General features: G+C 35.9%; 8 protein-coding genes, 1 long non-coding RNA gene and 1 pseudogene across 15 annotated transcripts; 4 read left to right on the plus strand and 6 right to left on the minus strand.

Annotated features, from left to right (window-relative positions):
• Window positions 1-3,222: 3,222 nt before the first annotated feature.
• On the minus strand, window positions 3,223-8,794 carry PHT4;3 (phosphate transporter 4;3). 2 transcript variants are annotated; one of them, XM_047317555.2, is made up of 9 exons: window positions 8,278-8,792; window positions 7,505-7,731; window positions 6,698-7,067; window positions 6,431-6,475; window positions 6,202-6,348; window positions 5,317-5,454; window positions 5,201-5,234; window positions 4,539-4,718; window positions 3,223-3,525 (listed from the first exon to the last, which is right to left on the minus strand). In XM_047317555.2, exons 1-9 carry the CDS (start codon window positions 8,662-8,664, stop codon window positions 3,515-3,517), a joined length of 1,539 nt encoding a protein of 512 aa, XP_047173511.1. In that variant the 5' UTR covers window positions 8,665-8,792; the 3' UTR covers window positions 3,223-3,514. The 2 variants fall into 2 exon arrangements, 1 of the variants encoding a protein (XP_047173511.1); XR_007029108.2 differs by lacking the exon at window positions 3,223-3,525 and adding an exon at window positions 4,854-4,965 and having other exon boundaries at window positions 4,582-4,718; window positions 8,278-8,794.
• Window positions 8,795-37,282: 28,488 nt separating this feature from the next.
• LOC124841677 (uncharacterized) lies at window positions 37,283-38,433 on the minus strand (annotated as a pseudogene).
• Window positions 38,434-41,335: 2,902 nt separating this feature from the next.
• On the minus strand, window positions 41,336-43,356 carry LOC124841675 (Thioesterase superfamily protein). The gene is made up of 3 exons (XM_047317989.2): window positions 43,105-43,356; window positions 42,828-42,968; window positions 41,336-41,640 (listed from the first exon to the last, which is right to left on the minus strand). The coding sequence occupies exons 1-3, from the start codon at window positions 43,297-43,299 to the stop codon at window positions 41,497-41,499; spliced, it is 480 nt and encodes a 159-aa protein (XP_047173945.1). The 5' UTR covers window positions 43,300-43,356; the 3' UTR covers window positions 41,336-41,496.
• A 22,588-nt stretch (window positions 43,357-65,944) lies between these two features.
• On the plus strand, window positions 65,945-67,576 carry LOC124841676 (protein OCTOPUS-like). The gene has a single exon (XM_047317990.2). The coding sequence runs from the start codon at window positions 66,022-66,024 to the stop codon at window positions 67,498-67,500; it is 1,479 nt and encodes a 492-aa protein (XP_047173946.1). The 5' UTR covers window positions 65,945-66,021; the 3' UTR covers window positions 67,501-67,576.
• A 2,919-nt stretch (window positions 67,577-70,495) lies between these two features.
• Window positions 70,496-71,494, minus strand: LOC124841679 (uncharacterized). The gene is made up of 2 exons (XM_047317992.2): window positions 71,336-71,494; window positions 70,496-71,138 (listed from the first exon to the last, which is right to left on the minus strand). Exons 1-2 carry the CDS (start codon window positions 71,373-71,375, stop codon window positions 70,699-70,701), a joined length of 480 nt encoding a protein of 159 aa, XP_047173948.1. The 5' UTR covers window positions 71,376-71,494; the 3' UTR covers window positions 70,496-70,698.
• A 4,799-nt stretch (window positions 71,495-76,293) lies between these two features.
• On the minus strand, window positions 76,294-82,529 carry LOC124841678 (protein NRT1/ PTR FAMILY 8.1-like). The gene is made up of 4 exons (XM_088091533.1): window positions 81,797-82,529; window positions 81,505-81,722; window positions 78,151-78,707; window positions 76,294-77,340 (listed from the first exon to the last, which is right to left on the minus strand). The coding sequence occupies exons 1-4, from the start codon at window positions 81,900-81,902 to the stop codon at window positions 76,503-76,505; spliced, it is 1,719 nt and encodes a 572-aa protein (XP_087947659.1). The 5' UTR covers window positions 81,903-82,529; the 3' UTR covers window positions 76,294-76,502.
• On the plus strand, window positions 78,452-81,347 carry LOC148204389 (uncharacterized). Its single transcript, XM_088091528.1, has 2 exons — window positions 78,452-78,590; window positions 78,658-81,347. The coding sequence occupies exon 2, from the start codon at window positions 79,090-79,092 to the stop codon at window positions 81,058-81,060; it is 1,971 nt and encodes a 656-aa protein (XP_087947654.1). The 5' UTR covers window positions 78,452-78,590; window positions 78,658-79,089; the 3' UTR covers window positions 81,061-81,347.
• Window positions 82,530-99,813: 17,284 nt separating the features above from the next.
• Window positions 99,814-100,386, plus strand: LOC148204390 (uncharacterized). Its single transcript, XM_088105603.1, has 3 exons — window positions 99,814-99,964; window positions 100,039-100,200; window positions 100,278-100,386. Exons 1-3 carry the CDS (start codon window positions 99,831-99,833, stop codon window positions 100,384-100,386), a joined length of 405 nt encoding a protein of 134 aa, XP_087961729.1. The 5' UTR covers window positions 99,814-99,830.
• A 15,565-nt stretch (window positions 100,387-115,951) lies between these two features.
• On the plus strand, window positions 115,952-118,867 carry LOC124839342 (laccase-4-like). Its single transcript, XM_047315136.2, has 6 exons — window positions 115,952-116,139; window positions 116,472-116,623; window positions 116,713-116,957; window positions 117,156-117,284; window positions 117,395-118,318; window positions 118,439-118,867. Exons 1-6 carry the CDS (start codon window positions 116,044-116,046, stop codon window positions 118,567-118,569), a joined length of 1,677 nt encoding a protein of 558 aa, XP_047171092.1. The 5' UTR covers window positions 115,952-116,043; the 3' UTR covers window positions 118,570-118,867.
• A 2,094-nt stretch (window positions 118,868-120,961) lies between these two features.
• On the minus strand, window positions 120,962-133,309 carry LOC124839341 (uncharacterized). Of its 6 annotated transcripts, none has more exons than XR_015779752.1 (4): window positions 132,886-133,309; window positions 132,600-132,802; window positions 129,497-129,572; window positions 120,962-122,981 (listed from the first exon to the last, which is right to left on the minus strand). It is a non-coding gene; the product is annotated as an uncharacterized LOC124839341 (long non-coding RNA). The 6 variants fall into 6 exon arrangements; XR_015779751.1 differs by having other exon boundaries at window positions 120,962-122,990; XR_015779750.1 differs by having other exon boundaries at window positions 120,962-123,000.
• Between the last annotated feature and the right edge of the window lie 10,870 nt (window positions 133,310-144,179).

The raw sequence follows: 144,179 nt of genomic DNA on the forward strand, positions 1-144,179 counted from the left end.
TGAGTGATAGCAACCTTCTCTCTATTCCTAAAGTGACATGTGCCCACTAACTTTGAGTATTTCTCTCCAATGTGAGCTTGACACGTGACCACTCTCACATAGCTTGGACAACCATTCTCCATGTCCACCAAGCTAGGTTAAAAACTTTGACCCCTTGGTGAACCTAGCACATGGACATCGACTTTGGGTCAACATTGGACCTTGACCTTTGTTGACCCTAGTGGTATAAAAACCCTACATTACTTGGCTCAAATGCAAGACTCAAATTAAATCCTACAATATGGTCCATAATACAAAACTCAAATAAATCTTAGACTACTTGACCCAAAATACAAGGCCCAAATTATTCTACTCTACCAAAAACTCTATGATGGTCCAAGAGAGAGAGTCTAGGCCCATCTTTCACATATGACTTTAACTCTTCTTGAACATGTTTGGTCATGGCTAGAAGGTATGCGATCAATGAGTATAGAAAAATATATTAGATGAGTCTGTCAATATATTGATTAGACGAGTCTAACAATTTTTTTTCATACATTAATTAGACGAGTAAGTCTTTATCTATATTATACAAGTTTTTTTATACATAAATTAGACAAGTCTATTAATACACATTAGACAAATTTGTTTATTCACTAATTAGATGTATCTTGCAATGCATATTAAACAAGTTTGTCCATTCACTAATTAGATGTATCTTGCAATATACATTAGACAAACTTGTTAATACAAATTATACAAGTTTATTCATTCACTAATTACATGAATCTTGCAATACACATAAGATGATTCTATTCAAACACTGATTAGGTAAGTCTAGTGAAAAACATTAGATGAGTCTATCAATACACATTAGACAAGTCTAACAATACACGTTGGATGAGTCTATCTATACACTAATGAAATGAATATAACAAAAAACATTAGATGAGTCACTTCATACATTGATTAGATGATTATAAGAATACATAATAAATGAGTTTGTCCATACACTAATTAAACGAGTCTTACAACACACATTAAACGAGTTTGTTCATACACTAATTATATGAGTATAATAATATATATTAGACAAAACTGTTCATATACACATTAAATGAGTCTATTAATACACATTAGATGAGTCTATTAATACACATTAGATGACTCTATCAATTATATGATTATATGAGTATTGGAACATTAAACAAGTTTGCGTATATACTGATTAGACAAATCTAGCAATAGATATTAAATGTGCATGTCCATATATTAATTAGATAAGTTTATCAATACACTGATTAGACGAGTATAAGAAAACACATTAGACCAATCTATTCATACATTGATTTGTATTGTTAGCGAGTTTACTTTACATATTTATACACATCCTTTATACTTTTAGAGAGCCTACTCTATATTTTTGTACATACTTTATCTTTTGTATTTTTACCATATCTACTATTTATATTTTTACACACACACACACACACACACACACACACACACACACACACACACACACACACACACACACACACACACACACACACACACACACACACACACACACACACACACACACACACACACACACACACACACACACACACACACACACACACACACACACACACATATATATATATATATATATATAGATTTACTAGACTTATAAATCATTTGTTACATTAAGTTCTATTCAAAACTTAATTATAAATTTAAAAATAATTATTAATTTTTTCATCAATTTCTAAATGCATTTTAATAAACACACAACCAAACACCTACTAGTGTGTAAACACGAGTTTAAAACTAAGTATTTATTGAGATGTATTTCATTGTGTTTCTTCTTCTTGTTCCTATTTGGTTCATTTATTGGATGGAAGAACAACACTGTCGTTGTTGTGTGTTGTCATCTATTCCCCCACGAGTGCCTCCTTCATCACCCTACACTGAAAATCCAGTTAAAGAAAAATACTCCGATAGCGAAACAATCTTCTCCACTTCATGGGAGATGCAAAACGACATAAAAAGTCGATTCCATTACTCAAACACTAATGAAAAATGGGTAGTACATTAAAGGTTCAAGCTTTCCCCTTTAAGAAGTGTGTACTTAACAGGTTTTTGGAAACAATCGTGGATACTTCTTCTTCCAAAAGCAACTTCGGAGTGGAAGAATAACACGTGACAAAAAAAAGAGTATGAGCCAAGCAAGGGGTCATTCTGACTCTCACTTTAAACCATGTGATTTGGGATAGATAGAGAAAACGTTGAACTTTCATGGTTAGGGTTTTTATTGAGAATTTACATTATGATAGTACATTGTTGTGAAATGTAAATTTATATTTTGAATTATATTCTAAAGTTATATTAAGGAACGTATAATTTGAATTGTAAATTTGCATTATAAAAAATCTAAAATGTAATTTCAAATTTGTGTATTTGAAATATAAATTTGCATTATAAATAATCTAAAATGTAATTTCAAATTTGTGTTACATGTTGTATAATCCAAAACTATAATTTTAGCAGAAGTATAATTGATGTTTTAAAAAGTAGGGGGTGCAGAAAAATGGAAACATGGGATGCAGGAAGAAATTCTCTTTGAGTTATTATTGGAAGAGTCCGTATAACGTGACACTCATTGTAACAAGAACCGTAGATGGGAAATAACATGCTTCTTATTTCTTAAAGAACGGTAGATGATTTTAGTCTTTTTCATCTTTGTGACTAAACTACCGCATAATATTAAATGTATGCAATAAAAACACTTAATTCATAATTAATTAAAAAAGCTTACTACATTAAAATGTTTGGCAAAAACGATTTTTCAATTACTTAAACGAAAGAAAACAAGACATGTACAAACGATTTTTTGTTGTGTAACTTCATTCATTTTATAGATTAAAACATATTTTCAAGTCATATCATTTTAATTATTAGTTCAATTTGCAAATTCTTATAAAAATTTAAAATAAACAATACGGTTAAGGTTTATTGTCCATTAAGAGAGAAGGGGAGAGTTTTATTTTATTATTTTAAAGTATTAAGAATAGGAACAGAAAAATAATAGAATGTTATAAACTACTAGTGTCTATAAATGTTTATGTACTAATAGTGTCTATAAATGTTTATGTACTAATAGTGTCTATAAATGTTTATGTACTAATAGTGTCTATAAATGTTTAGACGGGCAAACACAGCCTTAGGGAGTGCAAAGCACAAAAATGGACTCCATGATGAGCAAGATCAGAAAATAAACCTTTTTACTGTACTTTTTTTCTTCTCTTTTTCTAAATTCATTCTCGGAACACAAAAAACCTAAAAACTCCAAATGCTTTATGTCAATACAAATGGGAAAGCAAAAAGCAAACTATATATAGATCATTTTACACTATGTAGATGGTTAGTATCTGTTTTACACTTCACAACCGTGATGGTTAGAACACGTAACCATCTCTGTCATTCTTCGGCTATCTCCTTTGGCATACAAGAAATTGAACTGTACATGATACAGTAACTTCCACCACTCTCAGACAACAGCTATGAGAGTTTGAAATACATCTCATCAGCAATTTACAAATTAACAAGAGTTCAGCATTTACTATAACAAAATTAAAATTCTAAAATTTATTTTAACATACAAAAGAATACTTTGTAAAACGTAAATTATAGAGAGAGCATATTCACTCAGGGAGGATTTATTTATCGTAAGTGAGCAAAATAAATCTTAAACCATGCAAGTTATACAGATGAAACAAATTAAGTGTAGTATAAAATGTTGGAGATTCTACATTGACTAGAGATAAGCTGATTTTATAATATATAAATGGTACAAACATCATCTTACAAGCCAATTTTGGATGATTGAGTTAGGTTTATAATTCATTCTTAACATGGTATCATAATCAAGTTTAGAGATTATCCTATTGAAATCCATGGGTTAGAACTTATCTTAATGAAATTTGTTATTTGTTGAGTCTATTATTCTACCAGATCATCCATTAATGTCTAGTTCTACTCACAAGATGCATATGCCTTGCCGGAGTTGTGTTGGAAGTCTCACGTTGACTAGAGATAATACCAATTCACAATATATAAATGGATGCAAACCTCACTTTACAAACTATTTTGTGAAGTTGAATTAAGCTTAAAGTTAAATCCTAACATAAAAGGCCACATTTTCTAATGGTTTAATCTTGACTATTTATGTTAGATCCAATATTTTTTCCTCAAACAATATTATTTACTTTATATCCTCCTTATATTAGTTTTATACACCGAAGATGAGTTAGGCTTAAAGTCCAATTACTAACATAAAATATCACATTTCCTAATGGTTTAATCTTGACTATTTATGTTAGATCCAATATTTTTTCCTCACACAATACTATTTTTCTTTATATCCTCCCTATATTCGTTTTAGTTTTCGAGACTTACAAACAAGACTACACAGGGGATGTACCAGTGTCCACAAAAGCAACACTAATACGGCAGGAAAAAGTTCTAAACATATATGCAAGTTGAAAAGCAAATCTACGTATATTTATACTCACCAGGATCATCAAAATTTACTCTTTCTCCAGTAGAGAATAGGCAGTAGAAAAGAGCAGCAAGAAAATAAAGGAACGATGTAAGCAACAAAAATCCTGGGAAGGAACCGACTAGCTCAACAAAAAACCCAGCTCCAACTGTTCCTATAATAGCAGCCAATGTTCCAGCAGTATTCGATATTCCTACAATAAGAAATCAAGAGGTCTTCATTATAAGAAATCTAATTGTGAATCACACAGACAAATATTTTCCCAGCATTTGACAGATTGTGCACATATTTTACCCTATTTTTGCCATATATGTTAAAAGACCACTACCTAGCATTAAAATTCCTTTGAATGTTAAAAGTCAAAGTCCAATCTATCCAATTCCAGGTCTTGCATCCATCCAAGCAACATGAAACTTTCATGAAGTGCGTGCTTTATACATCTACAGCAGAGCTTGGCCAATTATAGCTCAATAGATTAAATAAATAGCACAAGAAAATTTCTTCAACTAATTCCTTTGCTAGTTAAATAGTACCTTTTACAACACATCATTAATAAGGATAACACAATACAGGCTCCAAACGATTTCAAATGTATTTCCTGATAAAAATGTGCTACTAATTTTATTGAATGTAACAAAACATATACAATACATTTACCACAAGATGAAAGCATACCATGCAAAACACCAGAGTACTGTGGTGCAATCTCCTGTGATGACAAAGGAAATGGACATTATATTAGGAGAGGGAACTACTAACAAAAAAAAATTGTTTGACATAAAGTAGAAAACCTGAAGGTTCACAAGAAAGCCAGAGTGACTGAAAGATTTCAGGCCAAAAGCTAAAGTAAGCCAAGCAGAGCCAACTGAGGGGCTTTTTGCTGTCGCTAAGCCAATGAGGCAGAGTCCAGGACCAACAAAACCAATGGTCTGCAGCGAATGTGCTCACAAACATTACATTGTAAACTAATACATAGTGAGAACAACCAAGTTCAAACTAGGATACGAGTTGAGAAAATTAAGATAACTACAATAAGAAGACAATCAAAGCTTTTACCCACTAAATGGGGTCAACTACATTAATCAAATGACACAATTGGGCACCATCCAAAACCAGAAATAGGAAAGAATAGAGAACTATGAGATTCAGATAAAAACTGAAACAACAAAGGATAATTCCCTCTTTCTCTCTCCACTCATCCATTGACACCTGTCCTATATCTTCTGCCTCCAAACAGCAAGGACAAACTAGTACTTAACTGATACTTCTCAATGATCTTACGCTTTAAAAGATACAAACACACACAAAAAAAATACATTGAAAGGATGAAAAACAATAAAGATATTGGAAGAAATTCAGATAGGGTCAGCCTAGAATGATTTATGCATAATGTCCAAATAATCACTCACTGTGGTTTTTCTGTTTCAATTCCTAAAGGGTCACTTGGGTTGGCGTATCTCATTCTCCCAAAAATCCGGGAGCAGTTTGCAATGAGTCGTGACATTAATACAATAGGGAAATATAGCTTTTAACTAAATTAGAAATAGAAATTTGTTACCGATAATTCACAATTCATTTGCAATCTATTAGAAGGCATAAATTTAAAGTCTGCCCTTGTAGAAATGCAATATGTTCTATGTCTCTTCTCTCTTTATAATGTATGCAATGCAACATACCTGCATAATCTTCCGAGTCAAAGTGACACTTATACCACTTTGTATCATCATATCCGACCACAAACCAGCAAGGTAATTCATGATAGCCATCACAGCCCATGGAACTGCACTAAACCATGCTGCATGTCTGAGATCCACACGATACACCTACAATGTAAAGCCATTTATACATGAGTGTTTATTTCTAAATATTTTTATCATTCACAAAACTAAATAAGACAGAACTTACCGAGCTGAAGTATATGGGCATCCATGAAAGAACAATAAAAAAACCCTGTGAATAGGAAAAAAAAAACAAAATGGGAAACAAATAAGAAGCCACATGATGTGGCTAGACTGGGAACTGAAGGTTAGATTGCCACATGGAAATTGCAACAAGATATGTGATCCGAATTGCAACATGATAAATGACAATTTGCCATCAAACATGACAATTAACAACTCCAATTTAGAGCACCAGTAACAACTAAACAAATGCCGGAGTATGAAACATTACCCAACTGTGCATGGCATTAGCAACGATCAGAGACCATGTTGGCAGCTTTGAAAGCAAGCGCCTGAAAGGAGGGACCACTTTAACTTTCTTGGACTTAGATGTCTCCACTGGAAAAGACGTCTGCCTTCTATTTAATATATACTCCAGCTCATATTTTGATATTTGAGGACTCCGGTCAGGAGTGCTAGACGTTGCTGACAACCACACCAACACCCAAAGAAAACCAGACAGTCCAAAAATCACAAAGGGACTAAATATACCACCTTGCGACATGAGAATGGGAGAAAGTGTGAGCCCTATTGCACATCCAAGCTGAAACCCAGCCATCGAGATTCCGACAGCCCTTGATCGTTCTGTTTTTGGAAACCATCTTAAACAAAGAACCAAAACCAATCATTATAAATATAAAGCCTTTTCCGATAAGCTCATGTTAGACATCAAATATCAAGCCTTTCTCAATCCAGCAACTTCATAGTTCACACAATCACGACAAAGAGACAAGCAAAGCCCCTTTAATGCCATGACAAAAGATAAAAACTCGTAAATCATAACATAACCATAGTATTATAACATTATAACTACCAGCTCAACGAAAGTTGTGCAGCAGAAGGCATAAAACGAGCGCTGTATTTGGTTTCAGTTTCACAGTGCCGTTTTCAAACTCATGTTTGGTGCTCTGAATTATGCAATTTACACTAGTCTTTGCTACAAACAAGTCTTTTGAGATAAAGAAAGCTTTCCAAACATTAATCGCTTTGCTTCAGACACAACATTGACCAAAATCAAGTTTGTAAAGAGTCACCTTACCTGGCAACCATGTTATTCATGGAAGGAAGAGCGACACCTTCAGCAGCGCCAAGCATAGCACGAACGACTAGGAGAGCCAAGAGAGAGGTCTGAGCAGCCCAAGGCGTAAGAAAAGTAGCAAGTGACCACAAGGCCACTCCCCAAGCCATTACCACTTTGCCACCGTAGTTATCCACCAACATCCCTCCAACTATAGGAGAAGCCAGATACCCCCACAAAAAAGACGACTACATCACCACAAACCAACCCCACAATAAAATCAGAATAAAGTGTTACTCTGCAAACAAATCACACAAACTCATAAATACATCTATCGATTTTAATTAAAAACCTACAAATTGATCCTATCTTTAGTCAATTTAGTTAATGTGATACTTTCAACACACCTATTTCCAAACATTAATAGAAAATCTAATTACGACTAATAGCATATAACATTGGAACAATATACTCTAAGACATGACTCGGATATCCGATATTTATGTTATGAACTGAAAGTTTAATTCAATCTTATAAAATTAATTTGCAAACTAAAGTTTGTTTCATTTATATGCCATAAATTGTTATAAAATTAATTTGTAAAGAAAAGTTTATTCTATTTATATACTATAAATTGGCCTAGTCGATGTGTGTAACTTTCAACAAGTGATGCCAAGGATTATTTACAGTCAGTTGAGAGTCAAAAGATTTGCATGCCCATAAAATTTATAACATCAAGAACCCAAAATAACAATATATCAGAGTCAATTCTTCAAACAGTTGGCGTGCAGAACCTGGACGATTCCGGCGAAGGCTCGGCTCCACCCGTTGGCAAGGGACAATGGCACGATGACTACGGACATGACGACGCGATCGGCGTTGCAGAGGGCAAGGGCGAGGGCCAGCATGGACACCACTTTGACTCTCTCCGAAGTGATGAACTCTGCGAAACTCGGCTGTGGCTGTTGGCTCTCCTCGGACCTCGAGTTGAAGTGAGCATCGTTGGAGGAAACACGAAGACGGGGAAGAGAACGGAGTGAGAGTGAAACTTCGGCGAAGTTGAATTCCTTCTTCTTGAAGTGAGGTTTGGGAAAGTGGAGCGCCGCCACTCCGGCGCAGCGGGTTTGGGGCAGCGAGAAGGGTTTGGCGGCGGAAGCAATGGCGGAGGACAGCGCAGCCATGGCCGCGGTCGGTGGAAGGTTTCAGTGAGTAACTGAATTGAGTTGGTTGGTGCGGTGGTTCACAATTACGCTAATGGCCTTCGTTTGATCATTTTTTTTAAGTGTCAGTTTAAAGAATATTGAATTACCACTCACTTCATTGAATAATAGTATATAAATAAGTATTGAAGTCGTTTACCTTGAAAGGGTACAACCGTCCACGTGTTAATCTTTACGCTAAGCATTTATCTATCCTAGTTCTTACAAATAATACTATTTTTTTTATCTCCATTTAATTAATATGTAAATTTAAATCTGTTTAGTTTCAATCATTTTGAACAAAAAAGGAAATATATATATATATATATATATATATATATATATATATATATATATATATATATAAATATATAAAGTTAGGAACTCAATTACCATTTTTTATTTGTTGTCTAAATCCAACTCAATTATCATTTTTTCATTACATCTTAGTTCCTTTTCTGACCAAACAAAGCGGATGTTGCGCGTTATATAAGGGAAAATGAGAGAGCGGAGCGTGTTATTATTGTTCCTTTTTCTAAGTTATTTCTTAATCACACTTAAACTTTTTTTTTCAATCTATTCTGTAAAGCTTTGACTCTTGTTTTTAAATTTTCTAACTTCTTGTTAGCTTAAATATTAGGGAGAAGTTTTTTTAATAGTTTTTTTAATCAATATTAATGTATAATCACATTAAATTAGTTGTAACATGTAACATCCCAAAATACAGTAATTACCATAAATCAGAATTAATTACCATTAACAGTAAACAATGCAGTCTTCATAAATAACAGAGTTCAAAAGCCGAACGACTTCAATACAAAAGCAACGCTCATAAAACGTATACAGTGGGAGTCTAAAACGAACGGCTTAAGTGCGCATATACAAGGGATTTGGACGAACGGTTTTACAAAATTAATAACCGAACGTCAATATAAGCTAACGTTTATAAACTAAACATCTATGAGCGTTCTAAGCAAAAAGAAAGACGGACGTCCTACTGCTCCGCTTTCACTTCCACTTCAACCAAGTTCTCTTCCTCAATAACGTCCTCCAGGGTAGCCTCGCCTTCTGCTCACATCCACACGGATGATCATTGCAAGACAGGACGAACGTACATAGACAGTATGACAACACAAGGAAAAACGAAAGGGTAAGCTTATAATATTTAATTCATACAATTAACACATACATACAACATGTAACTTAACATAGAACAACATAGAAATAAATATATATATATATATATATATGACAGACCGTCCGGACTGTATGAACCATGTAGTTACAAGCGTCCTTGCACCCGAGTGGTGTAGTAACTGATCTAATCTCACAGCTGCCACTCGAAGTTAGTCCGTTCTTACGTCGCCCACGTTAACTTATGGACTAAGGACCTCCTACCGTTCCCACACATGACTACCCTCCTCTACATGAAGATGAGCATCACGGAACATCAGGATGGACAGCGAGTCTTAACTTATCCACGGTCATACTTTACCAATTTAACATTTAACATATCTGAGACGTTCCTCCTTGGAACGCTCGTTCAAATTCCATAATCGTATAACCATTTAATATAGTGTTCAAACATCTTAACCTTTCATATTTATAACATTTTCATTCCATGTTCCACTCTCTTAAAAAGACGAACGTTTAACTTTCTGAAGGAATAGGACGAACGTTAAAACCAGATTTAGCAGAACCCTTTAACAATCAGAAAGACTCCAAAATAATAAAACAATTTCAGAATATTTTAAGTACCAAGAGGTAAGATTGACTCAACTTGGACGAAGATACATCAAGAGGAATACTTAATTACATTGGGAACTTTTTGTTTAAAATGGGACGACTGCCAGTCAATGACCGAAAAAGGAAATTTAATTAATATGTAAATTTAAATCTGTTTAGTTTCAATCATTTTGAACAAAAAAGGAAATATATATATATATATATATATATATATATATATATATATATATAAATATATAAAGTTAGGAACTCAATTACCATTTTTTATTTGTTGTCTAAATCCAACTCAATTATCATTTTTTCATTACATCTTAGTTCCTTTTCTGACCAAACAAAGCGGATGTTGCGCGTTATATAAGGGAAAATGAGAGAGCGGAGCGTGTTATTATTGTTCCTTTTTCTAAGTTATTTCTTAATCACACTTAAACTTTTTTTTTCAATCTATTCTGTAAAGCTTTGACTCTTGTTTTTAAATTTTCTAACTTCTTGTTAGCTTAAATATTAGGGAGAAGTTTTTTTAATAGTTTTTTTAATCAATATTAATGTATAATCACATTAAATTAGTTGTAACATGTAACATCCCAAAATACAGTAATTACCATAAATCAGAATTAATTACCATTAACAGTAAACAATGCAGTCTTCATAAATAACAGAGTTCAAAAGCCGAACGACTTCAATACAAAAGCAACGCTCATAAAACGTATACAGTGGGAGTCTAAAACGAACGGCTTAAGTGCGCATATACAAGGGATTTGGACGAACGGTTTTACAAAATTAATAACCGAACGTCAATATAAGCTAACGTTTATAAACTAAACATCTATGAGCGTTCTAAGCAAAAAGAAAGACGGACGTCCTACTGCTCCGCTTTCACTTCCACTTCAACCAAGTTCTCTTCCTCAATAACGTCCTCCAGGGTAGCCTCGCCTTCTGCTCACATCCACACGGATGATCATTGCAAGACAGGACGAACGTACATAGACAGTATGACAACACAAGGAAAAACGAAAGGGTAAGCTTATAATATTTAATTCATACAATTAACACATACATACAACATGTAACTTAACATAGAACAACATAGAAATAAATATATATATATATATATATATATATATATGACAGACCGTCCGGACTGTATGAACCATGTAGTTACAAGCGTCCTTGCACCCGAGTGGTGTAGTAACTGATCTAATCTCACAGCTGCCACTCGAAGTTAGTCCGTTCTTACGTCGCCCACGTTAACTTATGGACTAAGGACCTCCTACCGTTCCCACACATGACTACCCTCCTCTACATGAAGATGAGCATCACGGAACATCAGGATGGACAGCGAGTCTTAACTTATCCACGGTCATACTTTACCAATTTAACATTTAACATATCTGAGACGTTCCTCCTTGGAACGCTCGTTCAAATTCCATAATCGTATAACCATTTAATATAGTGTTCAAACATCTTAACCTTTCATATTTATAACATTTTCATTCCATGTTCCACTCTCTTAAAAAGACGAACGTTTAACTTTCTGAAGGAATAGGACGAACGTTAAAACCAGATTTAGCAGAACCCTTTAACAATCAGAAAGACTCCAAAATAATAAAACAATTTCAGAATATTTTAAGTACCAAGAGGTAAGATTGACTCAACTTGGACGAAGATACATCAAGAGGAATACTTAATTACATTGGGAACTTTTTGTTTAAAATGGGACGACTGCCAGTCAATGACCGAACGCGCCAATATACAATTACTAGCCATTTAGGACGAACGCTATTTACGTTCGTTAAGAAATCAATTATAAGGACGAGCGTTCAATCTAAGACCGAACGCTTCATTAATGCGAACGCTAGGTAGATGACCGAGCCCCAATCATGACGAACGCTTGGTATAAGACCGAGCGCTATTTAGGACGAACGCTTCGGTATAAGACCGAACGATATTTAGGACGAACGTTCAGTATAAGACCGAACGATATTTAGGACGAACGTTCAGTATAAGACCGAACGATATTTAGGACGAACGTTCAGTATAAGACCGAACGCTACTTAATGCAATATTATTAAATTTAAGGCGTACGACAACTCTATGTGGAGCCGAACGCTCAAACATAGTAATTCAAATAAAGACGCTCGTTCTCAAACCGAACCCTTCCCAAATGAAAGAATTCAACTCTAAGTCTTTTTCAGGGAAACCGAACGGTGTAAGACCATTCGATGACGATCGTAATTTATCATAGGGAATTTATCAGATCCAGATTTTCAACTAAGTTAACTCACTATTTCTCATGTGATTCTTACTTCGTAATTTTCATATCCAGGATTAATTCTCATACTATACAGATTTCATCAAATTAATAAATTCAACCATACTATAGTCATACATCTTTCATACGAATCCGATTCAACATGCATTTCAACCAACAGAAAATATATTCATACAGCACAACAGGGTTCGTTCATGCAGATCCAGAACAGCACATATACATATATTTCATACAAACAACCCATATCATGCCTTCATGCAATCATACAAGTATAAATTAAATATATAAGCTTCCCTTACCTGGATAGCAGTGTACGCCCTAATGCAAAAGTTGGGTTTGTCTCTTACAGCGTTCTACCCTCAGTTTCACTAGACACTTTCACTTGATCTAAATACCAAAATCAGAGATTACTCAGATACAGTCCATGCATGAACCGAGAGCATGGTTTCGTATGAAACCCTAAATGGACAACTACTAGAGAAGGGAACTTACCAGCTTAGATTCCAATTCTGTTCGGTCCAAAAGGAAGATCACAGCTGGACGAACGTTCCTACGGTTCTGAAATGGAATTCGGAGAAAAGCTTGGTGAGTTACAGTAGAGAGAAGTTTGGGAGGTTCTAGAGAGAAGTTGGAGAAAATGAAAGGCCAGAGTTTCGTGAGGAAGAAGGTGAATGCAGAGAGTGAGAAGAAGTGTTTTCAGAAAATCATTTCCTTCTTCTCAACGTCAAACGAACGTGCACTCTCATGCGGACACCTGTTTCCCCCTGCAGATTCAGAAGGTTCCAAAGTGACACTTGGCAGGCGTGCGTCAGAGTGTGTGAGTGCGTTTTTAATGAGACTGCGTGTGTGGCGCAGTGCATTAATGAGAGCAGTCAGGTGACTCATCAGTGCATTAATTTGATGTGACAGAGATTTTTAGTGCTAATTATCTAGGGCCTCACATTCCCCCTAACTACAAAAATTTTCGCCCTCGAAAATTAAAAACTCACCCGTAAATAAGTGGGGATACAAGTCCCTCATAGCATCTTCGACTTCCCACGTTGAATCACCAGTCTTCGCGTCCCACACCATTTTGACCAGACGAACGTCCTTTCCTTTGTATAGCTTGGTGCGGCTGTCTTCCACTCGTACTGGCTGTAACTCCAACGTTCGGTCTTGGCGTAATTGGACGTTCTCCAGCTCCAACACATGAGAAGGATTAGCTATGTACTTCCGGAGTTGGGAAACATGGAAGACTGGATGAAGATTTGATAGTTGAGGAGGCAAGGCAAGTTCATACGCTACTGGTCCGATCTTCTTCAAAATCTGGTACGGCCCTATGAACTTGGGTGATAGTTTCTTTGGACGAACGGCTCGGCCTACTCCAGTGATAGGGTTAAGTCTTAAAAAGACATGGTCTCCTGCAGCAAACTCCAATGGTCTTCTTCGCCTATCCGCATAGGATTTCTGCCTGCTCAGGGACGTCTTCAATCTCTCCTGGATCAACTTCACTTTCTCAGTCGTTTGCTGGATGAGCTCAGGTCCGGTCAGTACGTTCTCTCCTTCCTGGAACCAACAGAGTGGCGTTCGGCATTTCCTCCCATAGAGTGCTTCAAACGGCGCCATTCCAATGCTAGCCTGAAAGCTGTTGTTGTACGTGAATTCCACGAGCGGTAGAACTTCATCCCAGGCGCCCAAGTGATCTAGGACGCACGTCCTCAGTAAGTCTTCCAGCGTCTGGATGGTCCTTTCAGACTGGCCGTCCGTTTGCGGATGATATGCTGAACTCATCTGCAATCTGCTTCCTAATTCACCTTGTAGAGATTGCCAAAACCGAGATGTAAATCTCGTGTCTCGGTCTGATATTATGCTTGAAGGCACTCCATGCAGACGAACGATCTCCTTTATATACAACTTAGCCAGATTCGTCATTGACATCTTCAAGTTAACGGGCAGGAAATGGGCGTTCTTCGTTAATCTGTCCACGATCACCCAGATTGAATCATGATTGCTGACCGTGCGTGGTAGATGAGTCACAAAGTCCATGGAGATGCTGTCCCACTTCCATTCGGGAATTTCCAACTGCTGAAGTAAGCCTCCTGGTCTTTGGTGTTCGGCCTTTGCACGTTGACAAGTCAAGCATGATGCCACAAAACGAGCGACATCATTCTTCATTCCAGGCCACCAGAAGGATTTCCGGAGGTCTTGATACATCTTAGTCATGCTAGGGTGCATGCTAAGACGGCTATGATGACCTTCCTCCAGAATGATTCTCTTCAGCTCGCCATCATTAGGAACGCACGTCCTACCCATGTAACGCAATAGGCCGTCCGTTCCTGTATTGAAATGTTTGGCCTGATCCGTACCCAGCGCGCTTAGAATCTTCAACAATTCCTCGTCCTCGCGTTGCTTCATTCGGATTCGGTCAAAGACGTCACTGGAAATTCTAAGGTTACAACATCTAATAACGTTCGTTCCCAGATCGAACTGTAACCTTAGGTCTCGGAAACTCTCCACCAAACTTAGCTCTTTAATCATCATCACCGAGACATGAACTGTCTTCCTGCTTAGGGCGTCCGCCACTACATTGGCCTTTCCAGGGTGGTAAAGCAGTTCAAATTCATAATCTTTCAAAAATTCTAACCAACGCCTCTGCCTCATGTTCAATTCCTTCTGATCAAATAAATATTTGAGGCTCTTGTGGTCACTGAAGACTTGAAATGTAGATCCGTACAGATAATGCCTCCAAACCTTCAGTGCAAAGACGACCGCTGCCAATTCCAGGTCGTGCGTTGGGTAGTTGTTCTCATGGATTTTCAATTGACGAGACGCGTACGCTACTGCTCGCTTTTCTTGCATGAGCACACAGCCCAACCCTTGGTGAGAAGCGTCGCAGTATACTTCAAAGGGCTTGAACGTGTCCGAAATGATCAACACTGGAGCGCTCGTCAATTTTACCTTCAACTCTTGGAAACTGGCTTCACAACGATCAGTCCAAGCGAACAGCTGATCTTTACGAGTCAACTGAGTTAGCGGCGCTACTATCTTAGCAAAACCTTCAATGAAACGTCTGTAGTAGCCCGCCAGTCCAACAAAACTACGCACCTCAGTGACCGAACGCGGACTCCCCCATTCCAGTACCGCTTGTACTTTCGCTGGATCTACCGAGATACCTCCAGCCGACACCACATGCCCCAAGAACTGAATTTCCCTCATCCAGAATTCACACTTAGACAACTTGGCATATAATTCCTTCTCCTGCAACACTCCAAGTATAAGTCTAAGATGCTCTTCATGTTCGTCTTCGGTCTTGGAATAGATGAGAATATCATCTATGAAGACGACCACAAACTTATCCAAATAGGGCCTGAAGATGCGATTCATATACTCCATAAACACGGCTGGAGCGTTCGTCACTCCAAATGGCATCACCACGTATTCATAATGCCCATACCAAGACCTGAACGCTGTCTTATGAATGTCATCCTCCTTAACTCTGATTTGATGATATCCGGATCTCAAATCAATCTTTGAGAATACTGTCGCCCCATGCAGTTGGTCCAACAAATCATCTATCCTCGGCAATGGGTATTTATTCTTGATGGTCAGCTTGTTTAGCTGCCTGTAATCAATACACAACCGCGAGCTGCCATCCTTCTTCTTCACCAAAAGAACGGGCGCTCCCCACGGTGATACGCTCGGCCTGATAAATTGCTTATCCATGAGTTCTTCAATCTGCTTCTTAAGTTCAACCAACTCGGCAGGCGCCATACGGTATGGTTGAACTGAGATAGGTGCTGCCGTCGTCACCAAATCAATGGTGAATTCCACCTCACGAACAGGAGGCAGTCCCGGTATTTCTTCCGGAAAGACGTCCGGAAACTCATCCACAACCGATCGTCCATTACTGCCACCTTTGAACGATCGTCCTTGTACCACAGTTCCGAATTCCTGATCTTCATGGGTCATGATCAGGAAACAGCTAGCGCCCTCCATGATGTCTTCTTTAAGTTGGCCAAGCGTCACTGATAACTCTTCTTCATCTTCTTCTGGAAAGATCAACTTCTTCTTGCCACAGTCTATAAGAATGCGACTGGTAGCCAACCAATCCATTCCTAAAATTACTTCTAACTCCTTCAAAGGCAAGCAAATCAAATTCACCTTATAACTACGCCCCTCAACCACAATAGGACATCTAATGCATACGGTAGATGTCCTAAGCTCTCCAGCCGCTGGGGTTGATACCACCAAGTCGAACGGCATCTCTCTCAGCTATTCCCAGTTTATCAACACACGCCTTCGAGATGAAGGAGTGAGTCGCCCCCGAATCATACAGTACACGACAAGGCATTCCATACAGCAAACATTCACCAGTTACAAGATTACCTGAACTTGCTGCTTCCGCTCCAGTTATAGCATACACCCGTCCCACTGCTTGTTCTCGTCCACCTCTTGGCTGATTCCGTCCGGCGTTTGGTGGTCTCATTACCGCTCGTCCTCCAGAGTTGCACTCGTTCTCCACATGTCCATTCCTTCCGCACCGAGTACAATGTTTCCCGCCCACCATTTGAGGGCATGACGAACGATAATGTGGCCCTCCGCATCTAAAACAAGTGACGTTACCTTACTGCCCAGACGGTCCGGCAGGAACCAAGGCTTGAGACCCACTTGTGTTTGCTGACTGATTTGGACGAGCATAAGGAGATCCCCTCTGATTGACATTGCCCCTTGAGACGATCGGTCCCCTTACTGCTTGTTGTTTCTTGTGTCGTTCCGCCTCTGCCAAGTTCTTCTCCAACACCTTGGCCCTCTCCACCATAGCTGGGAACGTTCGGATACACAAACTGGAAATCAACACTTTCAGGTCACTCCGTAAACCATTCTCAAATTTCCTACACTGCCACTCTTCACTTGTGGCCATAGTATTGAATCTGACGAGATGCTTAAATTTATTAGTGTACTCTGAAACAGACATACCCCCCTGAACCAGCTGTAAAAACTCAACCTCCTTTGCAAAACGGACGCTGTCAGGGAAATACTCTTCATAAAATTTGTTCCTGAACACTTCCCAAGTGATTGGTTGTTCAGCGTCCGTCAGAATGGCTCTCGCGCTCGCCCACCAGTGGCTCGCTTCTCCAGTCAATAAATACTCTGTGTACGCCAACCTGTTTTCGTCTGGACATCTCTTGGCGTTAAAAATCCTTTCCATGTCCCTTAGCCACTGGTCTGCCTCGTCAGGGAGGCCCTTACCATTAAACTTAACCGGATGGTGTTGGAGAAAACTTTCCAAGCTCCACTCGGCAGTAGGCTGGGCAGCGTTAGAAGAGGACGCTCCCGGAGTGTGTCTGGTTGCTGCCAGAATCTCCATCAACTGTCTTTGAGTTGTTTCAGAGTTGGCACGAGAGGCCTCCAAACTCTGCATAGCGGCCTGATTTTGCTGCATCAGAGTAGCGTTCTGCTCCATTAACGTTGTGTTTTGTTGATGCAGCCTTTCAACCACGGTTTCCAACAACCTAGTGTTGCTGGACGTATCAGACTCGTTCGGATCCCAAAATACAGTAATTACCATAAATCAGAATTAATTACCATTAACAGTAAACAATGCAGTCTTCATAAATAACAGAGTTCAAAAGCCGAACGACTTCAATACAAAAGCAACGCTCATAAAACGTATACAGTGGGAGTCTAAAACGAACGGCTTAAGTGCGCATATACAAGGGATTTGGACGAACGGTTTTACAAAATTAATAACCGAACGTCAATATAAGCTAACGTTTATAAACTAAACATCTATGAGCGTTCTAAGCAAAAAGAAAGACGGACGTCCTACTGCTCCGCTTTCACTTCCACTTCAACCAAGTTCTCTTCCTCAATAACGTCCTCCAGGGTAGCCTCGCCTTCTGCTCACATCCACACGGATGATCATTGCAAGACAGGACGAACGTACATAGACAGTATGACAACACAAGGAAAAACGAAAGGGTAAGCTTATAATATTTAATTCATACAATTAACACATACATACAACATGTAACTTAACATAGAACAACATAGAAATAAATATATATATATATATATATATATATGACAGACCGTCCGGACTGTATGAACCATGTAGTTACAAGCGTCCTTGCACCCGAGTGGTGTAGTAACTGATCTAATCTCACAGCTGCCACTCGAAGTTAGTCCGTTCTTACGTCGCCCACGTTAACTTATGGACTAAGGACCTCCTACCGTTCCCACACATGACTACCCTCCTCTACATGAAGATGAGCATCACGGAACATCAGGATGGACAGCGAGTCTTAACTTATCCACGGTCATACTTTACCAATTTAACATTTAACATATCTGAGACGTTCCTCCTTGGAACGCTCGTTCAAATTCCATAATCGTATAACCATTTAATATAGTGTTCAAACATCTTAACCTTTCATATTTATAACATTTTCATTCCATGTTCCACTCTCTTAAAAAGACGAACGTTTAACTTTCTGAAGGAATAGGACGAACGTTAAAACCAGATTTAGCAGAACCCTTTAACAATCAGAAAGACTCCAAAATAATAAAACAATTTCAGAATATTTTAAGTACCAAGAGGTAAGATTGACTCAACTTGGACGAAGATACATCAAGAGGAATACTTAATTACATTGGGAACTTTTTGTTTAAAATGGGACGACTGCCAGTCAATGACCGAAAAAGGAAATTTAATTAATATGTAAATTTAAATCTGTTTAGTTTCAATCATTTTGAACAAAAAAGGAAATATATATATATATATATATATATATATATATATAAATATATAAAGTTAGGAACTCAATTACCATTTTTTATTTGTTGTCTAAATCCAACTCAATTATCATTTTTTCATTACATCTTAGTTCCTTTTCTGACCAAACAAAGCGGATGTTGCGCGTTATATAAGGGAAAATGAGAGAGCGGAGCGTGTTATTATTGTTCCTTTTTCTAAGTTATTTCTTAATCACACTTAAACTTTTTTTTTCAATCTATTCTGTAAAGCTTTGACTCTTGTTTTTAAATTTTCTAACTTCTTGTTAGCTTAAATATTAGGGAGAAGTTTTTTTAATAGTTTTTTTAATCAATATTAATGTATAATCACATTAAATTAGTTGTAACATGTAACATCCCAAAATACAGTAATTACCATAAATCAGAATTAATTACCATTAACAGTAAACAATGCAGTCTTCATAAATAACAGAGTTCAAAAGCCGAACGACTTCAATACAAAAGCAACGCTCATAAAACGTATACAGTGGGAGTCTAAAACGAACGGCTTAAGTGCGCATATACAAGGGATTTGGACGAACGGTTTTACAAAATTAATAACCGAACGTCAATATAAGCTAACGTTTATAAACTAAACATCTATGAGCGTTCTAAGCAAAAAGAAAGACGGACGTCCTACTGCTCCGCTTTCACTTCCACTTCAACCAAGTTCTCTTCCTCAATAACGTCCTCCAGGGTAGCCTCGCCTTCTGCTCACATCCACACGGATGATCATTGCAAGACAGGACGAACGTACATAGACAGTATGACAACACAAGGAAAAACGAAAGGGTAAGCTTATAATATTTAATTCATACAATTAACACATACATACAACATGTAACTTAACATAGAACAACATAGAAATAAATATATATATATATATATATATATATATATGACAGACCGTCCGGACTGTATGAACCATGTAGTTACAAGCGTCCTTGCACCCGAGTGGTGTAGTAACTGATCTAATCTCACAGCTGCCACTCGAAGTTAGTCCGTTCTTACGTCGCCCACGTTAACTTATGGACTAAGGACCTCCTACCGTTCCCACACATGACTACCCTCCTCTACATGAAGATGAGCATCACGGAACATCAGGATGGACAGCGAGTCTTAACTTATCCACGGTCATACTTTACCAATTTAACATTTAACATATCTGAGACGTTCCTCCTTGGAACGCTCGTTCAAATTCCATAATCGTATAACCATTTAATATAGTGTTCAAACATCTTAACCTTTCATATTTATAACATTTTCATTCCATGTTCCACTCTCTTAAAAAGACGAACGTTTAACTTTCTGAAGGAATAGGACGAACGTTAAAACCAGATTTAGCAGAACCCTTTAACAATCAGAAAGACTCCAAAATAATAAAACAATTTCAGAATATTTTAAGTACCAAGAGGTAAGATTGACTCAACTTGGACGAAGATACATCAAGAGGAATACTTAATTACATTGGGAACTTTTTGTTTAAAATGGGACGACTGCCAGTCAATGACCGAACGCGCCAATATACAATTACTAGCCATTTAGGACGAACGCTATTTACGTTCGTTAAGAAATCAATTATAAGGACGAGCGTTCAATCTAAGACCGAACGCTTCATTAATGCGAACGCTAGGTAGATGACCGAGCCCCAATCATGACGAACGCTTGGTATAAGACCGAGCGCTATTTAGGACGAACGCTTCGGTATAAGACCGAACGATATTTAGGACGAACGTTCAGTATAAGACCGAACGATATTTAGGACGAACGTTCAGTATAAGACCGAACGATATTTAGGACGAACGTTCAGTATAAGACCGAACGCTACTTAATGCAATATTATTAAATTTAAGGCGTACGACAACTCTATGTGGAGCCGAACGCTCAAACATAGTAATTCAAATAAAGACGCTCGTTCTCAAACCGAACCCTTCCCAAATGAAAGAATTCAACTCTAAGTCTTTTTCAGGGAAACCGAACGGTGTAAGACCATTCGATGACGATCGTAATTTATCATAGGGAATTTATCAGATCCAGATTTTCAACTAAGTTAACTCACTATTTCTCATGTGATTCTTACTTCGTAATTTTCATATCCAGGATTAATTCTCATACTATACAGATTTCATCAAATTAATAAATTCAACCATACTATAGTCATACATCTTTCATACGAATCCGATTCAACATGCATTTCAACCAACAGAAAATATATTCATACAGCACAACAGGGTTCGTTCATGCAGATCCAGAACAGCACATATACATATATTTCATACAAACAACCCATATCATGCCTTCATGCAATCATACAAGTATAAATTAAATATATAAGCTTCCCTTACCTGGATAGCAGTGTACGCCCTAATGCAAAAGTTGGGTTTGTCTCTTACAGCGTTCTACCCTCAGTTTCACTAGACACTTTCACTTGATCTAAATACCAAAATCAGAGATTACTCAGATACAGTCCATGCATGAACCGAGAGCATGGTTTCGTATGAAACCCTAAATGGACAACTACTAGAGAAGGGAACTTACCAGCTTAGATTCCAATTCTGTTCGGTCCAAAAGGAAGATCACAGCTGGACGAACGTTCCTACGGTTCTGAAATGGAATTCGGAGAAAAGCTTGGTGAGTTACAGTAGAGAGAAGTTTGGGAGGTTCTAGAGAGAAGTTGGAGAAAATGAAAGGCCAGAGTTTCGTGAGGAAGAAGGTGAATGCAGAGAGTGAGAAGAAGTGTTTTCAGAAAATCATTTCCTTCTTCTCAACGTCAAACGAACGTGCACTCTCATGCGGACACCTGTTTCCCCCTGCAGATTCAGAAGGTTCCAAAGTGACACTTGGCAGGCGTGCGTCAGAGTGTGTGAGTGCGTTTTTAATGAGACTGCGTGTGTGGCGCAGTGCATTAATGAGAGCAGTCAGGTGACTCATCAGTGCATTAATTTGATGTGACAGAGATTTTTAGTGCTAATTATCTAGGGCCTCACATTCCCCCTAACTACAAAAATTTTCGCCCTCGAAAATTAAAAACTCACCCGTAAATAAGTGGGGATACAAGTCCCTCATAGCATCTTCGACTTCCCACGTTGAATCACCAGTCTTCGCGTCCCACACCATTTTGACCAGACGAACGTCCTTTCCTTTGTATAGCTTGGTGCGGCTGTCTTCCACTCGTACTGGCTGTAACTCCAACGTTCGGTCTTGGCGTAATTGGACGTTCTCCAGCTCCAACACATGAGAAGGATTAGCTATGTACTTCCGGAGTTGGGAAACATGGAAGACTGGATGAAGATTTGATAGTTGAGGAGGCAAGGCAAGTTCATACGCTACTGGTCCGATCTTCTTCAAAATCTGGTACGGCCCTATGAACTTGGGTGATAGTTTCTTTGGACGAACGGCTCGGCCTACTCCAGTGATAGGGTTAAGTCTTAAAAAGACATGGTCTCCTGCAGCAAACTCCAATGGTCTTCTTCGCCTATCCGCATAGGATTTCTGCCTGCTCAGGGACGTCTTCAATCTCTCCTGGATCAACTTCACTTTCTCAGTCGTTTGCTGGATGAGCTCAGGTCCGGTCAGTACGTTCTCTCCTTCCTGGAACCAACAGAGTGGCGTTCGGCATTTCCTCCCATAGAGTGCTTCAAACGGCGCCATTCCAATGCTAGCCTGAAAGCTGTTGTTGTACGTGAATTCCACGAGCGGTAGAACTTCATCCCAGGCGCCCAAGTGATCTAGGACGCACGTCCTCAGTAAGTCTTCCAGCGTCTGGATGGTCCTTTCAGACTGGCCGTCCGTTTGCGGATGATATGCTGAACTCATCTGCAATCTGCTTCCTAATTCACCTTGTAGAGATTGCCAAAACCGAGATGTAAATCTCGTGTCTCGGTCTGATATTATGCTTGAAGGCACTCCATGCAGACGAACGATCTCCTTTATATACAACTTAGCCAGATTCGTCATTGACATCTTCAAGTTAACGGGCAGGAAATGGGCGTTCTTCGTTAATCTGTCCACGATCACCCAGATTGAATCATGATTGCTGACCGTGCGTGGTAGATGAGTCACAAAGTCCATGGAGATGCTGTCCCACTTCCATTCGGGAATTTCCAACTGCTGAAGTAAGCCTCCTGGTCTTTGGTGTTCGGCCTTTGCACGTTGACAAGTCAAGCATGATGCCACAAAACGAGCGACATCATTCTTCATTCCAGGCCACCAGAAGGATTTCCGGAGGTCTTGATACATCTTAGTCATGCTAGGGTGCATGCTAAGACGGCTATGATGACCTTCCTCCAGAATGATTCTCTTCAGCTCGCCATCATTAGGAACGCACGTCCTACCCATGTAACGCAATAGGCCGTCCGTTCCTGTATTGAAATGTTTGGCCTGATCCGTACCCAGCGCGCTTAGAATCTTCAACAATTCCTCGTCCTCGCGTTGCTTCATTCGGATTCGGTCAAAGACGTCACTGGAAATTCTAAGGTTACAACATCTAATAACGTTCGTTCCCAGATCGAACTGTAACCTTAGGTCTCGGAAACTCTCCACCAAACTTAGCTCTTTAATCATCATCACCGAGACATGAACTGTCTTCCTGCTTAGGGCGTCCGCCACTACATTGGCCTTTCCAGGGTGGTAAAGCAGTTCAAATTCATAATCTTTCAAAAATTCTAACCAACGCCTCTGCCTCATGTTCAATTCCTTCTGATCAAATAAATATTTGAGGCTCTTGTGGTCACTGAAGACTTGAAATGTAGATCCGTACAGATAATGCCTCCAAACCTTCAGTGCAAAGACGACCGCTGCCAATTCCAGGTCGTGCGTTGGGTAGTTGTTCTCATGGATTTTCAATTGACGAGACGCGTACGCTACTGCTCGCTTTTCTTGCATGAGCACACAGCCCAACCCTTGGTGAGAAGCGTCGCAGTATACTTCAAAGGGCTTGAACGTGTCCGAAATGATCAACACTGGAGCGCTCGTCAATTTTACCTTCAACTCTTGGAAACTGGCTTCACAACGATCAGTCCAAGCGAACAGCTGATCTTTACGAGTCAACTGAGTTAGCGGCGCTACTATCTTAGCAAAACCTTCAATGAAACGTCTGTAGTAGCCCGCCAGTCCAACAAAACTACGCACCTCAGTGACCGAACGCGGACTCCCCCATTCCAGTACCGCTTGTACTTTCGCTGGATCTACCGAGATACCTCCAGCCGACACCACATGCCCCAAGAACTGAATTTCCCTCATCCAGAATTCACACTTAGACAACTTGGCATATAATTCCTTCTCCTGCAACACTCCAAGTATAAGTCTAAGATGCTCTTCATGTTCGTCTTCGGTCTTGGAATAGATGAGAATATCATCTATGAAGACGACCACAAACTTATCCAAATAGGGCCTGAAGATGCGATTCATATACTCCATAAACACGGCTGGAGCGTTCGTCACTCCAAATGGCATCACCACGTATTCATAATGCCCATACCAAGACCTGAACGCTGTCTTATGAATGTCATCCTCCTTAACTCTGATTTGATGATATCCGGATCTCAAATCAATCTTTGAGAATACTGTCGCCCCATGCAGTTGGTCCAACAAATCATCTATCCTCGGCAATGGGTATTTATTCTTGATGGTCAGCTTGTTTAGCTGCCTGTAATCAATACACAACCGCGAGCTGCCATCCTTCTTCTTCACCAAAAGAACGGGCGCTCCCCACGGTGATACGCTCGGCCTGATAAATTGCTTATCCATGAGTTCTTCAATCTGCTTCTTAAGTTCAACCAACTCGGCAGGCGCCATACGGTATGGTTGAACTGAGATAGGTGCTGCCGTCGTCACCAAATCAATGGTGAATTCCACCTCACGAACAGGAGGCAGTCCCGGTATTTCTTCCGGAAAGACGTCCGGAAACTCATCCACAACCGATCGTCCATTACTGCCACCTTTGAACGATCGTCCTTGTACCACAGTTCCGAATTCCTGATCTTCATGGGTCATGATCAGGAAACAGCTAGCGCCCTCCATGATGTCTTCTTTAAGTTGGCCAAGCGTCACTGATAACTCTTCTTCATCTTCTTCTGGAAAGATCAACTTCTTCTTGCCACAGTCTATAAGAATGCGACTGGTAGCCAACCAATCCATTCCTAAAATTACTTCTAACTCCTTCAAAGGCAAGCAAATCAAATTCACCTTATAACTACGCCCCTCAACCACAATAGGACATCTAATGCATACGGTAGATGTCCTAAGCTCTCCAGCCGCTGGGGTTGATACCACCAAGTCGAACGGCATCTCTCTCTCAGCTATTCCCAGTTTATCAACACACGCCTTCGAGATGAAGGAGTGAGTCGCCCCCGAATCATACAGTACACGACAAGGCATTCCATACAGCAAACATTCACCAGTTACAAGATTACCTGAACTTGCTGCTTCCGCTCCAGTTATAGCATACACCCGTCCCACTGCTTGTTCTCGTCCACCTCTTGGCTGATTCCGTCCGGCGTTTGGTGGTCTCATTACCGCTCGTCCTCCAGAGTTGCACTCGTTCTCCACATGTCCATTCCTTCCGCACCGAGTACAATGTTTCCCGCCCACCATTTGAGGGCATGACGAACGATAATGTGGCCCTCCGCATCTAAAACAAGTGACGTTACCTTACTGCCCAGACGGTCCGGCAGGAACCAAGGCTTGAGACCCACTTGTGTTTGCTGACTGATTTGGACGAGCATAAGGAGATCCCCTCTGATTGACATTGCCCCTTGAGACGATCGGTCCCCTTACTGCTTGTTGTTTCTTGTGTCGTTCCGCCTCTGCCAAGTTCTTCTCCAACACCTTGGCCCTCTCCACCATAGCTGGGAACGTTCGGATACACAAACTGGAAATCAACACTTTCAGGTCACTCCGTAAACCATTCTCAAATTTCCTACACTGCCACTCTTCACTTGTGGCCATAGTATTGAATCTGACGAGATGCTTAAATTTATTAGTGTACTCTGAAACAGACATACCCCCCTGAACCAGCTGTAAAAACTCAACCTCCTTTGCAAAACGGACGCTGTCAGGGAAATACTCTTCATAAAATTTGTTCCTGAACACTTCCCAAGTGATTGGTTGTTCAGCGTCCGTCAGAATGGCTCTCGCGCTCGCCCACCAGTGGCTCGCTTCTCCAGTCAATAAATACTCTGTGTACGCCAACCTGTTTTCGTCTGGACATCTCTTGGCGTTAAAAATCCTTTCCATGTCCCTTAGCCACTGGTCTGCCTCGTCAGGGAGGCCCTTACCATTAAACTTAACCGGATGGTGTTGGAGAAAACTTTCCAAGCTCCACTCGGCAGTAGGCTGGGCAGCGTTAGAAGAGGACGCTCCCGGAGTGTGTCTGGTTGCTGCCAGAATCTCCATCAACTGTCTTTGAGTTGTTTCAGAGTTGGCACGAGAGGCCTCCAAACTCTGCATAGCGGCCTGATTTTGCTGCATCAGAGTAGCGTTCTGCTCCATTAACGTTGTGTTTTGTTGATGCAGCCTTTCAACCACGGTTTCCAACAACCTAGTGTTGCTGGACGTATCAGACTCGTTCGGATCCCAAAATACAGTAATTACCATAAATCAGAATTAATTACCATTAACAGTAAACAATGCAGTCTTCATAAATAACAGAGTTCAAAAGCCGAACGACTTCAATACAAAAGCAACGCTCATAAAACGTATACAGTGGGAGTCTAAAACGAACGGCTTAAGTGCGCATATACAAGGGATTTGGACGAACGGTTTTACAAAATTAATAACCGAACGTCAATATAAGCTAACGTTTATAAACTAAACATCTATGAGCGTTCTAAGCAAAAAGAAAGACGGACGTCCTACTGCTCCGCTTTCACTTCCACTTCAACCAAGTTCTCTTCCTCAATAACGTCCTCCAGGGTAGCCTCGCCTTCTGCTCACATCCACACGGATGATCATTGCAAGACAGGACGAACGTACATAGACAGTATGACAACACAAGGAAAAACGAAAGGGTAAGCTTATAATATTTAATTCATACAATTAACACATACATACAACATGTAACTTAACATAGAACAACATAGAAATATATATATATATATATATATATATATATATATATATATATATACAGACCGTCCGGACTGTATGAACCATGTAGTTACAAGCGTCCTTGCACCCGAGTGGTGTAGTAACTGATCTAATCTCACAGCTGCCACTCGAGGTTAGTCCGTTCTTACGTCGCCCACGTTAACTTATGGACTAAGGACCTCCTGCCGTTCCCACACATGACTACCCTCCTCTACATGAAGATGAGCATCACGGAACATCAGGATGGACAGCGAGTCTTAACTTATCCACGGTCATACTTTACCAATTTAACATTTAACATATCTGAGACGTTCCTCCTTGGAACGCTCGTTCAAATTCCATAATCGTATAACCATTTAATATAGTGTTCAAACATCTTAACCTTTCATATTTATAACATTTTCATTCCATGTTCCACTCTCTTAAAAAGACGAACGTTTAACTTTCTGAAGGAATAGGACGAACGTTAAAACCAGATTTAGCAGAACCCTTTAACAATCAGAAAGACTCCAAAATAATAAAACAATTTCAGAATATTTTAAGTACCAAGAGGTAAGATTGACTCAACTTGGACGAAGATACATCAAGAGGAATACTTAATTACATTGGGAACTTTTTGTTTAAAATGGGACGACTGCCAGTCAATGACCGAACGCGCCAATATACAATTACTAGCCATTTAGGACGAACGCTATTTACGTTCGTTAAGAAATCAATTATAAGGACGAGCGTTCAATCTAAGACCGAACGCTTCATTAATGCGAACGCTAGGTAGATGACCGAGCCCCAATCATGACGAACGCTTGGTATAAGACCGAGCGCTATTTAGGACGAACGCTTCGGTATAAGACCGAACGATATTTAGGACGAACGTTCAGTATAAGACCGAACGATATTTAGGACGAACGTTCAGTATAAGACCGAACGATATTTAGGACGAACGTTCAGTATAAGACCGAACGCTACTTAATGCAATATTATTAAATTTAAGGCGTACGACAACTCTATGTGGAGCCGAACGCTCAAACATAGTAATTCAAATAAAGACGCTCGTTCTCAAACCGAACCCTTCCCAAATGAAAGAATTCAACTCTAAGTCTTTTTCAGGGAAACCGAACGGTGTAAGACCATTCGATGACGATCGTAATTTATCATAGGGAATTTATCAGATCCAGATTTTCAACTAAGTTAACTCACTATTTCTCATGTGATTCTTACTTCGTAATTTTCATATCCAGGATTAATTCTCATACTATACAGATTTCATCAAATTAATAAATTCAACCATACTATAGTCATACATCTTTCATACGAATCCGATTCAACATGCATTTCAACCAACAGAAAATATATTCATACAGCACAACAGGGTTCGTTCATGCAGATCCAGAACAGCACATATACATATATTTCATACAAACAACCCATATCATGCCTTCATGCAATCATACAAGTATAAATTAAATATATAAGCTTCCCTTACCTGGATAGCAGTGTACGCCCTAATGCAAAAGTTGGGTTTGTCTCTTACAGCGTTCTACCCTCAGTTTCACTAGACACTTTCACTTGATCTAAATACCAAAATCAGAGATTACTCAGATACAGTCCATGCATGAACCGAGAGCATGGTTTCGTATGAAACCCTAAATGGACAACTACTAGAGAAGGGAACTTACCAGCTTAGATTCCAATTCTGTTCGGTCCAAAAGGAAGATCACAGCTGGACGAACGTTCCTACGGTTCTGAAATGGAATTCGGAGAAAAGCTTGGTGAGTTACAGTAGAGAGAAGTTTGGGAGGTTCTAGAGAGAAGTTGGAGAAAATGAAAGGCCAGAGTTTCGTGAGGAAGAAGGTGAATGCAGAGAGTGAGAAGAAGTGTTTTCAGAAAATCATTTCCTTCTTCTCAACGTCAAACGAACGTGCACTCTCATGCGGACACCTGTTTCCCCCTGCAGATTCAGAAGGTTCCAAAGTGACACTTGGCAGGCGTGCGTCAGAGTGTGTGAGTGCGTTTTTAATGAGACTGCGTGTGTGGCGCAGTGCATTAATGAGAGCAGTCAGGTGACTCATCAGTGCATTAATTTGATGTGACAGAGATTTTTAGTGCTAATTATTTAGGGCCTCACATAACAAAATAAATATCTATTCATATTTGAAAGGAATAAATGTATCTATAGTGAAAACAAGTTCTAATTGTTAAGTGAATCTAAATGATCATGAGTTTAAGTAAGGTTAGAATTTTTTTTTAAATGTAGATTGAACTAATCTAACTCATCTAAATGGGTTTGACTCTCAAACATTATATTATCTAACTCACCTAAATGAGTTTGACTCTCAAACACTATATCAATCAAATGCAGGGAAATTGCTCTGAAACTTGACTGTTACAATACATTGAAATATAAGATATATGTTTCTCCGAAACATATTTATATTTCATGTTAAGAAATTTTAAGGAATTTTATTTGAGAATATGATAAGCAAAATATAAAGTTTAATTGATTAGAAAATCCCACACCTTTAAATAGTCGGGACACTTATAATAATAAAAATAAAAACTCAAAATAAAATATCAACTATCTTAAAAATAAAATCAGCTTAATCTATCATAAAATAATAATGTACTTAGATAAACTGAAAATCTTAACTACGTATCCCTATTTTATCTTTATCAAAATCAAACTAAATATTACTAGACCCAAAAACTAAAAATAATATTTAAACAAAATTATTAATAAAATCCTAAAATTTAAGTTTATCCCAACAAATTTCCCCATAAACTTAAATCCTTTCCTCCTTCATTCGGCTTTCTGTGTGCATCATCCTACACTGGGTTTGCTTCTTTCAATCAGATTTGACTTCTTCTTTTTCCTTATGGCCCTCGTATCTTTTACATTAGTGGACCTCTTTAATGCTTTGACTGACTTTGTTATGCCCGACTTCTCAATAACCTTGACCAACTCGTTTATGATCTTAAGCGATTTCTCAACAATCTTGGCTGACATCTTCATCGGGTTCTTCTCAACATCTTCATCTTCCTCTTCGTCTGGTTCAAGAAAACTAAATGTTTTCTCTTCCTTTTCAAGAGTTGTCTTCTTCAGCTCCTCAAGCTCAACCCTCTATTTATTCATAATGTCATTAACTTCATCAAGAAGTCTCCCTATTCGCCGAATCTCTTCATCTTTTTGTTTCAGTTCTTTCTCCAGGTTCTCCTTCTCTACAATTGTTGCATCCTTTACCGAGATCACTTCATCCATTGTTGGGATTGGCCTCACCATGTCCACTACATTCGAGCTCTTTGCCAACAAGAGCGTTTCACACTCTTCTTTCGCATCTTTAGTAAGGAGATTTGTCTCCACCTTTGTCTCAGCCTTGCAATACTTTGCAATGTGGCCAACCTTGCCACATTTGTAGCACTTTCTTGATCTATACTCATTTGCATAGTGGCCATACTTGTCACACTTAAAACACTTAACTCCTGACTGATCTCCTAGGCCTTTTCTTTGTCCTCGGTCACGCCCATGCCAATTCTCTTCATTATCATTCTCAAAATTATCTCGACGACGTCCACCTCGTCCTCGGTTTCCTCGCCATCTGCCTCCAGGACCTCGGCTTTGAGTAATCTAAGTTTTATTCGAGTCAAACTATACCTGTAGTGCTTGATCGTCGGGTTCCCTCCTTTTCTTTTTCTTCCTCAATTTGTGGGCTTTTAATGACCCAACCAAATCCTCCATAGTGAGAGTTGACAAATCCTTTGTCTCTTCAATAGTTACCATGATACTTTCAAAATCATTTATCAAATTTCTTAAGATCTTTTCTGCAACCCGGTTAGGAGGAACCTCTTCTTCGTTCATTCCGAGTTGGTTGTCCATCTTCTACACTCGAGCTATAAACTCGACAACTCCCTCCTTTTCATCCATCTCCCTATGTTCAAACTCTCTTTTGAGGGCTTGTACTCGGACCTGCTTCACATAAGTATCTTCTTTTGTATGCCACCTTCAAAATTTTCCATGGTTCTTTTGCTGACTTTGCATTAGCTATTTTCTCGAATCCAGATTCAACCACTACATTATACAGAAAGTACAAAGTCGATTTGTCTTTCACTCGGTGTCTTTTTCAATGCAACAATCTGGTTCACTGTCTGATGCTCATCATCCGCGGGTTCATTGTACCCGTCCTCCACTATGTCCCATACATCTTGGGATCCAAGAAGAACCTTCATCTGCAAAGACCAATTGTCGTAATTGGTCTTTTCCGACAATTATGGCACACTCATCCCATTGACTACCTTTTTCATCTCTCTCACAAAAAAAAATCAAGCACTCACTTTTTCTCTCACAGTGTTTGACTCTCTCCTCTCTCTCTCTCTCGGTACTTAGAGCATAAAGCTCTGATACCACTGTTGGGTCTATCAAGGAAGAGGTTCATTAGGGAGATATGAGCCCAACCACATAAGGGATTGACACCACTCTCTACCCAAAACCTTAAGGCAATGAATTAATGGGTCTTTCATCTTTACATAATGCTCTAATTTCTCATTTCTATCCAATTTGAGATTTAGACTCATAGTTGGATTCCCAACAATCTACCCCTCAAGGGTGAGTCCCTTCCACATAGGTACATTCCCCCTCCAGCAGAAGCATTCCCAACCAACCACAACCACGAATAGCCCTTTCCAACCACTGTTAATCTTAACGGAACTTGCTTACCTGAATATCCTTTGCCAAGAAGACTTTCGGTATAGGGATTATTATACTCGTCTAAGCCGATTACCAAGACACACCATGGACTCTGATACCACTATTGAGAAAATCCCATGTTATACACACTCAGATATTTTCCTAAAATTGAGTCTGCTATTTGTTGATAATTGAAGGGCTTTAAATAGTCGTGACACTTACAATATTACGAGAATAAAAATAAAAACTGAAAATAAAATATCAACTATCTTAAAAATAAAATATGCTTAATCTATCATAAAATAATATTGTCCCTAGATAAAATATCATAACTATGTATCCCATTTTTATCTTTATCAAAATCAAACTAAATATTACTAGACCTAAAAACTAATAAAATAATATTTAAACAAAATTATTAATTAAATCCTAAAATTTAAGATTATCCCAACATTAATCTCACATATTTTTAGATAAGTTAGAACTTGCATTATAACATTTACCATATCAAATAAAACCATTTTAACTTTTCTTTCTTCTACACCATTAGTTTGAGACTATATGGAGATGTTACTTCATGTATAATAGCACGATTTTCACAATAAAATAAAAACATTTCTAAAAACATGTATTGATTATCTTCATAAGAACAAATAATGGATTTTTCACTTCAAAATTATATAATTTAAATTGTGTCTTACCAAACTTCTTAACATTTTTAATAATAAAAGAATAATGGTTAAATATTTTATTAGAAAATAAACGCATAATAGTTAAACAAATAATCACAAATATATCATTTACCAACAAAAACATCATGTCTAGAAATAACAACTCAATTGCACTAGAAAAACACTTTATACTCTTATTGCACAACAAATAAGTTTTTAAATTCATAGACAAAAAAAAAGCATTTAAAATAATATAGTTTCTAAAAAATAATTCTAATTTCATTTGACCCTTTCTTAGAATGTGTGTCATGCTCTCATTTTTCATATAAAATAAATTTCAAAAGTAAGACATTTATAAATAAACTAACTCACTAATCCACTAATCCGTGATGGACCAAATCAAGTTATAAAATTTTTGGCTCACCAAAAAGTTAGTCGAGTTGAATTGATCCATTTTTACTCAACTCGTGATGAATCAATCCATGTAAGTTAGATTGGTTTACTTTAACACCCTTAGATTTCGAATATTATGAAATGATAAATAATGTATCTTTGTTTTTTAAAACAAATATTTATAAACAATATATAGGATGAAAGTAATTAATTATATTTTTATAAATAATAAATTATTTAATATTTTTAAAAAGTATTTTAAGCCAGAGAAATGATGGATTGTCTTGACTTAGTGATTAATTATGATAAGAAATAATCGATTATATTATGTGAGTGTCGTATTCATCTAAGCATTTAATTGATTATTTAAGTCTAAGAGTTTATTATAAGATTTATAAATTCAAACACCACTAGACATACTTTGAAAGTTATTTGGAAATTATTGCGATCAGTGGGGGATTTTAGTAGAAGGAGGGGACCAAAAAGATGAGTAGGATAATTGAAGCGTAGAAAAAAAAAAGAGTGTTTCATCCTACACCTCCAAGATCTCATCCTACACCTCCAAAAGTTTCACTTTTAACCTTCTGACATCTCATCCTGCACCTCCAACTTTTTCAAAACTTTATTTTTAACTTTAATAAATATTTTCCATTTTCTTTTCTTTTTTATTAAAAACAATCTTCACTGTCTTAATAATAATTTAATTTAATTTAATTTAAAATTTAAATATTATTTAAAATAATTTTGTATTTTAATAATTATTAAAATATAATTTATATTATAATAATAGTTATATTAAAAACATAAAAATAAAATAAAAATAAAATAATAATAATAAATAATAATAATAAATTTGATTTAATATATTCAAATATATTAAATTATAATAAAATATTAAAATAAATTAAATGATTATTAAATTTTAAATAAAAATGAAAATTTTAAAAAACTTATTTATATATTAAAATCTATAAAATATGTTAATACTTTTGCTTTTTATTTAAAATTTAATAAATATTAAACTTAAATAAAAATTATAATATTACTTATTATATTTTTATATTTTAATAATTAATAAAATATAATTTATATTTTTAAAATAGTTTTATTAAGAAAATTGAAAAATAATAACTAAAAAAAGAATAAAAATAAAAATAAAAATAATACTTAAAATTATATTATATATTTAAATATATTAAATTATATTAAAATATTAAATTAAATTTAATAATTATTAAAATTTAAAAAAAACAAAATTTTGAAAAATTTGTGAATCGGATATATATATCCGATAAGTTTTTACAAATTTCATTTTTAACTTTCTTATTTTTTTTATTAAAGACATTTGAATAAATATTTTTTTTATTTTCTTCTCTTTCTTATTAAAGACAGTCTACACCACCTTAATAATAATTCTAATTTAATTTAAAATTTAAATATTATTTAATATAATTTTATATTTTAATAATTATTAAAATATGATTTATATTATAATAACAACTATATTAAAAAAATAAAAATAAAATAATAATAATAAAAATAAAATAATAATAATGATAATAATAATATAAAATGTGACTTAATATATTCAAATATATTAAATTATATTAAAATATTAAAATAAATTAAACAATTATTAAATTGTAAATAACTAAAAAAAATTTCAAAAACTTGTTATCGAAAATCAATTTTGTTTTTTATTTAAAATTTAATCAATATTTAATTTAATTCTCTTATTTCTAAAAATATGAACAAAAGCATGATTCTAAGCTAGTTTAAGTGTTAAAGGTTGTTTTTAGTATCAATTTTAAGCATGAAAATAACATTTTTTCAACTATTATCAAGAGTGAATGAATGAATTTGAGAATATTTGAAGGTGAATTAATTGTTGTTTATTTGAGTGAATTTCGAGGTAAGTGGGAGTGAATTTGGAAGTAAAGTTTGTGAGAATTAGTGTAGGATTTGATTGATGTGCAAATTAAAAAAAATTGTTTAACTGGTAGAAATTGAAGATTATTAAAATGCCCCTAGTTATTAAAGTAATATAAAATGATAATTGTTAATGTTATATTTAATTGAAAAAATGTTTATAAAGAGTAAAAATGTAACATTAATTATTAAAATTAATTTTTTAAATGTAAAAAAAAAGGCTTAAATGCTTACTTGGTCCCTATATTAAGTAGTTTTTTTTTTCAATTTAGTACCTGGTTTTAAAAATGCCTATATTTTGTCTCATTGTGGTATAAATTGTATCAATGAAGTCCCTTCCGTTAAATTGGCATAAACGGAGTTAACCCCATGCTGACGTGGCTATGAAATATGATTTTTTCTCTCTCTCCTCTACTCTTCAACAGATGCCCAACTTTCTCTCTCTCTTCTATCAATGTCTCATTTTAAGGGTTTTAAATTTACCAATCTCTACACATCGAACTCTCTACTGAGCATTAGTGAGCTGAACATACGAATTCTCCTGCTGTAGCCTCAGTTTCAAAATTTCCACCTTCAAAATGTTCTGGTCCTTCTTCAGTTTCTCCACTTCAGCCTCCACGCCTGGCTTCATCAAATTGAAAGCTCCTTGATGCAGTCTGTTATACTTACCCCTCCTTCTTATGTTCTTTAGCAAATGCCTCTTCCCTCCTTGCAGGCTTCCAACGGTCTAAATCAACCTTCCTGAATCTTGTATCCGTTACACCATAAATCCTTCGTTTACATCACAATAATGATATTATATATAAAAACAGATGAATCCAATTACTTCTCACAGAACCTATATATGCAATCAGACTAAAAGCTAAACTATTATTAAATGTGGAAGAAATTTAGCAACATGGTTATAATAAAATTCTGAAATCAGATTTTATTAATGAAATATTCAATTTATATAGATTACAAATCTTTCGTTCCATAGATTAAATTAGGAAGAATAAATGGTGTCAGTTGGTCTAAATCAAAGGTTATTTTATAGATTTGAATATTTGATCTTAATTCATAAAATTATTAAAATTTTTTTTTTTGATGTATCATAGTGTGAGTAGTATTTTTGAGAAAGAAGAGGCAAGAGAGATACAATAGAAGGATAAGGTGAGAGAAAATTAAGGAGACATAGAAGAAAAGGTGAGAATGCGAAAAATTTGACATAGGTGTTTATTTGGCGAACGAAGCTGGAGAAATTGTTGTGCTTGAAGTATTTGGGAAGAAGGGTTTTGGAGAATTCATGGGAGCCTCATTTACAGTAGCAGAGAAGAAGCATCTTTCAATCCAAACCCTAAAATGGACGACAAAGACAAATTCGAAAAAAGAAGTAGAGATTGTCACTCCGAACGCCATCGTGACTCAGATGACCACCACCCTCGCGACTTTGACGACCATCACCATCATTTATCAGACATGCATCAGAGGCATGACCCCAAATCCAGGGACAGAGATAGGGATAGGGCTTATGAAAGAGAAGGAAGTAAGGACAAAGATAGGGACAAGGATAGGGTTCAAGAAAGAGAGAGTAGGTCGAAGTTGAAACGTGATGAGGAGAGGGAAGATTCGGTGGAGCCGTGACACTCCTCGCAATCTCACAAGTGCAAGGGAGCTAAGCGAGGATAGGGACTTCAAGGATAAGAAAATTAGGGTTTCCATCGAAAGGAAGGAACAAAGGAAATTTGGGGATAAAGTAAAGAAAGAAGAACAAGAAGAGAAAGTAAACAGTGATGATAAAATTGGGGGCATACCTGAGGCCAATGTCAAGGAGGAAGTCACCAATGGCTCTCATGTCATGTCAAGCTGGTCGTTGCAGGAAAAGCAGAGGAGAGAGAAGAAAAAGATCAGATTTCATAGCCATGTCACCACGTAGTTAACTCCGTTTATGCCAATTTAACGGAAGGAACTTGATTGGTGCAAATTATACCACATGGAGACGCAATACAAACATTTTTAAAACTGGGTACTTAATTGAAAAAAAACCACTTAATATAGGGATCAAGTAAGCATTTAAGCCTAAAAAAATTATAATTTAGTAAAATGAATTTATTTTTAAATGTAAATTTCGCATTCTTACACAGACTAACCTGAATTTGATCTCCAATAGTGACTATAAGAGCATCTGGCTCAGGACAGAAAGAGAGCCAACTTTTCTTGGAGTAAACATGAAACTGTGAAGAGCCATTGCATAGATGAAAGCACAATGAATGAGAGTAATCAATTCCCCTAATCAGAATTCTCATCACATCATATTTTAAGGAATTAGCCAATGCATCCTTAGTATTATCACCACCATGCTTATAGATGCAACAAACATTCCCTTTCTCATTCCCACTCTCAAATTCTACACTCTTCTTTTTCAGTATCACATGCATCATTTTCATAGCCACCATTTCTATACGTGACATAAGATTTTCCATCTTTTCACTGTAAGTTCAGACAGATTAAAAGTTTTAGTAATTTTGGACTTAGAAAATTTGATGTTAAACATTAATCAACCATATTGAATCTAATAGAGTTCATGAAGACTGATTTTTGTATAAAAAGATTTTTTTTTAATTAAAGGAGAACTGGTATTATAATTTATGGTGTAACCTAAAATTTGGATATCCAATGGGCCATATTCCCTCTATTTTCAACTTCAACTCCTCCTCATTGTACCACACGAATTCTTCACTACCTTCTTCTTCCTCCTTTCCGGAGTGATACTCTTAGAACCCCTAGGGCTTCTTTAGTGACCTAGTCGCTACTACACGCTTTGCATGCGACACCTAGAACGCTCCGGCGACATCCTTGGTAGCGGAGTCCACCAACTGTGATGGAATCCCGTGGTTCAACAATTGAAAGCACCTGATCCTAGCGAGGGAATCGAAAATAACGTCGTAGAGAGCGTCGTTGCGGTGGTAGCAGAGCGACACAAAGTCTACCTCGGGAGGCGCATCGAGGTCCTTCTATTTGGGGAAGATCTTGTCCGGCAGAACTAGATCGGGGATACGCAGCGAGGCCTCTAGAAACTCGGTCGAAATGTCATCATTGGTGACGGTGGATCTCTAGCCGGAAGCCAAGGCATGCTGGATCGTCCACCTTCGTCGCATATAATCCACGTCCACCCCCAAAGCAACCTCCAGCTTGGTCGAACATGGCGCCTGCACCTCCACCATAAAGCTTGGAAATAAATGCTCCAAGGGAACCGAATATCATCACATTGGAACCGAATACACCGTCAAATGTCAGGCTAAACGCACATGGAATCGAATACGGTAGTTGGGAACCGAATACACCATGGTTATGAATAATGGAAACCGAATAACAACAAGTGGGAACCGAATATAGGTTCCATGTAAATTCTTCCCACCCGTGGAATTCGGGTGGAAGGGAACCTCTAAAATATTTCATTTCAGCCACTGTTCTTCATCTTCTTCAACTTCAAACTCATCTTCATCTTCTTCAGCTTCAAACTCATCTTCATCTTCAACCATCATCTTCATATGGCCATCAACGTAATCTACCATACACAAGGCACTAAACACACATATTACACTTTCAAAACTCACTTCGCAGACCACAATGCACCAATATTCGAGTTAGAATTATATAATAGCTAGAGGGTAAATCAGACATTCTACCATTAATCCCTCCAAATCTCTCCACTTTTACGAGTGATGAAAAACTTATACATCCCGCAAATCGTATCAAATCCTTCTTCACATTTCATCTCATGTGAACAGACAAAACAACACATTTCCTCGCTCTTAAAAACCTATGAACAGTACTTTTTGTTCAAGTGAACAAAACATTTTTATTCATGAATAAGTGTAATCATTTAAATAAAAATGATATTTCAGTTACATATAATTAATAGGCTTAAATGCTTACTTGGTCCCTATGTTAAGTGGTTCTTTTCAGTTTAGTATCCGTTTTAAAAGTGCATACATTGGGTCCCTAAGTTTTCAAAATTGTATGACTGAAGTCCTATCCATTAAGTTGGTAAGAACGATGTTAAATGTTAATTGATGTGACAAAATAAATATCCAGCGTGGCAAAAGTAATTTTTTTAGCAAAGACAAATATCAAAATGCCCTTTTGATTACAAAACCAAATACATACGTCCTTACCACGTTAGTTCTAATTATAATTTGATTAGGTTAAGTTTTCTTTTTATTAAATGTTTTTTTAAAATCCTAATTAAACCTCTAATTAGTTTCTCCTTGATTAATTTTCCCAAATTGAAATTCAGATTGAAGAACCCTAATTTAGGCAATTCTATCTCAAAGCTCACTCCTATTTCCTAACTTTTGGTCTTTCTCTTTCGGCAGACCAGCTTTGGGCTGCCTTTGTGGAGCTCACGCAACAGGGAAGCTTTCTTCCCTTTCTTTTTTCTCGTTTTACCGCGTGGCAAGGACTTCTTTCCTCTTCTCCTTCACGGTTTTGGTTGGGGGTTTTGTAGGTAAGGCGCGAACACCTTTCTCGTGGTGCGGTGATTGTTGCAGCAGCGGCGCCTCCGCGAGGTTTCAACTTTAGAAATCTTTGCAGTGCGAGAAACCTATTGATGGCGTCGTGGTGGTGGGAAATATCAGACTTGGGGTTTCGTGGTATGACGGTCTTCGTTCATCAGCGTCCCCACGGCCACTAGGGTGGTGCATCGCGTTGGGTAATGATTTATGTTTCTGCTTTGCAAGTTGATGATAACGTTTTGGTGATTCGCAGGTTGAGGGTTTTGGCTTCTGTTCTTCTTTGTGGGTTTGTGGATTGGGGGTGGTCCTAAGTTTGCGTCTGGGATCTCGTGGAGGTCGTTGATCGTCCCCGTTGGCAGCGAGTCGATGACGATGTCGAAGTCTGTGACTGGCAGCACCACTAGAATTTGGTCCTCTATTTTGTCTATATTTTCTTTTTATTGGGAATATTCATCAGGATTTAGAAAAGATTAGCATGAAATTAAGTAGACTTGAAATTTTAAATATTAGTGTTAATAAAGATTATATTTTTTATTTTAATGACAAAAGGAAGGTTATGTGGTTTTAGTTTTTATTTTAATTTATTAAATGAGATTTAAATACCAGAATAATGCAAAAGAAGAATAAAAATCCTATAATTATGAAATCATTAATATAGAAGAGAGAGAGAAAGTTATCCTTAACACATTCCTCTAGAAGGACCTCAGGTGGGATACGTATGTTTTACGTTGGATAACATTTAACGTCATTCCTACCAACTTAACATATAGAACTTCTGAAAAAAAAAAAAAAACACTTAACAAATGGATCAAGTAAGTATTTAAGTCTAACTAATATTTATCCAAATCTGTATAATTTATTTTTAAATAATGTATATTGTGATTAATAAACTTATGTCAGAATATACTATTGACAGTAGTGCTGAAAACCATCTACAAGTATAAAAATAACTTAGACAATAAAATCTTTATTTTTAATATTATAAGAATAATAGTTAAAAGTGATAGTTGTTTTTAGGAATTACAACTTCTCTCTTACCCAACCTCAATAAAAAAATTATATTTAAACCAAGAGTTTTCAATTTTTTTAAAAAGAATTGAACAGGTTTTAAAATTAAAATTGAATTATTTATTAAGCAAGGTGGAAATCCACAGTATTTCAGCCCAAAATTGAGGTGTCCGAGCTGCAATGATTCTCTCCACAACTCATCCACGGAATCCTTCAGTTTTACTAGAAATCTTATTTAAAATTTAAATTTTCTTCAATGAATCCAAAATTACTTTATTTGTGATATATTAAATATGTCTTTAAAGGGATTGAAAATAACTTCTCTTGAAAATCCGGTTTTTTTACTAGAGGGGGACAACATTTGAAAAAATTACAGGATCTGGACAAGTCAGAAAACTGAAGTCCTGGGAGTTGCTTGAACTAACTTGAAAATATTTTTAAGACAATCACATTAAATAAGTGGAATTAGTAATTCACTAGGCTTTACTCTTTTTTTCACTTATAGAGATTATAAGCTCATTCATAAAATTATTCCAAATCTGTGAATCTCAAACCCCACAACAAATAAGGAGTTACAGTTATAGGAGAAGTACTGTCACAGTAACCATATAAACCAAGCATGATTTTTTTCACTTTTAATTGCACGTCTTCATATCATGCTCTCACTCAGAACTTTATCTAATTAATAAGTGATGACTCATACTCAAGTCAGTTTCCCAAAGACAATCTTCATTTACAGACATTTCATACACATCTATTGAATTACATTTTGCTGTTATGTCTACCAAATAGTGAATGACGACCTTCGGCTATCAATTCTCCCGTGGCTTTGTTTTTAAGGAGAACAATTGTCCCAGAATAACCTCCTTTCCTTCCTAACAACCTAGAAGTAATTTCTAGTTCATCCTGCAACATTATATCAATATATTCAGAAGGTATAAAACATCTATGTAGAAGCACATTTCACACCCTAAACAGCAAGTTCATAATGGAAGAATGCATATGTTGATGCAAGCACCAGAAGGAAAGTAGGGAGAAAAGGGAGCAAGAAAGTTGGTTGTGGAGCAACGAACCCAATTTATGAAACCTAAAGCGGGAGTCATACAATAAGAAACGGTTGAATCATGGAATGGATACAAACAATAAACATGTTGCTAGCATTACCAGGCCCGAACTCTGAATCTTCTCAAAAGGACACTTTTTTTAAACCCTCAGTTTAATCTAAGATTAATCAATGAATCCATTTTAGGAGATAAAGCTCTATTATTTTCTTTCGGTTTATAAGATTAATCCAAGTCCTTATTTAAGTTGACTCGCCAATTGAACTAAAAAGGACACTTTTAAAGAGAATAACTGTGTTTGGAAAGCCATTCAACTCAAGTTTAATAAAAAAATTTAGACATTTTGTGGCAGAAACTCAGAGGAAGAGAGGACCAGGATTGGCTTTACAATGAACTGAATGTAAATACAAACACAAACAAAGTTGTTAAGGTTTATTTGGGTAAACTACTTCGTAAACTATTTTAAGAAATGTATAAAGAAATTGTGAAATAAGTTTTTTCACAAGCTAAAACTAACTTATACATGAATAAACAACTTTAATTTTGGAGAAACTAAAATAACCGAGCTTCGGCAAATTAGTTTATTTCATTTCTCTTGTCGATTATTTTTCTTAAAAGTGTTTATGAGAAAATTTATCCAAACGCGTCATTAATGTCTAAGAACTGAACAGGATGAATCTTATGCGTGTTCAGTTTTTACCCAGGTTTTGAGTGGTTGAATGGTAGAAAGGTTGAGTAGGTGTGCAGTTCATTATGAACTATCATGTCTCTCTACAAAATGAAGACCATAACTAATAAGTAATCTGACCAACCTTAATGAAATTCGGGTTTATGAATTCACAAACTTCCCCAGTCCCCAATGCAATTCCTATAGTAACTACCTAGTTGGTAGGTTTGATAGAGTCATCATCAATTTGGCACCCTAAACACAAGGACAATAGCTAATTAAGCGAAAATAGGGTTGTTGGATACACATGAATCATTAATTTCTACATTTTACTTTCATTTAATGTTACAGTTGTTACAACTTACGCCAACGCGAGCAGTTGAGAGAAAAGAAATGGACATGTCGACGGAAACATTCATGGGGAGACCCTCTTCATGGATGACAGCGCCTCCAACTTCGTCCACCAAATTCGCAATTGCTCCATTCGCCAACTTCCCACTCCTGTCCTGTAACGTAACACATTCAAAATTAACCTCAAGTTGAAGCAACTTCAATTAAAATGTAATCATACCAAATAATCATGGCGAAAGAGGGTTATTGATCGATGATAACGATAATAGAAGTTTGTGAAACGGAAATTACGGCGAGACGAGAAGGGACTTTGAAGGAGCACGAGACGCAACCGGGTTCAACTCGGTCAACTCGGATTCCGGCGAGGACGAAGTGTTCGTAGAAGGAGGAGTTATCGCCGGTTCTGACAGGAGGAAGAAATTGGAGTCGTGACACGGCGTCGTACTGTTCTTGCGTCAGGCTTAGCATCTCTTTTGCTTTCTCCATTCTTTGCGTTGCTCCGCCCACAAATTTGTTCCTCTCTACCTGTTTTGGTTGCTATCTGGATCTTCAATACATGGCTTATTGACTTAAAAGGCCGAAAGGGGTTTCTTCCTGCAGCCATTGTTTTCTTACCGAACCTCCAAATTTATGTTGATTTCCATTTCGCCCCTGTTTATTATATATTAAATAAATGAATAAAATTGTTTTCTTTTTTTCTCTTTCCTCACATTCGGATAACAAATCGGATTACTAATAGGGAAAAACAGTAAAATCTAAGTGATACGATATGAACTAAATCAAGCAATCCGCTGAATTTTTCTAAAGGTGTAGTTTTTGAATCGGAGAAACAACTTTGGAATATGTTTTTTTATCCAAAATTTTATACCGAATTTTTGAAATTTGATAATTACACTCTCATAAGAATTGACTAGATTGTTTATTATGGTTATCAAGAATGTTGTTTTAGATTTTCTATTCAAGTTAGTTCTTTTGAATTATGTAATGCAGTTTGTTATCCCAAGTCTAGTAGATGTTAAATTGGACTTTGTAGTTCGATGTATAGTTTGGATTTAATCAAACTTTGTAATCAAATGTCTGAATTAAAGCAAATTTAGGTTTAATCATTCACGAAGTCCCTATTTTCGCATGGAATCTCAATTTAGTCCCTTTGTTTCTGGAAATCTCAATTGGGTCTCAAATTTATGAAAATTGCAACAATTGGATCATTTCCGTTAAATTGTCTCCAACGGCGTTAGTGTGTGTTTGACGTGGCACGCTGTAGTCAGTTTCTTAACTGACGTGGCTGACTGAAGTAGGGGCAGTGAAGCACGTGGATAATAACAATTTTTTAAGTAAAAAGAAAATGAATATTTTAAACCAAAATGGGGATTCAGATTTTGAATTGATCGAATTAGGGATTGGGATTTTTGACATCATCCAAGAGTATATTCAATTTTGGGCACAATTCAAATCAAAATAATGGGTCTCTTGCAAGCCCTTCATTCTCTTCTTTTCCACCCCCTGTATATGGTAATTTTACCAGCCCGAATATATTCAGTAGTTTACCTGCTGTTCAAAGCAGTGCCATTAACATGGCAGATTCTAATGGCAGTAGCATGGCAAGTATGACAACTGGCAAAATGGCATCAAGTAATAGCAGTTCTTCTACCCCAGTGGTGACATCTTCATATCCGACAACTTCTGTTTTCAAATTTGGATCCTCTCCTGTCCCATCAACAAGCTTACCTCTATCATCTTCTGGTTTAGAGCCGCTGGAAACTAAAAGAAGTCAGGATGCAGGAGCTGGTAGTCTTAGCTGCACTGCCTTTGGTAGCTCATCTGCAGGGATTGGTAATTTTGGCTTCATCTCTTCGGCAACTAAAACTGTAAATAGCCTCTCGAGATCTGTTGTTGGTGCTAGTTCGATCAATTTTGGTTTAAAATCCCAATCCCTAGAAGTACTCAGAACAATCCCAATCCCAATCCCTAATTCGATCACTTCAAAATCTGAATCCCCATTTTGGTTTAAAACATTTATTTTCTTTTTACTTAAAAAATTATTATTATCCACGTGCTTCACTGCCCCTACTTCAGTCAGCCACGTCAGTTAAGAAACTGACTACAGCGTGCCACGTCAAACACAGACTAACGCCGTTGGAGACAATTTAACGGAAAGGATCCAATTGTTGCAATTTTCATAAATTTGGGACTCAATTGAGATTTCCAGAAACAAAGGGACTAAATTGAGATTCCACGCGAAAATAGGGACTTCGTGAATGATTAAACTCCAAATTTATAATCCAATGCCTGGATTAAATTGAATTTTATAATATGATGCATTAAACGAGATTTTTTAATCAGGTGATTGTGAAAATGATTTAGACAGTGTAAAATTATATAATAATATTTGTTTTTCTTTTTCTTCTCTGGTTTGCGTCATTCTGTGGCAAAAATTTATATGTACATTGAAAGGTTCACATTTGCATCAGTCACTATAAAATAAATGCTTTAGATTTTTATACTTGTAAGATATTGATGTAATCATTTTAGAGGTTTCCGTTTTTCTAATCGATCTTTCAATTTTTTTATTTTAATTAGGTCTGTTATTATGAAAAATTGAAAAATTAAAGTAATGCGGTCTTTGTATTAAATTGATTTGACAACGTTAAAAGAAATGTGATCAACACACTAACATAAAACTTTTAAATGACGTGGCACAACAAAAAAGTTAGTAATATGGTTTTTTTAAGGGAAATGATACTTTAACAACAGAATTTGACAACATTTTGACACGGGACAGGTGTCAAAATGCTAGTGGTCCACGTGGAAAATGATTTGAGAATTTTTAATAACGTGAAAAGAGAGTTCGCAGAAGAGGTTTGAAATTTCGAGGTTCCATTTCCAATTTTCACATTTTGAATTTGGGACATTGGTAGAGAGAGAAGAGAAGCTTGAGAGAGAGCGGGAACCCTAGAGTGAGAGTCCGTCTTCCTCCGACCAGCCATGAGTGCCACCGGAGTCCGTCTTCTTCCACCCAGCCAGTTCCGATTCAGGGTCGCCGCAGCTCCGGCGTTGGCAGACGAAACGAAGACGGCATCGTCTTCCCTCCGACCCAGCCAACTAAGGGCGCATTTTGAGTCTCGATTCCTTCCACCCGCTTCCTTCCCTGTGCCGGACCCTTGCGGTGGCCGTCGAAGTGCCGTCAGAGCATCGTTGTCGCTGGAATGTCGCCTGAACGGAAGGAATCGTGAACGGTAGATAAAGTCCCTCTTCCTTCGACCTAGGCAGACATTGTTGTTTTTTGAGGTAGTAGCGTGTTCCCACTTGGTTCCTTCCCTTGACCGGCGCGGTGCCTTGTCCGCCGGAGTTCCGGGTGTGTCGTTGGAGCATTGCCGGAGTGTCGCCTGAACGGAGGACGAAAAAGAAGGCTTTTCGGGATTGTTAGTCCAACCCACACATTTTTCTTCGTGTGTGTTCCCACTGCTAGACGTGTTCATTAAAGGTTGGTTTATTTGTATTGAGTGGAATGAATTTATAATAGATGTATGATGTTGTTTATGTATGATGTTGCTTATGTATGATATGGTGTTTGTAAGCTGTACAAATATGACATGTTGGATGGCAGTGGAATGTTATTTATGTATGATGTTGGTGGTTTGTTAATACTATTTGTTGAATAAATAAATTGTGTGGTGATTGATACTATGGACATGAGAACATAAACATTCTTGGTTTGACGATACTGAAAATGTTTCTCCCAAGTGCCAAAATTTATGGAATAGAGGACCTCCAAAAATAATGTAATTTAACTTTTTTTGCTTTTCTTGTAATATAGATATTTGATAAGTTAATAGATGAAATAAATCTGGTGGGATGACTTGGGTTTTTTAGAAGGTCCTTTGATATAAATAATAATATTGTTTGGTTGTCCATTTCTTGTTTATCCTTTACAATTTGACATATAATTGAAGTCTATTGCATTTTGTAGTGTTATTATTTTTTATAGATGTTGTTTGGTTAATTTTACATTGTTTTTGTAATTTTGTTGGATTGGTAGTCATGGATTGCACAAAAGAAGAAGGTTACAATAATGTAAGTAGATTTAATATTATCAAAACTTATAACTTTGTTTGAAAAGAGATTATGATGATTTTTTTTGTTTGAAAAGAGGTTATGATGGTTTTATTGTTTGAAAATGAATTGTAGTTGTGGTTGATGGCATGGAGTGACACAAAACCGATAGTCGACATTAATTCTATACTACGCCAAAGTGATAGGACACGTATCGAGGAGAGTCCATTCAAGTGGTGTCTTTATATGAACAGTCCAATTGAGTTCTGTAGTCCTTTGTTCAAGGAAATGATTAGACGTTGGGTTTGCCACAACGAATGTTTTGTTTTGAAGCAAACAATGGTACCATTTACAATTGGCGATGTTTGCATGGGTTTAGGGTTGGGTGTTGGTGGTTTAGATGTAAATTTTGATTATAACTTTGATGCTGTTGTTTGTCATCAATTTTCGTCAAAACTCTAAAAGATGTCATACATAGGATAAAGTTCTTAATACAAAATAATGACATGGATGTTGATTGTGTTTGTCGTTTGTATATTTTAGTTTGTTTTATTGTTTTCTACTTTCCTAGACATTCAAAGGCAGTTAGTAACATGCCTTTTACAATATTAGATAACATCGATAATTTGTATCAATATAATTGGGCAAAAGCTGTGCACACATTTGTGGTAAATAGTTTAGGAAATGCTTCAAGGATGATAAAGCAACGTGACATAAGGGACTTAGGTCTTAGTGGGAATGTTGCAACGTGACATAAGGCAGTGCACACATTTATTATATGATTATCGTTTTGGTTAATATTTGTTTTTTAGCTATGGGCGGTTGAACGTTTGGGTTTAGCGGACGGTGCACATCACATTGTCTTCCCGCGAATAATAAATTGGTCTTCCCTTAAGTTAAGGTCAAACAAAATAGAGGACTTGTTTAAAAGGAAAGAGGTAAGTTAGTTCTTATTTTTATTTACATTTTTACGAAATGTAGTACATGAATTGTGTTTTTTGTTATTTAATGATTAGTTATATTTGGATGTTTATAGATATGTTGGGAGTGGTTTTTGCGGGAGGAGGACCGTCGGAACTCAATCATTTGTGCGACCCTTCATTTGGAAGAAGGGCCAATTCCGGAAGATGATGGACATGAGTTAGGGTTGAGTTGGGAAGAAGTGGTGATGAAGAAAATTGAAGACAACCAAAGAAAAATGGTTGCAATGAATACATATTTAAGAACTTTGGCTACAATGGTAGGTGTTGGCAAGGAAGAAACAGAGCAACCTTCTTTTTTTAAAGAGGGTGGTACATGTGGTGTTGATGTTGAACGTGATGATGGTGAAGGTGATGATGAAGAAGGGGATGATGGTAAAGCAGATGATGGTCATGTTGATGGTGGGGCAGATGGGGAAGGCCAATGTTTTGAAACAATCAGGTATACTGATGTGGGTGGTTGTTTCGAAGAAGAGAAGGAGGACGTTGAGGACGTTATGGATGTTGCACCTCTTTTATGCACTATGGCACAACATCATGACAATGAGGATGGTAATTTATTGAATGTAAATCCAAAATACTTGTACAACTTGGTTATTCCGTTTAAGCTTCCTTGGAGGTAATGAATTTGACAATTTTTAAATTTTTAAATTTTTTTATTAATAGTGTGATGATGAAACATGTTGACTTATGTGATATTTTGTTTCGAAGGGTTGTTTTTGAAATTTGCGGTCAAACATTTGGAACCCAAGACTGTTATTCTTTTGGACCTAGGATGCAGCTTGGCAACATGGTAATAATGAAATTTGGTGTGTTAATTTATGATTTAGTTTATATGTCGGTTGAATTGTGTAGTATTAAGAAGTTCTTGGTTGTGTAGGGGATTTTGTTTGGCACATCCGTGTGCATGTTCTTTGAAAGAAGGAGTACTGGAGTAGTGAAAAGGATATGTTTTAGTCCATTATATGCAGTTGGTTAAAATAGTAGTTATTTTATGCTCTTAATATTCTATTCACATGAGAAATGAAAGCTAACTATGTAATTTCCTTGCAGACCCATGTTTTAATTGGCTCAAGAAAGAGAAAGAGTAATCGCAAAGTTTGGACATTGAATGACTACTGTAACTACTTCTAGTCTAATATCATCATATTTGATGACATTGTTAATGCCGAATTTGTTAGTGCAATTACATTTCATATAATTAATTTGGATAGTATGTTTATGGTTATTCGTACTTTATGGTGAAATATTTTATTTGTTGTAGTTGTTTGTCCCAATCATCCATGACGGGCATTGGTGGTGCTACGCTGTGAAGATTCCATCACTGCAAATGTTTGCACTGGACTCTTTTGGGCACAAAAGAAAAGAACGACAAAAGATTGACAATGTCATTGTATGTGTAGTAATTGATGTTTACTTTGTAATTACAAATTTATAAGGGGAGTATGATGTTTTCCAGGCACATAATCTTGCATTGCTTTTTGGACATTTGTTGAATTGTTCGGAAGACAACAAACCATCATTGGAGGTACAACACTTGCATACTCCAATCCAACCAAACAAGTATGTTTGTAATGTTGATTTTTGTAAATATAATATTTTATTGTATCATTGATATGTTAAATATCATACTTGTGTTGTTGGACTTGTTTTGTTGTAGATTTGATTGTGGAGTAATTGTTTTGAAAATTATGGAGTTGTGGGATGACATTGAGAAATACGAAAGAAACACAATGCCCACTTACACAACTATAAGCTGTAAAAATTTATATGTTCTGGATCTTTCATACAAATGTTGCATTTGATTCATGTGTTGTGCATTATTGTCTTTGCAGGAAGAACTCCAACAAGTTAGGGAGCAATATGTTTGTCAATGGATTTTGGATGTGCAAAACGTGCGGAGGAATCAAGTGTTGCAAGATTTAGACATTTTGTAGAATCTTGGGGAATATTGATGAAAGAACACTTGTTCTTACATTTCATATTTATGTATTGGTTACACATCACATTTTATTTCAGAAATTGTTGAGAAATATATTTGGCAGTTGAAATTCAGGTTATTGTACGTAATTGACTTTCATGTGCAAAACGTTTTACCCAAGTACCCATTTTTTTTGCCTATGATACCAGTTCTTTTCCTGCTCCATCAGTCTTACAAATTGTGGTGTACCTAGTTGGCCTTGTTGTGCAAAAAGTTCAACCCAAATACCAACTTATTTTGCCTTTGGTACCAATTCTGTTTCTGCACCACGAGTGTTACGAATTGTGGTTTCTGTGACACGAATTTGTTAATAAATTGTTAAATAATTGTTTCCAAATTACTTACAAGTAGAACAAATGAGCTAAAAGAAATTAGGCATCCCAAAATTAGTGTGGTGTACCTAGTTGGCCTTTCTGTGACAAAAGTTATACCCAAGTACCCACTTATTTTGCCTTTGGTACCAGTTCTGATCCTGCACCTTGAGCGTTACGAATTGTGGTTTCTATGGCACGAATTTGTTAATAAATTGTTAAATAATTGTTTCCAAATTACTTACAAGTACAACAAATGAGCGAAAAGAAATTAGGCATCCCAAAATGAGTGTGGTGTACCTAGTTGGCCTTTCTGTGCAAAAAGTTATACCTAAGTACCCACTTATTTAGCCTTTGGTACCAGTTCTGATCCTGTACCTTGGGCGTTACGAATTGTGGTTTCTGTGGTACGAATTTGTTAATAAATTCTTAAATAATTGTTTTCAAATTACTTAGAAATAGAACAAATGAGCGAAAAGAAATTGGGCACCCCAAAATGAGTGTGGTGTACCCTAGTTGGCCTTTCTGTGCAAAAAGTTATACCCAAGTACCCACTTATTTAACCTATGGTACCAGTTTTGTTCCTACACCATGAGTGTTACGAATTGTGGCTTCTATGGCACGAATTTGTTAATACATTCTTAAATAATTTTTTCCAAATTACTTAGAAATAGAACAAATGAGAAAAAAGAAATTAGGCACCCCAAAATGAGTGTGGTGTACCAAGTTGGCCTTTCTGTGCAAAAAGTTATACCTAAGTACCCACTTATTTAGCCTTTGGTACCGGTTCTGTTCCTACACCACGAGTGTTACGAATTGTGGTTTCTGTGACACGAATTTGTTAATAAATTGTTAAATAATTGTTTCCAAATTACTTACAAGTAGAACAAATGAGCTAAAAGAAATTAGGCATCCCAAAATTATTGTGGTGTACCTAGTTGGCCTTTCTGTGCAAAAAGTTATACCCAAGTACCCACTTAGTTTGCCTTTGGTACCAGTTCTAATCCTGCACCTTGAGCGTTACGAATTGTGGTTTCTGTGGCACGAATTTGTTAATAAATTGTTAAATAATTGTTTCCAAATTACTTAGAAATAGAACAAATGAGGGAAAAGAACTGGTACCAAAGGCTAAATAATTGTTCTACTTCAACTTGCTTATTTTTTACTTAACTTCATTTCGTATGGTCAAATAAAATAAATAAATTTATTAAAGCATTGCAATAAAACATTTGTTGTAAAAATCATCACTAACATTTTCCATTTACTGAATAATATACTAATAAATAATCAAAATCAATAATTTATGTGTAACATGAATTAAAATATTGTAACAAACAAAAGGTTTATTACTAAATATTTGTTTACCGTTTAGACATCAAAACACATGCCCTAAGTCAAATATTGTCTTCAAAATATTAAATATAACTTTTGTACATAACTAGAACTTTAGTTAAAATATTTGGGTACTTATGTTATCAGTTTTGCACACAGGGGTTTGTGAACTAAAAACATCTTTCAACCTCACAAAAATGACTTCCATGTTCTAATAATATTTTGTTATGGCATCCTGGCATTTCCATCAACGTAAATTACACCTTAAGTCACCAAATAATGAACACAAACAACAAATGTAACTTTAAAATAAAATGTGGTTTAACACTGTAAATAAATGAGTAGTTATGTTATCTATTATGCCCACTACGGTAGACTTACTTCGACATCAAGGTTTTCAACTACTCTTGTCAATTTCAAAAAAATCGATGCTAATACACAATGAAAAAACACACAACATGTAAATTTTCTGAACGAAGAACAATTGTACATTCCAATAACTTGTGGGATCGAAGTTCATATAATTGGGTACTTACTTTATAACTTATGCACACTAGGGTACACTACATTTTTCATAAACGGTTTGAACTTCTAATATTCACCATCATGTCGAAAATTATTATATTTTAACAAGGCTGCTAAATTATGATTAAATAACACAACCTAGGTCCCAAAATTATGTTAAAAAACAATAAATGCACCTAACAAAACACAAATGGGATCATAGTTCAATTAAGTGGGGACTAATGTTATTACTTTTGCGCACCACGGTAACTTGAGTTCAACATCGACTTAATCAATTTGTAATGTTCAGTTTGAACAATGATGCTGTATGACCAACAATATATTTCAATTTAATTCCTTTGTTATGATTTCCGGTCTAACAAAAATAAGAACCAATTCCAAAACCTAATTTCTTTCAACAACCATGCCAAAAACTTCAAAGTCATGCCTCAAATTCACCATCATTAACACACAAACTTCATTTCAAATAAGTATATTTCATGTTCATCCCACTTCATTTCAACTCCCTGGTTCTGTCATAAACCATTACAGACAACAAAAATCAAATCATGACAATTCAAAAAAGGATTCCAATGTTTTCAAAATTCAACCAAGTTTTTGAATAGGATTCCAAACATCATAACATTATCTAACACTTAAATTCCTAATGTAATACAACTTATTGAAGTACTCATTGTTTTCTTCTACCATCTGCAGTATAAGGACTTCTTTTTACGATACTCTTAAGCCATATTCGGGGTTGCGCTTTCATACGATCATACATTGTGCTTTGTTGCAGTTCAAAACCACCTTCAAACACCGGGGTTTGCTGCTCATGTTGAACCAGTGTACTTTGACAATGATCTTCACTTCCCCACAACGGTTCTTCCACAAAATCTTCACCCTTATCTTCATTTTTTCTTCAACCAACTTTCTTAAATCATTAATACTACTTTGCATGTCCGCAATAACCCGTGTTTGTTCTTCTACAACAGAAATTAATTTTTCCTTATCTCCTCTATTTTGCTTGTTAAATGGAATACCAAATTTCTCACAAACGTCTTTCACCATACCATAACAAAGCTCCTCTTTGGACACACCAACATCAATAACAACCTGCAATGTCATTAACAAATTTTATTTCATAAAAACACAAATCATAAATTAATTTGCACCAACACATTCGTCTAATCAACAACTACTCACCGATCCCTTTGCCAAAGCAGTTTTGATAAACTTCTCCCCAATATTGATATCAATCCAGTTCAACAACCTTGGGAATTTTGTTACCCGTGTACTATAAATGGACTTCGATGTCACAAAATGGTGACAAAACCATACATGCAAATTTGTAATCCATCAACAATGACAATAAAAATGATGAAAACAATAACAAATCATTGTCTTTGATTAACAATTACATAACAAACATGTACCTGCAACAGGTAAGCACATCCTTGAACATGAAAATGGCTTTTTCTTGTTTCATTCTTCATTGTTGTTGAAGCACTACACACACTTTCAACAAAGTACTGAAAAACTAAACTGCCCCAATTGTACTTACCCACACACCCGAACTCCCAAACAAGGTCAAAAAGAATTGGAAATACTACTCCACTTCGATTGGGAAGCAAGAACTCTGATATCCCTACCAATATATACAAGCTGCAAAAATGTTCTATTGGAAAATTTTCATGTTCCTCTAACAAAAAGTCATATACCATGCTCACATCTACTTTCCCCTCAGGGAAGTACTCCCTACAAACACTACGATGTCCAACTTTATTTAAATCTATCACTTCACCAACAATAGGCAACCCTAACGACAGACACACATCAAATTCAGTAAACTTAATAACTTTGTCACCAAAATAAAACCCACTCATGTTATCTACCCATTGACCACATAACTTAGATAACAAATTCCTACCTATCTTAATACAACCTGGCAAGTATAACAACCAACCAAAAACAGTCTTCTCAATGTAACCCTTCTGCTCAAAAGTCAACCGTTCGTTCAAAAGACCTATCATCTTGGTTTTGCAGTAGTGTCTAAACACTAACTGCATACGAAGTCATGCTTACTATTTAAATACAGTCAAACAATAAATGTATGCAAATCAAATACAATCCTATATACCTTCTTCGTTGTATCTCGACCTTTACTTTGTTCACCAAGTTCATCCATCACACTACACCAACACAAAACAACCATAGACAATATATCAACCACAACCATCAAAATAACATTACCAAAATCGGGCCTAAAAAATTTCAAATCAAATAAAACACACGTACGCACAAAGGATTGTCACGCTCGACACTCCATCGGTCACGTGTTCGGACAATAGTTCCACACCCGGAACTCCGGCGGAGAAGGCACCGCGCCGGTCAAGGGAAGGAACCAAGTGGGAACACGCTACTACTTCAAAAAACCACAATGTCTGCCTAGGTCGGAGGAAGAGGGACTCTATCTATCGTTCACGATTCCTTCCGTTCAGGCGACACTCCGGCGATGCTCCAGCGGCACTCCGGCAGCCACCACAAGGGTTCGGCATAGGGAAGGAAGCGGGTGGGAGGAATCGAGACTCAAAACGTGCCCTTAGTTGGCTGGGTCGGAGGGAAGACGATGCCATCTTCGTTTTGTCTGCCAACGCCGAAGCTGCGGCGACCCTGAATCGGAACTGGCTGGGTGGAAGAAGACGGACTCTGGCGGCACTCGAGGCTGGTTGGAGGAAGGCAGACTCTCACTCTAGGGTTCCCGCTCTCTCTCAAGCTTCTCTTCTCTCTCTACCAATGTCCCAAATTCAAAATGTGAAAATTGGAAATGGAACCTCGAAATTTCAAACCTCTTCTGCGAACTCTCTTTTCACGTTATTAAAAATTCTCAAATCATTTTCCACGTGGACCACTAGCATTTTGACACCTCAAAATGTTGTCAAATTCTGTTGTTAAAGTATCATTTCCCTTTTTTTAAATATAAAAGTTGAAACATTTGGACTTTCATTCTCAAATTTAACAATCTTATGCAAGGATCTTTCTCCTTCTCTTACGTTTCCCAACCAATGGTAAATCTAACATTTTTAAAGCTAAAATAGGTCAATAGTTGATAATCAATATTATTAATTAACTAAAATGGGAACCAAAAATAATAAGACAGATTTTTCCATATCCATGAATCAAGAAGAAAATACAAAAGTGACACAAGTATGAAAATCTTTTGGTTAAACTTATGTTCAACTTGAATAAAAACCTGATTTTAATTTTTTTGAAAATAAAGATTAAAAAAAATCTTGCGGACAGAATGGTTCAATGTTCCAAATTCATTTCCTATATATTGAATCATGTTTTAATCACATTGACACAAAACATATTATATCCACATTTTCAGTAATAGAAGCGGGACCTAAAATGAAGTATTGATAAATTAGTACACTCATGCTCTTTACTAAAATGCGAAATTGACAGATTATTGGCCTAACCTTCTTAATATGCTGAAGAAGACGATGGACCTTCATTTTCATCATAACTAAAAGGTTTGAACATTCCATCAAATGTTTTGTTTTTTTAAAATAAAAAATTGGAGAAATTTTCGTGTTTTAATTAAAGGTACACTATTACTCGTTCTTCTTCATAAACATTAATAAAAGCATCATATATAGATTTTAAAAGATTTAAGTAACGGAATCAATAGATTTAAGTAACGGAATCAATAGTTGTTGTTAATTGAAAATCTCCAATTTCTTTCTGTTTTCATTTTGCAATGGTGGAGCAAGGTTGTGTAGTGGATCTTCGAATTAAGGCTCACGATGGTGTAATGGAGTGTTCTTGGTTGCTTATTCTTGCAGGTTGCTCGTTCTTGCAAGTTGCTCGTGGCTCTATGGTGGTGGAGGCGCAATTGCTCATGGTAGTCTCTGCATCAATGGGTGGTGTGATAAATGTAAAATTTACTTGTATTTGTTACTTAAAATGTTGTGCTTTTGAGTAGTTTAAGTGTTTATTCTCATGAAAAGTATATAAATGTTGATGTAAGTATAGTTTTGAATGTTTAAATGCGTATTGATGCTTTTTGTATGTTTATATCCAAGAATAAGGATTGGATAATATCAAAGACTTGGAGTGCATCACTCGCCCAGCCAGCTGGAGCTCCTCGCCTAGCGAGCCTGCACCAGTCGCCCAGCGAGAAGAGGTCACTCGCCCAGCGAGTGGAGGCTTGTCGCCCATCGAGAATTCACTTAAGGTCCTTCCCTTTAAAATGTCGCGAAACTGAACCAGAGGGAGGGGGAGAGAAAGTGGGAACGCTGTAGCTCGCGTCTAGCTTGTGTATAGGTGCTTCCAAGGTGCAAAACCACCACTTCCTACCATCCAAGCCATCAATTATTGTTTTTGAGATGCATATGTGTAGCTAAAACTCCATTTCACTGGGGTTGAGAGTAAAGTTCTGAAACTCTTTGTAATCTATCTATTAATACATGATCTTGTGTGAATTTTGTGTTCTATCTTGATTATTCACGCCTACGATGGAAATCTGAGCTAATTGAACGGTTAAATCATTGGAAAATGTATGAGACCACGGACCTAGGATAAAACAACTAAGGGATTTCAATTCTAGACATAGGTTGGAACTTTTAGTCATCTGTGACATTGTGTTTAAGGCAAATCTGATATCTGAATTTGCTAAGCGATTAGTGATTTAGTTTGAATGATTCAGAAAATGTCATATGAGGAATTAGAGGCTTGTATGCGCCTAGGATGTCGATGCTTAATTTTGAGGAACTGTGTTAGTAGAAAATTATATGAGTGATGAACTTGAATGTCAACCCCAGTGAACCTAAATTCGACTGTTTTTACCACTTTTTAAATCTGTATGCTAATCTTAAGTGTGTTATAAAAATACGTTTAATAATCGCTAAATTAGTAAACTTTAACAATCAGTGAATCTAAACAAATCTCTTGGGAAATGATATCCGGACTTACCGGTTTATTACTTGAACGATTCGGTACGCTTGCCGAGGTCTCAACATGGTGCTACCTTATAGTGGTCCTCTATGTGGTGCAAGGTTCTGTGGTGTTGTTTTTAGTGGTTGACGACATGGTTCGATGGCAACATTATTGTGATCTTGTGTGACTAAGGTTTGTAGTTTAAGGTTGAAGACGATGACGTGGCTAGGAATTCTGATTCATTCATTTGATTGATTTGATTCCACGTCATTGTTCACTAAGCCATGTCACTGTGCGAAAAACATAAACAATCTCTTATTTTCCTATTTTCATATCTCCACCTCCGTCATCTCCTCCTTTGTTATCTGCCGTGACTGCAAAACCCAACTCTAGCCATTACGCCTCACCATTGTCAACCACATTAGTGTAGATTTGTAATGAAATAGCCACCGTCACATTATTAGTAGTTGCCGAAAAACACCAATGCAAGCAACCACTGCGCGTGCTCAACTCAATTGTAGATTTGCACTTCGCTTGATAGAGGATCTTCGCACATTCTGGTCGCACTATACTCCTACCATAGTATAAATGCAAAAAAAAAAATCAACATCTCACATTCCCAATGCGGTGCAAGATGAAATAATTGAAGTACAGGGATAAAACAATCCAGGATTAAAGAGGTGAAAGGACTCAAGGAAGAGAAAAAAGAAAAATGTGTCATATAGGTATTTTAACCTAGTCAAATCAATAGGCTATTTTGGCCATTATAAAAAGTGTGGGGTACAAAAAGAAAACAATAGATTGCAGAAAGTCCATTTTGTAATAAATTAATTTGGCTCAATAGGTTATTTAGTCCTCAAGTTAAGAGATAAATTTCTGTTTAGTATCCGGTTTTAAAAGTGAGGACATTAGGTTCCCAAGTAACGAAAAATGTGTAAATTAAGTCCTCATCGTTTAACGACGTTAAAATTGAAAACGTTGACCTGAGTGTGGATGTGAGGTGTGCAAGAAATGTGGTCGTGACAATGACTTGGGGTAGGTTACTTGACGTGGCAAGGAAAGGAAAAATAACGTGGCAGGGAAAAGGAAAAAAAACCTCATATCAAATTGGGAAATTTAAAATATAGGGCTTATTTATCTTGGAATGAAAAGATTAGAGAAGTGAGATCATAGATTGGGGATTTTTGACGTTCTCGAAGGATTGAAGGTGTGCAAGGGTTGACGGTGTGGAAGGACATTGTTGACCGAAAAGGGTTAGTGAAGGAGATTGTTTAGCGAAAAGGATTGACGTTGCAGTGATAGTTGTTCGAAGCGAAAAGGTCCAAGGTACGCTTTTTATGAGTTTTTTATGTAGTTGCTTTCCCCATGGAAGTATGTTGTCTTCTTGTCCCCTTACTATGTGGTGTTGTGGTCCCTCTTGTTATGTTGTGGTCCCCCTAATAACGTTTGATTTGTAGTGGTACTGTTTGTCTAGTTCTGGTCCCCAATTAGTGGGGACTGTTTTTCGCTTTTGTCTTGTTAGTGCGTAGTACTATTTTGGATATGGTTTTGTTGACTGTGTGATTGTTGTTTAAGTTGTGGTTGATGCATATTGATGTAAGGTTTAAGCCAAGATGGAATGTTGTAGGTGATACATTGAATGTGTGTGATTACTTTTGTATGGCTACAAGTGTCATAATTATTAGTAACGTGACATGTTTACAATGTACATTCATGTGGAGGTCATTAAATAGTGATAGTAGATGCATGTGAAGGTCATTAACCAAGTGCATGTAGTCTGACACTTTGTTTTATATAATCATATAATAGTTGGTCAAATAAACAAAATGACTGAACCTGATATTGAGGTAGTGTTTCCCCATGGGGGTAAGTTTCTGAATGATGGGTCATTTAGATACCATGGAGGTGAAACCTGTACCTTGGTCGTTGACACAGATAGATTGAGTTATTTTGAAATCTTGGCCATACTAAAGGAGATGGGATATAAAAATGTTAAGGAGTTGTGGTATTCCTTGGGTGGTCGTGTATTAGAAGATAGGTTGGAATTGTTAAGTGATGACATAGGAGCCATGCATATTGTGAGCATTGCGTTATTGAATGGTATAAAGCTCATTTGTTTGTGGTTCACATGGTATCCGAACCTGATTATATTAATACGTTGGAATATGATGTTGGTGAAGAAGGTGAGGATGGTGAAGATGGTGAAGGTAAACTTAGTGAAGGGGTTGAAGAAGAACGTTGTGAGGATGGTGAAGGTAAACTTGTTGAAGGGGTTGAAGAAGAACGTGGTGAGGATGGTGAAGGTGAAGATGCTGAAGATGGTTTAGTTGGTGATGTTGGACATGATGGTGATGAGACAGAAGATGGTTTATTTGGAGATGTTGGAGAAGAGGGTGAAGGTGGAGATGTTGCTGAATTTGGAGAATAGGGTGAAGGTCGTGATGATGGTGAAGTTGGACAAGGTGGTGAAGTTGGACAAGGTGGTGAAGGTGCTGAAGATGATGAAGTTGGATAAGTTGGAGATGTTGGTGATGTTTCTGAACTTGGAGAATAGGGTGAAGGTGGTGATGATGGTGAAGTTGGACAAGGTGGTGAAGGTGCTAAAGTTGGAGATGTTGGCCATGAGACAGAAGGTGTTGACGAAGTGTAGGAGGAGTTTGATGTTAGTAGTTGGATAGGGTCTGATGAAGAGGCTTCTTTGAGTGAAGATGAATTTGTGGATGTTGATTAACAACTTGAACAACAAAATTGCGAAGGTAATGTGTTTGTTGAAATGGGTACAGGAAGTGGATGCACTACCTCAAACTTCCATGCACAAGCTAGGGGCTTATTTGATAGTGAGTGGGAATCTGATAGCTGTGGCAGTATATATGGAAGTGATGACTCAGATGATGAAAGTCCCCGAAATGGAGATTTTGGGATCTTCTCAGAGCCCATAAGTATGAAAGAATATAAATGGCAATTGAGGACCTACTTTCCTAAAAAAAAAAGATTTCAGTGATGCAATTAGAACTTATGGAGTGCATAATGGTAGGAAGTTGAAGATTTCTAAGAATGACAAGAGAAGAATTTGTGTTAAATGTTGTGGTTCATAAGGGAAATGTCCATGGTATGCATATTGTGCATATAGGAGTACCCAAAGTACATGGCAACTAAGGAAGATCATAGACAGGCATACATGTAGTAGAGAATACAACATTGGTTTAGTTACCTCGAAATGGTTAAGTGGCAAATTAGAGAAGAGCATGAAAGCAAATCCAGATATAAAGCTGAAAAATCTACACAGTAAGTTTTCTAAAAAAATGGAACATTGGTGTCTCAAGGTCTACAACAACTAAGGCAAAAGCAATGGCAACAGCCAACATTGATGGTTGTTTCAAACAACAATATGAAAGACTGTATGATTATGCACAAGAATTCCTGAGGTCAAACCCTGGGTCAACAGTGAAATTGAGTGTGGAACGATATGAGGATAAGGTTATATTCAAAAGAATTTATGTGTGTTTCAAAGCATGTAAGGACATTTTTGTCTCATGTAGACCTATTATACATTTGGATGGATGTTTTTTAAAAGGTAAATATGGAGGTGAGCTTTTAACTACTGTTGGAAGATATGGTAATGACCAGATGGTACCTTTGGCATATACTGTTGTTGAAGTAGAGAATAAGGAAACATGGACATGGTTTTTAGAATGGTTAATTGATGATCTTGGAGGAGGGGGATTATGTTCAAGGTGTACCTTTGTGTCAGATAGACAGAAAGTAAGTAAATAATTACCTTTTCATTGATTATGGATGTTCACCATCCCAATATAAAACTGACTTTCATTCATTACTGTGACAGGGACTTCTGCCAACTATACAACAACTTTTACCTGGTGTGGACCAATGTTTCTATGTAGGCACATTTATGCAAATTTTAGGAAGAAATATCCTGGCATAAATCTCAGACAATTACTATGGAAGGCAGCAGCAGCAACACACCCCCAAGCTTGGGAATCAGTGATGAGACAAATCAAGGAAGTCAACGAAGAGGCCTTTAAATACTTGATAGCTATTCCACCAAGGCAAGTACATTTCAAGTTCACATTACATTTCATATTTGGCTGAATGCATATTTCTTTTTGATAAAATTATTTGGAAGATATTTTCTGTTGATATTCCCAAATTAAATTCAACAACTGAATTTTATCTTTTAGATTTTCTGACTTTCCAAAATTGCACAAATACCCTGAAATATGTAATTAAGTGAGAGGAGTATGAGAGAATGAATGAATTAAGTGAAGTCCCCCTTTCTGCCTCCCTTGGGTCTCTTTATATAGGCTTGATTGGGCTTGGACTCTGAATAGTTTGTTGATAAGATATTTTCTGTTGATATATTATATCTTTCAAATATTCATTAGATTAAATCAGTTTTAAAGAATATTTGATAGATATTAAATTATCTTATATCCTATATCTTCCAAATAACTAAAAGATTTAGCTAATGATAAAATTATTTGGAAGATATTTTCTGTTGATATTCCCAAATTAAATTCAACAACTGAATTTTATCTTTTAGATTTTCTGAATTTCCAAAATTGCACAAATACCCTGAAATTTCCTTTATCTGCACTTTAGCCCCTTCTGAATTTTCCAAATAAAATATGATTTTGAGCCTTGAATTACCATTTGGACCAATAAAACTTATATTCTCAGCTGCACAAATAAACATTAGAATATCCAAGAATAATTTATGCACTAAAACTCACTTTTTACGTCTCTTTATTTCCCAAACCCAACAATTCCAATCATCGCAAATTCACTTAAAACCAACCATTTAAGCACAATTATCCCATCAAAAATTTTAATTTTAAAGCATAAATGTGAGCATAAATATGCACTCATCACTTTTACAAATACTTAAGTTTCTCTTGTTGCAAATTCAGGAACACCTGTTTGTGACACACTTGTCAATAACATATCTGAAGCTTTTAACAGCGTCATCTTAGATGCTAGGTGGAAACCAATCATAACAATGTTGGAAGAGATTCGTAGCTACCTGATGAAGAGGTGGGCATCCAATAGAGAGAAGATAAGGTTGTTTCATGGTCCCATTTGTCCCAAAATTCAAAAGAGACTACACAAGGAGTTACAAAAGACACATATTGGATACCTAAGTAAGTAAACTACAAAACTACTTACTCATTTTCTATTTGACTGATTCCATTGTAAATTTCTTCCTAATATTGTGTTTGAATACTTTGGCAGTTGGTCAGGTATGCAAGTTTTTTAGATCAGCCATACTTCCAATATTGCTGAAAAGTTTGTAGTTGATGTAGAGAAAAGATATTGTAGCTGCAGGAAGTGGACTGTAACAGGAATACCTTGTTGTCATGCACTGACTGCCATGAGGTTTTTAAACATCAATGCAGAAGACTACATCCCAATTTGGTTTAGAACCTCAACTTATGAAGAAACTTACATTCCATTAATTTTCCCTGTCAATGGACCTGAACTATGGGAAACTTACATTCCATTAATTTTCCCTGTCATATGTTGATGTTTTGCCTCCTCCGAAAAGGGTGTTGCCAGGTAGACCAAGAAAAAAAAGAAGACTGAAGACTTGGGAGCAAATAAGGGATGATACACAACTTGGCCAAACTAGAATCCCAAAGAGATGTGGCATTTGTAGACAACTAGGGCATATAAGAACTAATTGCCCTCAAGCACAACACCAATAAGCAACACCACACTTCACTCAACCAACTGAACAACAACACCAAGAAGCTACACCAGTACCCACTCAAGCAAGTCAGATTACTCAAGAAGAAGACCACCAAGCTATACCACAATCCACTCAACCAAGTCAAGTTACTGAAGAACCCCAGATCGATCACACTGCAACAACACTTTAAAAATTGTTCAACTTTGACTTGTATTTTGGATATGTAATTTCAACTTTAAGTAGTTTTGCTAAGACATATTCAGGTCATGTTTGACCTTCAATACTATTTTGGATGTGATGTATTTTGCACTATATAACTATATTTTGGATGTCATGTATTATGGATGATCTGTGATGTAATTTCTTAAGTGATCTTTAATCATCAATATGATATCATTTTGGAACAACTCTGATGTTTTATCTTCTAAAACTATAACCTGCAATGTTTGCCAGGTTGTTAAAATTGATGTTTTGGCAGCTTCTTTTGTGATGTTTAATGACTTTGTAGACCTTGTCAATATTGATGCTTTCAACACATTATTAATATTGATGGTTTGTATACCTTTATGCTGATGAAAAATCAAGGAAGTCTATAATTTTATGTGATGTTCATTCACTTCATAACATTCACTGGCTGTCAATGACAGGGCAATGTAAATTACATAACATTGACTTGAACAATAACAGAAACAAAATCTCATTACACGAACAATGTCATTACAACCACAATCTTCATTAACTAACAAACATTACATTATAACCCCATCAAACACCACTAGAACAAAATTAAAATAAAATACATACAAAGATGATGTTAATCAACCCCATCAAACATAAAAACCCCAACAACACCTTCTCCCTTCTCTGACAAACCACAAGTGATTTTTCCAAACAAATTATTTTTCTCCTTTGCCATCCAATTGTACTATCCCTTTCATCTATGTAATCTTCAGTGCGCCATTTGAAGAAATTACATCCTCGCACTTCTTCGTTTCGACTCCGGTGTTCAAAACATCCAACCCAAAACATCTCAGGATAAACCGAACTAATGTACCCCCAAAATCAAAACACAACGTACACAAAATACCTTGTAATTAGGGCACCCCAAAAATCCTTCCCCTGATTCTTAACAGTTTTTGCGACTCTTAATACGACAAGCTCTCCACAGTAGCATATTTGGTTGCCAACCATTCCTCCTGATGAACCACCACGTGAGGTCCCCCATGAGCAAGACGAGCATTGATTCATTGACATTGCCTCCACCAACCACACAATATTGCTTCCTCGACACCTACAAAACCACCTCAATCCCAACCACCCAACTTAGGGTACCCACCTCAGAAACAACGAACTTCACAGACTGAGTTAGGACGAACAACTTAGGGCACCCCACTTCAACTCCAAACCTTCACATCACCTCCTTCCCCTAAGCTCGTTGGAGATTAAAATGTTGGGCCAAATCTGTATGCATTTGGTTCTTCCAAATAAAAAATAACATTTTCATACCTTGCCAAACCTAAAATATGTGCATTTGCCACGTTGGATAAATAATTTGCCACATTTTTTAACCTTTAACGCCGTTGCTACCACCCTAACGGACACGACTTAATTTACACAATTTTCATAACTTGGGAATCTAATGTCTTCATTTTTAAAATCGAGTACTAAATGGAAATTCAGCTCTTAACTTGGAGACTAAATAACCTATTAAGCGATGTTGCTTCTTGCAATGTATAACTTTTTTCCTGCACCTATCAATTTTTTAATTTCTGATTTTGCCCTTATTTGAAAGTTACATAACAAAAGCAAAATATGTTTCCATTTTTTTTTTCTTTTTGGAATTTTTTTTCGAAACTGATTTCCAAAATTTATTTTACAGATGAGTTACCTCTTTCGAAATCTCCTTTCAAAACCACATACCCCTTATGGAATCCATTATCCGGATCATACCACTCTAGATTCCTAAATGCTTCAAATAAAATTTCCAAACGCAAAAACAAAATTAAACAAAATGATAGGGTGCAAGAAGCAATTGTCATTAATTTAACAATAGAACTACATATTGAGCTATCTTAATTTATTAAATTTCACCCGAAATAAAAAATAAAAAATCTCATAAAATTGACTTTAATTAGATGTAAGGTGACATGCTGATGAAATTAAAGAATTAATTAAGCCTTTAAGCTTTTACTATTTTATCAGTTTTGATAATGTTAAAAGAAACATATGAAAAGGCTGAAAGCGATAATTTCAAGAAGTGGTGCACGTGTGGTGACCATTTAGGGTTCGCATCCCAATTAAAATCTCAGGCATCACAGTGCTGCTAACTTTGCCAAAAATTTATACTGCCGTAAGATTCCCACGCTTCACGCCAAACCAAACAGATCACTGTGCCCGTTTGCTTCAGTTGAAAGGGTTGACTTGTAAATTTGCGCAAACCTTAAGGTCAACTCATCATTTTATAACCTATTTAAATCCACCCTGCAAACTAATTTTATAACTTAAAACTAGTTTATATAATTCAAAATTAATTATATAAAATGTTCTTTTTATATTCTAATTATTATTTACAGATGTAGTTTCACGCTGGTCTCTATCTCTAATTTTAGTTGCAGAAGACACTGCATTCATTGATTTGAAGCTTTATGCTTACGATTTCAAACTTCCAACGAACTTTCGAAAGGGATTGGACGAAGAAAAGGTCTTATATTCCATGCGTACAAATAAATATGTATTTAGAAAAAATAAATGTTATTTTTTTAAAAAAAAAATCACCTAAATCCGCAACCGTTAAAGTGAGAGTAATTTTATGGCATTAAACTTTGCAATTATTTTGGAAATTTAAAATGTTGAATAAATGGCCGAATTTTGAAGATTCGTATACGAGGAAGGTATTAACGAGAATTGAATGTGTAATTAAGATGTTTTGGTTGTGTAATTAATAAGATTAATTTCTTGACGTGTAAGTTGAATGTGTGGCCTTTATCGACGCTCATAAAGTAACAACAGTAGTTAGTTAACAGCTCAATTGATAGGACTGAGACTGATTATTTTAATTTATTTAAATCTTCTTTATTCATTTTTTTGTTTTAATTTCTTATTCTTTTCGTTAAGTTGCATTAAAGGGCCACCAAATGTCCTATCGAGAGGACTTCACCTAATTTATATAGAGATTTTTGAAAAAAAATGATAAGATTATGTTGAATAAAAGGAAATAGTTAGAGAGAGAAAAAAGGGGGTTAAGGAGGGTTTAATTGTATAATTAAGAATGATGAATGATGAGAAGATTCCGTACTCTTCTGTGCATACTTATGCGGTGTCTCCCACTCTCTTCATAACAAACACAACAATGGCATTGCCACCAACACTCACTAACACACACCAACGCATGCTGCACTCATGACTCCCAAATCCCAACGCCTCTCCGCCTGCCACCGCCACCCCACCGCCCCCATCACAGGCTTCTGCGCCCTCTGTCTCCGCGAGCGCCTCGCTGGTATCCCCTCCGACCACTCCCCTCCCTCTCCTTCACTCCGCCGCTCCAAATCCTGCTCCCGCCCCGCCGCCGCTGCCGCCGACCCCCGCCGCCGCTCCTGTGAGGTCCGCCCCCGCAGCTCCCTTTCCGATCTCTTCGACCGTGACGACTTACGAAAATCCCGCTCGCGCAAACACGCCTCCGAGGTTAGGGTTTCCAACGACGGCGACGATGATGCCGACGAGGAAACTAAGACGGTGAAGGAGTTTATAGATCTCGAGCTGCAGCTCCGCAAGAGGAACGGTGCCAGGGATTCCAGGAACTTCTGGAATGCCGCCGCGGAGAAGTTCAAGAAGTGGAAATGGAAACACAGGGCTAAGAAAAACTCTGACGCTGATGGTAATGTGAAGGGAACTGCAGAGAAGCGAAGGGCGCGGGGATTGAGAGAGACTCAATCGGAGGTTGGAGAATGCAATTTAGGGAGAAGATCCTGCGACGCGGATCCGAGGTTTTCGATTGAAGCGGGAAGAATCTCGTTCGATTGCCCTCGCGCTTCCTGGGATGGGTGTTTGATTGGGAAATCGTGTTCTAGGCTTTCACCGATGCTTTCAGTCGATGAAGATTCCAATTCCATTAACAGCAACGGCAACAATAACAGTGTTGGTTTGGGAAGTTCTGGCGACGGTAGAAGGAGTTTTGGTTTTGATAGATCAAGCTCTCGTAGGAGACAGTCAATTTCGGGGCTTGATGAGTTGAAATTAACGTCAAATGCGAATGTGAATGCGAAGGTGTCGCCGAAGGTGTCTCCGGCCACCTTCTATGGTGCCAAGTTGTTAATTACTGAAAAAGAATTGATGGACAGTTATGTGAGATCTTCAGCTGATGCTGTTGAATCTGGTTGTGTGATGGAATCTGATTCCAAGGATGTTTCTGGTGCAGCCAATAGGCAAAAGGGTGTCAAGAAGTTGCAGAAATGGCGGGATGTGTGGAGCAAGTTGGGTTTGGTACAGAGAACTAAGAGAAGGGAGGATAGGATTGGGGAAGAGGAGTGTGATTCTGGTGTTGTGGATGATAAGCCACTTGCAGAGTCTTTGCAGAGGCTTAGGAGGGTGGTTAATGTGCAAGCAAGTGAGCCTGTTGGTCAGAAGCTTATGCGAAGCTATAGCGTTAGCTGTAGAAGCCCTTGTAGAACGGATGGTTTCGCCGATGATTCTGAGAGCAAAGGGAGTAATGGGAGACACGAGTTTATGTTTCAGAGGAACCGGAGTGTTAGATATTCGCCAAACAATCCTGACACTGGCTTGCTGAGATTCTATTTGACTCCGTCGAAGAGCTATAAGAGAAGCAAGGCTGGAAAGAGTAGTGTTAAAGATTTGCATTCAGCAACCAAAATTGGCTTGTGAAACTGTATTAGCTGTTGAAATTGAAAGTATGTTTGGTTGTAAAAACATATATAATATTAATTTCCAATTTTTCTAATTGTGCTGGTAAGGTAACATATTAGATTACGGTTGCAATTTGTCTAATTTTGCTGGTAGCAAAAATAAAGTATTCTTTCCACGATGTTGTTCAGATGGTAACTTCCTGATTGTGATGGTTCGAGGAGGTTGGGAGCAAACCTTGATTTTGCTAGAATTTACTGTAAGGACGTGTCATACGCTGTTTAATGATTTATATTTTGTTGATGAAATGTGTATGAAGGGGTAATTTGCTGCCTCAAGTGCTGGCTATGGCATTTCATGCAAGATGGAGGTGTTGCCCTCACTCTATCTCTCTCTCTCTCTAAATGCAGCACAAAGGTTCACTGAGATTCTCATGCTGCATTTTCATATTACAGAGTAAGTTTCAGCTTCCAAGTTCTAGTTCAGCTATGCGGTTGGTTAGATGTGTGAATTTTGAAGCGTAACCTACGTACGTTTCTTAATAATCTACATACTCGATAACCTTTATATTGTTACATCTGCTAAACAATTCTTTTTAGGTTGAAAATGAAAAATTAAGACTATGACGTAGATGAGAATGTCTGATATATGTAATTGACACAAACTATATTGAAGGACATATTTTAGATTTACGTTATTATAACTCATTGCAAACTCGAAAATGGAGTTTTGAATATCCTTTCTCATGCCTTATGACAGATAAAAAACTTTTGGGCTGTCGGGCAGGCGTGGTAAAGATAGGTGGATTATAGTTTGTCTTAAGAATTTTCCTACTCAGCTAGATGAGAGGGGAAAAGTTTGAAACATAATGGCGGCAAAAATGATTATTCTCTACTATAGTAATGGGTTCTTTTAAATGAAATGGGGACAGGAACCCCCATTGTCAACCACTTGGAATCTAGAATTTGTCCCAGCGAATGAATAAATTTCCTTTTAGTTTTCCTTGTCAAGGACAACACGTTTATATTCTGTGGAAGATAATTCTGTCAGTGGAAACATCTACTACATAATGTAGGATAACTTTCCAAAAGAACACAGCAAAATCCTTCCCCATAATACTTGGTTGTAGAGATTTTACGGCTTCTCCGTGAACAACATATAATGTTTTCCTTGTTTAATTGTCTGTCTGAGAGAAAAGCACATTGCTTGTTATTAGAAAACACGGAGAAAATATTATAGTCTAATCTGGTGTCACTGCTTTATTATCCTTTGTGTTGGCTTTTCAAACCTAAAATTTATCATGGTCCTACTTCTGATGGTACCTTGATTACTTTTCTTTTCTTTTGCATTGAGGCACATCCTTGTTTACTCCTCAGATTGGTTTGCAGTTAGGAACGGGTGCCTGTGAATTTTGTTTTCCTCCGTTGGAACTTCCTTTTCTGTTTTTGTGCTTTATTTCTCTGGTTAAGCATTATGTTTCTCATTGAAGTTATATGCTGCTAGGATTTAGAAATATGACCATGGACTCCTTCAAGGCGATTCTTAATTTTTGCCCTGGCCAGCTAGTTCACTATTATATAAAAAATAATTTGTAGATATCTGTAATTGACTTTTTGATTTTGAAAATAGTTTCTTTTTGACTTTTCTTTTTGTATTTTATGCTGATGGTCATAGGTTTTGCTGATGAATGAAATCAATAACGCAGCAGATGTTGACCCTACAGAAAAAGGACTTACTGTAACTCTTAAGCATTGGTAAATTGAAATTCTGACTACTTTCCATTAAACACTTCACTTTTCACTGCTCTTTCAATGATGTGGTGTGAGCATACCACATCATTGCAGATTATAAAAATATCTGACTTATTTACGAAGGTGCTTCGGAATAAAAGCACAACCTCATTTCCATTAAGTATAATCAAGTTTTTCAGGGCACGTTTACGCAATATTATTTTCCTCAATACTGTTAGATTGATAAAGGCTGATAAAAGAAGATTTAAATATTTTCAGGGCACACTTGCTATGTGCTTGTTTAGAAAGTATATTTTTTAATATAATTTTTTAAAAAGTTATTAACAAAGACTATTTCAATTGCTTATACCATCATAAAAATTAAGTTTAAATAAAATTAACAATTTAAAGATGTAGTTTTATAATCGATTTTAATTTGAAAAAAGAATTTTGAGAGAAAATCTTAGAAAATACTAGTTGTCCTAAATCCAAACAGATTGTTAACTTACTCTATTTTCAACAAACGAATAAATATAATATTAGAAAAGTTAAAACCTGAGAATTTTTTAGTTTAAAGAAGATAAAATGGAGTTAAATACTGCATATGGATGTCAAAATGAAGCAAATGAGTGCTTTATTTCTCACGACTGATAGTGCAAAAAAGACCCCCTCCATCCTTGAAAATTAATTCTCAAACTCTCCTCCAAGATAAATTTTGCTTCATTACATTACTCATGGTTTGAAAAGACAAAGAAGCTAGGAAAAATTCTCTGTTAAAGATAATTAGCACTGTGTAACCTGTATATCAGAGGTTTACTATTCTCACTAAGCTAACATTTTCTTATTTTACAGTGTCCTCCATCTGACTGACAAATCCTCAGAGTATTGCCCAGCAACTTATCTCCTTTACCAATACAACACCGCTGTTATTACTCAATTTTTGTCTCCTCTTCACCTAATAATTATCCCCATCTACTATTACTGACAAGCACACCACCTGGTTCAATATCCTTGTATCTGTTATAAACCCCTTCCTTCTAAACCTCAACCTTTTCCATTTGGAAACCTTAAAGCCTCCAAAACTTCTTCAATTTGAAAGTTAATCATTGTTATATCCTCCAGAACATTAAATTGGGAGAAAAATGTAGTTCTGTTTCCTTAGAATCTCTACATTTTTTTTTCTTTAGAAATTTTATTTCACTTTGTTGCATTTTTCTATTAGTGCTTCATAATATATTTACCAATGCTCGTTGCATTCCATTGCTTGAATTTATGAAAACTGTAAATAAGGAAAACAGAAAAAAGCCCAGTTCAATAAGTGAAATTGCTGTGACACTAGTCAGGTTCACATATACATACATATCCATCAACAAAGAACAACAAATAGAGTGATTAGTCTTTTCCCTATGACACATTTATTGAAATTACAATATCCAAACAAACTCAATATTTACTACCACCACTAGTTTTGAGCACTCACTTCAGTCATTCATTCCACATCAAAGCCCTTCTCCTTGAACTCAGCAATGACCTCATTCCTCATCCTGATCCAAAGTTTCTGAGCCTCCTGTTCAAACTTCTTGTCCTTCATCTCCTTCTTGTAATCACTCTCATCCTTATCATCCTCAGCAGCTCCTTTGGGACCAATGCTTGTCCCAATCATTCCACCCTTGGCAATGAACTCCTGCATTGCCTCTTCATCACCCGGGTAAGGAAACATCCTCCGCTCGTACAAATGAGCAAGCTCCTTCTCTTCCTTTGGCTTTGGCTTCAGTGTCCACCAACCCAGTGGCGATGTCTCGTTGTACCACCACACTGCCCCCATCACTGCGTACGTGCATACCAAAGCCTTTCCAATCTGCTTCCAGAAGTAGTAGTTCTCCTTCCCCAACCCAATTTTCCTCAGGAAATCCTGGGCATGTTGTACACCTGCGTTGGAACATAGACGGGCCCACAAAACTTAATCAGAGATGCAAGATTCCTGTGTGAAACATTTTATCAAACACCTTGTGTTCAAGGTTTGAGTATGCGAAAATCGACCCGCATGCCGTTGATATGGTTTAACACGTACGTTGTTAAGATATTTATAGTTTTTCCAAATTTTGGGTATGTAGAAAGAGAGATACCTGTTTTGGGTTGTGGCTCCTGAAAGCGCTTCCGAGGCATTGCGAGAGTGAGAATTCGATCATTCGATCATCATTGAATACTGGTGGCGATGACGTGGTTTCGTAGCGTCGGCCAGGGCCTGGAAAGTTATTGGACATTGAATAAGCCCATTATAGGATCACCTCCAACACTTCATGCATCTTTAACTTGTTTTCATAAATTTCCTTTATAGTAAATATTTTTTTAACGTTTTCTCTTTCTTATTTAATTAATCCTACATTTCTTTAATCTTACACTCTTTTAACAAAAATATTTAAAACTTTATTTTTTATTTATAATTTAATAACTATTTAATTTAATTTTAAAATCTAATACTATTTAATATTTTTTCATATTTTAGTAATTATTAAAATATAATTTGTGTTATTATAATAATTATATTAAAAAATTAAAATTAAAATAATTAAAATAAAATTAAAAAACAAAAATAAAAATATAAAATCTGATTTAATATATATAAATATATTAAATTAAATTAAATTAAATTATTACTAAATTTTAAATAAAAAATAAAATTTAAAAAAAAGTCAATCATCCCCCATTAACTATGTTAGCGGAGAAAGTTTTTAATTTTATTTTATTTATAATTTATTAACTATTTAATTTAATTTAAAAATTTAATATTATTTAATATATTTTATATTTAAATAACTATTAAAATATAATTTATATTATCATAATAGTAATATTAAAAAAAATTAAATTAAAAATAATAATAATTAAGTAATCTAAAAATTTAGAATCCTATTTCTTTAATTTATTATTTTAATATAATTTAATATATTTATATATATTAAATCAGATTTTACATTATTATTTTTGTTATTTTGGTTTTTTAATTTTTATTATTGTTACTTTTATTTATTATTTTAATTTTAATTTTTTTAATATAACTATTATAATAATATTGTAACATCCAAAAATACAGTATAAAAACTATATAAAGGAATAATCACATATTAGTAATATTCCAGATCAGTCTTACAAAAGATGAGATGTACGCTTATGGTCGAACGTCCTTACAAGATAACGGAAAAATTAAAACTGTACAAATATGCAATCTAGACCGAACGGTTTACAGAAGACGTACCGAACAGTCATACAAAAGAAGAAAACAACAGATGACCGAACAATTATCACACAAAGAAACTAACTACTAACCGAACGACTCTACTGTTCGGTCTTAACTTCTACCTCGACCAAACTTTCTTCTTCCAGCGTCTCTTCCAGCCAAGTTTCTCCTTCTGCTCACATCCACACGGATGATCATTGTAACAGAAGGACAACCATCGAACGTACAAAACGGACAAGACAAGAAATAAGGTAAGCTTATGTAATTTAATTCAATTATCAACATATATCTCACTCAATCAATTTAAACAAGATAACTCATTAACTCTTTCATGCAAAGCCTAATACTAGACTCTGACTGTCCGGACTGTATGAATTATGTGTAGCTACGACGTTCGTGCACCCGGGTGATGTAGTAACTGGGATACCCTCAATAGCTGTCACCCAAGGTTAGTCCGTTCCGTCCAAATTAACCATAAGGACGAGGACCTCTTGCCATTCTCACACATGACTTACCCTTCTCAATGTGAGAAACGAGTAATCACGGAATATCAGGATGAACCGCCAGCTTAGCGTGCCCACATTCATACTTTACCATTCCAATATCAAATCATGAGATATTCCTTTCCGGAACACTCTTCCATAACCAAAGTCATTTCATCCATATCGTATTCTATCATCTTTCATTATTAAAACCTCAACCGAATCAATTTGAATAATGATCCCTTAGGATACCAAATACCGCACGTTAGTTTTTAATCCAGAACAAGACCGAACACTTGAAGTGAGACCAAGATGTCTCCAACTCAAACATAATCAAATTGAGAGAGTTACTCACTAGTTGTGAAAATGACCGAATATAATAATACTTCTCAGAGACTAATATAATCGAATGGTGTTTACCAAGTGAGCCAATTTAATGAACTGACTCTTGAGAGTTCAAACCGAACACCGTAAAGCCTAGGCCGAGTACTAGGACTCTAGGCCGAAACCAATTGAAACAGGTACTGTAGGACACCAAATAATAGTACTTGACGGAATCATATGAAGAAACCGATCGCCAATAAATACTTAGCTTCTTCATGAGCTAAACCTCAAGGAAACCGAATGTCAGTCGAAGACTGAACACTATAAAGAGCGAACTCTATGGAGTTTGGACGAACGCTCTTATTATAAAGATAGATTACGGAAACGAGAACGAGCGCCTGGTGTAATACCGAGCACTTACTTAGTACGAGCGCTTGGTGTAAGACCATGCACTACTAAACTTATAGAAGAAAGGCTTGATAAATATAATAAGATACCATTTAAATAGTTTTCAAGAACGAACGAAATATACAAATACATATAGATATATTAAGTTTACAACCGAATACCAAGGAACGACTACCCTTGGCCGAACGCTCATGTACAAATATTACAAAACGAAGACGCTCGTCCTCAACTAGAATTCTCTCCAAATGAAAGAATCCAGTTACAACCGAGTCCATAAGAAAACCGAACGGTCAATGACCTTCAGTGACGAACATAAATTTTCACATAGAAATACAGACTTAGAATTCATACTCTTATTAATACATTCCTCAGCATTTATCTTCATACATTCATACAGCCAAAACATAGTAGCAATCATACTTCATATTCATCTAATATTCACATAAACATGCGATCATTCCAAGCAAGAATAAAATTAAATTAAATAAGCTTCCCTTACCTCTTACGTGACCGAACGCTTCCAGATATGGTTACTGGTTCACCTCTATAAGTCCTTCTACCCTCAACGCTCAACAATTTCCAAAACTAAACCAAGTAAAAACCAAAACACTATCAGAACCACTCCTTTTAGAAGAGTGATCAACACATGAAACCAGAACTTGGTTTGCACGTCCAGGAAACCGCACGACTGAGTGAAGAGAAGAACTTACCAGCTCATATTCACAAACCGATCGGTTCAATCGAAAGCCCTTGACACCGGAAGAGTGGAAATGGTGCCCGAGTGATGATCGGAGAAAGAAAAGATGAGAATTTCTTAGAGAGAAGATGAAGGTTTTAGAGAGAAAGAGGAGAAAGTGGGTTCAGAGATTTGGAGGAGAAGGTAAACATGCAGAGAAGTGGCACAACATTTGAAATTTGGCATTAACTACTGCCGTCACAAAAAACGAACGTCCACTCTCCTGCAGCTAGAGCTGTCAAAACGGGTAACCCGGCCCGACCCAACCCGACCCACCATGGGTTGGTCACTTAGTGAGTCAACCCAACCCGACTCATTTATTAGCGAGCCGAAAAAATTCGAACCCGACCCGACCCACCACGGGTTGGTGGGTTAAACGGGTTGGCTCATTGGCTCACTTAATTAACTTCTTTTTCACTCTCTTCTTCCGAGATTCTTATAACATGTTACTTTGATCGATCAAATTGAAACAGTAATAATATGATCAATTAATATAAAAGAAAATGAAACAAAAGAAATATATTGTTATATATATATTTTAAGTTATCAAGCATAAAATTTTGCCAATTTAGTTTAATGAGACATACGTAATTACATATAGCCGTTAACAAAAATATATAGCACAAGATAAAACTGTCATACTTGTAGATAGGTCTAAAAACAAGATAAAACAAATAATATATTCCTGAATTATCCAATCTATAACATTATCCATCTATTAAATTGGAGTCCTGAATGAATAAATCCATAGGATTATGCTCTCTTGAAGCATCTTCTTCTTTATCTCCATCTACAATACAATAAAAAGTAGTGTTAACTAATAATATTGAAACACAAAGTAATAAATAATTAAAGACATATTACTAAGTAAAAGTTATACATTTTGAATAATTAATTTAATTTTAATAAAAAAATAGAATTTAAATAATTAATTTAATTAATTTGATTTAATTAAAAAAAAAAGGTGGGTTGGTGAGCCAACCCGACCCACCACGGGTTCAACCCATGTGAGCCGAGTTCTTAGTGAGCCGGGTCAAAATTGGCTCGCATAAAAAAATTGTCATTTTTTTTCAACCCAACCCGGCTCAAACCCGTGGTGAGCCGGGTTGGCTCACGGGTTTCAACCCATTTTGACGGCTCTACCTGCAGCCACTTGTTTTCCACTTTCTGATTTCCAGATCCCCTTCCTTGACACTTGTTTTCCAGTACTTGGGGTTTTTAGTGAGTTTTAAATGGGTTATGACAAATATAAATTATATTTTAATAATTATTAAAATATGAAAATATATTAAATAATATTAGATTTTAAAATTAATTAAATAGTTATTAAATTCTAAATAAAAAACAAAGTCTTAAAATTTTTTGTTAAAAGAAAAGGGATACATGGTTACTTTAATAAAAAAGAAGAAAATTAAAAAGATATTTATTAAAGTTAAAAAAGAAATTTTAAAAAAAGTTGGACATATAGGGTGAAGTGTGAGGTGCAGGCTGAAACACTTCAGAACTTAAGTGTAGAACTATTACTTCCTACACTCCCATTATTTTTTTCGTGTACCCCATTTATTTCAAGATCACCACTTTACTTTATTTTATTTTATAACAATATTGATTTTGAAACCTTTTAAATTAAACAATCTGAAATAGAAGACTACTTAATTTATAATAACTAATAGTTATACAATATGAAACATAAATAGTTATATTTTAAATATACCTTCATAGTTATACATATTAACTTTCAGAATTACATTATAATTTTTTTTTCTAAGATCAGCAATTACTGAATGTAGTTGTGAAGGTAATATTGATTCTGATTCCTTCAATATATCATGAGCTGCATGGTAAGGCTTATTGAGCATCAAATGAAAGCATGCTGATGAGAACGATCTGACAGAGTGTGTGAAAATGTAAGCACTAATAATAATAATAATAATAATAACAAGGATTTTACACATTACTTTGACAACAGTTGATGATGTAATACAAGGTGAAAAAAAAGCACAAAAATTTCTAATGTTGCATGCACCAGAACATAGCACTTAATTTACAAGACACTAATATAGAAACTGCATAATTTGAACATCTTGTTCAAGTTAAAACAGTTTTCAGCGAAGAGTTCCGACAGATTTTTTATATGTATAGAAATTTGACACCAGAAGGAAGACAATAAAATTCAGTACACTTAACACAGTGAGTAGCAAGAAGAAATAGTCAAGGTGACCGTAGTTTGGTTTGTCAGGTAACCATCCAGGACCACCATTCATAGTTGTAACCTTTGTGACGATTGTTATAAGCAAAGAGCTCAAGTACTGTCCAAATGCAGTAGTGAGGAGTTGGAGAGCAGAACATGTGCTTCTCATGGCATCAGGGGCTTGTTCATAGAAGAATTCTAGCTGGCCAATGAAGGTGAACACTTCAGCACAACCTATGATCAAATATGGTGGAATTTGCCAAAATATTGACATGGGAACCTGGTCCAGTTCGTAATAATTGTGCCTTCTCACCATTTTAAGTCTCACATTCTCCAAAATCACTGCATATACCATAGAAAATATGGATATGAAAAGGCCAGTGCCCATTCTCTGCAGCTGAGTTAGGCCATTTCTGCGGCCACTGAACCTTCTTGCTATTGGCACAATGATCCTGTCATACACTAAGACCCAAAATATGACACTGATGGTATCAAAGACAGAAAGAGTAGCTGGTGCGATTCGTATCTTTTGGTTGTTACCCACACGGTTATCCATGGTGCCCCCTTGCAGTATGAAGTAACTGCTCATTTGACTATAAACAGTTGAAAATATGATGCCAGTGGCCCATACAGGAAGCAATCTTACAATAGTTTTTAGCTCTTCCACTTGAGTCACAGTGCAAAGTCTCCATGGATTTACTGGGTCCTTCACACTATTTGAATTTCCTACCACTGCTGCTTTGTCAAAGAATCTGCAACACACAAGTGGTAAATGTGAATAAAACACCAGATAAAACAATATATGGCAATGCCTTTTTTTATCTATCTTTTGTCAATTAAAATCTAAGTTGTTGTGTATAGGTTCAAAGAGAAACTAGACAAACGTTTCATGATTTCCAAGAATTATAGCCCCACCAGAAAATTTAGAAGTCTATTAATTTATGAAATTGTCTTTATTTGATACGACAAAGGTTAAATATGTTTTCGGTCACTAAATTTGGATATAAAATTAGAATTTGTTTTTTTTCCAAATTTTGATACAATTTGTTCTCAAACTTTAAAGTAAATAGATATGATTCTTTTAACCCAACAACACAAACATCTTAAATTGCATTTCAAGTTATGTTTGAATTGTTTACATCATTTAACACGTTTCAACACAAATACCGGTCTAGAATACTATTTAACACGTAAAAATGAAGTAAACGTTATTTGGTTAAAATGACTATATTCATCAAAATCTAAAAAATAAAATATACCAAAGTTTGAGATATGAACTAATTCCAATTTTACGTCCAAGTTTACGTGCTAAAGTCATATTTAACCTATGGATAACATGTGAAGTGTTGGCCAAATTACCACCTTTCTATGCTAGAAATCAAGAGCAACATCAACATTGCTTCTAGTATACACTTTTCAACTATTACTGGATAAAACTTTATGCGGATATAATAACTTGGACTCATTCTCTATCAGTGGCAACCACATGAGACAATAAAGTGTGTCAGGGTATTTTTCAATTATAGAGTAGTAAACCTAAAGAATTTGTGGCTATGATTTACCTTAATCCATTTGAGTGCTCTAGCTTGCGGCTTCCTTGAATGGCTGACTCTGAGTCTTCCTCTATCTCATATAACTCAGACTTATCATTAGGTACTTCAACATCATACTTTCTTATGGATGCAACTATAACCTGACATATGCGAGTGAGGGGGCTACCTCCTGGCTTCTGATTCCGATACAACTTTGTACCTGAGAAGAAACTCACCACAGCAATTCCCATGGCCACTGCTGGAATGCCAAATCCCCATCCCCAACTTACATTAGTCTGTACCCACACCAACAGAGAAGCAGCAACAAGGGCACCAACATTTATTGACATATAGAACCAGTTGAAGAAAGAACTCTTGTGCTCCTTCTCAGTTTCATCTGCATCATCAAATTGGTCTGCACCAAATGATGAAACACAAGGCTTTATCCCACCAGTTCCAAGAGCTATAAGGTAAAGAGCCACAAAACAAATTGCACTATTTCCCTCAGTAGCATGACAATTGCCTTGTGCATCGCAGGTTGCTTTCATCCCAGGAACTGATGCAGACAATGTCAAGAGTGTCATTCCCTATGCAAGAAAATAAAAGATTTGGTTATTATTTCTGTTAGGAATAAAAGAGAATGAGTTAGACACGTGTGAGACACGTGTAAGGAGAGTAATATGTTATAGTTGTTAGAAGAGAGAGAAGGTATAAATAATAAACTAAGTAGGGGGAGAGGGGGATGGGAGAATTTGTTCAGACTGGATATTTTCCAGAGGAGGAAGGTTAGGCTTCCTTGGGGTGATTCTTGTATTCTAATTCACTCTTTCATCATTAATACATATATACATACTTTTCCATTCTTTATTCGAGAGTTGTGGTGAGAAGAGAGTCTTGATTAGGTTATTGGCATAAAGTAACCTAACAAATTGGTCCGACCTGCCGGATCCAAATCGGAGGAGTTGCGCGATGGAGAACATGTTGAATGCACTGGAGGAAAAGTGGGAAGAAAGATTTGATTCCATGGAGGCGACGTTGGAGGATATTCAAGCGGAGTGGAGGGGAATGGCTCGAAAAGCAAATCGTGACCGTGGAAGACGAAACATTAATCGCGACCGTGGGAGAAGAAGGAACCAGCGTCGGAGCTCCGAAGGGAGTCGCGATTCCGTCAACGCTGAACGCAAACGGCGACCACCAGAGAAGTCGGAGGACGAAGCGGAAGAGGACAGAGGAGACGTGCAACGTAGCGGGATGAAGCGCATTGAACTCCCAACATTCGAAGGAGTGGACCCCATGGGCTGGATCGCGAAGGCAGAGAAATTTTTCGATCTACAGAACTTGACGGAGAGGAAGAAGATGAAGTTGGTATATACCTGTATGGAGAGAGGCGCGAGCTACTATTGGATTCGTTTCTGGCGGAAGAAAACCCGACATCCAAATTGGAAGATATTCACGGAAGCGCTGACGCGGAGGTTCGGCGAACTGAATCGAGACACCGTTTGTGAGGAGCTGGCAGCGGAGCGACAGGAGGGAAGCGTCAACAAGGACTTCCAGGAGTTGGGAAATTCGGTGCCACAAGCATCGGGAAAACCAGATCACTCATTTTCTGTTTCTGTCGATCTTGGAGCTGGCATTATAAATGGTGTTGAGGCTGTGGGGGCTATTGAGCGAAGATCAGATACTTATTCGTTGATTGGTGATCCGTTCAATCTTGGGTCGACAATGATGAACAGTGATTGCCTTCGCAATGACAAAGAAACCAAACAAAACAATTCGGCAAATAGACCATTTAATTCCGAAAGGGACAGTTCGGTGGAAAGAAAGCTTGATGAGGATATTTTGAGCTCTCAGGTGAGGAGGGTTAGGGATTGGCACTACACTCACTTGGAGCATGATTGTGCTGCTTCACTTAATAATGTTTCTCTTTCCGATGGGAATCACGATAAAGTGTATAGGAGTTTTGGAGGAGATCATGGTATGATTATAAGGGGTCACAGTTTCGTTGTTGAGTATCTGGGAGAAAGAATCACAATTCCCTTGAACCACATTGTAACAAATGTGTCAAATGATATCAAGGAGCCTGGTCAAAATTATAAAATCAAAGTTTCTACAGCAAATAACAACGATTTCTTTGGTGATACTGTTCTTGTTACTGTTTTACTGGGCAGTTTGAAGGCTGGAACTATACAGTGGTACCCACCTTTGCCACAATGGAAATGTTTTTCGGGGAAGCGTTTTAGTTATGGAACTCTAAATACAGTGGTTCTGGAATTTCCTAGTGAAGTTTGGGATTATGCTGGGGACTACTTGGCAGCAACAAATGCGAGGAGAAACACTGGTCACTACTTTATGTTTTGTAATGTTAGGAACGCAGTTGGGGTTCCTGCCCTTATTGCATTAGAAGTTGGTAAAGTAGCCATAGATGGTCAAAGCTGGAGCTCTTCGGGTCATCTCAAACATGCAATTAAGGTTCTCCGAAAATTTTTTGGGCAGGATTCAGTTCCAGATCATGTTACATATGTGGTGACTGATTGGGATACTGTTTGGGGGGCGATGATGAGTGGACTACGTGAGTCTGTTAGCAAAATGGACATATTGAGCACTGGAAATGAATATATTGTTGAGATGAAGGGATTAGAAATCAGAGACAAACTTTATCTCTTTGAGTCGGGAGGTTTGGATGGGAATTTAGGAGCTACCTGTTTGGCATCCCTGGGAAAAATGAAAGTAGATTGGTGGCAGTTGAGCATGGAGATTGAGCAGGAAGAATGGAAGACATCGGTGGAGGATTCGAGGAGCAGAATGTTGGAAGTTGATAGAATCCAGGAAGAATGGAAGATATTGGAGGAGGATTTGCCACCACCCAAGCCTCCAGACTTGAATTGGAGGGCATCACCTGGGAAGGGAAGAGGAGCATTACGGCAAATAACAGTTCCCTAACTTCAACCTTGAGGACAAGGTTGATTTTGAGGGGGAGAGTAATGTTAGGAATAAAAGAGAATGAGTTAGACACGTGTGAGACACGTGTAAGGAGAGTAATATGTTATAGTTGTTAGAAGAGAGAGAAGGTATAAATAATAAACTAAGTAGGGGGAGAGGGGGATGGGAGAATTTGTTCAGACTGGATATTTTCCAGAGGAGGAAGGTTAGGCTTCCTTGGGGTGATTCTTGTATTCTAATTCACTCTTTCATCATTAATACATATATACATACTTTTCCATTCTTTATTCGAGAGTTGTGGTGAGAAGAGAGTCTTGATTAGGTTATTGGCATAAAGTAACCTAACAATTTCTCACATTTTACAGATACTCTGATTATCTCTTCTCTTGACTCTACCATGATAGTAAACGGTATCCGTGTAAAGATTGAAGAGACTATACTCACAATAACATAAACTACTGAAAAATAAAGAATGGTCAGATATCTTCCAAGATAGGCATCAGCCACAAAGGCTCCAATCAGTGGAGTGAGGTAGCATGTTCCACCCCAATTTGCAACGTTCTTGGAAGCAGTAGCACTATGCTGATTTAGTTGAGTCTTGAAATAAGTCACAAGATTTGTGCCCATCCCATAGTATGCCAATCTCTCACTGCATTCATTTCCTGTAAATTGGTCTAATTAAAATTTCAACACACAAAACATAAATTGTTGGAGCATATAGATGCACAGTGGTTACCTATAATAAAAGGGCATGCTCTCCAGGTTCCAGTTTCCTTTCTGTTAGCAGGATTTCCACGGTAATCTACTGTTCCATCTTTTGTGTAAACATCTTCCTCAGCCATTGTAATTCAGTTGAGGGATAATGGATTCACTTGCAACCAATCAAGCTAGAAATTGACATGTCATGTTAGAGATCAATCATCAACTACAAATAAGACAAATTTACAGTATAAATAAGTGCAAATTTGATTGAGTACTGAAAATTCAATTATTAAGAGTGTCAAAAGCCAAAAACTAAGAATATGATTGAAACAAAATTACTTGATCAGCTGTAACTCATTATTCCTCTTATGCTGCATGCCACATGGTTAGAAAGTACAACCCTTACCTTACATGAAACAGTATAGTTTATGGTTGTTCACCAGAGCTTGAGATGAAGCAAAACACTTTGCATTGCAAATGTTTGATGAAGACTCTGAGTGAGAGAAAAAGTTATATATAGTGTTTTCTAGTGTGAGAAGAGGATGACGTTTTGTTCAAGGCATTGAATCTGCTGAATCTTATACAAACCTATGCAAACAAGGGGTGAAATCCAATCATTACGGAATGCTTCTGCTTGTCATGTATATGGTTATTATAAGTTTGCCCTGAAAACTAAACTGCAGAATAATTCAGTAAAATAGTATTTGATCATTTGTAAATTGTAATGTGTTTATTTGCGTGACGTTGGGTTTATCATTGCTGTAATAGGGACATCTATAATACAACAAGGACAATCACAAATGAACAGTTTCTTGTTTTCTGACGCATGTAAAATATTCTAATGACAACTAGTAATGGATATTTGTTTGGAAATTAAGGTTATATATATAGTTCAGATTAATTTGATGGTTTAAAATTAGTGTTATTGTTACTTAACTTTAAACCAATAGATTTTTTTAATGGATAAGATTTACTTAAGAATTCGTTTCATTGATGAAGAAATTTAACATTAGTGAATAATGAATAGTTTATTTATTTTTAAGTAATAAAAATGACATAAATTCTCTTCTTTTTCTAAGATTCTAAAACAAATTTTTATCATTTTCTTATTTGCATTATTTAGAAGGTTGTATAATTAAAAGGACTTTACCCATCAAAATTTTTATTAAAAAAAGTTTCTTCCCCTTACATAAGTAGTGAAAATTCAATAAAAAAATTTCACTAATTATAATAATGTAGATTAAAATATGGGATAGTTAGGAACTAAAAAAATATTCTTACCTACATAAAAGAAGTGCAAGGAATTATCGTGACTTTAGTTGATGTACTAATAAGGAATAATCCACAAATCAAATGTTAGTTTATGGTTACACATGTTGTGTTTATCTATGATACAATTGTGAATTAATTGATTTCATGCCATAAATATATAGTGTGATTTGATTTAAATATTAGCTTACCTTTTCCTCGTGTTGAGTTCTTTAATTATGATTAATTTATACGAAAACAAATTATTTTGCAGATCTAAATGACCATTTAAGACCAGCTTATGGGTGCCTATTTATATGTTAAAAAAGGCAGTTGTATATTATTATATGATTAATATTTGTACAGTGTCATTATATACACATATATTAATTAATAATATTATGTTATAAAACTGTGATATTATCTTAGACAAACTAACAAAGAGGTCATTTTGAATTATATTGATTACATTGTATTTAAATATTATTTATATTTATTAAAATATAATAATATCGTCAGCTTAATGGTCGCTCTAATACATTACATAAATTCTTTAATTTTTTTAAAAAAGTATCTAATTTCTAGTATCGATAACGCCAATGGACACGTAACTTAATAAATTTAATATGTAAATTTAATATAATTCTAAAATCCACTATTATTATATTATTAATGGAAAAAATATATGTGTTCATTTTTAAATATAATACAATTATCATTATAATTATAAAAATAAATACATATAATTTTTATAATTGTATAGAAGATTGTGTTTGTTTATACTGTTGGTAATTTTTTATTATAGATATTTATTTTAATTTTAAAAAATAATTAAATAACAGTGACCGGTATATTTTGGTGGCTAATTTTATCTATTTAATTTGATTTATTTATATATAACATTTTGACCTGCAAACTCTCATCTCCATTTTTTAGGTTTGCATTAACATATACTTTATTTTTGTAGTGGAATGGAAATAATAACCTTAATCAAGTAGAAATTCGAATTTTTGTGGTGGAATGGAAATAACAACCTTAATCAATGTTCAACTTATGAAAATTCGAATAATGACAGTAAGTTTCGCCAATCATGTGGTGGTTGGATGACGTGTGATTCAAATATGGTCATTATCGCACTTAGGTCTTATGAAGGTGAAGGCGCACACATAATCGAGAGAGGAAGAAAGGGTTGCTATTCAGAGTGAAGAACCAAGGTTGACGTTTGAGTGACGCCAATGTACATTTGCACGTTCTAGATGCTATTCTTTATGTTAAAAAGCTACTGATACATTTATTAATTGATGTGTTTACTATAATGTCTCGGTATTCTATATATAAAGTACCATGGTAGGCAGAAAACAATCCCAAGCATTAAAGTTGGGTTCACACACAAAACAATATTAAACTTAATACATTTCAACACCCCTCCTCAAGCTGGAGCATATATATCATATGCACCAAGCTTGGAACATATAAACTGAATCTTAGGCCCTCTTAAAGACTTAGTCAGAATATCTGCAAGTTGTTTATTAGAACTGAAAAACTCTAATGAGATCCTTGGACAATAGCTTCTCTTTGACGAAATGACAATCAATTTCTATATGTTTTCTTCTCTCGTAAAAAACTGGATTGGAGGAAATGTGAAGAGCTGCTTGATTATCACAATACAACTTCATAAGCTTATTTTCACATAATTTTAATTCTTGAAGGAATTGTTTGATCCACATAAGTTCACATGTAGCTAGGGCCATAGATCGATATTCTGCTTCTGTACTAGATCGAGCAACAATACTTTGCTTCTTGCTTTTCCAAGATACAAGGTTCCCTCCAAGGAGTATACAATATTCAGTGGTAGATCTTCAATCATTTAGACAACCAGCCCAATCTACATTACAATATCCTTCTACCTCAGTGCTTCCCTTTTTCTCATAAAACAGTCCATGTCTTGAATTCCATTTTACATATCTGAGGATGCGTATCACGACATTCCAATGATCAATGTGTGGTTTTCGCATAAGTTGGCTCATAACTCCCACCGGATAAGAAAGATCAGGTTTTGTTATGGTAAGATAGATTAGTTTTCCAACCAACCTTCTATATCTTTCTAGGTCTGGCCAATTTTCTTAAGTATGAGCATTGCAGACGCCCACTTCGACCACCACGACCTCCTCGGTTACTCCTACCTCCCATTTCCCCTATGGCACTACCATTGCTAAAGTCTCAATACCATCACCTGAATTTCCATCTTTTACCAACGTAGGTACCCGAAGGAATCGAGTAACTAAATTATCCATTGACGGGATTTGATCACCTGCTAAAATTTGATCATGTACATGATCAAAATCCGAGTGTAAACTTCTCAGAATTAGGACCATGTAATATTTGTCAAGCCTTTTTTGATGCTTTCTAATGAATCAGCTACAAAGAAGGTCTTTAACTCCTTTGCTGCAACTCGAGCTTTTGCTATATTGGAAACCATATTGTGATTGACTTATTTGAGAGAAAATACTCTTTCGGTTCCGTCAAAAAGGTGTTGTATATCATTTGCAAAAATATCTTGTGCCCTTTTCCAAAAAGAAGAACAGGTCTTGTAGCGTCTCAGAATATCTAGAACTTTTTGCTCAACCGATTGCCACAATATATCACATAACTGAAAATCCAGTTTCTGCCATTGGGTTTTCTCTTCATCTGGGAGCATAAATACATCTTGTTCAAGGTGATTATGGTTTCCTTGACCAAGAAACCATAATTCCACAGTAAAAGACCATGACAAAGAATTTTTCCAATTTAGTTTTGTAGATGTAATCATAGGAGTGACAGATAAGAAGGAATTAATTCCAGTAGAGGAGGCCATTCCAAATATGAGAAGTAAAAAAAAGGCTTAGGGTTCCAAAATAGAAACAAATAAATTGAGGGAGAAAAGCCTATGTATGAGCCACAACCACCGAAACACAGAACCAAGGGCCAAAACACACTTAGGGAGCAATGGCGAGACGATTGGTAGAGTCGCGGTGTCGCTCTAACACCGGGAAGGCGGCGTGTGAGGAATACGCATGCGGAGGGGGAGACCACCAGGGTTGGGTCACGCTTCTCAAGGCTAACCTAACCATTGACTTCACTAGGAAATACGATAGTTGACGGTGGCAGCTACAACGACAGTAGCGACGATGGCGGCTACAACGGCAGTAGCGACGATTGCGACGACTATGGTTACGATTGCGGCAGTGATGACAACAACGATGGTTGTGACTGCTACACACTAGGTCTAGCTCTTGATACCTTTTTGAAAAGCCAATGATACATTTCTTAATTGATGTGTTTATTACAATGTTTTGGTACTCTATAATAGAGTACCATGGTAAGCAAAATATAATCCCAACCATTAACGTTGGGTTCACACACACACAAAACAATATTATACTTAATACATTTCAACAATTGCACTCGCTGATAGTAGTGCAATATGATATGCTTCACTAGCTCTCTCCAAATTGTGATTTCAACACCTATAAACACATGTTTACAAGAAAGATACAAAATCCAAGTGTATGATTCAAAATAGAGATAACACATGATGAAATCATTCAAATAATGCAATAATGCATACAATAGCGTAAACTAAGGTACATATGCAAAGACAATTTATTCACACATCCAAATCTTTCAAGCTTAGACCTTTTATTGTCTTGTGAAGCAAAGAAAATTCAACTAAAATATAATGATAATGCAAACATAATGATGAATATTTTTAAATAGAAATCTATCGTCTTATCTCAAATCCAATTCATATAATGATATCCCAAAAAACACACATTTCACATTATTTTTTGGAACAATGATTAACTTGTTGGGTCTTTGAGTGCAATTGATTAATTGAGGCAAAACATAAGACATTAAGGTAGATAATCTTTGTAACTTTATTTTCTCTTAGGTTTCTAACCTATAAGATACTTACCTACCAACTAAGCATGGATATTCAACTCAAATGTTTTGCATTTGCCATACCTGGTCTCAAAAGAGTATCTATTTCCTCATTAACACATAGTCTCAAAAGGGTGTCAATTTACTAAAAGAAAATTCTAACATTTTTTTTTATTTTTTTAATTGACAGATAATTCTCCAGTAACATAATACTTTTGCACTTGGCACACTTGGTCTCAAATGAGTGTCACTTTCCCTAGTAACATATAGTCTCAAAGGGGTGTCAATTTTTTTTTTCTTTTTTCTTTTTATAATTGACAACCAATTCTCCAGTAACCAAATGCAATAGGTGTCACATTAAAAACATAACAGAAAACATTTCATATTATATTTAAATATATTAACGAAAAAACCATCTTCCTTAATTGTCATAATGTCAAGACTACATGTGTAGAGTGTAACGTTTCCCAACAAGTAATCATGATCACGAAACATATATCAACAATGTGCTAAAAAAATATCAATGAACAAACTTGGAACCTAGAGTTAAGATGATGAATTTCCAATTAAACATGTGTCCTGAAAAACAATATTTAATGTACATACTATGTAAATGCAATAATGATGTAAGATGTCAAAAAAGATGACATGCATAAGAATAAAGGACACAATGTACTACTTTGTTAACAAAAAGATAAATTCATGTATGAAGAATATAGAAAGCATCTTAATTGGATGCCACCTTAGGTAACTCATTCCATTTACATATCTTCAACAAACCAGTCTCATCTCTAGTGAAGAAGAGTCCTTCATCACGCTTAACTCAAATGATGTAATGTCTTTCTTAGTAAATTAACGACTCTTCTGAAAATTTATATAGGAAAAGGACATGGTTAAGATATGTAGTAATATTCAACACAACGATATATAGTAGTATAAAAAATATATAATTCAAGTTAAATTATGATGGTAATTCGTACATGCAAACTAAATTATTTGTACAAAAGAAAACAATACTGGCTTGCTATTTGCATCATGCATCCCAAAATGTGATATAATATCTATATAATAACAATATGAATTTTGTGAATTAATCAGCTTGTTTAAGACTATTGTTAAATTGTTTCTAAGAAAAATACAACCAAATGATTAATTATCTTACACTTTACTCTTTATGTGTAATTTCCACAACAAATTAGTTTCCACTTATATGCTTGTCCAAATTTTAATTGTGTCGTTGATGAACTTGACAAAAACTAATCTCCCAACAAATAAGGGATGTGACTACACCAATATACTCATTAAGTGTCATTATACATTGTAATGTATCCATGTCCTAGACTTGAAGAAAACAAGGTAACAAGATTTGGGTAGTGAATGATAATTGAATTGAATACTTTGTAATTCAAGAAAATTTGACATGATATAAGAAAAAAAGTAATATTTCAACATCAACTCAAGATAGACATACCTTTATACTTTGGTCCATGGATCTCGAGTACAACATCTTATGTCCAACAGTTAGGTAAATCATAGATTTAGTATGGTTGATTAATGAGTCAACCAATTCAAAAGGAGACTTAGCTTCAGAGCTTTCTCTCCATGCATTAATGACATCGTCCTAAAGTTTTTAATAATTACACAACATAAGTTAATGGACACAAGAATTTTTTTTAAAAAAACAAGAATTCTTAACCTAATCAAAGAAAATAAAAATGGTAGTGTAAGCAACTATGATGAAATAATAGTTAAGGAAAATGTATAAGATATTTAGATAATTCAAAAAATCTTAATTTAATGAAGCATAAAACTCATTTAGTTAACTAATTGAATTAAAAAAAATGAAATTTTAACATATATAACATTTAAACTCTATATGGATTATTACCTTCTCCCTAACAAAAAGGATGTTGTTTCCAACAATCATGTGAAGGATCCATCCTTTGGGTTCATAAAAAATGAACTCTAAATTGGTCTTGGTATTCAAAGCCTTTATCACAAACACATCTATGTAATAAATTTGCTTATACTACTCATATAAGTAGAACATTACTATACATTAAAATAAAACAAGGATAAAAAAGTGTTTACCTTGATAGCATTCTTCAAACAAATAATTTCAACTTTTTAGCGGGTACCTGCGGGTACGGATAATGTAATACCCGGACCCGATCCGTTAACAAGCGGGTATTAAAATACCCGTTATCCGCAGGTACCTATTACCCGCGGGTACCAACTATCCACAACGGTTTAATCTGCGAATACTTGGGGGCACGAGTTTTTTTGCCATCCCTACCCATATCCGAACGGTTCCATCAATGCTTCTAGAAAAAAGTTTGTTGGTTTCAGCTAGAAGTGTAATTCCAATTATAACCTAATGTTAAAAACTGTAGTCATACCAATTTGATTGAATTATTATTCTAAATATACATTATTAAAAATATATTTTGTAATACTAATTATTGATTTTAGGGTGAATACCTTTTTGATTTGGTGAAGTTATGTTAACAAGGAAAATCTATCACCATGACACCATGAATGCAAATTGATGCATTTTTCAGTATACACACATGTTGTTGGTCCAATATTTGTATATAATTAGAGATATTTTATTGGACACCTTTACAATATTTGTTTGATCTTCTGTGTTCCCACTTTTTTGAATCAAAGTTTTGTTGGAGCTATCCTTAGAGATGATCTTATAGGATGAATGACATTTTTTTCCATAAATTTTGCTTTTGACATTGATACCGAGATAAGAAGTATGTGGTAATGTTGTTTTTGCGTGTCTGAATTTGCACTAATTTTTGTTACATCTCCTAGCTTACTAGTAAATACAAGTTTTTCCACTACTATCATTATTTATCCTAGTAGACTTTGTATCCATAATACTGTACAAAAACAAACATTACAATTAGCATATGGCTAGGAAGTTGTCAATCAAATTGGGTGGCAACAAATTGAACCACGCCAAAGCTTCCCCTTTTAGGGAAATGGAGAAAGTTCTACACTACACTAGGTCGATCATAGTGTAGAAAGAAATTTGGTTGACGAATATCCTCAAATGGTTGTCTGGATCAGTTGATTCATCATACTTTTCGAAGGTCAAGGGGATTGAAGGCATGAGAGTCTCCATGATGATTGGTGTAAAAGGCAGAATACTAGTCGTGTTGACTGTCTACATGGAAAAGTTCCCTTTACTAGCTCCTGTGTTGCCTTCATGTGTTGTCTTTCATGGGTCTTCTCTATGCTTGGTTGGACCAGACTGATGTTATTGTACTTGGCTGATGTGTGAAGCACTGATTGCCAAGCGCTTTGCTCTCGGCGTATAACGACATTTTCGACCCTGAGGACCGTCAGTTCCTTTTCATATCTTCATTTCATTTCTTGCATCTGCCTCTACATGTTTCTGATAATCTCTACCTGATTAGGGTGATCCTCTAACTCTTATGCCACGATGTTGCTCATCATATTCCTTGTAACACTAGTAAAAAGTTTGGATTTTGACGCCCATTATACGCCTCGGTTATACGAAAACCGAAGCGTATAACGTTATATACGTCAGCCCTTATCCAAACCGTTTTAGAACACACTTATTGCATCGGTTCCCCGAAACCCGTGGCCTATACAAGCTACTGCCTCGGTCCAATTCACAACCGAAGCCTATAAGCCTAGTCTGATTAGACTGCACACTGACAAAAAGTCTGACCACTAGCTACTGCTTCGGTTCGCCAAGAACCCGAAGCCTAAACAGCACCTATTGCATCGGTTAATTTGAAACCGGTGCCTAAAGGGTACCTTACTGCTGCGGTTGGCTTGCAAGCCGAGGCCATAACCACCTGCTCCTGCACGCGCCTGTTCAACCGCTACCTTATTGCCTCGGTTGGCTTTCAAACCGAGGCCATAACCACCTGCTCCTGTCCAACTGCAGCTTCGCGCCTAACTGCTGGAACGTGTAGGGCTTCGGTTAAGAAGAGAACCGAGGTCGATGCCTCACATATTCTACACCGTAGATGCTTTTAACCGAGGCAATATGGGTAGATGACTTCGGGTCTAGAGGGAACCGAGGTAGTATCCCAAATTCATATTTTCCAATCCCGACAGCTTCTTCTTCTTCCTCGTACCTGTTTTTTCTTCACTTTCCTCGCCGCAGAACTTCCATTGGCTCTCCTTGACTCGCCTCCCTTCGCCTTGGTGCCTCGCCGGTGTGCCTCCGCCACTACTGCTGCCAGTGCTCGTGCATTCAGTGCTGCTCGTCCTCGTTGGCCGCGCCTCCGCCCTTCACCTACGCGCCACCGTTGGCCTGCCGGTGTTTCCTCCGCCACTGCTGCTTCCATTGGTACGGCGCCGGTCTCCGCCACTGCTGCTGCCAGTGCTCTCGCCTGCCGGTGCTTCCTCCGCCACTGCTGCCTCCGCCGGTACTGCCTCCGCCGGTACTGCCTCCAACGCTGTTTCATTCTTCCTGTCTACATTGAGGTTAGTTGATTGTGTTTTTACTGATAATAATTGTTGTTTCTTGCTCTGATAATAATTGTTGTTTCTGGAGGAGAATCAAATTGTATGTATTGGTTGAATTGATTTTTTTAATTTTGTTGGATCAAGCTCATGTAGAACTACTTTAAGGATTGTCTAGAAATGTGAAAATCTGGATTAAAAAACTACCGAAAACCTGATCAGCAAGCAGATATCAAAACAGAAATTAATTATTTTTTATAAGACTACTTGATTGAGGATGAGATTTTTCCTAATTGCAACTATGAAATTCCAATAACAGTTCAAACAGAACGCAACTCAGACAAGTAAACTTTTGGCCAAAGGATAAATAATACGAATATATCAGCTTACACTGGTGGAAGATCAGCATCTGAGGTAGATTCACTAAGCATGTGCTCCATCTCTTGTATATTCTGTTTCAGTTGGCGAGACAATTTATCTTTTGCTGGGAGTTTTGCAATGCTAGGATAATAAGCTCTAGTCACAAATAGTTGGTCTTTCAATTTCTTAATCAGAGTCTCTTTCATTTCTTGTCTATGTTCTTGTTGCCATAGGCAATAACTACCAAATGTGATCTGACACGAATTTCTGTCTTCATTGGTAGAGCTTGTTTTTGGGTGGGTGGCCTGTTCAATATGATCACTGCTAGGATTCTGTTGCAGAACTTAATCGGTGTAAGTTCTTATATGAATGACAATATATAAAATAACTTACAAAAAACTTAGCTGAGCAATCTGATCAACTAATAATCATTGGAAGATATAGTTTCAACATGGTGCGAGCAAAGCATTCACTTTCCATCATGACCTTTCCTCCCTTCCATTGAGCAGAATAGATTTCCCCCACATCTGAAACTCTTTCTTGTATGCCATCATGCCTTTCTCATCAAATATTTTCCCTTTTACAATCTTCTTCCCATAACAGCTGCAAGAAGACCCTGTCTATGTTTTCTGCTTCTGGTTTTACTACTTAAGGTAGTGTTAGATGGCATGACTTTCTCCATATTATCTTAGGTCTTAGTATGCTATAATGTTATTGGATCAGCATCGTACCAGACACACTAGATAGTATAATTGGGACCTGGATCAATATTATGAAGTGAACTATTGAGTGCTATTAGTTGGTTAATGTGTTAAATAGAAGTTTCAACCAATTACAGTAATATATGCGTACATTTGAGGTTGGAGGTGATTGCAGAACATCATTAGGTGGCACCTTAGAACCTGAAAATCATTAAGATTAAAAGCATAAAAAGGAGGGAAATGAGATACAAGAAGGTATCATGGGATGTGGGTAGTCTTATCAATGGCAGTAGAACAACCTCTTTGTTTACGATATTGAAGGAGACTCGAGGAAGGAATTAATAACACTAAATGCATAATAATTCTTCTAATTCTGTGGACATCCAAAAATGAGTGCCTCACCATCTGGGTAATCCTTTGATTCTTCTATGTTGAGTATACGTCAGATAAAAAAGTCACACACTAAATCCTTATTCAGACATAAAGACACCATATAAAATTTAAAATTTAAATCCCCATAATAAAGAAAATAGAAAATGAACTTGTTTTGATCTTTTGACAAGAAGTAAAAAAGTCACCAGGTCACTGGGTATAACCCATCAACCATTAGGACCTATCTAGGAAGGAGTCGACTATAGCTGTCTGGAATAACACATAAGAAAAGACGCAACAAAAGAAAATTAAAAAATACAGATTACAAAGAGAAGAGCATTCTCTTGCTATATTACTGAATCTCATAATCATATTAGGAATGCATGTTCAATAATACATACTATTTATACACGCAGTAGTCTAGTATTATCATTTATATCAGATTAAATTATATGCATTATGTCTACTAAGTCTATGAGATAATAATATGTAAATTAAATTATTGCAAGTTAAGTCTTTCGTTATCAAATAATCATAAAAATAGAAAGGTAGCTGCACTAACATCCGTGGTTCCAGCCACTGGTTATGGAAATCCAAAGACAGCACAGTATCATAACACAAAATATATCAAAATCACAACCTTAATTGTAATTGTTAGAAAGGAAGGGAGAATTCTTAGAACCCAACGTTTGACAGAGCAATGATAGCATAAAGTAAACTGAAGTGTGGTCTGCAAATAACTAAGATATTGGGTTTGCTTGGAAAATCTTCAATATAAAGATTTTTAGGACAGAAAAAAAAAGAAAGAAAAATCAAATTAGCTTTTCCATAAATTAAAATTAGTTTATGTACAAGCTCAATTGTAGAAGATATTTAACTTAGCTTTTCCATAAATTAAAATTATACGGTGTTCACTTTTGGACAAGAAAGAAAGATAATGTATGTTAAAATTTTAAGTTAAATATAAAATAAATATAATTATTTAGAATTATTAAGTTGGTATTTTTTGTTTAGTGAGTGTCAAAATATATAACCACCCTTAAAAAGATAATATAAAAGAGAAACGTGTTTCCTTAAATAATAATGTGAGTGATTGTTTATAATCAAACAGTATAATTATTTTGTTTTTAAAATTTATTATTACTTTTATAGTGACAACGTGTTTCATTTTAGTTTTTTTAATGCTACATTCAAGTATAACGATAAGCAACTTTGGTTGAATATACTGTTTGGTTGAATATATTACATGTTCCGTATGTAATTATTTGTTTGCTTGAATATATATTGTTGTTGTGAATTAGCCTTAGTTTCCCGTTTGAGATTCAATACAAAAATTATTTACTATCTCCAGATTTTTTGAACAAACATACTTTTTACAAATGAAAATAGAGGAGATGGTAATAATAATTTACAGTATTGAATCTTGAATTGTCCGGTTGGACAGTTTAAGAAGAGTAATAACTTTTTCATAGTTTATTATAACATATCAATTTTAATATACATTTCTTAAATTTCACGAAAATTTGTCGGTGTGTTTTGTATTGATCTTCGGGTGCATATTTGATTGTGATTTATAATCACTTTCATTTCGTGTAACCTGAAGACCAATGCGAAATGCTGGCAAAATTTCGTGAAATATGAGATATGTTGTTTAAAATTGATATGTTTAATAAACTAAAAAAAGTGAATCTTCTTGAATGGGATAGGGTCACACCTTGAATACAAACACGATCAAAGTGATCATTCAAGATGATTGAAATTGTGTAAACAATTTCAGTAAAGATGCGTACGGATAGAGGGTGGATTAATTTACCACGCATCAGCACTGAGTACGAGAGAGGGGTAGAAGAATTTATAGAGTTTGCGCAACGTAATGCGAGTACAAGTGATGATAATGAAGTGAAGTTCAGATGTCCATGTGTGAACTGTTTGAATGGGAGGAAGTTGAACGCAAGTGATATTAGGGAACATCTTATCTGTGATGGTTTCATACGAAGTTATACAACATGGATATGGCATGGCGAATTAACAGACTTTCCAACTGTCTCTCAAACTGAAAATGTTTATGATTCCACAATGGATATGGAAGATCAAGCAGAAGAAGACAACTTAGAGGACATGATCCGCGATGTTGGTGCAGAAGCTTTTGCCCAAGCACATGTGTATGAAACGATGTCCACTGATGCGGAGACTCCTTTGTATGCGGGTTCAACTAAGTTCACACGGTTGTCAGCGGTGTTAAGGCTCATGAATTTAAAGGCGAGCAATGGATGGAGTGATAAGAGTTTTACAGAATTGTTGTCGTTGTTGAATGAAATGCTGCCAGATGGAAATACGTTACCCAATCGTAATTATGATGCAAAAAAAATTCTTTGTCCGATGGGTATGGAATATAAACGGATACATGCATGTCCGAATGATTGCATATTATATAGGAATGAGAATGAAGTTTTGATAAAGTGTCCAAAGTGTGGGTTATCACGATACAAGTCAAAAAACAACGGTGAAGATGATGGTCACACAGAAAAGAATGGTTCTGCTTTGAAAGTAGTTTGGTACCTTCCACTAGTTGCCAGACTTAAGCGTTTGTTCGCGAATCCCAAAGACGCTAAAAACCTAAGATGGCATGTAGATGAGAGAACAACTGATGGGCTGCTTCGTCATCCAGCTGATTCAAAGCAATGGAAAATTATTGATCAAGAATTCCCCCAATTTGGTGAAGAATGTAGAAATCTTAGGTTTGGCTTAGCTACTGATGGAATGAATCCATTTGGTAATTTAAGTACCAATCACAGTTGTTGGCCCGTTATACTGATAATTTACAACTTATCTCCTGGATTGTGCATGAAAAGAAAGTACATGATGTTGTCAATGTTGATATCTGGTCCAAAGCAGCCTGGAAATGACATCGATGTTTATCTAAGGCCACTAGTTGAAGACTTGAAGTTGTTGTGGGTTGATGGGGTTGAAATATTTGATGCCTTTGCTTCAGAAACTTTCATGATGCATGCCATGTTATTTTGCACCATTAATGACTTCCCAGCTTACGGTAATTTGTCGGGGTACAGTGTGAAGGGTCATAAAGCATGTCCTATATGTGAAGAAAACACTGCAGCTCAACAATTAAAACACGGAAGGAAGACAGTGTATATGCGTCATCGGCGATTTTTACAATCTAATCATCCATATCGAAGGTTAAAGAAAGCATTCAATGGAGAACAAGAGAAAGACAATGCACCCATTCCACTTACTGGACTTGAAGTTGCTGAGAAAGTTAATAAAGTACATCATATATTTGGGAAAACGTCGAAGAAGTCTTCTGTAACGACCCCTTGGAAGAAGAAATCAATATTCTTTGATCTTCCATATTGGTCAAAGTTAGATGTTAGACATTGCATAGATGTCATGCATGTTGAGAAAAATGTCTGTGATAGTTTGATTGGTACACTACTAAACATCCAGGGAAAAACAAAAGATGGAGTGAATGCGCGTTTGGATTTGGTTGACATGAAGATCCGAGAAGAGTTGGCACCAAGAGAGATTGGTAAACGTACTTATTTGCCCCCTGCATGTTACACAATGTCCAAACAAGAGAAGATAAGTTTTTGTCTTTGTTTAAAGAGTATCAAGGTACCACAAGGATACTCTTCAAATTTCAAGAGCTTAGTGTCAATGCAGGACTTAAAGCTTGTTGGACTGAAGTCTCACGATTGCCACGTCTTAATGCAACAGTTGTTACCAGTGGCAATTCGTGGAATTTTGCCCAAAAAAGTTAGGCTGACCATAACTCGATTGTGCTCATTTTTCTCGTCAATTTGTAGTAAAGTCATCGATCCTACAAAGTTAGATGAACTTCAAAGCGAAATTATCATCATCTTGTGTCAACTAGAAATGTTTTTCCCTCCATCCTTTTTTGACATCATGGTGCATTTACTTGTTCATTTGATCAGAGAAATAAAGTTGTGTGGACCAGTATACTTAAGATGGATGTATCCTATTGAGCGTTATATGAAGATTTTGAAACGGTACGTCAAAAATCAATATCGTCCAGAAGGTTCGATGATTGAAAGATATATTGCTGAAGAAAGTATTGAGTTTTGTTCTGAGTATATGACTAAAGCAAATCCGATAGGAGTCCCTCGGACATCATGGTTGAGTAGATATTCTACAAGTAAAAGCATCCGAGGTGTGAATGTGGTGACGAAAAGTCGTGAAGAATTGATGCAAGCACATTTGTACATATTAAACAACACAGATGAAGTGATCCCATTTTTGGAAGCACACAAAGCCGTTGTAAGGGACAACTATCCACGACAATCAGAGAAATGGCAGTTGATGGAGCATAACAGAACATTCTTGTCCTGGTTCAAATCTGAAGTTTCGAAAGAATCACGGTCCTCTGAGACTTTGTTGTGGTTAGCAAATGGCTTGAAGTTTGATGTTGTATGTTGTACAGGCTACGAAATTAATAATTGCACATTTTATACAAAGACTTTGGATGATAAAAGCACAGTACAAAATAGTGGCGTCAGTCTAGAAGCTGAGTCACTACAGTTTTCAACATCCAAAGATCAAAATCCTATAGTTGGATCCATGAGATACTATGGTAGAATTGAAGAGATATTTGAAGTTGATTACACTAAGTTTTCCGTTGCACTCTTCAAATGTAAGTGGGTAGACAATAAGAGTGGTGTCAAAATAGATGAATCTGGTATGACACTTGTTGATTTTCGAAAGGTTGGTTATAGAGACGAACCGTTCATCATGGCATATCAAGCAAGTCAGGTTTTTTATGTCAAAGATCCTGCGTCTGACCATTGGTATGTTGCTCTCCAAGGAAAAAGGCAAATTGAAGATAAAGAAGAGAATATAAGTAATCTTCATATCGCTGACAGCCATCCATTTAAAACGACAATAAATTTGGATGACGACCCTCTAATTGATGACATACAAGCAATACGAGAAGATCACAATGAGGGAATATATATATGACCAATCCATATGATTATGTATGAATTTCATGTTTGTGTAAATATTTATGGCAATTGTTAAATAATATGTTATTTTATAAGTGCTTTATTTATATATCATCTTATTTATTGTGACAGATATATGGCTGAGTCACCTCATTCATCAGGCGATGAAGTCCCCACCACTTCTAGACGGACGAGAGGAGCAACGAGGTTACGACAGCTTATACTTAGAAGAAATGCAGGTGAGAGGACACCTATCATTATTGACGTGGTCACTGGAGTTGCATCTGGCCCAAATGCAGATGTATTTAGGTCTTACCTTGGAGTATTGGCACGTGATCGTATCTCTATACTTACTCCATCCTTTGACCATGTTTCTGAGGCTGATCGGAATCTCATCTGGCAAGATCTATTGGTAAGTTAAGCAATATTGCTCCATCTTCTATATTCATTATATTGATAAATCTGTATTGATATAAGATTATTACTTTCTTTGTTGCAGATAACATTTGATATGCCAAACATCGAGAGCTTAAGGAATAAGTGTTTATCTGCAATTGCAGAAAGATTTCGAGGGTTTAAGACAAAATTGACGTCTAGATATATATTTGGACCAAAAAGTAATGAAAATCCATGTTCCAAATATTCAGCAATTGACGAAGCAACATGGCGTCAGTTTGTAGAGCTTCGTTCATCTGAGGCGTGGCAGGTAAGTACAGTAAAATCATTCAATTCATCATTCATAGTTCTATATTATGACAATTGTTTCATATTGTCACAGGAAAAAAGGTCAAAAGCACAGGGAATAAGCGCTCAGAATAAAAATCCACACATACTGTCTCGTGGTGGATATAGGAAGCTTGAAGAAAAAATAATGAAGCAGAAGTCAGATAGCAGACTTCCACTTTCTGAGGGTTGTGACCCTCCTCCTCCTCCTTCACCACCATCTCGGCACGAGAAGTGGAAGTTAGCCCGTATAAGACCATCGGGCTCCTACACTTCCGAGTCTGCCAGAGAAATATCTGAAAGAATTGTAAGATGTCATTCCTTATATTTTTACATTAATTTTGTTATATATATTACATAGATTTTTCTAATGATTTTGAACTTTTGTTATGTGACAGGACTCCTTGGTTGAGCAGAGCTCCCAAGGTCAATTCACACAAGAAGGTCGTCAAGATATTCTTGCCACAGCTATTGGACGACCTGAGCACCCAGGACGAGTGCGTGGTGCTGGGACTGGCATAGGCATACGACAGTTTTTGGGTCTTCCTCGCGTCCATATTCACTACGAAAAGATGAAGGAGGAAATAAGAAAAGAGATGACGCAGGAGATCACAAAGAAGGTTCGAGCAGAGTTGTATGATGAAGTTGCTGATATGGTTGCGCGCCAGTTCCAGCAGCATTATGAGGATTATGGCAATCGTCCTCCGCCATCTCCTGTAGTGGAACATGTTGTGCCCCCTACAGGTAAACTTATTTATTTATTTTTGGTAACTAATTTACTTTTTGCATAACCTAACATTTAATTTGACAGGTAGAAGCGGTAAAGGAAGTTGTTCAGCTTCCGGTGCCCCAGGTGACGACATGGATGAAACTCGTCCATGTCAGTTATTTATTCTTTCTGATACTGGGACCGTGCTAGTGGCTCGTGGTACAGTTTATGAGACAGCCACTTTAGTGCATGGTGTACAACTTTCAGAAGATGAGGTCAAGGTCACGGTGGATGAAGTTGTCATAGCGGATGCGTTCTTCCTGTGCCTACAGATGAGTTCTTCACTGTGGAAGAAGCATTTAAGTCCTTTGTCGCCTGGCCTAGACATTTGGTTGGTGATGTATCTAATCCCCCGGTAAACACTTGTACTATATACTTCTCAATTTTAATATTTACTTCTAATTGACGTTATAACATAACCATTTTTGCATTTAACAGCAGATAGGTAAAGAGGGAAGTCCTCCACCGAAGAAGACTCATTTATCTGAGGATGACCCTCTTGGTGCGTTAGACGAGCTCGCTAAAATCATTTCAAATGTGCCGATGAATGTACACTGGGATTCTACTACATTTGGAAGAGAAACTCAGATCCCATTGTACTTGCATCATCAAGATGTTAGGGAGCTTGCGTCGGGTAGAGAAGAAATTAATATTACACTCATTCAGCTGTGGATGATGTAAGTTTATGAAAACTTTTTTATACAATTCTATTTTATCAACTTACTTATATCATATTATTTCTTCATTTTAGGTATATGTCTGATGTTAGTAACAAGAAGGGGTTCAACGATGTATATGGGTTCATTGACCCCTCTATGACTCATGAAAGAAATAAATTTGATGATATCCAGACATACATCAGCACCTGTTTTGGAATGGGGAAGGAGATATATTTTCTCCCTTATATACATGGGTAAGTGAAGTTTGTTAACTTCAACACATTCATTTATTAATTTTGGTATATGATTCATAAGTTATTACCAATTTCAGGTGTCATTGGCAGCTACTTGTGATCTCCATACCGGAGAACACTGCTGTCTGGTTTTGTTCATTGCAGAAGTCTCCTCCCAGCTCTCTTAGACATGTAGTAGATTGGTAAGAATCTCAATGTTTCTACTTTTTTTATATATAAATGTATGCTAAAGGAATTGCTTTTAATAGTTCCCTTGCAACACATATGATGTTATCTGGGAGATCTACTGCTACAGCTAAAAAGCTTGCATGGGTTGCCCTTAAGGTTTGGTATTTTAGTCCATACTCATTTACATTTGGTTCCATTCAATTGATGTTACTTAACATTTTATAATTATGATGATATATTGTAGTGTAATATACAAACGGGGTCATATGAATGTGGTTACTACGTCATGTTTTGGATGATGACCATTATTCGTGCACATTACACCAGTGGATGGGAAACGGTATTATTTAGGTTTCAATTTTATTTTCCCTATAGTTTAGATTTCAAATACACTAAGTTAAATCATTGTATTTTATGCAGAAATTCAATAGGACTGCTCCAATTCCGGAGAAGTCACTTCAACTTGTGAGGAAAGCACTGGCTAAATATGTAATTCATTTATATAATAGTATATACTAGATATTAAGATATACTAAGTTCTAAGTTTATGTTTCTAAGTTGTTTGATGTTTTTCTACATTATTATTAGTTTAACATTGTACATTCAGTTTTATTTATGCTTCAAACTTGATTTAGGATTATAATTTGATTGATTTATGCTTATAAGAAGTTGATTTATGATTCAATTGAATGTATTTATGTTTTATTATAATTTTCATTCAAAATATACGTTTCTGGATTATTCTCGACTGTTCTGGCTGTAAATATATATGCAGGTCTGTTTCTGTTGTTGGGAATGTCGCAGAAACAGACCTCATTTTAAAAAAAAAACAGTGATATATGCCTCGGTTGGTGTCACAACCGAGGTAGAAAAGCATTTATGCCTCGGTTATAACCACAACGAGGCCGAAAGTACTGCGTAAAAAAAAAAAAGAACTCTACTGCCTCGGTTCAGAGTACAACCGAGGCAGTAGAGTGAAGAAAAAGACCTCTACTGCCTCGGTTCAGACCACAACCGAAGCAGTAGGTGAACATACGGCCTCGGTTGTAGATGAACCGATGCCAAATCACCTCTCTTTATGCCTCGGTTCAAACCGAGGCCAAAAGTGGTACACTTTTTGCCTCGTCTGCATATGCCTCTGTTCGAGAACCGGTGCCTATAATGAAAAACAACCGCTGTCTTTTCTCCTGCTTGTACTAGTGTAATCATCATAGGGTTTGTTGGTTGTTGAATACTCGATCCTACAGTGGGCCTCAAAATATTTCGGGGTGTAGGGTCAAGTTCAATGGTCCAACGTCAAGTAAGTTGTCCAAGGGTCCAAAAGTTGTCTTCAAATCCAAGTCCTCTCATAACTGCTCATCCAAACCATTCAGAGGGTACTTGTAGAAGACACTTTGATGTCAAAGTCAACTCAATGTTTAGTAGTTCAAGTATTAATGATGCAGTAAATGCATATCACCTCCTCCTTACCTCAAACCTATATTTATAAATTTTAGGGTGACACTAGTACAAGCAGGAGAAAAGACAGCGGTTGTTTTTCATTATAGGCACCGGTTCTCGAACAGAGGCATATGCAGACGAGGCAAAAAGTGTACCACTTTTGGCCTCGGTTTGAACCGAGGCATAAAGAGAGGTGATTTGGCATCGGTTCATCTACAACCGAGGCCGTATGTTCACCTACTGCTTCGGTTGTGGTCTGAACCGAGGCAGTAGAGGTCTTTTTCTTCACTCTACTGCCTCGGTTGTACTCTGAACCGAGGCAGTAGAGTTCTTTTTTTTTTTTTACGCAGTACTTTCGGCCTCGATTGTGGTTATAACCGAGGCATAAATGGCTTTCTACCTCGGTTGTGACACCAACCGAGGCATATATCACTGTTTTTTTTTTTAAAATGAGGTCTGTTTCTGCGACATTCCCAACAACAGAAACAGACCTGCATATATATTTACAGCCAGAACAGTCGAGAATAATCCAGAAACGTATATTTTGAATGAAAATTATAATAAAACATAAATACATTCAATTGAATCATAAATCAACTTCTTATAAGCATAAATCAATCAAATTATAATCCTAAATCAAGTTTGAAGCATAAATAAAACTGAATGTACAATGTTAAACTAATAATAATGTAGAAAAACATCAAACAACTTAGAAACATAAACTTAGAACTTAGTATATCTTAATATCTAGTATATACTATTATATAAATGAATTACATATTTAGCCAGTGCTTTCCTCACAAGTTGAAGTGACTTCTCCGGAATTGGAGCAGTCCTATTGAATTTCTGCATAAAATACAATGATTTAACTTAGTGTATTTGAAATCTAAACTATAGGGAAAATAAAATTGAAACCTAAATAATACCGTTTCCCATCCACTGGTGTAATGTGCACGAATAATGGTCATCATCCAAAACATGACGTAGTAACCACATTCATATGACCCCGTTTGTATATTACACTACAATATATCATCATAATTATAAAATGTTAAGTAACATCAATTGAATGGAACCAAATGTAAATGAGTATGGACTAAAATACCAAACCTTAAGGGCAACCCATGCAAGCTTTTTAGCTGTAGCAGTAGATCTCCCAGATAACATCATATGTGTTGCAAGGGAACTATTAAAAGCAATTCCTTTAGCATACTTATATATAAAAAAAGTAGAAACATTGAGATTCTTACCAATCTACTACATGTCTAAGAGAGCTGGGAGGAGACTTCTGCAATGAACAAAACCAGACAGCAGTGTTCTCCGGTATGGAGATCACAAGTAGCTGCCAATGACACCTGAAATTGGTAATAACTTATGAATCATATACCAAAATTAATAAATGAATGTGTTGAAGTTAACAAACTTCACTTACCCATGTATATAAGGGAGAAAATATATCTCCTTCCCCATTCCAAAACAGGTGCTGATGATGTCTGGATATCATCAAATTTATTTCTTTCATGAGTCATAGAGGGGTCAATGAACCCATATACATCGTTGAACCCCTTCTTGTTACTAACATCAGACATATACCTAAAATGAAGAAATAATATGATATAAGTAAGTTGATAAAATAGAATTGTATAAAAAAGTTTTCATAAACTTACATCATCCACAGCTGAATGAGTGTAATATTAATTTCTTCTCTACCCGACGCAAGCTCCCTAACATCTTGATGATGCAAGTACAATGGGATCTGAGTTTCTCTTCCAAATGTAGTAGAATCCCAGTGTACATTCATCGGCACATTTGAAATGATTTTAGCGAGCTCGTCTAACGCACCAAGAGGGTCATCCTCAGATAAATGAGTCTTCTTCGGTGGAGGACTTCCCTCTTTACCTATCTGCTGTTAAATGCAAAAATGGTTATGTTATAACGTCAATTAGAAGTAAATATTAAAATTGAGAAGTATATAGTACAAGTGTTTACCGGGGGATTAGATACATCACCAACCAAATGTCTAGGCCAGGCGACAAAGGACTTAAATGCTTCTTCCACAGTGAAGAACTCATCTGTAGGCACAGGAAGAACAGCATCCGCTATGACAACTTCATCCACCGTGACCTTGACCTCATCTTCTGAAAGTTGTACACCATGCACTAAAGTGGCTGTCTCATAAACTGTACCACGAGCCACTAGCACGGTCCCAGTATCAGAAAGAATAAATAACTGACATGGACGAGTTTCATCCATGTCGTCACCTGGGGCACCGGAAGCTGAACAACTTCCTTTACCGCTTCTACCTGTCAAATTAAATGTTAGGTTATGCAAAAAGTAAATTAGTTACCAAAAATAAATAAATAAGTTTACCTGTAGGGGGCACAACATGTTCCACTACAGGAGATGGCGGAGGACGATTGCCATAATCCTCATAATGCTGCTGGAACTGGCGCGCAACCATATCAGCAACTTCATCATACAACTCTGCTCGAACCTTCTTTGTGATCTCCTGCGTCATCTCTTTTCTTATTTCCTCCTTCATCTTTTCGTATGAATATGGACGCGAGGAAGACCCAAAAAACTGTCGTATGCCTATGCCAGTCCCAGCACCACGCACTCGTCCTGGGTGCTCAGGTCGTCCAATAGCTGTGGCAAGAATATCTTGACGACCTTCTTGTGTGAATTGACCTTGGGAGCTCTGCTCAACCAAGGAGTCCTGTCACATAACAAAAGTTCAAAATCATTAGAAAAATCTATGTAATATATATAACAAAATTAATGTAAAAATATAAGGAATGACATCTTACAATTCTTTCAGATATTTCTCTGGCAGACTCGGAAGTGTAGGAGCCCGATGGTCTTATACGGGCTAACTTCCACTTCTCGTGCCGAGATGGTGGTGAAGGAGGAGGAGGAGGGTCACAACCCTCAGAAAGTGGAAGTCTGCTATCTGACTTCTGCTTCATTATTTTTTCTTCAAGCTTCCTATATCCACCACGAGACAGTATGTGTGGATTTTTATTCTGAGCGCTTATTCCCTGTGCTTTTGACCTTTTTTCCTGTGACAATATGAAACAATTGTCATAATATAGAACTATGAATGATGAATTGAATGATTTTACTGTACTTACCTGCCACGCCTCAGATGAACGAAGCTCTACAAACTGACGCCATGTTGCTTCGTCAATTGCTGAATATTTGGAACATGGATTTTCATTACTTTTTGGTCCAAATATATATCTAGACGTCAATTTTGTCTTAAACCCTCGAAATCTTTCTGCAATTGCAGATAAACACTTATTCCTTAAGCTCTCGATGTTTGGCATATCAAATGTTATCTGCAACAAAGAAAGTAATAATCTTATATCAATACAGATTTATCAATATAATGAATATAGAAGATGGAGCAATATTGCTTAACTTACCAATAGATCTTGCCAGATGAGATTCCGATCAGCCTCAGAAACATGGTCAAAGGATGGAGTAAGTATAGAGATACGATCACGTGCCAATACTCCAAGGTAAGACCTAAATACATCTGCATTTGGGCCAGATGCAACTCCAGTGACCACGTCAATAATGATAGGTGTCCTCTCACCTGCATTTCTTCTAAGTATAAGCTGTCGTAACCTCGTTGCTCCTCTCGTCCGTCTAGAAGTGGTGGGGACTTCATCGCCTGATGAATGAGGTGACTCAGCCATATATCTGTCACAATAAATAAGATGATATATAAATAAAGCACTTATAAAATAACATATTATTTAACAATTGCCATAAATATTTACACAAACATGAAATTCATACATAATCATATGGATTGGTCATATATATATTCCCTCATTGTGATCTTCTCGTATTGCTTGTATGTCATCAATTAGAGGGTCGTCATCCAAATTTATTGTCGTTTAAATGGATGGCTGTCAGCGATATGAAGATTACTTATATTCTCTTCTTTATCTTCAATTTGCCTTTTTCCTTGGAGAGCAACATACCAATGGTCAGACGCAGGATCTTTGACATAAAAAACCTGACTTGCTTGATATGCCATGATGAACGGTTCGTCTCTATAACCAACCTTTCGAAAATCAACAAGTGTCATACCAGATTCATCTATTTTGACACCACTCTTATTGTCTACCCACTTACATTTGAAGAGTGCAACGGAAAACTTAGTGTAATCAACTTCAAATATCTCTTCAATTCTACCATAGTATCTCATGGATCCAACTATAGGATTTTGATCTTTGGATGTTGAAAACTGTAGTGACTCAGCTTCTAGACTGACGCCACTATTTTGTACTGTGCTTTTATCATCCAAAGTCTTTGTATAAAATGTGCAATTATTAATTTCGTAGCCTGTACAACATACAACATCAAACTTCAAGCCATTTGCTAACCACAACAAAGTCTCAGAGGACCGTGATTCTTTCGAAACTTCAGATTTGAACCAGGACAAGAATGTTCTGTTATGCTCCATCAACTGCCATTTCTCTGATTGTCGTGGATAGTTGTCCCTTACAACGGCTTTGTGTGCTTCCAAAAATGGGATCACTTCATCTGTGTTGTTTAATATGTACAAATGTGCTTGCATCAATTCTTCACGACTTTTCGTCACCACATTCACACCTCGGATGCTTTTACTTGTAGAATATCTACTCAACCATGATGTCCGAGGGACTCCTATCGGATTTGCTTTAGTCATATACTCAGAACAAAACTCAATACTTTCTTCAGCAATATATCTTTCAATCATCGAACCTTCTGGACGATATTGATTTTTGACGTACCGTTTCAAAATCTTCATATAACGCTCAATAGGATACATCCATCTTAAGTATACTGGTCCACACAACTTTATTTCTCTGATCAAATGAACAAGTAAATGCACCATGATGTCAAAAAAGGATGGAGGGAAAAACATTTCTAGTTGACACAAGATGATGATAATTTCGCTTTGAAGTTCATCTAACTTTGTAGGATCGATGACTTTACTACAAATTGACGAGAAAAATGAGCACAATCGAGTTATGGTCAGCCTAACTTTTTTGGGCAAAATTCCACGAATTGCCACTGGTAACAACTGTTGCATTAAGACGTGGCAATCGTGAGACTTCAGTCCAACAAGCTTTAAGTCCTGCATTGACACTAAGCTCTTGAAATTTGAAGAGTATCCTTGTGGTACCTTGATACTCTTTAAACAAAGACAAAAACTTATCTTCTCTTGTTTGGACATTGTGTAACATGCAGGGGGCAAATAAGTACGTTTACCAATCTCTCTTGGTGCCAACTCTTCTCGGATCTTCATGTCAACCAAATCCAAACGCGCATTCACTCCATCTTTTGTTTTTCCCTGGATGTTTAGTAGTGTACCAATCAAACTATCACAGACATTTTTCTCAACATGCATGACATCTATGCAATGTCTAACATCTAACTTTGACCAATATGGAAGATCAAAGAATATTGATTTCTTCTTCCAAGGGGTCGTTACAGAAGACTTCTTCGACGTTTTCCCAAATATATGATGTACTTTATTAACTTTCTCAGCAACTTCAAGTCCAGTAAGTGGAATGGGTGCATTGTCTTTCTCTTGTTCTCCATTGAATGCTTTCTTTAACCTTCGATATGGATGATTAGATTGTAAAAATCGCCGATGACGCATATACACTGTCTTCCTTCCGTGTTTTAATTGTTGAGCTGCAGTGTTTTCTTCACATATAGGACATGCTTTATGACCCTTCACACTGTACCCCGACAAATTACCGTAAGCTGGGAAGTCATTAATGGTGCAAAATAACATGGCATGCATCATGAAAGTTTCTGAAGCAAAGGCATCAAATATTTCAACCCCATCAACCCACAACAACTTCAAGTCTTCAACTAGTGGCCTTAGATAAACATCGATGTCATTTCCAGGCTGCTTTGGACCAGATATCAACATTGACAACATCATGTACTTTCTTTTCATGCACAATCCAGGAGATAAGTTGTAAATTATCAGTATAACGGGCCAACAACTGTGATTGGTACTTAAATTACCAAATGGATTCATTCCATCAGTAGCTAAGCCAAACCTAAGATTTCTACATTCTTCACCAAATTGGGGGAATTCTTGATCAATAATTTTCCATTGCTTTGAATCAGCTGGATGACGAAGCAGCCCATCAGTTGTTCTCTCATCTGCATGCCATCTTAGGTTTTTAGCGTCTTTGGGATTCGCGAACAAACGCTTAAGTCTGGCAACTAGTGGAAGGTACCAAACTACTTTCAAAGCAGAACCATTCTTTTCTGTGTGACCATCATCTTCACCGTTGTTTTTTGACTTGTATCGTGATAACCCACACTTTGGACACTTTATCAAAACTTCATTCTCATTCCTATATAATATGCAATCATTCGGACATGCATGTATCCGTTTATATTCCATACCCATCGGACAAAGAATTTTTTTTGCATCATAATTACGATTGGGTAACGTATTTCCATCTGGCAGCATTTCATTCAACAACGACAACAATTCTGTAAAACTCTTATCACTCCATCCATTGCTCGCCTTTAAATTCATGAGCCTTAACACCGCTGACAACCGTGTGAACTTAGTTGAACCCGCATACAAAGGAGTCTCCGCATCAGTGGACATCGTTTCATACACATGTGCTTGGGCAAAAGCTTCTGCACCAACATCGCGGATCATGTCCTCTAAGTTGTCTTCTTCTGCTTGATCTTCCATATCCATTGTGGAATCATAAACATTTTCAGTTTGAGAGACAGTTGGAAAGTCTGTTAATTCGCCATGCCATATCCATGTTGTATAACTTCGTATGAAACCATCACAGATAAGATGTTCCCTAATATCACTTGCGTTCAACTTCCTCCCATTCAAACAGTTCACACATGGACATCTGAACTTCACTTCATTATCATCACTTGTACTCGCATTACGTTGCGCAAACTCTATAAATTCTTCTACCCCTCTCTCGTACTCAGTGCTGATGCGTGGTAAATTAATCCACCCTCTATCCGTACGCATCTTTACTGAAATTGTTTACACAATTTCAATCATCTTGAATGATCACTTTGATCGTGTTTGTATTCAAGGTGTGACCCTATCCCATTCAAGAAGATTCACTTTTTTTAGTTTATTAAACATATCAATTTTAAACAACATATCTCATATTTCACGAAATTTTGCCAGCATTTCGCATTGGTCTTCAGGTTACACGAAATGAAAGTGATTATAAATCACAATCAAATATGCACCCGAAGATCAATACAAAACACACCGACAAATTTTCGTGAAATTTAAGAAATGTATATTAAAATTGATATGTTATAATAAACTATGAAAAAGTTATTACTCTTCTTAAACTGTCCAACCGGACAATTCAAGATTCAATACTGTAAATTATTATTACCATCTCCTCTATTTTCATTTGTAAAAAGTATGTTTGTTCAAAAAATCTGGAGATAGTAAATAATTTTTGTATTGAATCTCAAACGGGAAACTAAGGCTAATTCACAACAACAATATATATTCAAGCAAACAAATAATTACATACGGAACATGTAATATATTCAACCAAACAGTATATTCAACCAAAGTTGCTTATCGTTATACTTGAATGTAGCATTAAAAAAACTAAAATGAAACACGTTGTCACTATAAAAGTAATAATAAATTTTAAAAACAAAATAATTATACTGTTTGATTATAAACAATCACTCACATTATTATTTAAGGAAACACGTTTCTCTTTTATATTATCTTTTTAAGGGTGGTTATATATTTTGACACTCACTAAACAAAAAATACCAACTTAATAATTCTAAATAATTATATTTATTTTATATTTAACTTAAAATTTTAACATACATTATCTTTCTTTCTTGTCCAAAAGTGAACACCGTATAATTTTAATTTATGGAAAAGCTAAGTTAAATATCTTCTACAATTGAGCTTGTACATAAACTAATTTTAATTTATGGAAAAGCTAATTTGATTTTTCTTTCTTTTTTTTTCTGTCCTAAAAATCTTTATATTGAAGATTTTCCAAGCAAACCCAATATCTTAGTTATTTGCAGACCACACTTCAGTTTACTTTATGCTATCATTGCTCTGTCAAACGTTGGGTTCTAAGAATTCTCCCTTCCTTTCTAACAATTACAATTAAGGTTGTGATTTTGATATATTTTGTGTTATGATACTGTGCTGTCTTTGGATTTCCATAACCAGTGGCTGGAACCACGGATGTTAGTGCAGCTACCTTTCTATTTTTATGATTATTTGATAACGAAAGACTTAACTTGCAATAATTTAATTTACATATTATTATCTCATAGACTTAGTAGACATAATGCATATAATTTAATCTGATATAAATGATAATACTAGACTACTGCGTGTATAAATAGTATGTATTATTGAACATGCATTCCTAATATGATTATGAGATTCAGTAATATAGCAAGAGAATGCTCTTCTCTTTGTAATCTGTATTTTTTAATTTTCTTTTGTTGCGTCTTTTCTTATGTGTTATTCCAGACAGCTATAGTCGACTCCTTCCTAGATAGGTCCTAATGGTTGATGGGTTATACCCAGTGACCTGGTGACTTTTTTACTTCTTGTCAAAAGATCAAAACAAGTTCATTTTCTATTTTCTTTATTATGGGGATTTAAATTTTAAATTTTATATGGTGTCTTTATGTCTGAATAAGGATTTAGTGTGTGACTTTTTTATCTGACGTATACTCAACATAGAAGAATCAAAGGATTACCCAGATGGTGAGGCACTCATTTTTGGATGTCCACAGAATTAGAAGAATTATTATGCATTTAGTGTTATTAATTCCTTCCTCGAGTCTCCTTCAATATCGTAAACAAAGAGGTTGTTCTACTGCCATTGATAAGACTACCCACATCCCATGATACCTTCTTGTATCTCATTTCCCTCCTTTTTATGCTTTTAATCTTAATGATTTTCAGGTTCTAAGGTGCCACCTAATGATGTTCTGCAATCACCTCCAACCTCAAATGTACGCATATATTACTGTAATTGGTTGAAACTTCTATTTAACACATTAACCAACTAATAGCACTCAATAGTTCACTTCATAATATTGATCCAGGTCCCAATTATACTATCTAGTGTGTCTGGTACGATGCTGATCCAATAACATTATAGCATACTAAGACCTAAGATAATATGGAGAAAGTCATGCCATCTAACACTACCTTAAGTAGTAAAACCAGAAGCAGAAAACATAGACAGGGTCTTCTTGCAGCTGTTATGGGAAGAAGATTGTAAAAGGGAAAATATTTGATGAGAAAGGCATGATGGCATACAAGAAAGAGTTTCAGATGTGGGGGAAATCTATTCTGCTCAATGGAAGGGAGGAAAGGTCATGATGGAAAGTGAATGCTTTGCTCGCACCATGTTGAAACTATATCTTCCAATGATTATTAGTTGATCAGATTGCTCAGCTAAGTTTTTTGTAAGTTATTTTATATATTGTCATTCATATAAGAACTTACACCGATTAAGTTCTGCAACAGAATCCTAGCAGTGATCATATTGAACAGGCCACCCACCCAAAAACAAGCTCTACCAATGAAGACAGAAATTCGTGTCAGATCACATTTGGTAGTTATTGCCTATGGCAACAAGAACATAGACAAGAAATGAAAGAGACTCTGATTAAGAAATTGAAAGACCAACTATTTGTGACTAGAGCTTATTATCCTAGCATTGCAAAACTCCCAGCAAAAGATAAATTGTCTCGCCAACTGAAACAGAATATACAAGAGATGGAGCACATGCTTAGTGAATCTACCTCAGATGCTGATCTTCCACCAGTGTAAGCTGATATATTCGTATTATTTATCCTTTGGCCAAAAGTTTACTTGTCTGAGTTGCGTTCTGTTTGAACTGTTATTGGAATTTCATAGTTGCAATTAGGAAAAATCTCATCCTCAATCAAGTAGTCTTATAAAAAATAATTAATTTCTGTTTTGATATCTGCTTGCTGATCAGGTTTTCGGTAGTTTTTTAATCCAGATTTTCACATTTCTAGACAATCCTTAAAGTAGTTCTACATGAGCTTGATCCAACAAAATTAAAAAAATCAATTCAACCAATACATACAATTTGATTCTCCTCCAGAAACAACAATTATTATCAGAGCAAGAAACAACAATTATTATCAGTAAAAACACAATCAACTAACCTCAATGTAGACAGGAAGAATGAAACAGCGTTGGAGGCAGTACCGGCGGAGGCAGTACCGGCGGAGGCAGCAGTGGCGGAGGAAGCACCGGCAGGCGAGAGCACTGGCAGCAGCAGTGGCGGAGACCGGCGCCGTACCAATGGAAGCAGCAGTGGCGGAGGAAACACCGGCAGGCCAACGGTGGCGCGTAGGTGAAGGGCGGAGGCGCGGCCAACGAGGACGAGCAGCACTGAATGCACGAGCACTGGCAGCAGTAGTGGCGGAGGCACACCGGCGAGGCACCAAGGCGAAGGGAGGCGAGTCAAGGAGAGCCAATGGAAGTTCTGCGGCGAGGAAAGTGAAGAAAAAACAGGTACGAGGAAGAAGAAGAAGCTGTCGGGATTGGAAAATATGAATTTGGGATACTACCTCGGTTCCCTCTAGACCCGAAGTCATCTACCCATATTGCCTCGGTTAAAAGCATCTACGGTGTAGAATATGTGAGGCATCGACCTCGGTTCTCTTCTTAACCGAAGCCCTACACGTTCCAGCAGTTAGGCGCGAAGCTGCAGTTGGACAGGAGCAGGTGGTTATGGCCTCGGTTTGAAAGCCAACCGAGGCAATAAGGTAGCGGTTGAACAGGCGCGTGCAGGAGCAGGTGGTTATGGCCTCGGCTTGCAAGCCAACCGCAGCAGTAAGGTACCCTTTAGGCACCGGTTTCAAATTAACCGATGCAATAGGTGCTGTTTAGGCTTCGGGTTCTTGGCGAACCGAAGCAGTAGCTAGTGGTCAGACTTTTTGTCAGTGTGCAGTCTAATCAGACTAGGCTTATAGGCTTCGGTTGTGAATTGGACCGAGGCAGTAGCTTGTATAGGCCACGGGTTTCGGGGAACCGATGCAATAAGTGTGTTCTAAAACGGTTTGGATAAGGGCTGACGTATATAACGTTATACGCTTCGGTTTTCGTATAACCGAGGCGTATAATGGGCGTCAAAATCCAAACTTTTTACTAGTGTGAACTTCTGATTAGGAACGATCTAATTACAATCCAATTGGGACACTTTACTTCTAAGTTGGTCAACATTAAGGTTAATTGTCTTGATTACTGACTGATTAGTTTGATTCTTTGACCGTTCGTTCCTAACGGTGACCATCTGGCGTGTGACTGACCAAATGATTATATAGTACATTATATTATATATTTTTCCAAATAAATTGTTGTATATTTGAAATACATAACATCATGCACATAATTGTGTATAGGATTCAAATTTAAAGTATCAAACCTCTAATTACACCACCGTGAGAGTGATCCAAACACTATTGGTAAACATGCATTATGATTGAGAGGGATAGAAGAATTTATCTACATGATTGTTTTAGGTGAGTACATCAAACATTATGTGATACATTACAATACAATTATTTTATTTTTGAAAAGAAAAATAAAATAAAGCCTTACGTGTATAAACCTAACCAACTATAAATTTGTGTTACGTCAACAATTGTACCACAAAGTACATACTTCTTATTTGTAAATAGTTTCATACACCATCACATTCACTCATTTAAATTTAATCAGACAAACACAGATAATACCACGTTTGCATGTCTATATCAACATTCATTTATTATAAAAGAAAAAAAATAATCATGACAAAATTATGTCACTCTGTAATTTGTGATGCTTTGAAGTATCTACTACAAAGAAATTATTTAACAGAAGCATTTCTGAAGGGATGCAAGGGTAACCAAAGTCAAGGTTTTTTTTTTTTTTTTTGTTCTAGTAGTTGTTTGCTGTTAAAATGCTGAAAGGTTAAAATAATATTATTAAACTGACTAATATTTGTTAGGCTTAAAATGCTTAGATATTACTTCGTCTGTTTTGAAAGACGGCAGGAGTTAGAAAAATGTGTACAATTTGAATTAATTATTAAATTGATGAATGTGATGATAAGAGTTGTTTAATGAGATGAACTGCTACCAACTCCTCCAATATCTGATTTTCAAGAAAACAAACTTGTAATTTTGATCTGAAATATTAATCTTCCACTGTCAGCAATTTCTGAAAACCATTCTTCACCAATATTCTTTTTGTTGGGCTACCATTAATACTTATGTCACCCTCACCCACTACCACACCCCCTTAAAGGTTAAAATGCTAAATCCATAGAAAAATCACCAATAGTATAATTAATAACATTTGTTCAACTCTTTGCTTTTGGTAATGTTAAAAAGCCACATGCTTATCGAATCACAAAGTGCCATGTTATTATTTCATTAATTTTTATCATAATTACCTTAAAAATTATGTCCATAATTGTGATGAGATTACGGTAAAAAATATTGTATACTATCCATACTTAATCATTATTAACACTATTAATGAATATCAAACAATAAATATTAAAGAAAAATTATGTTATTAGAGATTCTATGTTTGACCCACATTAGACTAATTTGCACTTATGTAAGTGAAAATAATCTTATATTCCAATTTAATTTTGTGAGGATGAATTAAGTTAAATTTTTTATCATTTTAACAAAAATTTATTGAAATCCATTATTACATCAATCTCACACTAAGTTATTACCATCTTACATGTGAGACTAGTAAAATGTAAAATTCATTTTATAAATTAATTTTTGGTGATTGAGTTAAATTAAAAAGTTTATTTGTTAAAATAATACCTGAAACTTGATGTATTCATTTAACATCTTTGATGTTCGTCAAAAATATTTCAACGCAAAGTGAAAGGAATTAAAGCTTGATTCAAATAAAAGTGGTTTGGCAAGTGTGCCTAATGCGAATTGATTTGAGTTGGCAAAAATATTTCAAACATATAAACTTTTAAGTTATTAAAAACAATTTATGAGTCACAGTTTCAATTTTTTACGATAATTCTTTTCTTACCATGATGTCAAGTTCCTCACCAATCTATGGAAGAATCTGTTAGAAACTTCATTTTTAATATATTTTTACCATTAATATAATATTTTATTAAAATTAAATCATATTCAAGTAGCAGTAGAACTCACCAGAAAGTGTATATTAGTCTTTTCTTGAAGAATTTCTATTTTTAATTTTCCCTCACTTTACTCTTTAACATTCTCTTTTTTTTTTTTTATAGACTAATTATCACTATTCAAATATTTTTCGCCTGTCTATATAGTTCTCTACACATATTATTCTATTAGATCTTTGGATCAAGAATTTTGCCCATAAAAATTAAATTTTCAATAAATTTATTTAAACAAAGTTTTAATTATAATGAATTGTGGCAGTAATTAATTATATTAACATAATTATAATTAATCATACCCTAAACCCATTCAAAATTCACGTTTTCCATATGGCAGAGAGCGAATAATTAATTACAAGTTAATAATTTGCATTTCCGTACATGAATGACTTTATTTTCAAGAAGTGGAACCTCTATGTCAGAAATTTAGTTTGTAACAACCAAACCAAAAACTCCAATAACAGATACTAATTAAAAGCAACACAGTTTTCATAGTTAAAGATTTCATAATTTGTTGTGGTGTATCTGTCATCTCCTTGACTTCATAAGATGAAGCCGTGTATCCATTCCACCAATTGCCATGTTAGCTGAGAATCGTTGTACTTCACCCAATATGGTTAGACCAAACCCAGTATCTGATGTGACCACCTAGTCCATCACAAACAAATAAACATAATAAAAAAAACATCACCCAGAAAACTCAATTTTCTTAGCTTCAAAAGTTGTCTTAGTTGATGGATAACTTGCTACTTTATGTGATATACAAGAAAAATAATACAACTTTCTGCCCATCTTCTTTTTGTCTTCTGCTCTATATAATATTTTACTAATTCTGCTTATTCCGTCTTCAACCAACTGATTAAAAGGACATGACAACAGAGATCTATACCTCTTTATAAGCATGCCCCCTCTTACTTGCTTTGCATTGTGCATTCCACAAAGACAGCTACCTAGTCATAAAACAAAAAGCTACCATCTTCTGTGGAGGCAGAGAGACTTCAAGCTGTTCATGGCCATCATCATGTGGATCAGAATCATTCTTCTGTTAGCGGCTTGCATGCTTCCTCTTTCAGTGGAAGCCATGGTTCGCCACTACAAGTTCAACGTAGGTGAATTGCATATAGCATTTCACTCTCATTTTAGTTATCATCATATAACGTTCTTTTTTCCATCATTTCATGTAAAAAGTGTTTACTATACTGTATTTTAGTATAGAGGTCTTAACTTTTTACATCAACTAAACCTATATCTTTTTATAAATCGTTATAAATGGTATGCATGCTTATGTGTATATATGTATAGCCATGCATATCTTTGGTAGAGACATATATATTGTTGAGCAATGCAAGGCACTCAAGTTTGGTGGATGTCTGAGACATGCAGTTACACTTTATTATGTTTGTTGATCAAACCTTAACTGGTTTATGTTATGGACAGGTGGTGGTGAAGAATGTCACAAGATTGTGTTCAACCAAGCCAATAGTAACAGTAAATGGAAAGTTTCCAGGGCCCACTATCTATGCTAGGGAAGATGATACTGTTTTGGTGAAGGTGGTTAACCATGTGAAGTACAATGTTAGCATCCACTGGTGGGTGTGCTAGAATTAGTATATACTCTAAAGTCAAACTTTGACTCTTTTTTTTTTTACTAATTTGATGGTGAATTAAAATTGAACAGGCATGGGGTGAGACAATTGAGGACGGGCTGGGCCGATGGGCCTGCATACATAACCCAATGCCCAATTCAACCGGGTCAGGTGTTTGTGTACAACTTCACCCTCACAGGGCAGAGAGGGACACTTTGGTGGCATGCACATATCCTGTGGCTTAGGTCAACTTTGCATGGTGCATTGGTCATTTTGCCCAAGCTTGGAGTTCCTTACCCTTTTCCCAAACCCAATGCAGAGAAAGTTATCCTATTGAGTCAGTTTCCCTGCATTTTCCTCTATAATTTTCATACTGTTTCATTGAATCAGAGAAAAGAAATAAGATTTTGCTAACCTGTTAAGATATTCAAAACAGATTAGAGAAAAGAATACATTAATAACACATTTTAACATAAGCTTTTGTCTTATATGGAATTAATAAATCTCAGTTTTTGAAAAATTTAATTTTGTTCAGGTGAATGGTGGAAATCAGATACAGAGGCCATAATAAAGGAAGCATTGAAATCTGGGTTGGCCCCAAATGTGTCTGATGCTCACACCATTAATGGTCATCCAGGATCTGTTCAACAGTGTGCCTCTAAAGGTGAAACTTACTATAAGATGGAAATGATTTCATTCACAGATACTGTCTATTTCCTTTTGACAATTACAGAAATGGCAAAGACTGAATATATTGTAACTTCCACCATGCAGGAGGGTACAAACTTCAAGTTCATGCTGGAAACACCTACTTGCTAAGAATAATCAACGCTGCACTGAATGAAGAGTTGTTCTTTAAAATTGCAGGTCACGAACTCACTGTTGTTGAGGTTGATGCTGTCTACACAAAACCTTTGAAAACCAACACCATAGTTATTGCACCTGGTCAAACCACAAATGTGCTTCTGAAAGCCAACCGTGCCACAGGCAAATACTTAGTAGCAGCCACTCCCTTCATGGACTCTCCTATTGCAGTGGACAATGTGACTGCCACTGCAACATTGCACTACGCAGGCTCACTCAGTTCCACCATCACAACCCTCACTTCCTTACCTCCCAAAAATGCCACCCCAGTTGCTACCACCTTCACTGACTCACTCAGAAGCCTAAACTCCAAAACCTACCCTGCTAGAGTCCCTATAAAGGTTGACCATTCCCTGTTCTTCACTGTCAGCCTTGGAGTCAACCCTTGTCCCACTTGTGTCAACGGTAGTAGGGTGGTTGCAGCCATCAACAATGTGACCTTTGTGATGCCAAAAGTCTCTCTCCTCCAAGCACATTTCTTCAACATAAGTGGAGTTTTCACTGATGATTTTCCCAGAAAGCCTACAGTGGTTTATGACTTCACAGGAACACAACAACCTGCAAATTTGAGGACCAACAGAGGGACAAGGGTCTACAGACTTCCCTACAACTCCACTGTTCAGTTAGTGTTGCAAGATACTGGAATGATTACGCCTGAGAACCATCCTATTCATCTCCATGGATTCAACTTCTTCGTGGTTGGTAGAGGACAAGGGAATTTCAACCCCAAAAGGGACACCAAAAAGTTTAATCTTGTTGATCCTGTGGAGAGAAACACAGTTGGTGTTCCATCTGGGGGGTGGACTGCTATTAGATTCAGGGCTGATAATCCAGGTGAAGTGCTCAGTTTTTAACTGTTTGATAAAACTATGAGGCTTCAATGTTCATAGAAAGATTGAAGATTTTGCATTGCTTGTCGCATTTTTTCTCACATGTTTTTCTTTGTTTGGTTAGGTGTCTGGTTTATGCACTGCCATTTGGAAATTCACACTACATGGGGACTAAAGATGGCATTTGTGGTGGACAATGGTGAAGGACCAAATGAGTCATTGCTACCACCTCCAAGTGATCTTCCCAAATGTTGAGAAGAGGACAAATGTACAATCTTTGCTTAAGGAGGAAGAGAGGGAAACATGTAAAGAAATATACTTTCCAAATGGACTCAACCATCAAAGCTAATAACAAGATTTTCTTGAAGCTAATGAAAAGAACAAGTTGAAAATAGGAAAATAAGACCAATTAACATGTCTTCAGTTTCTGTGTTTTTTCCCTGTAATTTTTTCATTTTTTTTTGCATTATTTGTATTTTTCATCTCCTTCTTCTTGAAAAATAACTTGGGTTTTATATAATTATATATACAGTATGAATCTAAATTTAAAGGATTTCATAAAGCCTTGCCTGATGTGTTTGCATCAACAGTTCTGTTAAGTTGTTTATTGGTTCTGCAAAGCTTCAACACTGGTTATGCAATGTAGTTGAAGAGAATGAAATTTGTTTTTTCACTGTTAAGATCAAAATTATGTTTCCAAGGGAAAAATCTTCAAATAAATACTTCTTTTCATGTTCAAATGGATTAAGATAAACTTGAATTATTGTTAATTTTGTATTGGTATACTCTTCGCCCATATATGTGATTTTCCTCACCCCTTTTCTAGAACTTTAGCTGTTTGTGTTTCATTAATGGGAAAATTATGTTGAGAATCTATTTTATCTTAGATAGTGATCTTTTTCTTATAAATAAGAACAACGGTACTGTTGTGATTTAAGAAAAATGTACAATGAAAAATAAGTTAAATAAACTTAATTTCAAGAAAGTGTGACTTTGCTTATTAAATTATCTCATTAAGGAATTAAAATTTAAATTCTTATGAAGTATTCACGTTTACCATGTGACATTAATTCTAATAGGATTGTGTACAAAGAAGGAAAAACATTGTTTAACATATTATATTAATATATATTCACTTTTTTCCAGTGGAAAAATCACTGAATGGTAACAAACACACTACTGCAGTTAGGGGAAACGACAACTATTATTTTCGCCCATAAGCAGCGGTTTCTAAACCGAGAATATAAAGGCGAGGCAAAAAGTCTACTCTTTTATGCCTCGATTCACAACCGAGACATAAAATAGTAGGATTTTGCCTCTGTTCAAAGATAACCGAAGCAGTAGGATTTTTATTTTTGTTTTTATTGTTTTTTCGAATGACTTTACCCCTCGGTTCCTTTTGAATCGAGACAGTATGTAGGCCCCTACTGCCTCGGTTCTGGTCCCAACCGAGGCAGTAGAGTGTTTTTTAATTTTTTTTTTTGCTTTTTCGCAAGACTTTCTACTTCGGTTGTGGCCTGAACCGATGTCATAGAGGGTTTTCTACCTCAGTTATGGTCATAATCGAGGCGTATTCCTCTAATTTTTTTAAGAACATGTCTGTTTCTGCAACATTCCCAACTATAGAAACAGACCTGCATATATTTTATAGCCAGAACAATCCAGAAGCATATATTTTCAATAAAAATTATATTAAAACATAAATGCATTCAATGTAATCATAAATCAACTTCTTAGAAGCATAAATCAATTCAATGTAATCATAGATTAACTTTGAAGCATAAATCAATCCAATGTACAAAGTTAAACTAATAATAATGTACAAAAACATAAAACAACTTAGAAGCATAAAATTAGAACTTACTATATCCTAATATCTACTACATACTATTATATAGATGAATTAGATATTTAGCCAATGCTTTTCTCACAAGTTTAAGTGATTTATCTGGAATTGGAGTAGTCATATTGAATATCTGCATAAAACACAATGATTTCAATTAGTGTATATGAAATCTAAACTATAGAGAAAATAAAATTCAAACCTAAATATTATCGTTTCCCATTCACTGGTAATATGTGCACGAATAGTGGTCATCATCCAATACATGACGTAGTAACCACACTCATATGACCTGTTTTGTCTATTACACTACAATATATCATCATAATTATAAAATGTTAAGTAACATCATTGGAATGGTACAAAATATAACAAAGTATGGACTAAAATACCAAACCTTAAGGGTCATCCATGCAAGCTTTTTAGCTATAGCAGTAGATCTCCCAGACAACATCATATATGTTGCAAGGGAACTATTAACAAAAAATTGCTTTAGCATACATTTATATAACAAAGAAAGTTGAAACATTGAGGTTCTTACCAATCTACTACTTGTCTAAGAAGGCTGGGAGGAGACTTCTGCAATGAACAAAACCAGATAGCAATGTTTTCCGGCAAGGAGTTCACAAGTAGCTGCCAATGACGCATGAAATTGGTAATAACTTAATTGTCATATACCAAAATTCATAAAGGATGATCTTTCAAAAGTTTCTTGAATCGCAAGGAATAAGATTTTTTAAGTGCAGCGGAAATAGTTGACTACGTGAAAAGTAAAGTCGACTTAGAAAATTAAAAGTGCAGGGATAGAGAATTCAAACGCAGGTTTTTATACTGGTTTGGCCAAACTGCCTACATCCAGTGTCCTTCCAATCCCAGGAAACAAATGCACTATAATGATCAAGGTTTTTACAACAAGGCTTTTATAGCGACCTCCACGTCAAAATATAAAACACCTCTCTAACCCTCTAATCAAAATATAGGCATGTACAAACAAAGAAAAATAGCAAGATGTCCCTTCTCCTGCAGTCTTTAATCACTTTGAACAATCCTCAAAGTCCAAAACGCCACACGTTCTCTTCCTGTAGTCACAACAGGGCAGCCACAATCTTCACAAGATCGAGAGAAGAAGTTAATCACGTATCAGACACCTCAAGTGCAGGTTGATCAATTAGTCAATGCGCACAGATTCTTGCTCGTCAAGCAATCACCAAAGAATGAATACCTCGGTCTTTCTTGATGGATTCTTGGAGCTTTAGGACGTTCTACCAGAGATTAATAATCTGAAACAATTCAATCAAAATGTTAGATTCACAAAAGTCTCTATAGAAATAAAATTCGGATCTATATATAGTTTTCCATAAAACTGACGCTCCTAAGTCGACTATGCTACTAATAGAGTTGATTGTACTCACACAATTATAACAGTTAATAGCAGTAAAACCAACTTAATTGATTTCGCATTTAATACAGTTGACTCACAATCAATGCTTGGTCAAAGATATAAAATATAGTCGTTTAGACATCACAAGCATTAACAGAATTTCAAAACATAACTAACTAAGTCGAGTAGCTTGCGCATACAGTCGATTTTGTAATACTTCAATGCAGTTTTAAAAAACTTTCTTTCCAAAAATACTCACAACTAACTTTGAAAAATTTTGTGCAAAGCCACGAGTTTTAATCGATTTACTTCGTAATGAAGTCGACTTAAAACTACTGTTTTGCCACATATTATAAGTTCAACTAAAGTGCATGTGATTTTCCTTTTCTAAAACATATGTCATGCATTCATAGATAAAATCTCATGTAAAACACAGTGAATTGCAACAATGACAGAATCAACACAAACATATTCTCAAATAATCATAAACATGAAAGTTATGAACATGTAACACATTTAACAACACATAACAACACATGTTGTTATTAATTATGTTGTCATCATAAAAAACCAGAAGTTCTTTGAGCTTGTAAGGTTTGGCTAAACGAGTGCTCCCATTATCAACAATCTCAACAATCTTTCCCTTTTTTGATGATGCACAACCATGATTAATAAATAACCATGTTGTACAAATCAAATCATATTATATCAAAATATATCAGAGTAAATGATCAGAGCAAACGTTGAAATATTCTCATTTTTGATTCAGAGAAAATACATATCAATTCATATCAAAACATATCAGAGTATATCAGAGCAAAATAAATGTATATCAGAGCTCGAAATGAATATTAGAGCATTCTCCCAACATTCTCCCCCTTTGTGTATTAGCAAAAAAGGTATGCCTTATGATAATGATATGCTGACAAACAATTATTCAGAGATGCATCAGTAAATCATATTAATCAAACCATGATGCTCCCCCTGTCACAGATAATCACATGATAAAGATATAATCTCTCCCTTAATTGTAGGCATGTGAAATTATCTAAGATCATATGCAATGCTCCCCCTGCCATTATGCATGTTTTATAATCAAAACCCAAATGCACAATGCAATTCTCACAGAACATTTCAGAGCATGTATAAGCATGTGACAGTATTGTATCAAGACAGAAATTGTGCAAACACATCAATGAAGCATAGATACAATATCAATCAATAATCTCAATATTATCTCAAGTAATTTCAATCAATTATAAAACAAAGATATATTGAAAAAGAAACAATTAATAATATGTGATCAATAAACAAAATAGCAAAATTCCAAATCATGGAATTTATAACCCCTGTTAAACAGTAATTGATTGATCCACTGTTGCAATCGACTTCATTGCTTTCCATTTGAGTTAATCTCCAGTTGTTCATCCAGAAGCAATGTTCCTGCAAAAGCTTTCAAGATCTTTTCCAAATCAAGCATTTTAGAATCATTGTAATGAAAGAATTATTACAGGTATAATCTGTGTGTGTAAATGCATGAATGCAATGATAAACAGTAAAGCAATCAGCTTCATACATAACACAATTAACTTTAATAAGATATAAATAGATTCAATCACAATATCAACACTGATCGAATTAAAACTAAAGATCTGATTTCATTAATTTTGAAAAGATATTACAATCAGATTAACCAATAAGAAATATGGCATATAAAGCCTACTACAAAAGAAACACTTAAAACATTAAAGCAAACAAACTAAACACATCATCACACATCAATAGACTAACACATCTCCTAGTAACCCTATTCGGTATCTGAAGTTTCCATAGAATCCTCCTCAGAAGAGCTGTCTTCCTTTCGTTGCTGAGCCTGATCAAACCTTCTTTCAAGATGATTGAATTTATCGTTCAGAGTTCTAAACTGATCAGTTGCAAACCTCTCAAAATTGGTTTATGGAAAGAAGTTTGTATGCTCTATATTTGCTGTTGGAGCACTCCCTGAGCTGTAAACAAAATCCTCTTCACCTATGAAACACCATCCTTTCATAGTCTTAACTAATCCAAGAGACATAACAGAGTTTCTGTCAAACACATTTGTGGAGTCCCATAAGCATTTCTGCTCATTAATAATGTCTACACCTTGTAGCACAAGTATCTTGCTTATGAATACAACATATGGTAAATGATATGATCGTTTTAATGCTGCATTTTTCATATGGTCTTTGATTACTTGCAACCAATTTGTCAGAATATTGTTCTTGATAGCGTGAAGCAAGTAAACATCTTCAGTGGACCGAGTGGCCGACCACCAGACTGAGTGGCCGACCACCAGACCGAGTGTCCGACCACCAGGCCGACCATCAGGGTGTCAGCATGCCACATCAGCATGCCAACTTCCCTTACACATGTATACTATCAGCATACCACGTAACACCCTCCTTAACAGCGTCTTTTCAATTTGCCGGCAAACCTTTATTCGATTCAATTTTACAAAACTAAGACCCAATTGAGACGCCGAAAAAAAAAGAAACCTATTTGAGATTCTGAATGAAAATAGGAACCTACCAAAATATTAAACCAAAATAAAAAGAATATGACATAAGCTGTTAAACAACGTTTAAATTAGCAATTGATTTTTTTTTGTCACTGTTATACTCATCATTCCTTAATTATTTTTTTGTCAGAGAGAAAACATTTGATTGCAGATTAGTCGTTTTATAGTTATGGATGGAACTTAAACCATACATTTTGCTAGTTCTTTTACATTTTTCTTTAGCTCTAAGAGTTCGAGTAATTCTTACTCTCCTTTATTGTGTGGAACATAGATGATTTTTTCGTAAGAAATTTTACTTTCAACTATAATTTCATTATAACTATGTAATGTCTATTAAATGCTATTGATATTAAAATTCTTGAGTTTGTATTTTGATATGTTCGATTGAATTTGATTAAGGAAATATTATGAAAAATACTATTGGAAAAAGTTTGTAAGGATCATATTGTAATCTATATAAAACATAGAGGATTTGAAAATATAAATTTCATTAATCACAACATCTAACCTAAAAAAGTATTTGAAATGATTCATATATTAACTTAGTCATTTAATTTTTATGGATTTTTTAAGGAAAATTTACAGAGGAGAGACCAGGTCAATGTGATCGGTCTAATATATACATAATAGTTAATAGATTGACACTACTTTTAATTTAATTTTAAAAAAAATTGGATACACATAACCAGGAAAACATTTTTATACATATTAAAAGGATCTTTTATATCTATTTCAAAATTGATATAGATATAGAGAGTAGATAAAGCATTATTTTTTGTACCAATTAAATCCACAGCTAGTATACAAAGTATTTCACACATTTTCCCCTTCAACTTTGTTTATCTCATTTCTACCTCCATCACTCACGTTCGCCATCTATTTTCACGCCTGTTACAACTTTGTCTCACATGACTGCTTTCCTTTTCTAGCAAATTTATCAACATTTAAAATATTTTTGTCATAAACTATTTTTAACGTGTAAATTTGACAATTATTTTAATGATGAGAGATTTCATTTGTAGTGGTTTTTGGGGATTTCAAAACGAGCCGAGTTGGGTTGATCTATCAAACAAAAGCGAACCAATGACAATTCATCACACATAACATGCTGACAAACAAGTCGAGCTAGTTCACTTGTCATTTTTTTCTTCTTTTTATTTTTATTTTTTTAAATTAATTTGTTTTCAATCTTTTTTAAATTTTTTATTTTGAAAATTTGTTTATATATATATATATATATATATATAAATGAATATTAAAATAATATTTAATCATATAAAATATTTTCTAAATTTTTAATTAATTTGTTTATGTTTTTAGTTAGATAAATTATTATAATTATTACATTTACATGTTAAATTAGTCTATTATGACTAATATCATTCGTGTTCACGTTCTAAGTCAAACAATAATATTGTATCATTGTCTCGTTTAGAAATACAAAATCTTGATAAACAATATCTCAATATGGAACACATTTAAATCTACTAGGTCATCTCTATATTTGATTACATAAGTACCATAATCGATTAAAACAGAAAGAAAAGCTTAATAGATTACACTATTAACAGAATCAATTAAACTGCGACAAGATTTGATTTTTCTATATAAACCAGACTTGAGACCTATTCTTTAACGTTTAATTGGCATATACTAACATTCTCTGAGTTTTGAGTACATGTTTTCTCAAGAAGTGTTCTTGGAGGATTTTAAACTTCATTGGTGATCAAGCAAATCAAGAATTCATTCAAGATCAATTGGACTGATACTTCTACACTATAAGAGTGTGTTCTAATCAGTTTATCATTCATTTGAGTGTTGTGACACCTGTGTTGGGTTGGCCAGATTAGAGATTGAGTGTTTCATCTCTTGTATTGGTCGAGAGTGAATGTTTCATCTCTTGTTTGTGTTGTATTCCGATTTGAGAGTGGTGAGGATATCAATTAAGGGTTTCATTGTATTCTCAAACTCAAATTTGATTTAGTGGATTGTTTCTCAACTCAGGTTGTTGGAAGAAGACTGGATGTAGGCTTGTGAGAAGCTGAACCAATATAAATATTTGTGTTCTTTGATTTTTCTTTCATCTTTCTTTACTTGGTTGATTCATTTATCTTTGGTTATTGATTTCAATATTCAATAACTATTTAAAGATTTGAAAAAGATTTTGAAAAAGGTTTAAATCTAATTCATCCCCTCTTGGATTGAGATATAAGGGTGACATTTTCTGTATCGGTTTAAATCCAATTCAATCTCTTTATACCCATGGTTTCTATATTGATTTAAGAATTGATATAAAATATATTTTTTAACCGGTATAAAAAAAACCTTTATTGCATTAGTGGTCCCAAATTTTATCTAAAATTCACAATTCAAAATTTTCATTCATCATAACCCTTTCATTCAAGCATTTATAATTGGCTTAATACATCATTTGGTACCTAGTTTGGGGCGTTGTGTTCAAAGTCGTCCTACCTTTTTTAAAAGTTCATTAATGACCCATATTTCGATAAAAACGGTTCAAGGATGAATTCAAGGAACTTTTCGATCGCCACCCCGAAAGTGCACTTCGTGGGATTCAAAACCTCATCCCATATTTCCTGACCTGTTTGAAGACCTCTTCCAGGTCTCCCACATGATGTCGTACGTCCGTCAAGCGGACGACCATGTCATCTACATACACCTCCATACATCGATCGATCTGCTCAGAAAAGATCTTGTCCATCAATCGTTGGTACATGGCCCCAACATTCTTTAAACTGAAGGGCATGACTTCGTAGAAAAAATTTGCCTTATCGGTGATGAACGTCGTCTACTCCCGGTCGGGCGCATACATGGGGATCTGGTTGTAGCTAGAATATAATATGCGTCCAGAAAACTCAACATTTTGTGGCCCGAGGCCCCGTCAACTAATGCGTCAATGTTGGGCAAAGGGTAGGAGCCCTTGGGACAAGCTTTGTTCAAGTGAGTGTAGTCGGTGCACATGCACCATTTTCCATTGGCTTTTTTACCATAACCACATTGGCGAGCCATGTGGTGTATCTCACTTCCCTGACGAATCCTGCCTCTTTCAACTTCCTCACTTCCTCCTCCCCAGCCTTCCTCTTCTCCTCCCACATTCGTTGCTTCTTTTGTGCTACCTGTCGCGCTTCTTTAAACAACGCTAACTTGTGCGACATGATCAAGGGATGGATTCCCCGCATATCGGTTGTCCACCAGGCGAACAAGTCTCGGTTTCACCATAGGACGGACCTGATTTCTCTTTCCAACTCTGGTTCCAGCCCACGGGCCATAGTTCTGTCTCCCCAAGCGGCTCTAGTTAGTCTTCGGTGTTTGTTCACGGGTCAAGATCTGCCATGGCCACTTCCGACCCACTCGTACTTCTCTTAATCGTCTGAGTATGAATTTTCAAACCTGCCGCGTAACATTCCCTTGGCGTCCTCTGATCTGCTCAGACCGTACAGATAGTTCCTCTGTCAGATGGATACTTCAGGGTAAGGTGGGGGGTTGACACGATTGCTCCAAAGGCTTTCAAACACGGTTGGCGTAGGAGCACATTATACGAGGTGTTAGCTTCAACAAATAGGTACATAACCCTCTTCTCTTCACTGTCTCGACCGATTCCCAGACAAGTGCGCATATCAACGTATGCTCGAGTGTCCACACTTTTGCCCGCGAAACCCACTATCTGCTCATTATACGGGACAATCAGGTCATCCGAGATATCCATCTTCTGGAACGTTTTCCAGTAGAGGATGTTCATCGAGCTTCCCTGGTCAACCAACACCTTATTGACGCTATAGCGAGCAATCTCCGCTGTTATTACCATAGGGTCATCTTGGTTGGGGTCGGGGGCGTGAAAGTCTTCGTTTGAGAAGGTTATGGGTGTCATCGTTCTCTATGGCTTACCTACTGCGTGAACGAACCGTAAGGCCCGCACGTGGCATTTTCGAGCTGACGATGAGGGCCCACCTCCCGCGAATCCTCCGGAGATCATGTTGATATTTCCTCGTAGGGGGCGGTCATGGCTCCTACTGCAGCTTTTTCTTCGCCGCCTTTCGGACCGCGAGTGGTCTGTCAGACCATGTCTTGATCTTTCATGTCTCTCCGGTCTTCGTGGACTCGTCCGCCGGAGACTTCGTGGTCCCCATAGTGGTGCCTCGAGACGATCAACCTTCACGTATTTCTTTAATTGTCCAGCTCCGATTAACTCTTCGATCTTGTCCTTTAGGGCCAGACACTCTTCGGTGTGACCGATGTTCTTTTGGTATAAATAGAGTTTGTTGTCATCCGCCCCGGGCAGCGTGGGTCGTTTCTTTGGTTCCCGGATTAAATCAGGACTCAAGGCCTTTTGAAATATCCTTGCCCGTGGGGCGTTCAGCGAGGTATACTGCTAGAATCGCGGTCCCCTAGGCTCTCTCTGCTTGAACCCTCCGAGCTTTCCGGTTTGTCCGTCTGATCTCCTTCCGTCAGTCTTTTCTCCCTTGACCTCTTGGCCCTCTTTCCTATATGACTACTTCATTTCTTCTACCCTTATCTCATCGGCTGCTCTCTCACGCAGCTCCTCCATGGTCTTAGGGGCTCGATGGCAAACACTATCCTTGAAAGGCCAGAGGTTGAGGGCGGACAGGACGTACTAGAGGGCGAGTTCCAGGCTTAAGCCCTTTACCCACTGTACGGTCTTCTCACTACAAGAAAAAAGTGTATTACATACAGCTAAAATCCGTATATAAGACCTAAAATCCGTATATAATACGTGTTTATATACGGATTATATACGGACAAAAATCCGTATATAATACCGTCGTAGCTAAGTTTATATACGGATTTATCCGTATATAATTTCCGTATATAATTTATATACGGATAAATCCGTATATAAGTTATATACGGATAAATCCGTATATAATGATGAGAGGAGAGGTAAATAAATACCCTGTATATAGTTGTTCTCCATGCACAATATACAAGATGTCAGGAAAATAATGAGTAACTTCCAATTGGTACCAAAAGGCACCATTCTGTTCCAGAATACCATAATATTAGACATTTATGCTTGATATAAAATAGTTAGAATAATTAAATATACATGACAAATCTAAGAACATAGGCATCTTGCTATTATTATTTTCTCTTCAGTTTTTTGTTATCTTTCATTCAAAACCAATAAAACTAAATATTAAAGCATTTTAGATACAAAAGACGCCACTATAATAAGAGATGTGCAACCTTCTACCACTGTCATGTTGACTGATTCTAAATAATTCAATTTTCAAGATGATAAAATGATAATTTAAAATAATAAAAAAATAGTGGAGGAACAAGAAAAACAGAACAAGCAAATGAACAAGATCAACAGCAACAAAAACTACTATTTAGTACAACAAAAACTACTATTTAGTACCTGAAAGAGTTGAAACTGTTTTGAAGGCCTTCTGCTTTTCCTTGTCATCATGCAAATCCAACTTGAGTACAAACTTCTGTAACCAAAATTATAAATTGTTTCAACCCATATTCTATTATAATGAATCACTAAAAGAATGTTTCCAGAACAAACAAAAATAAATGTGAAACACTTGAAACAAAAGTTTCTGTACCAACCAAAAGCTTATTATACATAAGAAAACATGTGATCTAAAAACCAGACCCAGATTTCCAAACTAAATTCAAAACCAGGATTCTGATGAAGAAAGTATAAAAAATCATTAAAGGTCACCCAGATCTTTGAATCTGGAGAAAAAAGGGAGAAATATACCTAATTACTTGACTTGCCAATGCCAGGTGTTTGAGAGGTTTGTTATGGCTGGTTATATACCTAATTACTTAACTTGCCAATGCCAGGTGTTTAGATGTGATGGACTTCAAACCAGACACTTGCACCAAAACTAAGAATTAGACGACACTAGAATGAGAAAGCTCCATGGCCAATTAAATTGAAATGGGATCATGATAGAACAATGAACTATATAGAGGGAGGAACCTAATACAGGATAAGTAGGGAACCAAACTGTTGCAAAGCTATAATACAGGACCACAATGTCTAAGGCAAACTTCACCTGTCATTCCACATTTAAAGATAAAGAAGACATTCGTCAACTAGAGGTAAAATTAACTTCCAAAACATACTACCTACCCTGTCAACGAAAAATAAAACAGAAAAAGCAATGAAAAAACAATGCACTATAGAGAAGGTGGGAAGGTGCAGAGATAATGCATATGCTGATAGCAAGGTGCCCCCTGGTGCTTTAGTTCATATTCACCAACACATAACAAAAATAATTATTAAAAACCCTATCTCATTGCCTCCATGGGACCCTATTAGTCTATTTCACATGGCCTCATTTTCTCTACTCACCTTCTTTTCTTTCACTTCCTTTTTCTTTTCTGATAGCATATATAGGGTAAGAAAAAATAAATGAGACTTCTCATTAAATGTAAACTCGGATATGCACATGTTTCAAATTTTTATTAGATATATCTAAATATTTTACTTACTCTAAATCTGTAAACTTTTACTTTTTTTTTCTTTGGATAAAATGTACTTCATTATCAGACATTCCTTGTCTCTTATTATCTCTTTTGATGGATAAAGTAATATATCATTAGTAATCTTAACTAAGGTTCCAACCAAAAATAGGTAACCTTAAGTCGCATGAACTTAACAATTTGTTATTAAAACAATGTTTTACTGGATTGAGAACAAAAGTATATTCATAAATTATTATCTTTAAGTTCAATTCTAAGTAATATAAAAAAATATTCATAGCCTTTAAATATTCTTTCCACCCATGATTGGGAACTAAAATTTCATTCCAACAACAGTATTTTAATCATAAATCAGTTATTGCCACCCATAATTGTAATTTTTCTCGAGACATCTAATCATGGGTGGAAAGAAGGAAGGAGTTTAATTTTTATGATGTACTTCTTTATTGGCTACGGTTTCATCTACAAAGGGAGCAGCTCCACTCAATTAATTATTCATTTATGGACCCATTCAAATTCATTTTGGTAAGCCAAAGCATAAGTTGGAATAAAATTGGAGACATCTCACGGGCCATTGCTTGGAATCCTTTAAGAAGTAAATGGAATGAAAGAAGGGGACCACATTGCAAAAGGGCCACGGTTTTGGACAATTGTGAAAGCATTAAGAAGAAGTACATAATGGAGGGGCCACCAATTTGAAAGTTCACGTAGAGGAGATCCAAAAATGTGCTGAATTTTATTATTAAAAGGGAGTGGTGTCACAGCCCACACAAAAGAAAGCTTGAAGAGATGTCTGCATATTGTTTTACGGTGCTATTCCACTCCACTTGGTTTTGATTCTTCAATTGAAAAACAAAAAGCACATCATGGCCCACAAATTGAAAGAGTGTTCGGTTCTTTATTGTTTTCAAGAAGGAAGTCCAGAAAACGGTTTTGAGATGCAGCAGCAAGTTTGGTCACGGCTTGGTCTTGGAGAAAAGAAAGCCCAGCAGCTTGGACGGAAGATGGCAGCAGCACTCACGGCCTTCACAGTCCAGCAAGCTCCACGGTTCTGGTCTAGCATTAGAAGCACCATCCAGCCACCACTTAGCATGCTATTTTGGATGTTTTCTTGAAGATTGTTTTGGAGGACCAAAGGGAGAAGAGTTGATTCATTGTCATGGAATGGTGAAGGGAGCCTACTAGAAGAAGATTCACGTGAATCTTGGCTGGACTACAACAGCTGCCACGTTCAAAGCACACAACATTTTGGTCATGGAAGAATGAGAGGATGCAGCAACCATCCAACAAGCATCACCGGAGAGGAGAAGCTTGAAAGCAGCGTCCATCACGATCACAGCAGAAGCAGCGCATCCAGTAAGCAAGGGACCCATGGGTAGCGTTCAAAGAGGAATGAAGAAGGGAGCCATGGATGGAAGAAAATTCACATCAAGCAGAGAATGAAACAGATGTGTGAATGGGAAGAAGAAGGGTGTCCACGGCATGAAGAAGAAGACAAGAGATGTAAGGCCTCACCTATTTCCTTGGCAAATCTAGGAGTTGAAGGAAGTCAGGAACGGGGGAGACAAAAACAAACGTGAAAGCTGGAAGGAATTCAGGCTGCCAATTGAGAACAAGACAAAACAACTAGTCTGAATTCAAGGAGGATCCTACGGGAGTTGGTCAGAGAATTGGTTATAAAAGGAAGCAGCAACCAGAGAAGAAACTCAGTAGAATTATTAGGAGTAGGATAGTTAGGAAGCAATTTACGTTCTGTGGTATGTTCCTCCACAGAACATATTTAGTAAACATACCTTAACACGCCTCTGAATGTTCACTCAATGTCCTAAAAATGCACCAAAGTATTCCGCAACACACCAACCAAACCAAACCCCATTTTGTGCCCGAAATACCAAAGAACAAAAGGGTTTAGGATTTTCTCATTTTACAAATGAAATCACTTAGGAATGAACAAAATTTAATTACCACTACACACCAAACAAATAAAGATATATATTAAAGGAACAATATTCTGGACTCACCACATTCTCCCCGAGACGGAATGACGGCGACCCAAAATCAGAGTGCGAGAACAACAGTCCTAGGGTTCCTCTGCAACTGGAACATCACGGCGGCGTTGACGGCGAACACGATTACCCCACAACGGCACCACGATTGGAACACCACGATTGAAGGCAGGGACTCCTACGGTTCCAGCGACGAAGATGATGGTTCGAGATTAAGCCTATGATTGATGGCAATCGCTTCATGAAAGGAATGGCCAGAGAAGAACCAAATTTACTAAGCATTAGGGTTTGATTTACTTACCCGATTAAGCTACTCAACACCGAACTACGACACCGCACCCAACAATGAGCCCCAACCACAGTGCTTGATGAAGGATTGATGAAGGTCACAATAATAGACAGAGAGAGGCGACGAAGAACCAAAGCACGATCTACACCCACACCGAAGACGACTCCAAAGACGAACACCCACACCGAAGATGGCTCCACAGGAGGACACCGAACTGAGACCAAAGATGGTTCGAAAGAGAAAGTAAAGCGTGATGGTTCGACAGAGAAGAAATGTCCAGGGTTCAACAAAGAGAGGAAAGCTCGAGGTTGAGAAATGACACCCAGCTTCCCTTAATCAGAAATATATTTTTTTAAAATAATTATTTCTCTGATCCGTATATAATATCCGCATGTAACACCTGGCTCTATAATCCGTATATAAAATCCGTATGTAATATCTGAATTACATACGGATTATAATCCGTATATAAAATCCGTATGTAATATCTGAATTACATACGGATTGTAATCCGTATATAAAATCCGTATGTAATATCTGAATTACATACGGATTATAATCCGTATATAAATATCCGTATATAAATGCAATATTTCTTGTAGTGTCTGGTAGTGATCCATTAATGCTTTTAAAGTTTCTTCATTCCCTTGCCTTAGGTTGACCAACTCGAAGATGGTCAAGTCCTGAGTGCTACTACCTGCGAACTGACGGTTAAACATGCGCTGCAACCCAGCGAAAGGGAAAACGCTCGGCACCAGATATCGTCATTGCCTGTACGGAACGCCATTGTGTTAGTAAAGGTCTTGATGTGGGCTTCTGGGTCTGTTGTCCCGTCGTACATCTTGAACTGGGGCGGGACGAACTGCTCTGATATGTGGACATCCATGATCGCCTGGATGAACGGAAGCAGGGTGGATGAGCTCTTGGTTTTTACTACAATTTGGTTGTTCACGGCGGCGCTCTTGGCATGGACGGACTTAGCCTTACTCCCTTCGACTTTCGGCTACGTCGGTTTCCTTGTTTCGTCCGGCGTACCGCTACGCTCGATTTTATCTTCCAGAGCGACCTTGCCATGCTCCCTAGCGTGCTGCTCTCCCTCCTTCTCAACTGCCCCTGATTCGTTCTCCTGGGCGATTCAAGCTGAGCATTCGACCCTTACGGCTATGAGTTTTCCTTTATGGCATTGCTGCATCTCTTTCATCTTCTATTGCAACATTTGGATCATCTCTACTGGATCGTCAACGCTTATGTTTCTCGTTATCACCATTGGGTTTATCAAGAAACTCGGCCCCACGGTGGGCACCAAAATTTTTCAGTTATGGGACTGAGTCACTAAACACATTCACAATTTGTCCTTCCTCGTCATTCGGTCTTGCTCCTTGGGTCCCTAGTCCGCTAGTCCGGTCGGTGTGTACTTGTTAAAGATACTCCGATGCCAAAATCAGTAATTGAACCGTCCGGTTATCTAATACGACAATGATAGTAATAAATGCATAGTAATTGTCTCTACCTACCTATTACCTTTGACTTACATTTATAGTTTTCGAGCATGGGCCTGACTTAAACGTGATTTACCTTAATCTCCTTAATCATTAATCATTTACGCTTTTGAGATCAACCGTCCCGACCGGCCAATTTGTTTTCTTTATTGGTCGTCCAGTCATGTCTTCATTGTGGACAATAACGACCGTTCGGTCATATGGTACACTAGTAATTAAAGCAAAACAAATAGGAATATTTTCATTACCTAATTTAAAGTACAAAAGGATTTTTAATCCATATGAAATTGACATTAATATATATACACACAAAAATAATATAATAAAAGTTAAATAAATTATTGCATCAATTTAATGTGAATTTAGAAAAGTTCACAAGATAACCTAATTAAAAGTCAAAACTTAGACAAAATGAGTACAAAAAATAAAATAAGGATTTTTAGTTATCTCATGAATTTAAAGTATCATCAATACTATTGTCATCATCTATAGTAACTTAGGTATATAAATTTATATTATATAGATCAATATATAAATTTATATTATCCATATCAATGTATATATGACAGTTTTGAATTATGATTGCTTAGAAAGATACAAAAATATAATTACACAAAACTTGATATTACCAACGATTAATATTCGTTGATGGTGTGTAAAATTCGTCAATAAAATAAAATTATCAATGAATTATCAACAGTCAAAAGTTTGTCTATAAAATTATCATCGATTAATTTTATGGACGAATTTTTTTTGTTCTATTGGTAAATTCGTTTATAATTACCGAAAAAGAGATCCATTGACAATAAAATTTGTCGATAAATAAAATTTTTAAGTCCGTCAATAAAATCCGTAGGTAATAAAAATTTATCAACGAATTTATTTCTGTGAGTAATGTTCCATCGATAATATCATGAATTTTTGTAATAAAATCTTGTTACACTTAATACTTAAATTATTATTTAATTACTTGAATTATTATTTAATTACTTAAATTATTATTGAATTAGTAAGATAATTTAATTAAGGGTTAAATATGTTTTTAGTCCCTAAACTATTGGCCGTTTCTGTTTTTCGTCCCTCTTCCAAAGTAAGGTACAATTTGGTCCTCATTCTTTAGAAAAACGTTCGTTTTAGTCCTCAAAATTTTGTTTTTAGTCCTCGTTTTAGTCCTCAAAACGTTCGTTTTTTCGACTAAAACAAACGTTTTTTAAAGATTGAGGACCAAATTGTACCTTACTTTGGAAGAGGGACGAAAACCAAAAACGGTCAATAGTTTAGGGACTAAAAACATATTTAACCCTTTAATTAATTGAAGTGTTATATAAGAAAAAAAAATAGTTCAAAAGCAAAACTTTTATTGAAAGTTTTAATTGGTCAATCTTAATTTATCTTTTGTTAGAGAAAACCTAGATTTTGGAGAAATAAAAATTTATAATACAATGAATAAAATATTTAAATATTTATAATATTTTTTTAAAACTAATATCCATTGTATCTTTAATTTAAAAAAAAAGGAATCTCACGTATTGTACTATCATTTCAACAACTTTGCGTAACCTGATGACAATTAAAAAATAAATAACTTAAAAAATTAATACCTTATAGTAAATAAAATAAATTATGCTCTACAAAAATTATTTAATGTAAAAGTTGAAGAAACATTAACTTAATCTTCATATTTTCATATATATATATATATATATATATATATATATATATATATATATATATATATATATCCTCTTCTTTTATCTTTAGACACTAAAAAATACATTATTTATGTAATTGTTAAAATTATAAATTCTAACCGTTAAAAACCGTCAAGAATGGTAAAACAATCCCAATTGTTAATTTAACAGGTTAAAATGGAGATTAGTTTGATGAGGAAAAACAATGAGGACAACCAAACAAAGCCACGAGAATGAGCGTGGATGTGAAAGGAAAGAAATGAAATTGAAATGTAGGAAAGAAATTTGAACGAGGTGTAGGGAAGAAATGTAGGGGAAGAAAGGGAAAGGGAAAGGAATGAGGGAAACACAGTTTACAAGAAAAAAGGAAAGTGAAGCACGATGAATATGAAATTTTGATTTATTATACTGATTAAACCTACAACAGGTAAAAGAATCTTTCTCTTAATTACGTCGCACAACTTTCTATACTGATTTAAGTGATAACCAGTATAGAAAAACTTCCCTTAATTACGAAACTACCACCACAAAAGTTATTATAGCATGTGGATTATAACAGGTATAATAACTTGTTGTAGAAACATTTTTTTGCACTAGTGGACTATGATTTGATAAGAAAAAGAAAACTGAGTAGTTACAAACTCTTTTGTAAAGTTGATTTATAAATAGATTTTATACAATTGAAATTGTGTCATTGTTTAAGATTGGAAGGAAATTATGTTTTGGAGTGGGGATTAGATTAGTTATGACCTATTTGAATTTGGTATGGTGATGGTTGGGTTTCACTAAAGATTGAAAGTCGAAGGAGATTTCACAAAACAAACATGATGATATGAAAGAAGATCATACTCATGGAGCCAGTAAAGTTAAGAATGTCATCACTTGAGAAAGAATAATATAAACTAAATTTGGTTATATGGCAGGTAGACCTGTCAATTTGGCCCTCCTTACATGGTTTGGCCCTAACCCACGTGGGTTGGGGCCAGAAAAATCCACAGGGCCAAAAAGCTCCTCGTAGAAAAAGTCCACGGGGCCAAAATATCTTCAAAAGCCCTGTGGGTCAGGGCCAGCCCATGGGCCTTTTTTTTAGAAAAAATGTTCATTTTGAATACAAGAAAAAATATAATTAACTCCTAATTTGTTACAAAAACAGTTACTATAGAAAATAAATTAAAATTTTTGTAAGAGGAGAGTTCTAAAATCAAGAAGCAAAAGCAAAATGACAATATTTATTGAGTTAGATTCTCTAAGTATATAATTAAAGAATCATTTTATAAATTTGAAATTTAAATATTTAATTTCACTTTTTTTTAAGTTATAAGTAAGAAATTAACTTTTTATCTAAAATTATCCTAATTGAAATTTAAGAGAAGATTTTCTGTAATTGAAACTCTTAATTTAAAAAAAATAGGCTTCTTTATTGTCTTAGAAAGTTATTGAAAAAGAAATTAAATATAAATGATTTTCTTTATCATTTTATACTCAACAAATCATGTTCATAACAAAAATAATAAATAAAAAGAAAAAACTCATAAACATTGTGCAGACTAAAGTTGTATTCGCCCATAGAATTCAATATCGTCGTACTACTCACTCAAAATGTATACATTTTAAATGTCATAAACATAAACATACATTTATGTTATGTGTTCTAATTGAAAGTTAAAAATAAATTATTTAATGTGTTAGTTAAAGAATTGAAACACTATAACATTTGTCATTAGTACTTTAGGTCTATTTAAAATTTTCATTTTTTATAAATTTTTAAGAAATTAACTTTCTTTTTATAATATATCTTATGGTGATTTTGAGAAAAGATTATGAGAGAGAAAAAAAATAAAACATAAGTTTAATTTAGGTTTAATAGGTTCGGAAGTCCCTATATTTGTGGGTTCGTTTCAATTGGGTCCTCCAATTTTGAAAGTGATCAATTTGGTCCCTAATTTAACAAAATTGAGTCAATAATACCCTTTCCGTTAAATGTAATGGACGTCATTAACTTTTTAAACATGTGGTATGTTGAAGCATCCTTCAAATAAAACTGTGCCACCTGCAAATAAAAGGATGCCTCAACATGCCACATGTTTAAAAAGTTAACGCCGTCCATTATATTTAACGGAAAGGGTATTATTGACTCAATTTTGTTAAATTAGGGACCAAATTGATCACTTTCAAAATTGGAGGACCCAATTGAAACGAACCCACAAATATAAGGACCTCCGAACCTATTAAACCTTTAATTTACACATAAAATATTAATACTATTTTTGATCCAAAAATTTTAGATAATAAATTTTTGAATTATTTTTAATTTTAAATAATTAAAAACAGATTGAGTGATATTTTAGAAGTCGAGGAAACAAAAAAGTGATTCCTTTTAAGAATTGTAAAAATAGTGCAAATATTAAATCAAATTAATATGTTATTATCTCTCTTTGTGGTTATTTTGATATTACTAATTATATATAATTTTCTAATAATTGGTGTCTGCAATATAAGACATAATTTTATTAAAATTGACAACAAAATAAAGCATTTTTATAATATTTCAGTAAAATAAATTTGTAATACTATTTAGTTGTATAAAATTAAGTGTGTGGTTTGCAATTGTTTTTAATTATTTAAAAAAGTGGTTATTTTGAGTATTAAATATTCTATTATACTATAATTAATTAGTTTTATTTAGTAATTTGAAATAAGAAATCAATTACATGAATATAAAATTTAGTACTTTTAATAGTTACTATTAAAAATGTTGAAGTTTAGTTTCCAAAAAACTTTTAGTGGGCTAAACTCACCTTAACCCTGACCCTAACCCCCTTGAGAGGGGGCTTTGGGGGTTGAGGCTTTTTTTTGGCCCCCATTTGAGGGGCTTCGTAAGAGGGGGCTTTTTCAAGAGTGGGTTAGGGCTAGCCCCGGGGTCATGGATCAAATTGACACCTCTAATGGCAGGTGCAAAGTCTCACAAGTTTATTCAATTCACTAATCTTCTGAAAGTTGTGTCTAAGCTTAGTCCATAAATTTGAGATATTTTGGCAAATGAAATTGCTAAAGATTTTGTTTAAAGCCTTGAGGGATGTAGTGTGAAGGTTGCATTTAAGTAAATTGATTTTTGAGACTATTTTTGATAAAGATAGTGTAGCATGAAGGTTGAATTTGAGTATATTGATCATTGAGACTATATTTTATAAAGATAGTGCATTGTACATGATTTGTAGTGGAAATAAGGGGAACATTGGAAAACAATGAGCTTATAATTGATTTCTATTTGAGAAATTTGTTTTCGTGATATTTATGATGAGTTATTATTTCTTTTATATTATTTTTTTTTCTCTTAAATGCATTGCTTGCTTTCATTTTCTTTCTTTATGTATGTTTGATTTTATCTTTGTACAATGACAATATATTAATACGTGAGTATAGATAACAACAAATGAAAGTATCAATTGTAAGAACCTCAAAAATAAAGTATTAGAGTTTATAGGTGTTTTAAAATAATGAGACCGGGTACTTTAGTTTTAAAATAATTCAATAATATAAATAGAATTTCTTAAATTCGTCTCATTACTTAAAACACAAACCATATATCTCAAACCCTTCCTCCAAGTTCTCTTTCCATTCTCTCTACAAAATTTAACTCTTCGATCATCTGTTTGACGATCAAGAAGTGTCTAAGAGATCACAAGTGAGTAATCCTCATTCTTATCCAATCAGTTTCTAGTTTAGAGCAAATAAGTTTCGGCTCCCTTTTATTTTCATTTTTAGGTTGAGATCATGCATGGCGATTTCTTCTTGCATGCATCTTTTGATCTCTAATTCTAGTTTCTTGTTGATTAGAGGTTATAAGGACTTCCTTTGGTTACACTTCTACGTTTCGTAGGTGTTACTAGAATTCCTTGAGATTGAAGCAATTGTTGTGTGTTCTTAGAGCTATGGTAACTCTCTTTGAGGTAAGGGAAGCTAGTGTTTTACTTAATTATGAGTTATAAAGTATGAAATGATAGTTATTAGTATGTGAGTGGAAAGGATGTTGAATTATATGCTTGAAATAAGTATGTTAGTGTTAAGTGTGTTTGATAAATTGAATTTGGTTGAATGATTATCGTTGCACGTGATTGTTGATTTGAATGTGTTGTTATTGCGAAATGGTTGGTGATGAGTTGGTTTATGTGTTGAAAAGAAATGGTGTGGGCTAAAACATGAACTAGTTGGTCTACAAGGGGGGTTTTGATAGGTGATTTTTAGAATTTTGAGTCTAAAGGGATAAACAACGATGTGTGACATTCTGTAAGGTCAATTAGAACTTGTTGATTTCTTGAATTGATAAAAATATGAGATTTAAGTGAGTATGAGTCAATAGGATAGTTTAGGAAGGTTTTAAACTTGATTTTGGGGGTTTTTACTAGTGAGATTTTGAATTAAAGGTTATATGTCAAAGTCAAAGGTTTGAAGTATGTTGTTAAGTCATTTCTGACTTGTTGGAGTCCCTAAGTTGATTAAAAATGAGCTAGAGCTTGTGGAATTCAATATTGGTTTCTAAGGTGAGGATGTACTTGTTTTAAGTTGAAATTGTGTTGCAAAACAGTGTAAAACTAGTTTAAGTTGGGTTATGCACCTTTGTTTAAGTTTATGATAGTTTATAATTCAATCTAGGAGCGTTAGAAGTTGGTAAAAATAATTAGAATAGGTCATGGGTGGTTTAGGAGTTTTAATTATGCAGTTTTAGTGCTATGAAATTATGCAGTAAGGCTGGGCGAGAAAAAGGGCTCACTGGGCGATTTTAGGGGAGTTTTGGCAGTAAGTTCTAGAGGCTGAGCGAGCCAACTCGCTTAGCTTGGGGAGCTTACTTTTCTGGCTCTCATTAGGCGAGTAAAGGAGCTCGTTGGACGGGTTTTGAGGTGTTTGGATGGGAGTTGCAGAGGCTAAGTGAGTCGGCTCACCTAACTTCAGAGGCTTGTTGTTTGGCCTCTCGTTGGGCAAGGAGAGGCTGCTTGTTGGGCGAGGTTGTGCCACTAGGCAACCAGTTTAGAGGATTGAGCAAGTGGTTCTGAGGCATATTAGGTGTTTTAGAATTCTTTATTTTATGTGCATAGTTTTAAATGATATATTGGTTTGTTATATGATTTGTGGTAACGTTTGAAACATATGATTGAATGGAATGAGGTGTGCAAGAGTTCTAAGGAGAATTCTTAATGGTTGTATAAAAGTTGTTAGAAAAGAGACGCCTTATATCTCAAGCCAAGAGGGGAGGTGAATTGGATTATGCCTTAAAAAATTAATCTTTTCAAAAGTTTTTCTAATCGATTATATTAAAAAATTGATCTTTTCTAATCGATTATATTATTTGCATAACACATTAAGTCATATCAGAACTCAATTTCAGACAAACAAAGAAAACATCGAGAAAAACCTAATCGATTATATTATTGTCATAATCGATTAACACACGCGACAATGGGTTTTCACATAATGCTTTCATAGTTAACTTCTTCAATGTGTCTTCTTGAGGCTATCTTTTTTGTAGTTTTGAGGGTAATGGTGTGTTTCTGTTCACTTTCTTCTTCCTCTTTCAATCTGCCAAGCTCAAGCTTATGTTCCCTTAATATGCCAAAGAGTGTAGCCATGTCCATAGTTGTCAAGTCTCTTGATTCTGATATGATAGTAACTTTTGGCTCCCAACTTTTGTTTAAACTCTTCAAGATCTTGATATTGATTTCCTCTTTGTCGAAAGTTTTTCTAGGACAAGAAGATGGTTAACAATATGAGTGAACCCCTTTTGTACATCGTAGATAGTTTCACCACTCTTCATTCTGAACATCTCATATTCTTAAATGAGAAAGTTCTTTCTTGATCTCTTGACCTCATTCGTGCCTTCATGGGAGACTTCTAAGACATCCTACATTTCTTTCGTAGTTGAGCACATAGAGATCCTATAAAATTCATCAATAGTGAGTGCTAAGGAGATGGTGTTCTTGGCTCTTACATCATAGTGAGCTCTTCGGTTTTCATCTGCATTCCACTCAGAAAAGTCTTTGACATTTGTCTTACCATTCTCAATTTTTTTTGGTTCAAAGGGACCATTGATAATAACATCCAAAACACCTTTGTCCATTGATTCCAAGAAAATGTTCATCCTTATCTTCCAAAAGGGATAGTTTTCACCCGCAAATAGTGGTGGCCTTTTTGTAGATGTACCTTCTCCAAATGTCTGAGATATATTGGCCTTTAGGAACGTTTTAATCGATTAAACAGGAAAAGTAATCGATTAAAATTTGAGTAAATTTTAAATTCCTAACTTTGGTGCCAATTGTAAGAAAAGAGACTCTTTATATCTCAAGCCAAGAGGGAGTGAATTGTATTATGCCTTAAAAAATTGATCTTTTCAAAAGCTTTGTAAAATCTTTGGTTTTATTGAAATCAATAAAACAAGAAGTGATGAATCAACATTAAGAGAGAAAAGGATAGAAACACATTAAAACAAGCAATTTATACTAGTTCGGCCAAGCTTACATTCAGTCTTCCTTCAACAACTTTAGTTAAAGGGATTCCACTATAATGATAGAATTTACAAGAATACAGAGATACCCCTCTCAATGTACTTCTCTCCATACTTAAAATCACTATAGCAATACAAGAAGTGAACACCCTCACTCTCTTACAATTACATAGAACAATCATAACTTTCTCAATATCCTGAGAAAAATCACAGCTCTCACAAAGAACAATCACAGCTATCTCTCCTAGAACACCCGCATAGGTACACAATACTTATATTGTATATGATGTATCTGATCTTCCAATCACACTCCAACAATGTAGATCAAATCAGAATCGTTGTAGCTCACTTTCTTGAATGAATCTTTATGGGTTACCAACCAATGATGCCTTAATTCTTCAAGATGACTTCTTGGACGCTCTTGTAATCAAAACTTAATGAAACATTTAGTTGTGAAAGCAATAGCAATTGTTTTGCTTTGAAACAGAGCTCAAGTCATATATATATATATATATATATATATATATATATATATGATTTTCTGAATCCTGACGCAATATAATTGATTAGGGAATTTATGTAATATGTTAAGTTTTTTCTTCTATTTTAAAAAAATTGCTTCTCTTTTAACAGATAATACCAAGCATGTAGTCGATTATATAATCATACTAGCCAGTTATAAATTCATTTGACAGTGCAGGCTATAAATGAAATGGATTTAAACAAAGTAATTGATTTAACCGATTATACAATTTATGTAATCGATTAAACCTGTACTTAGATAATTTTGGATTCCAATTTCCATTTTAAACAAATCAACTCACTAATGAAACATATATAATGGCATAACTTTATGTTTTAATTGATTAGACAACTTATGTAATCGATTACTACAGAGCAGTTTGCCATACAATGATGTTTGGAGAAATCTAACAGATTATACACTTTCTTAAATCGATTATTTCATCCAGAAATCATGTATTCAATCTGTTTAAAGAATGATTCATTTACTAATAATGAATTCATATATCAAGCACAAAAAAGATAGAGATAAGACAATTGTTATGTCATTTGTTGGTAAGAAACCATAAAACCATTATTTTGTTCATCATAGAAAACATATATATAAAGGGTAGGTTTATCTCCCTCTATCAACAAAAGTATTATTGGTATGAATGCAATGAGCTCAGTATTAAGGGTTATCTTGACACTATAATGATCCTTCATTCTCAATTAGAGAGGATTGATACATGTGGTGAGAGTAGTAGTAGGTCTTAGACTGGGTGCTTCCAATATGGCCTAAGACGCAGGACTAACCTTGTGAGTGTGGTAGAATAAAATGTAAGACCCTAGGAAAATGAGGTAATTAAGGAATAATGTGGTTATGAGACTTGGACATTATTGTTTGATAATTGGTGTTTGATGATTAGATGTTTTCTAAAATTATAATTATTATGTTTATTATTTAAGGTTATTATTGATTAAGTGGAACATATGATTAGTATATTGTTATTTGAATGATTTGGACAGTGTGTTGGTATTAATATGATGTTGGATTAAGGATAGAAGGATGATTTAAAATTGAATAGATATGGGCCAAATTCTAGAAAGAAAGAGAGT

The sequence above is a fragment of the Vigna umbellata genome, chromosome 1 (genome assembly GCF_029865625.1).
Source record: "Vigna umbellata cultivar VRB3 chromosome 1, Vumbellata_1.0, whole genome shotgun sequence".
NCBI classification, from domain to species: domain Eukaryota; kingdom Viridiplantae; phylum Streptophyta; class Magnoliopsida; order Fabales; family Fabaceae; genus Vigna; species Vigna umbellata.

What these genes read in the sequence shown, in the direction of transcription:
- LOC124841678 (XM_088091533.1), bottom strand. Translation starts at nt 81,902, where the DNA reads ATGGCTGAGGAAGATGTTTACACAAAAGATGGAACAGTAGATTACCGT. An exon ending in TTTCAGTAGTTTATGTTATT is followed by an intron (nt 78,708 to 81,504) that starts GTGAGTATAGTC and finishes TTTCTTGCATAG; the next exon opens with GGAATGACACTCTTGACATT. An exon ending in GAGCACTCAAATGGATTAAG is followed by an intron (nt 77,341 to 78,150) that starts GTAAATCATAGC and finishes TGTGTGTTGCAG; the next exon opens with ATTCTTTGACAAAGCAGCAG.
- LOC124841675 (XM_047317989.2), bottom strand. Translation starts at nt 43,299, where the DNA reads ATGGAGAAAGCAAAAGAGATGCTAAGCCTGACGCAAGAACAGTACGAC. An exon ending in AAGTCCCTTCTCGTCTCGCC is followed by an intron (nt 42,969 to 43,104) that starts GTAATTTCCGTT and finishes GTTACGTTACAG; the next exon opens with GACAGGAGTGGGAAGTTGGC. An exon ending in TCTCAACTGCTCGCGTTGGC is followed by an intron (nt 41,641 to 42,827) that starts GTAAGTTGTAAC and finishes ATAATGTTGCAG; the next exon opens with GATGAACTAGAAATTACTTC.
- LOC124841679 (XM_047317992.2), bottom strand. Translation starts at nt 71,375, where the DNA reads ATGCCTCGGAAGCGCTTTCAGGAGCCACAACCCAAAACAG. An exon ending in GGAGCCACAACCCAAAACAG is followed by an intron (nt 71,139 to 71,335) that starts GTATCTCTCTTT and finishes GTTCCAACGCAG; the next exon opens with GTGTACAACATGCCCAGGAT.
- LOC124839342 (XM_047315136.2), top strand. Translation starts at nt 116,044, where the DNA reads ATGGCCATCATCATGTGGATCAGAATCATTCTTCTGTTAGCGGCTTGC. An exon ending in TTCGCCACTACAAGTTCAAC is followed by an intron (nt 116,140 to 116,471) that starts GTAGGTGAATTG and finishes TGTTATGGACAG; the next exon opens with GTGGTGGTGAAGAATGTCAC. An exon ending in ATTCAGGGCTGATAATCCAG is followed by an intron (nt 118,319 to 118,438) that starts GTGAAGTGCTCA and finishes TTGTTTGGTTAG; the next exon opens with GTGTCTGGTTTATGCACTGC.
- LOC148204390 (XM_088105603.1), top strand. Translation starts at nt 99,831, where the DNA reads ATGAATGTACACTGGGATTCTACTACATTTGGAAGAGAAACTCAGATC. An exon ending in CTCATTCAGCTGTGGATGAT is followed by an intron (nt 99,965 to 100,038) that starts GTAAGTTTATGA and finishes TCTTCATTTTAG; the next exon opens with GTATATGTCTGATGTTAGTA. An exon ending in TTTCTCCCTTATATACATGG is followed by an intron (nt 100,201 to 100,277) that starts GTAAGTGAAGTT and finishes TACCAATTTCAG; the next exon opens with GTGTCATTGGCAGCTACTTG.
- LOC124841676 (XM_047317990.2), top strand. Translation starts at nt 66,022, where the DNA reads ATGACTCCCAAATCCCAACGCCTCTCCGCCTGCCACCGCCACCCCACC.
- LOC148204389 (XM_088091528.1), top strand. Translation starts at nt 79,090, where the DNA reads ATGGAGAACATGTTGAATGCACTGGAGGAAAAGTGGGAAGAAAGATTT.